Genomic DNA, 144,179 nt, shown 5'->3' with positions numbered 1-144,179 from the left:
CTAGTGCATCTTCTCTCCAACTATAAGTTACAAGCCAAACTTATAAAAGCCTTGAGATCTGAAGAAAGGGTCCAGTTCAGTCAAAGCTGCTGACTCCACCAGTAGTGAAGGGGATACAAATAGTCTATGGCAAGCTTAGCTTGTGGTCTCATGCTGGCCAATGCATTGTGCTTGGTGTCGCCAGAGACGTCTGGTAGCTTTGCAGTGGGAAAAACAGGGGACTCTCTACATCCCACTAGTTGGCTCCTGGAGCAGCAACAGGAGATGCCCCTCCAAGCTCAGGAGTTCCAGGTTTGTTTGTTTGTTTTTTCCTAGCTGTGCCACGGACTGGATGGGAAATATACCCTCTATCCCCCCAGGATCCCTGTTGGGATGCATCCTTAGAAACTGGGATAAGTTTGACCCTGAGTATCTGAAGAAAAAGAGACTGATTTTCTTGTGTAACACAGCTTGGCCTCAGTATACGTTAGGTGAGAGGGAGACATGGCCCAAAAACAGGAGTAGCAACTACAACACCCTACTTCCATGACATCTATTCTGTCCGAGGCTAGGCAAGTGGTCGGAGCTTCCCCACGTACAAGCTTTTTGTGTGTTATCTCATGCTCCATCTCTTTGTTCTGGGTCGAAGGAAACATCTACCTTGGGGTCTCCCAATGACATTCTAGATGACCCCCCTTTTAAATTCCGCCCCTGTCTCTCAGAGGAAAGCAAGGGAGGTTCTCCTATCCATCTCCCAGAGAGAGGAGGCTTCCCCACCTGTCTCTCAGAGGGAATCTAGCAGCCTTAGAGCCCTGAGACCTCAGCCCCTGAGTCGACAACTACAACTTCTCCTCCACCCGACTCACCCACACATCCGAAGTGACTGAAGGAGGAGAAACCAGACCGGTGGGGCCTGCTAGGGGTGGAGCCTCATATCTCCCTGCTCCTTCTGGCCTCCTGCCTCTGAGACAAGTAGAGGGTGCAGAAGGCCCTACTTGGGTACACGCACCTTTCTCAATAGCTGACATGCAGCAGTGCAAGGAAAGGCTAGGAAACCTTTCTGAAGATCCCTCACGCTTCATTAATAACTTCCATATCTTAACCCTTGCCTTTGATATGGCCTGGAGGGACCTTTATAGAGTTCTAACTACGTGTTGCTCTCCAGAAGAAAAGCAACCAATTTGGGAAGGGGCCTGCAAACATGCAGATCGATTACATACTGAAGACCCTGGTAATGTGAGGCCTGCAGTCGAGGCTGTCCCAGATTGTGAGCCCAACTGGGACTCTAATACACCAGGAGGGAACAGAAGTAACTCCATCGTGATGCAGTGCTTATTGGCTGGAATGAGGGCCTGTATCAAAAGGCCAGTGAATTATGACAAGGTTAAAGAAATAACACAAGGAAGGGAAGAGAACCCTGCACTCTTCCATAACAGACAGGTGGAGGCCCTTCAGAAATACACTAATATAGACCCATCGTCTCCAGAGGGGCAAGTATTAATAGGGCAACACTTTATAACCCAGTCAGCCCCTGATATCCGTAAGAAGCTTCAGAAATTACAAATGGGGCCCCAAACCCCTTTGGCACAACTGATGGATGTTGCCTTCTCGGTCTTTATCAATCGAGACTTAGAGGAGAGACAGGCCAAGCTACTTGCATTAGCTCTTAGTGGCAACATTGGCCGTGGCCAGCCACCTCAAGGTAACCTGGGACAGCCACAAAGGCGTGGAGGGCACAAGGATCAGATGTGCTTTAGGTGCAAATGCCCTGGACACTGGGCAAAGAATGCATTAACCACCCCCAGGGCCATGTCTCAAGTGCAAAGGAAAAAACCTTGATCTCTGGCACTGGAAGGTAGACTGCCCCCGTTCCCAGAATGGAAAGGGGTCATCTCCTATGGCCATGGCAGCACTGGAGGACTGAAGGTGCCAGGGGAGCAGGTTGGCCCCAGCCTACACCAGCATCTCAATCTCTAATGAAGAACCCCAGGTGACTCTTGACGTGTCAGGTAAGAAAATTAATTTTCTTGTTGATACTGGGGCCACTTACTCTGTCCTCAATCCATACACTGGTCCTCTTTCCTCTAACTCGAGAAGCATTATGGGGGTAGAAGGAAAATCTAAGACTTGTTTTTAAATGCCCCTATCACTTGTCAGTTTGAAAGCCAAATTTTTAAGCATTCTTTCCTAATTATTCCACATACCATTGCTAGGACGAGGCCTCTTGGCCAGACTATGAGCTACTCTGAAGTTTCAGGAGGTCCCAGATAAGGTCCTTGTAATTATGTTAGCCTGTGAAGACAAGAAGGAAAGTAATATCCCAGAGCAGATTTTACAAGGAACAGATCCCCTAGTTTGGGACTCTGGGGTTCCTGGCAGGGCCAGCGCAGCCCAACTGGTCCAAATCTGCCTAAAGCCTGGGGTAGTTTATCCCCACAAGAAACAGTATCCCATCAAGCGGGAGGCCTTAGAGGGTCTACAGCCCATCATAGAGAAGTTTATTACACACGGGCAGCTGGTGCCCTGTCAGTCCCCCTGCAATACTCCAATCCTCCCGTTCTTAAGCCCACAGGGGAGTACCAGATGGTCCAGGACTTAAGATTAATTAATGAGGCTGTATTCCCCTCACATCCCCTTGTGGCCAATGCTTATACTATCCTCACCCAGGCACCAGACTATACTCAGTGGTACACTGTCTTAGACTTACAAGATGCATTCTTTTGTATCCCTGTCCACCCAGATTCCCAGTACCTGTTTGCATTTGAGTGGATAGACCCCAAAACAATGGCCCATCATCAGTATACCTGGATGGTGCTTCCACAGGGGTTTAGAGACAGCCCCCATCTATTCGCAAGAGTGTTGGAGAAGGATCCCCTGCAGATCAACTTGATCCTAAATGGAAGCGACCCTACCAGGTTGTCCTGAGTACCCAATGGCTGTGAAAGTGTTGGGGCCGATAGTTGGGTTCGTGTTTCTAGGGCAAAGCTGGCTCCTGTTGATCCAGATCATGCCTCAGACCAGCAGAGGAATCCAGGCTCCACATACACTGTGAGCCTGTAGAAGACCTCAGGTTCCTGTTCTTGAGGACGACTCAGACAGCAGGATGACACCACGTGCTCCTGTGCTGTGGCGGAGGACCCCAAGCTCCTCTTCCACAGGACTACGCCTAAGTCTGGTGAGTAGCTTCCTATTTTACCCCTTGTTCCTCTAATATTACTGGATTCTCTCTGCCACAGGAGCAGCGGCAGGGGGAGCTTCATTTGGAATCTACCACCGCCTATCACAGGAAACAGCCGAGTCATGAACTAAAGCAGGGAAACTCTGGTGGCACTCCAAAAGCAACGGGACGCCTGTGGTGGAGTCGCCCTCCACGATCAAAGGAGGGCGACTCCTCACAGCCTCAGCGGGAGGAACATGTTTGTACCTCAAGGAAGAGTGTTGCTTCTATGTTAACAAGTCAGGGCAAGTCCAGCAAAACATCCAAAGTATCCTTGGGTCTGCCTCTAGAATCAACAGTTCAACCTCTTTATGGGATTCAATTTCATGGCTCATGTCTTTACTTCTTCCCTTTGCAGCACCATTACTAATTATACTAGTGATACTACTATTTGGACCCACGATAATCAACTTACTAAGTTGATTTCTTCTAGAATAGAGGCTATAAAGCTGCAAATGATTGTCAAGAACTACTATCGACCTCTGGAACTGGAGGCTCCAGGCATCTATCACGGGCCGATGGAAGGACACTTTCCTCCCTCCTCCTCTGACCCACATACAGCATCCCTGACAGTCTCAGAAATCCTTCACCTGAGAAATCCTATCTACCTCCCAGATAGAATATGGAGAGATTTCATGGTTCTCAGTAGGCAGGGTCTACTGTCCCATCCAAGCCTGAAGCAGCTACAGAAGACAGACCTTACCCCTCAGCAGCCCAAAAAAGAATTTTTGAGAACCATGTCTCTCAGGGGGGAATGAGGCAGGACACCAGCATAAGAAGAATTCTGAGACTTCGATACTGTTACTGGCCAGCGTCTAGCATCCTGGTTGCCAGGAAACACCTTTTACCAATTAGGTAGATTAATTAGTAAACAGAGGCAGGAGGAGGAAGGAGATATGTCTCACATGCTAGCTCAGCAGTCCTGAGCCTGGTCTGATAATGTTGCCAGGTGTTCCAACATCACAAGAAATACTCTGTTAGCAAGAAAGAAAGGAAGTCCTTGAAATTCTATGTAGCGTTTCCACTATCTGGGAAAGAAAGCCTTGAAACTGGGCTTTCATCCCAGGGCCTGGAATTCAGGAGAGGGTCCCTGGTGCCCAAAGAAGGAGCCCATAAAAAACCTTTGGTAAATTGTCTACCTGGTCACTATCTGTTTTACGAGGGAGTCCCTGATGCTTACAGAAAGAGCCCATAAATAACTTTGGAAAGTGCCTTGGTTTTAACTAACTGCCTCCTATCATGAATTTGTTTTACAAGATGAACAAATGGAGTCTGGAGCAAGATAAGGATTCGGGCTAACAGACCCCAACACATACCTAAGTGTGGGTAGTCACATTCCCCCAGGAAAGCTGGCACTACATTTACCCGTTAATCAATATGTAACTTTTTTTCTCCTTTCCCACCAACTATGTAAGTCCTCAGAACAAAGGACTCTCTCTCTCCCTCTGTCTCAGGGGTTTGGGGCGCTCTTGATGCTCTTGGCTCCCAGGCCACTGGGCCTCTGACCACCTGACCTCAGGCTTCCCAGGGGCTGGCCACCCTGGTCTTCAGCCGCTCTTACTTTTGTCTCCCTGCTTTGCCCTGAAACTTTGCCTTTCACCCCCACTCTACCCAGTCCTGTTCTCTGCCACGGGGGTGGGTCACTAATAAAACCGATTACACGCTGATAGATGTGCTGATCTGTACTTCTTTACCTACGTCAGCAAGAAGAACCTGGTCTCTCCCGTCAACATCTCTACCATTTGTATAGAGCTTGCCCTGAGGGAGAGTGATGGTTGCCAGAGGTAAAGGGGGGTTAAGTGAGCAAAGCGAAGGGGTAAAGAAGTACAAATTGGCAGTCACAAAACTGTCACATAGATGTCGTATGAGAGGGTGGGACGTTCAAACTCCTTGTACATTTGATGAATTTGCCAAAAAACTGCTGAGTCTGACCTCAGTTTGCTAGAGGTCAGACATTGGAGCCTGGACCCAAATAATGCTCTTGGATCCAGCTACCTCATGGAGAGGGAGCTGGCTTGCAGGTTTCGGAGTTACTGAGGAAATGGCCAGATCAGGACTGGGTGGAAGAAACCCATTCTGAAGGGGGAGCAAGGGGAGAGGTCAGAGGAAGAGAAGTAGGGAGAAGAGATGGGGGGATGCTAAAGAGTTAGGCAAAGGGGTGGAAAAGCAGCTTGAGTTTAAAAATGCCACCTCTTCCTCTGCATTGAGAGGTAGGCCCAATTGTTCCCTGGGCTGTTGGGGGCTTCGCAACACAGGAGGTTTTGGTGGTTTTGTATAAACTGCAGTTTGCTCCAATGTTGTCTGTTGTCTGCGGCTGTGGGGGCATTAGGTCTTGTTTTGTTCTTGCTCTCCAGCAACTTCCAGGCCTGGAGACTCAAGCTCGGAAGAGTATACAATGGCAGTCATGTTTAACAAGGTCACAGGCCTGCTCGGCAGCTGGAGCCATGATAGCAAATGGCACTGGCTTTGTCCTTTCAAGGGGGTGACATAAAATTCACTGGTGATAGATTAGGGAGGTGGGAGGAAGCACAGCAGGGAAACCCCTGGGATTAGATGAAAAGTAAAATGAATAGACATGTACTTCTTTTATTTTTTATTATTATTTTTAATCACCCGAGGGTATGTTTATTGATTTTAGAAGTGACAGGAAGGGAGAGAGAGAGTGAAACATCAATGCAAGGAACATCAGTCAGTTGCCCCCCCACCATGTGCCCTGCTGGGGGACAGAACCTGTGATTTAGGCAGGTGCTCTGCCAAGATCTGAACCTGCAACCTTCTGCTGTGTGGGACGGTGCTCCAACCACTGTCAGGGTGACACATACTTCTTTTACATAGGTGGGTGCAAGGTAACAGTCAACAATGAACATAACGGTAACAATGAGCGATTTGTGTGTGCTGTGGCTGTGAATTGGGGGTGGAGAAAATTACTTTGATATTCCAAAAACATGTTATCAAATCAGTTATCCTAGATGCAAACAGACATAGGCAGGCTCAGTTAAGATGACAATTGACCTTTGTTAGGGAAAAATACTGCTCTGGGGGTTGTCTGTCTCACTTTTCTATATTTTGCATGTAGTATAGCATTTTCTTATAGTTGGAGGGCACACCATACACCTTTCCAGTTTTCATAATCTGACCCCGAGGTGAGTTTATATTTACCATGGCCCACTTGCTTCCCACTGCAAGCACTCAGGTGCTGTTATTAACATGATTCCCTGTCGTTGTGCAACTGGGGGCTGTAACCTCTAGGTGCAATTGGGGCCAAGGCTGTAAGAACACAATGCTCCATAAATGCAGAGGCCAGAAAGAAAGTAAGAGTTTTATAAGTAAATATTGTTGCCTCAGCAGCAGTTATAGAGGGCCGCGTTCTTATAGTCACTTCGGCTTCCATCCAAATTAATGTAGTTAGTGGTCCTTGTTGGGGTAGGGGGCGAGCACATTCCCCTAATTAGGTTCTAGTGTTTATACATAAAGTTCCTTTCTCAATATTCCTTTTCCACTAATTTCTACAATTGCCCTTTTTTTTTGGTTTGTCTTTTTATTCATTTAGCAATGATTAAATTATTAAGACAAATTATTTTCTTTTAACTTCTCTTTTACACAATGGAATGTTATGCAGCAGAAAGAAAGAAGGAGCTCCTACCCTTCTCAACAGTAAGGATAGAACTAGAGAGCATTGTGCTAGGTGAAATAAGCCAGGGGGTGAAAGACAAATACCATATGATCTCATTTATAAGGGGAACCTAATCAATAAAACAAACAAGCAAACAAAATAGAACCAGAGACACTGAAATTAAGAACAAACTGACAGTGACCTGAGGGGAGGGGGGAGGGGAATACTGGGGGAAAGAAAGGGAAGGATGAACTCAAGGAACATGTATAAAGGTCCCATGGACAAGGACAGTGGGGTGTGGGGATTGAATGTGGGAGGTGGGGTGGGCAGGGCAGGGAATAGTAATGGGAGAAAAAAGGGGACAACTGTAATTGAACAATAAAAAAAAATAAAAAAAAGTATACACATCCCTTTCCTTCCTTTTGCAATAGCATTCTTCTAAATTTCAAAAAAGAAACCATAAAAATAGTTTTATTGATAATAGAAGAGTTTTCTTGTACACCTTAAGCGATTATTGATAATTGGGCTGTATACACAAGGTTTGAGAAAAGCCTAAAAAACAAGTATAATAATAATTATTATTATTACTATTATTAATATTAGCAGATAGGCAAATACAATCAAGCAAATAAAGTTCACCATCAGTTTGTAGGTGCACCAGCCTGTGATAGCCGTCCATCAGCTGATGTTGGTGGCTTCTCATCCTGGAGAGTCTTTGATCTCCACTGTACGTGGAGGTAGGTGTCAGAGCCAGGGGCAGATGTCCATTCTCTGTTAGGCATCTGATGCGATCCCTTCCAACAATGTTGGAGAGAGTCTTAAATTAATGTATTTTCTAATGGACAAAAATCTCCTGGTTGTAAGTTGTGGTCTCTGAAATCGTCGTCTTCCAGCAGCATAGTGTGAAATCGTTACTATTGGTATTTAGCTAATTATTGATGGGAAAGGGGAGCAAAGGGACTTAGACATTGAGCTTAATAAATTAGGAAGGATAAGCCTGTTTGCCTCACCAGGAAGCTATAGCTCTTTACACTCCCGGGGAATGTAGCATTGCTCTGCCAAGGGAATTACCACTCTTCCCTCCCCGCTTTGGTACCAGATTGTTGGGGAGGGGGGTTCAGGGGCAGATGCTGGGCCATAGAGGCCTTCCAGCCTAACTAGGAGGTGTGGACCCATCTAAAGCCCGTGAAAAGTTGGGAAGTTGATTGGTCATTTTGAGAAAGCACCTGGTTTGTTTCAAACCCAAGCTCCTGGTTGTAAGCTGAGGGGAACAAAGAACGCTCTCTCTTGCCTGATGACCTCCACTTGCGTGGTGCATGCACCTGTTCTGTCCATGGCCATGAGGCCCTAGCAGCCTGAATACTGCAGCACAACAATAGACCGCAGCTGGGAACACATGCTAAGCAAACAGGATGTCGGACTGGTCTGGACTTTAACATGGAGCAGAAACTCTGGACTCTGGCTTTTGTCTTGGCCTTGCTGAAGACAAGAGTGAGCCTTTTCCATGGTGGGACAGATGGAGATGGGACGTTGGGAAGTCAGGAGGGGAACCCGCTTAATTTTACATCATCAATAAAGCTCACCATGGAGCCACATCCTCCCATGCAGGTCTCAGGGAATTCTTTTCTCAAGATACCGCTAGAATTCGTTCTCCACCAATAACAAAATGAATGTCACTAATTTATCCATCCCTACAAGCTGGTTCATGAGCTCTTGATGTTAATGCAGAATGTCTTCTTTTAGTAAAGTTGATTCACAAGTCCCTTCATCCAGATTCATAGGGTGGCTGGTGACCATTTCATAACAAGAAAGACTACATTTACCACAGATTCCAGACTGAGGAGCGGTATAGGGAGAGCTTTTGGCCAAGGGAGATTAAAAGCTTCTGAAAACATACCTAGTTGAGTTTTAATTGCACCATTTATATGTTTCACCAATCCAAAGAACTGGGGGTGATAGGCACAATGAAAATTCTGTAGAATAAGCCAAATATTACAAATGGATTGCATTATTTGTCTAGTAAAAGGAGTCCCTCAGTCACTGTAACTCAGAGGGAATTCCCCAACCAGGAATTAATTTTTTCTCTAATAATAATTTACCTATCATTAAGGCTTTGCTTTCCTCCAAGGGAATGCCTCAACCCATAAATCCTAACTAACACATATTTGTATTTTGAGATGGTAGCATTTGGATAAAATCTAATTACAGTATCTGAAATGGAGCTAAAGGAAATGAGAAATGTTTTTGGGAGCCACAAAATGATTTTCCAGGGTGTATTTGAACACATGAACATCTGCTATACACTTTATGAGCTAAAGTAGCAGTAATATTGTTCACTCCATGAAATATTCTTTTAAAACTCTAAAGTTTTAGTTCTTGGGCATGTGAAAGTATGGATAATGAAGCTCCCATAGATAAGATTAGTTTCTGATTGGGTCCAAGCCACACCTGTTTGCCCAAAAAGGGGGACAATAGTTCCCCCTTTTTATTGCCGTATTTTCTTCTGCAGCTTTCTGGTGGAACTATAAAAGAGATTTTAAAAATTAATAGGAAGTAAGGAGCATTCTCAGGTGGATAATTAGGCTGTTTAATGCTGCCTGTCTAGCTGCAGCATCAGCTAAATAATTTCCTTTTGCTTCTATGGTGCAGTTATAGAATGTCCTGGAATTTTAATATTGCCAATTGTTTCAATTTCCATATGATATCTAATCATTCTACAACCTATTTTCTATTCTTTGTGGGCTGTCCTGAGAAAATTAAGAAGCCTTGCTGCTTTAACAATATTCTAAAGTTGTGAGCTGCATCAAAGGTGTTGCCATTATCAAGGTAAATATTGGCTGTTTGATCTTTGGCCAATTGAGAAACCTGAGTTAGTATAATTAATTAGGCTAGTTGGGCAGATCTTATTCAGGTAGATAAGAACCTTCACTTACGTCCGCATGGAAGTGATTGCATATCCAGCTAGGTAACATCCCTGTTTATTTTTTTAAAAATCCATCTGTAAACCAAATTAAATCAGTATTATCAATAGAAGTCTCCTGTAAACTATTCCTAGGAACAAGAAAGTGGTCAGTAAGCAAAATGCAGTTTTGGATGTCTTCACCCTGCAAAGAAGGTAGCAAAGTTGTGGGTTAACACTCTTACATTGACTTCAAGTAAAATTAGGTGCAGAAGGCAAGAGCCAGTCGACCGACAGAAGTGCTGAGGCATGTGCACGGCACCTCTTCTTGGTGCAGGTTTCAGAGCCGGGCGGTGGTGGCTGCACTCGGAGCCGACAATGGGAGGAATGACTGAGGACGAGTTGACCACCCTGAAGATCCTCATCGAGGGTGAGGGTGGTGTGGGCAAGTCTAGTCTTCTCTGAGGTTCACAGAGGATACTTTTGATCCGGAACTTGCAGCAACAATAGATTGACTTTAAGGTGAAAACAATTTCAGTGGATGGAAATAAGGCTAAACTTGCAATATGGGATATGCTGGTCAAGAGAGGTTCAGAACATGAACTCCTGGTTCTTGTGGAGGTGCACAGGGTATTCTATTAGCATATGATGTCACAAGAAGAGACACTTTTGTTACACTGGATAACTGGTTAAATGAATTGGAAAGTACTGCATGAGAAATCACATAGTAAACAAGCTAGTTGGAAATAAAATTGATAAGGAAAATCATGAAGTTGATAGAAATGAGGGCCTGAATTTGCATGAAAGCGTTCCATGGTATTTACAGAGGCAAGTGCGAAAACCTGCGACGGTACACACTGTGGCTTTGAGGAGATCATTGAAAAGATCATTCAGACGACTGGACTGAGGGGAAGTGAGAACCAGAACAAAGGAGTCAAACTGTCACACAGGGGAGCAGGCCATGGAGCAGGAGCCTGCAGAGGTTATTGTTCTGTGTCATAAACTCTGGGAAATGCCACCTCTTTCGTATCTGATCAGATAGTGACATCTTTCTGTATATGAACTCTAACCTGCTATTTTAGGGACCTTGCAGTTTGCACATATTCGTTTTGTATCATGCAAGTAAATATTTGCAAGAAATCCCACTCATTGGCTTTCCCAGGTAGAATGTTATGGTAAGCACACACGGTATGCAGTCTACAGTTTTTTACGTACCATAAAATCGTGTACCTTTCCAAGTATGTTTGATTTTTAAAAAACCTTTTTTAAAAAAGATTTTATAGAGAGGGGAAGGGAGGGAGAAAGAGAGAGAGAGAGAGAGAGAGAAACATCACTGTATGGTTGCCTCTCGTGCATACCCCGTCAGGGACCTGGCCCGCAACCCAGGCATGTGCCCTAGACTGGGTATTTGAACCAGTGACCCTTTGGTTCTCAGGCTGGCATTCAATTCACTGAGCCACACCAGCCAGGGCACTTGATTTTATGATTTACATTTATCATGTGATTTTTAAAATTCCACCTATCTAATATATGTTGAGAACAAGGCCTACTTTTGGTCTTCTTTTTGCTTAAGTATTCCTATCAATTACTGAATTAATTGGTAAGCAGAATTCCTAGAACCACTAGGAAATTACAGGTATCATTCCATCTGGTGAATTTCTGTAGGAATAACAAAGAGCATGATTCCACAGCTTTCCTAGGATGCCTGTTGACAGATTCTCTTTTAGTACTAAGCAAAATTCTCTTTACAGGATGCAGTCCAGGCCAATTTATAATTAAATCTCTGTTCTGATGATGCTTCTAAAACAGCATTGATATGTCTTTTTAATTTACTTCAATGAGTAGCTCAGTTGCTTAACTGGAGTTTTAATTCTGTGATATGTGTGCGTTGGATTCGTGACCCTTTGCGCAGCATTTTTAGTTATGTGATGTTCGGCAGAATGGCAATAAAGTTTTCTCTTACTCAGGTTTCAGAAGGACACGAATAGTGTGTTTACGTGACTCATGTTAGTACCTAACACTTGTTAAACCAATACCTTTGGCTGTAAGTGTGGGTGGTGTTTGTCCAGGTACCTCTCTCCGTTGAAGCTTGTGTAATGTTTTGAGTAATTGTATCTTATGATTTCCATAAATCGTGTGTTGATATTAAAAAACCTAGGCTTGTGTTTTGAGGGTTGGGTAAAAAAACCCACTAAATGACAGTTTGAGAATGACACATCGCTTCCAGATTTTCACTGTGTATGGGAAAATACTGTTGCAGTGAAAATCTTGGTAATTTATTGCAACAAGTAGCCAATATTTTATCAAAAATGACTGCACAGACTAATACATCTTTGCCACAGTATTCAAGGTTCTAACCTCCAGCTCTTGTACATTGTACATATAGTTTTACTCATATGTTATTTAATTCACATTGAACTCTGCTATTTAAGCCTCCAAATAAGTAATATGTATTTTTAGGCAGGTCACTCTAGTACCAGAAATAAAACAGAATTCCTGGGAAGTTTGTTCTCTGTATGTGGTTGCAAAGGATAAGCATTTTTTGTGGGTCCTCTTTATAATATATGTGATAATGGATTTATGTAAGTTGGGTTCTTTCTGAAATGTCCATCTTCACATAAGAAAACCTTATATTCTACTTGGTTCACACTTGTTAGACGTCATTTCATGCAATTAAAGGTTTTATGCAGTATGCATGTTTTACCAAGGACAAAAACATTTGCCCTGGCTGGTGTGGCTCAGTGGATCGAGTGCCAACCTGTGAGCCAAAGGGTTGCGGGTAGGATTCCCAGTCAGGGCACATGACTGAGTTGCAGGCCAGGTCCCCAGTAGGGGGCACGCAAGAGGCAACCACACATGGATGTTTCCCTCTCTTTCTCCCTCCCTTCCCCTCTCTCTAAAAACAAATAAAATCTTTAGCCCTGGCTGGTGTGGCTCAGTGGATTGAGTGCCGGTCTGCGAATCAAGAGGTTGCCGGTTTGATTCTCAAAGGCACATGCCTGGGTTGTGGGTCACATCTCCAGTGGGGGCCACGAGAGAAGCAACCACAGATGGATGCTTCTCTCTTCCTTTCCTTCTCTAAAAAAATTAATAAAATCTTTAAAAAACACTTTTAAAATGTATTGATTTTAGGTTGGAAAAAGTTAGGCAACACATGCACTTAAGATTTGCCAGTGTCACACTAAAACTGTAGATTTACATATTCATGTAGTGTCTGTGTTGACAAGACACGTCTGTTCATTGCTTTTTGCTTTTGGGCCTGTGTAATAACCTTTCTGAACCTTGAATATTTGCCCTGATTTGGTCAGAATTTGGATACATATTAGTCACTTAAGCTTTAAAAATGAATTTTGTTTGATTTATATTGTAACTTTTTATAGTTTTTAAATACATATAGCCTGCTTTCTTTCAATGCAAAAAAAAAGTGTAGAATGTGATGAGCATCCAAGGGAGGCCCAACACAATGAGGAACATAATGGAGGAGAGCCCACACCACCTTCCCTGTTCGAGCGCGCTTCCTGACTCCCGAGAGATGGCTGTCACACAGGGAGCAAGCCCTCTGCCCACCGGGTCTCACTGCTCACTATAATATGATCTGTATGTTTTGCAGTTAAAACTTCTAAAAGTTTTTCCTTCATTTTTCATGTATAAAAAGTTAAAAGTTTATAATTAAGGTGTCCCAGAGTGGGAGCTTTAGATAAATCTCTAAAGATTTTACAGCTTGTGCCCTGGCTGGTGTGGCTCAGTGGACCGAGTGCCGGCGTGTGGACTGCAAGGTCTCCGGTACAATGCTCTGTCAGGGCACATGCCGGGGCTGTGGGCCAGGTCCCCAGTTGGGGGTGCACCAGAGACAACTGGTCAATGTTTCTTTTACACATCAATGTTTCTCTCCCTGTCTTTCTCCTTCCCCTCTCTCTAAAAAGAAATAAATAAGATCTTAAAAAATATATTTAAAAAAACACATCAATGTGAGAGAGAAGCATTGATCAATTCCTCCTGTGTGCACTCAGGTCGCCAATTGTACACGACTAGACCGGGAATCAAATCTGCACCCCAGGCACATGCCCTGACAGAGAGTCAAACCTGTAACTTTTCAGTTACAGGAGGATGTCTCAACCAATGAGCCATGCCGGCCAGGGCAGCAGCCTGTCTTTAGACAGCAGAGAGTGGAAGTATTTTACCTGGGGCAAACAGAATCAGAGGCTGCCCTTTGATATCCCTTGTCTCTTTATAGCTGGCTATTGTAATATGTTAATTGTGTTATTTAGGGAGTCTAGTAATTTCCTAGATCATAAAACTAAACCACCCACATATTGGATTACAGTGGAATCTCTAGGAAATTTAATATCATTTAAATCAGTTTTTAGTATCTAAGACAATAGGTGGGGACTCTCCATATACCCCTGGGGCATTACCATCCAAGAAAACTGGTAATCCTCCCAGGTGAAAACAAAGACGTATTTCTGTCTTTTTTTTTTTTTTTTTTTACAGTGAAGCTAAAAAGGCACTATGTAAATCTATAATTGAAAAGTATAGGCAGTTCACAGGAATAGATACTATATTATGTGGATTTGGAACCACATTATGTTTGGGAATACCTACTTATAGCTATGAGACTCTGAACAAATCTCCCTCCTTCCCACTGAAGGTTCTTTCTTTTCTTTTCTTTCTTTCTTGCTTTTCTTTCTTTTCTTTTCTTTTCTTTTCTTTCTTTCTTTCTTTTCTTTCTTTTCTTTTCTTTTCTTTCTTTTCTTTTCTTTTCTTTCTTTCCTTTCCTTTCCTTCCTTCCTTCCTTCCTTCCTTCCTTCCTTCCTTCCTTCCTTCCTTCCTTCCTTCCTTTCTCTCTCTCTCTCTCTCTTTCTCTCTCTCTTTCTTTCTTTCTTTCTTTCTTTCTTTCTTTCTTTCTTTCTTTCTTTCTTTCTTTCTTTCTTTCTTTCCTGGAAGAGTAGAAGAATTACAGCAGCTTGTACATGGAATTATAAGCCAATTTTTAAAAAGTAATCTTGTATATTGGGCTTAACTCCAGCTATTGCATAAAAGTCATCAGTGACTGGAAAGGCCTGAAGTGGTGTTAGAACATCCTGTAACAAAACTTCAGGCTCAAGATCACTTTCCTCTTGTAAACATTCCTTTACAATGATTATTTTCCCTATCGGTTAAGTATCTGCTTTACTTACTTCCAAATACATTTCACCCTGCTGGAAAAAGTATATGTGGGTGTCATTGGTTTAAAAAAAAAATCTTGTCCTATCAGGTGAATTGGAATATATATTGCCCCTTAACATTCCCGAGTTGAAAGGGGGCAGGTTCTGATTTAAAACAGTCATTGTTTGATAAAATATTCCTCCTGTTACCAGAGTGGGATTCAGCCACCTGCCACCGAATACAGGCATAACACAAAGACTGATGGTGAAGGAAAAAGGTCTTATTAAAATGTTGACCAATGTGGGGGAGCAGGGGATCCTTTGGCCTCAGGCTCCTCTTTTTAGCAAAACATAGAAAGAATCCATCCATCCCAGAACCAGAGACAGAGTCCAGAAATCTCAGTTCATTTTTTTAAGATTAATTAATTCTTTTTTTGTTCTAATACCGTTGTCCCAATTTTGCCCCATTGCTCTCCCCTGCCCACCCCCACAGGCAGTCTCCACCCTGTCATCTTGTCCGTGGGTCATTTACCCACGTCATTCTTATCTGTCTTTTGGGGGCCTAAGGCTGGTACACGAATGGCTCTCCAGCCTCAGGCTCCTTTCTTGGAGTGTGCACTTGTGGGGCTGGCACTGCCAGCAACTCGCTGCAGCTGTTCTTCCACTCTGGGGCCTGGGGCCTCTGCTGACTGCTGCGTGCAGAGGCTCCATCTGTGGGGCCCAGCGTCTGAAGCTGCTTGCACCCCCAAACAAGTGAGTGTCCTGGCCTGCATGTTCATGCGCTGATCTCAGAGTGAGAGAAGGGGTGCAGTCTAGGACGCGCGGAGCACGGAGCTGCAGCGTCCAGCAGGCCTCCTCCAGGGCACGTGTCCCTGGCGTGTGGCCCAGTGTGCGGGACTTGGCCTGCAAGCTGCTTCCACGACCAGGCAAGGGAGGGGGTGCAGAAGGGCAAAAAGGGGCCCAGTCTTTGCCTGCCCTTTGTTTAAATCTTCGGGCCCCAAATCCTACGCGCTCCAGAAGTATCCTACTCTCGTAGCCAATCCCAGCTAGACTGGCAGGCATGCCCCTCCTCCTGTCGCCGTGTCAATTTCCACGGCACGCGTGTGTTCCGACCTTTCTAGCCCATGCGTGTTCTGTGCAAGTTTCCTCCCGCTGTGTCATGAGTCACGCTGTTTTGTTCACCTCTATCCACAGGTATGGAAACTTGTCACGCAGTGGCTGCCGTGTTAGTCCTGCCACCTCCAGCCCCTCTCCAGGTCTCCCCACCTCCCGGCAGTCTCACCAGGTCCCCTGTAACAAACACTGCTGTTTTCACAGAAGCTTTGCTCCAGGAGGAGGCCGTTCCGTTGGGCGCGGTTGAGAACAGTAAAGTAGCCCCAGTATCCACAAGGGTCTTACTAGTTCCCTGTTTTCGTGGTAATTTTAATTTCTACTAAACTGAAGAAAGGGAAACACCCTTTCACAGTCCTTGGAGCAACCACATTCTTGCTTCTGATTCTTTTCTCCTTGTAAATTCCATTTCAGTTTCCTATAATCCTTCCTAAGGTGAACAAACTCCTCCCCAGTTTTCCAGTGAACTCTATTTGCTAACTCTGCTGCTTTTGCTCCCCGAAGCCGGTAGCCAATATTAATTGGAACAGGTCAAAATAGCCAGAGTTACATGTTCTAACAGTTACATTAAATTTCTTTGTGAACCATCAGGGACTTGGAGAAAATCAGGAAAATCTTTAGGTAGATTCCTTAACTTCCTTCTAGTCTAAGGAACACATACCATTGCTTATTCCCCTCCTCCGGACCAGCTTTTCTCCAAAGGGAGCTGCTAGAATTCCTGGATTATCTTTGTCTGAATTCCTATTCTCATTTTTCCTTACGTCAACAGGGAGTAGCAGTGGACAGATGAGACAGAAGGAGAAAGAGAAGGGTGGGAAAGGGCAAGTCCAGACAAGGAGATTCTGAGAGCAAAGAAGGTAGTGGAGACACTGTAGAAGAGGAAGGAATGCGGTGTAGGCATTTATTAGCTTCAGAAGTCTTCAGTTCAGAGACAGTCTCTAAAGATTTTTATTAAGCTCTTTTAAAAAATCTACCTGTGTTCCTATGAGAAGCTTCTAATTTCTAATCAAGATATGCTTCTCATTCATTCAGTTTAATTGTAGAGCTGGCATTTTAAAATTTTGCATGCAAAAAATTAATTTAGCCCTCCCCCCAAAAAACCCCCTCCATTTTGGCCATCTTTTGTTTTTTAAGTATATTTTATTGATTATGCTATTATAATTGTTCCATTTTTTCCTCCCCTTTATCCTCCTCCACCCTGCACCCCACCTCCCTCCAGCATCCCCCTGCTTAGTTCATGTCTATGGGTCATACATGTAAGTTCTTTGGCTTCTCCATTTCCTATACTGTTCTTAACATCCCCCTGTTTATTTTGTGCCTACCAATTATGCTTCTTATTCCCCGTACTTTTTCCCTCCATGCTCCCTCCTCCTCCTCTCCTCTGACAACCCTCCACGTGATCTCCATTTTTGTGATTCTGTTCCTGTTCTAGTTGTTTGCTTAGTTTGTTTTTGTTTGTTTTTGGGGGGGTTAAGGTTCAGTTTTTGATAGTTGTGAGTTTGCTGTCATTTTACTGTTCATAGTTTTGATCTTTTTCTTAGATAGGTCCCTTTAACATTTCATATAAGGGTTTGGTGATGATGAACTCCTTTAACTTGACCTTATCTGGGAAGCACTTTATCTGCCCTGCCATTCTAAATGATAGCTTTGCTGGATAGTGTAGTCTAGGTCCTTTCCTTTCATGACTTGGAATACTTCTTTCCAGCCCCTTCTTGCCTGTAAGGTCTCTTTTGAGAAATCAGATGATAGTCTTATGGGAACTCCTTTGCAGGTAACTGTCTCCTTTTCTCTTGCTGCTCTTAAGTTTCTCTCCATATCTTTAATCTTGGGTAATGTAATTATGATGTGCCTTGGTGTGTTCCTCCTTGGGTCCAACTTCTTTGGGACTCTCTGAGCTTCCTGGACTTCCTGGAAGTCTGTTTCCTTTGCTGGATTGGGGAAGTTTTCCTTCATTATTTTTTCAAATAAGTTTTCAATTTCTTGCTCTTCTCCTGGCACCCCTATGATTCGGATGTTGGAACATTTAAAATTGTCCTGGAGGTTCCTAAGGTTCTCATTTTTTTGAATTCTTGTTTCTTCATTCTGTTCTGGTTGAATGTTTATTTCTTCCTTCTGCTCCAAATTGTTGCTTTGAGTCCCAGTTTCCTTCCCATCACTGTTGGTTCCCTGTGCATTTTCCTTTATTTCACTTTGCATAGCCTTCATTTTTTCCTCTATTTTGCACCCATACTCAACCATTTCTGTGAGCATCCTGTGAGCATTACCAGTGTTTTGAACTGTGCATCTGATAGGTTGGCTATCTCTTCATCATTTAGTTGTATTTTGGAATTTTGACCTGTTGTTTCATTTGGGCCATATATCTTTGCTTGGTGTGCCTATTACATTATACTGTGTTGTGGCACTGTATATGGGGGAGGGTCCAAGAGGGAACAACACTGCTTGCTTGGCTTGCAGCTGGCTTTCAGTCACTTCCCCCACTACCCACAAGCAAATTGGGCTCTTCTGGTGCTGATTCCTGGGTGGGTGGTTTTCTGTAGTTCTAGGACCCTGTGAGTCTTTCCAACAAACTCTCTTGTGAGTCTGGGAGTTTCTCCCACCAGCACAACACCTGCAGGTTTTACAGGCAAAGATTTTGAAGCTTTATTTCCCCATGTTGGAACCCTGGGTTGCATGGTCTGTCTCGCTCCCCAGTTGTTCTTCCAGTTTATCTGCATGCAAATGTGGGACCACCTGGGCCTCCTCGCCCAGTTCACTAGCCACAGCCTCACCCATCCCAGTCCTCCAGTTGCTGTCTTGTCCCAAGTCCACTCCACTCTGGCTGCCCATCTCCACCCCTCCTATGGGTCTGGGTGAATGTTTCTTCTTTAACTCCTTGGTTGTAGAACTTCCATACAGTTAAATTTCCTGGCAGTTCTCCTTATTTTTCTCTTTATTATTTATTTATCTTTAAAGATTTTATTTTTTTATTTTTAGACAGAGGAAGGGAGGGAGAATGTGAGGGAGAGAAACACCAATATGTGGTTGCCTCTTGCGTGGCCCAGACCAGGGACCTGGCCTGCAACCCAGGCATATGCTCTGAGTGGAAATTGAACCGGCGACCCTTTGGTTCATAGGCCGGCCCTCAATCCATTGAGCCACACCAGCCAGGGCTTATTTTTTGGTTTTAAATTTGTTGTTGTCCTTCTTTTGGTTGTGTGAGGAGGGAAAGCATATCTATCTATGCCTCCATCTTGGCCAGAACTAAGTTGATATCATTTCTAGTTAAATCTTCCCATTTCTGTAAGTACTTGCAAGTAAAGTCTTCCTATTAATTGTATACCCGCAGTAGTATTAATGGGGGATGGAGTGTGGGCATTTCTGGCCTTGGAGGCACAATTTCCCACGTTGATTTCAGTTTTATTTTGGGATTTTGGAGTCTGCACAAATTTCTAAGGATATTGTGTAGTGGGTTGAAGGGTGCTGCATGAGGGTGGAGCTCCAAGGGGCTGTTGCCACCCGAGTCATTACAAACCTTCTTACCTGTCTCAGCTTCCTTCCCCACCTGTGTAATACAGCTGTGAGGACTTGGAGTGCTAAGTAACCAGCCTTTATGTGCGTGCCCCAGATGAATCAAATTAATTATGGTTGGGTTGAAATTCCCTATGGGGCTCTTGCACCTCGAAGGGGATGCCCTGGACACCTCCACAAGGACTCTGAGACACCTAAGAATACCCAAGATTTGTGTTGGAGGGAGGAAGTGCCCCTTATTTTTGAAGCCAAATGAGTTCAGGCTCTCTTTCGTTAAAAAAAAATAAAAGGCTTTTGTTTAGACTTTCAGAAAGCCATTCCCATTGAAAAGCCAAAATCGAAAACCAGCCATCCATTTTTCCTCCTGTCCAACTTTAGTCTGGGTTCTCTCAACCCTTAACCTTTAGCTCTACCTCAAAGATTTTAAAAAATACAACTCAAATAAAATTAGGGTCTTTTACCTTATAACAGGGAGGTCCCAAATTCCAATGGAAACTTACACAAGTTCACCTGATGCAAAACAAGGAGCTGGTGGGGCACAATGGGTCCCTGCTTGTACCCAGCAGAAATCTGGGTCTGCAAGGTAGTCCTGGGTGGGCTTCTTTGTAGCCCTGCCACACTATGCTGAGTAATAGCAACATAGCAAGCCTATCTGTAAGAATTTTTATGAGTGTCTTGAGTCAAACTGATGACAATTGCCGGAAAGCAATTATCAAGGGATTGAGAAAATGTTCCAGAGAATGGCAGTTTTACCACTGACCTTACTTAATTTTAAAAACAGCAACAATTTTTAAAAATTGATGAAAGAGAGAGAGAGACATCAATTGTTGATGGAGCATGGGGGAAGTCTCCCCACCCCTAGCCAAGATGGAGGCAGGGGGAGGTTCTTACACTGAGTACATGCAAGGCTAGCAAGATAATTGGATAGGGGAAAAAGCCTTCCTAATGTGGGGAATTGTTCCAAGTGTCAGAAATGTGGCTCAGCCCCCACTTAGAAAAGCCAGTGGGGAGTGAAGTTGGTGGGCAGGACCCACACGTCCATGGATAGGTTCTCCAGTGGGAAATCAGGCCTGCAATGTACCTAGACTGCTATGAGAGTCTAGCTCTTTGCTCTTGCTAAAACTAGCTCTTTGCTCTTTGAGAGACTTTACTCTTGCTAAAACTCCCTCACCCTGAGGCAGCAAATGCTTACTGAGTATCTTTATCTTCCCAAAATCTGAGCTAGACCTTCCAGGTATGGACCATAGCCAGTTTCGACCATTTCTCCTTTTACATTGCAAATATCCTTCTTTGTTGTATTCAGTGACATCATCTCCTTTGTCTGCAAAAGATAACCACCCAAAACAAACCTATGCATAATAAATGAGGACCATCTTTGATGTATGGGCCTAGAAAAACAATAAAAGCCTGTCCAGGCGGGGGTCTCAGGGCCCTCTCTCTAACTTGGAGAGCAGCCACGCAGCCCCTTTTTCTCCACAGGATTTCTGTAGTCCGTGTGTATTTGTATATTGCAGCCACAACACCGGGTCCTGCGGGCCGGGATCTGCATCATCCTACCCCCTCCTTCTGGTACCAGACTAGGGGTGGGACAGTGGAAAGCAGGTACATGTGCCATAGAGGTCAGAATGGTGGCAGGGGGAGGTGCTGGACCAAAAAGTCCTGTTAGTTTAGCATGGGGAAAGAAGGTATTGGTTGGAAGATGGGCCCACCCAAAGCACATGAATGTTTGGAAAGTTAATTGGTCATTCTGAGAAAGCACCTGGCCCTTTACACACCCAATACAAATATAGTCCCAAGGGAATAAAGAAATGTGCTCTTACTTGTTGTTTGCTGCTCAGGATCTACACTTGAAAGGTGCTCTGGCCTGTCCTCTCCATGGGCCACATGGCCTTTGCAGTCACGTGGCCCACGGTCTACAGGAGGGAGTCTCTCTCTCTCTGTCTCTGTCTCTGTCTCTCTGACCTGGTGGAACATTTGCTGGTGCATTTTGGTGCTCTCCCATCCAGGAGCATGCAATCTTGCGTCCCTAGTTGCTGCATGGCCATGGCTGCTCAGGCTCTACATGCAGCCTCCAGGAGGGAGCCTGAAGCTAGAAAGCAGCTGGGAACAAGCTAAGCTATCTAAGTGACCACTTAGCAGCCTCCTGAAAGCTCCAAAGAATGATACTTTAAAATGGAGCAGGAACTCTGGGCACTGCCTTTTGTTCTAGTCTTGCTGAGGATGGCTAGGTTTTGTCTGGGTTTTGCAAAGGAGATGAGCTATGAGATGGGGAATCCCCTATTCTCCCAGATCATGTAGCATCCAAATAAAAACCTCTTTCCTTTTTCACCAACCTCTTCCCTTCGAGTTTGCCTTGTGGGGCAGCAGGTAGATGAACCCCTTTTTTTGTTCAGTAACACTCTGTGGTTACTTTCAGTCTTTTAATTTGTAAGGTAGGCCTCCCCTGAGCTTGTCAGGTTTAGTATGTAGTTCCTTTTTAGTCCACAGACCAGTCTCTAGGTTGTTTCATTTATTCCGTTAGAGACAGTACTGCTTTCTGGTTGAAAACTTCCTCATTTCAAATACCTGAGTCATGGGGCTTCTGGCTTCAAAGCTCCCTCCTGCCATCCGCTGGGCTGCAGCCCAGTCTCTCCCTACCTGGGCTGACCCTGTCTCTTCCAGGAGCTCCTGGCCCCAAGGTCGGCAGGCTCACCACCCCCATTTATCCTCCCTTGCAGCCAGCAAGGTCTTTCAATTGTGCCTCTCCAATCCTTTTGAGACAGGCCAGTAAGCTAGGACAAGTGGAATAGAAACTGAGACATAGTTAAATGGCCACACAGTTTACTACCATCCGGTAAATTACAAAATCCTATCTTCCATAACCAAGGAGACTTGAGAGTAAATAATTTAGCCCTTGTTGGTGTGGCTCAGTGGACTGAGTACTGGCCTGTGAACCAAAGGGTTGCTGGGTCAATTTCCAGTCAGAGCACATGCTTGGGTTGCAAGCCATGTCCTGGGTTGGGAGTGTGCGAGAGGCAAACACACGTTGATGTTTCTCTCCCTCTCTTTCTCTCTCCTTTCTCCCCTCTTAACTAATTAACTAACTAAATAATTTACACTGTGCCTCCTCAACCAGAGAGTAAATAGCTATAGCTTAAATCACCATACTCAGGATGATAGTGGAAATCCAATCAGTACTATTCGTGCCAATCATACCCAAGGAAGGATGAAGTTAAGGAAATAAATCTCATTTTGTTGCATCAGCATAAAGATTATGAATATTCTATTGAGATCCACCCCTAAACTCCCAGCTTTTAAGACTCTCAAAACATAGGACCCAGCATACTCTTCTTCCTGGGGGGCATGCTCCAGCCTTCTCTCCCCTCCCCTTTTCCCCACAGGCATGCATCTCTTAAACCCTAAGGGACCCCATGAGACTTGCAACCAGGGGAGCAATGGGCACTGGCAGCTCACCCTGAACTTGTCCCCAAGGTCCTTCTTTCTGTGACTCTTTAGTGAGCCGACAGCAGCCCCACCTTGGCTCACTTCTTTTCCACAACATTTCTAGAGAACCAAAGCAGCCCTACAGTCTCTCTCCTGTTGCTTTTTCTATCCTAGGCCCTTCCTTGTTCCACTGTCCCAAGCTTTAATACATGTACTTTCAAAACCTCCTAGACTTACATTGTAAAAGCTTTCCTGCATGAAGTCAAGAGCCCACACACTACAGGCTGGCCCAAGGCAGACCCACTCCTAGCCAGGTCCCTGTCTGGTAACACTCTGATGCTGGTTGCACCTCCAAGCCCAGATCTAGATGTCAGTCTTCCTCACCCCTGCATGCCAATGCCCCACACTACACCTTGGATGACATAGACATTAAGTGGAATGAAAATGTACCAGTTTTAGAAGCTGGCTTTGGAATTCTCACAGGACAAGAATTGTCTTGTTTAACAAAAATATGTGGCTTAGCTGGTTGGTGGAGTTGAAGAAGGGTGGAGGACAGCATCTTAGGAAATGATTGGCAGGAGCCAGGGCAGCTTGTTGAAATGCAAGAGAAAAGATTTGGGAAATGGATGAAGAGGCATGGGAGGTCCAAGTTTGAGCTTTGGAGGATGCTGCCTGGGTTGGAAACAGCAACGACCCGAATTTAACTCTGCCTTAACTCCTTGCCACTGCCATAACTCCTTGAGTGACTTTGGCCGTTAGCCAATCTCTCGGTTTTCCCCATCTGTAAATGGGGCTCCTGTCTGCCTCTCAGAATGCAGTAATGATCAAATGTGGCAATGCCAATGACACGGCTTAATGCTGCTCATTCCAGTTTTTCTCATCAGTGAGATGGGATGGTGTATTAGTACATCCCTTGGGGCGTTGACGGGCACCACATGTTTAATTGCCAGGCCTGACAGATAATCAGAGAGCACCCGCTACCGTTTGCTGAAGTGGTGTTATGGGTGCCTGTTTCATGGCAGACACGGCACCCACGCCTCAAACAGCCTGAAGTCAGTATTATCATCTCCACTATAGGCTTTCCTAGAGATTTAATTATACAAGGAGTAGGTGATTATGAGCTCATTAAAAATTTCAAAGACCACAGAGAAAGAATTCCCTTTTTCCTTTCAACTCCTTGTTCCCTGGCCCTGCCGATTGATTCCTGCCCTCACCACGAGCCCATTCTGAGCAACTAAGGTTACTAACGTTCTTTGTTCTGCTGTTGGAACCAGCCTGGACTGGTTCTGTTATGTTCTGTATTTCTACAAAGTGAGCCCCACCCTTAGACAGCCAAAAGGCCCCACCCATGTTCAGGGCATTACTTTGGAGAAGTCACACTCCCTTTTATGCTCTCTTATCTCTAAGTCTAAAGTAAATTTCTTCTTCATTTAATTCCACGTCTTATTTCAACATGCTCCAACTTCCAGAATAATGAGTGACTGCCTAGGGGATCCACAGAACGAGGGTGCCAAAGGGCCCACCTGCCCGTTCCAAGTGCTGGTGGTCCCAGAGCACCTGGGCCTCAGCTCCTTATACCCAGAGTTGATGCCAGTGAGTTCTGTGGCCAGGCCTGGCAGGGCAACGCTGAGGTCACAGTGAAGACAGAGGCGGCTCTGCCTCACAGCCCTGTGGGGTAAATGGATCAGTCACCGCTGACTGCCCAGCATGGTCTAGGCTGGGCTGGGGAGGCATGGGGAACTGTGGGAACCCACAGTAAGTGTCTGCCCCAGCCTGGAAATTGTGGGTACTGAGGAGAGGACTTTCTGAAGAAGGACATGTGTGATCCTGAAGAATGAGTAGAGGAAGAGCATGGGGAAGTGTTCCCTGCCGAAGGAACGGCCTGTTGTGAGGCTCAGAGTGTAGCATCGGGTATTTGGAGGAATTCAGGGTTGATGGTGATTTCATCACAGACTGCTGGTCATTTGAGGGACTTGGTTGCTCATTCCGAGGAGGGGCAGGACGGGAGAGAAGAGGGGAGCAAACATTCCAGATGGGGGAACAGCCAGTCCTGAGACCTGAGTGGTAGAGACCCAGCAAGGGTCTTGTAGCTGGAGTAGGAAGGGGGCGTGGACAGGGGCCAGATCTGGGCAGCAGACATAGATTTGGGGGTCCTTAGTGGGGAGATTGTGACACTTGAAGTCCTGAGACTGTCTGGACTCACCCAGGAGAGAGCAAAGACAGGACCTGGGTCCTAGTCCCCAGGAATCCCAGCATTGGAGTGTCACCGGTAGGTCACAGGTAACCAACCCGATTCTTGGTGATTGCAGACAAAGAATTGAACCGAACACACAGAGTTTATAGCAGAAAGAGAGAGAGCAGATTTATTCAGCGGTAGTACACTCCACAGAACATGGGAGCGGGTCAACCCCGTGCACAGATTGACCTCAGGGGCCAGAGGGATTCTGTTCTCATGGGGCAGATCCTTCCTGGCTAGTTTTGGCGGGCTTTTATTGTGCATGTACAAGTAGTCGTATTACTTTAAAGCTACTGCACTGTGGTCTCCCATGATTTTCCTTGATTGACCACTGGGGAAGGGGGTCCCACAATGTTAATTTATCATAACGCTGTTATAATGAAGCAGGGGTTGTGTAGCATCTTCTGTGCAGGTGCATTCATGAGTCACCATGATTCAGTGCTTTTCCAGAAAGCAGAAACAACCCATCTTAGAACATTGTCTCTATCCAGGAACCATGTCCTTTATCTTAGCCCTGGGGCACTTCCCCAGTTTCCTCCTTCCTGACTATCTCCTGCTCTGGAGGAGGAGGGGGGAGGGGGATTCAAGGAGCCAGAGGATGAGGGGCCAAGGAGAGCAGAAGCCCAGTATCCCCAGACAGATGGAGTAGAGGTTCTTAGCCAACTTTCCACCAGAATTTATATTTTATAGTACTTTGCAAAAATGATGTGTGGCTAATATGGATTTTGCATTAAAGTGGATCAGTTTAGAGTTTTGTGCCAGTCATGAAGATCCTTGGAGATGCTTCCACTTTCACCTACCCCTTTCTAGGCAGTTTTCACTAATATTGTAAATTACATGACCCAGGTGAATATTTTTAAAAAATCATAGCTTTGTAAACCCATGAATTTGGGGGCCACAATTTTGACTGAGTTCCTTTTCAGTTACTTGAAGAAGAGTAATCTTTTACTCTTTTGCTTATGCAACAAAATTTTTTTTGGAAAAATTTTGTCTCTCCATACATTGTAAGTTGATGGCAAACTTTTTTTCAGGAGTTGAAATTATTGTGATTTCTTATGATTGTAAATATTGACATTTAAAAATAAAAGGTATGCCACTCTTTAAAATATATCCAGTGGCATCTTTGAGATGTGAGATCCACTATGAACCATTTAAGAAAAGACATAGCACCTTTTTCTTTAATTTTACATTTTATTTTTTCTCTTTGAACTTGTATTTTATTCCACCTCAGCCACAGAATTTTATCCTAATGTATTTTATGCTTAAATAATTTTTAGTGATCATTCTATCATATTTCTGCCCAAGAAACACATGTAAATAAATAGAAATTAAACGAAGTTTGTTTCTTGTGACCATTAGGCTAAGAAATTAACATTTTTCTTCTTTTTAAAAAAATGTTTGTAATTTTTAAAAAAGATTTTATTTATTTTATTTTTAGAGAGGGGAAGGGAGGGAGAAAGAGAAAGAAAGAGAAATATCAATGTGTGGTTGCCTCTCTCATGTGGACCCCACTGGGGACCTGGCCGGAAACCCAGGCATGTGCCCTGACTGGGAATCAAACCAGCGACCCTTTGGTTTGCAGCCCATGCTGAATCCAGTGAGCTACGCCAGCTAGGGCAACACTTTTCTTCTTGAGTTGAGTTTTTATGGCAACTATTATTTGTATGCAAGTGATGAAAGCATAAATCACTACATCATTTGATGGGCAATAATTAAACATAAAAAGCAAAATTATATTTGACTCATTTCTTAAGGGGATGAATGGACATTTTTTCCAATTAGCTCTTGGATCTGTGGATAAACAGGCCTCATTATACCAATAGAATTTTGCTCAGTGTGAATGCTGCTACCACAAGCATTTAAAAAAAAACTAAAAAGAGTTTATTTATTCATTTTTAGAGAGAGGGCAAGGGAAGGAGAGAACATCAACGTGTGGCTGCCTCTCACACGCCCCCTGCTGGGGATCTGGCCTACAACTCAGGCATGTGCCCTGACTCGGAATTTAACCACAACCTTTTGGTTCACAGGCCCATGCTCAATCCACTGAGCTACACCAGCCAGGGCTCACCAGGATTTAAAATACATGTTTGTCTCTTGATATACGAGTATGTTTATGCATTTCTGTTGAGAATATACCCAGGAAAAAGACAGTGGTTTGTTGGATGTAAATGGACAAGGAAAACGTGGGGGAAAGGATTAAATGTGGGGGTGGAGTCAGGGCAGTGGAAGTAATGAGGGGAAAATGGGGACAACTGTAATTGAACAACAATAAATTTTTTTTAATTAAAAATTTTTTAATGTGCTAGGGAAACAAAAAAATTTTTTTCTTTCATTTTAGTACTGTGGTTACTACCCAGTTTCCAAAGTGTTCATACTAATTAGCATTTGGACCAGCAGCATAAGAGATCTGTTCCACATCTTCACAAACTTTGTTCCAGGCCTTCGAATTTTAGCAAACCTGTGAGTGTGCAGCTGTGTTGTGTTGTGGTTTTCATTTGCCTTCTCTGATGGATAACGGGTTGAGCATCTTTCGGTATGTTTACTGGACGTTTAAAGTTCTTCTTTTGTAAATGCCTGTTGTGAATTTTGTCCATTTTTCTTTTGGGTTGTCTGTCTTTTTATGACTGTTTCTAGAAATTCTTTGTATTTCCTGGATACGAGCCCTTTGCTGGTTATTGAGAATATGTTCTCCACTCTCTGGCTTGCCTTTTCACTCCTTTCCTGGTGTCTTTGGATGAACTGTCATGGAGTGCAGTCCCATTTGTCAGTGTCTCCATTATAGTTGGGGATTTTTGGTGTCCTGTTTATGAACATTTGCCCATCCTTGACATGATCCTATATTATCTTCTGAAACTTTTATTGTTTTGCCTTTCACATTAAAAATTACATTTGATGAAGTAGCATTGGCTAACAATATTATATGTTTCAGACATACAATTCTATGACACATCAGCTGTATCTTGTGTTGTGTGTTCACTATCCAAAGTCTAGTCTCCTCCCATCACCATGTATTTGACCCCCATTACCCTCTTCATCCTCGGCCTCCCCTCACCCCTCCCTCCCCTCTGGTGACCACTATACTGTTGTCTATGTCTGCAAGTTCAGTTGTTCACTTTGTTTGTTGTTTTCTGTTTCGTGTCTCACATATTAGTGAAATCATAAGGTTCTTATCTTTTTTTAATAATTATTTTACTGTTGTTCAATTACAATTTTCTGGATTTCCCCCCAACCACTCCCCTCACCCACGCAGCCAAACCCACCTCCCCTCCTTGCTTCCATCCTCCCCACCCCCTGGGTTTTGTCCATGTGTCCCTCATAGTAGTTCCTGAAAACCCTCCCCCTCACTATCCTCTCCCACCTCCCCTCTGGTTACTGTCAAATTGTTCTTAATTTCTATGTCTCTGGTTATATTTTGCTTGCTTTTTTCTTTTGTTGATTATGTTCTAGTTAAAGGTGAGATCGGGAAAGAAAATGGGTCTTTCACATTTAGATCTACAATCTGTCTAGCGTTGGTATTTGGTGTCATGTCAGGTAGGTGACAAATTTTCTTTATTCTCCATACACTCAATGGTCTCAATCCCGTTATTGGAAAACCATCCTTTCCCCACTGCTCTGTACTGCCATCTTTAGAATCAGCCCAATGTGGGTACCTATTGGGGCCTCTCCATTTTCTCCCATTGGTCTTTGCTCATGTTTGTGGCACTTCTACACCATAATAATTACTATATCTTCAAATAAATTTTGATGTCAAGTCATGTAAATTGTCTCACCTTGTTCTGATTTAGGTGTATCTTGGCTTTTCTTGATGTTTTGCATTTGTATATACATTTTTACTTCCCAGCTTTATTAAGGTACAATGGGTATATAGCATGGTGTAAGTTTAAGGTGTACTATTCGTGTACATTTTAGGATAAGCTTATTAAATCTACAAAGTAACCATTTGGAATTTTCGTTTGGTTTAGAGTGAATCTGTAGACCCATTGGGGAAGAACTGACATGTTTAAAGTATTAAAACTGCCAATTTAGGAACATGGTTTCTCTCTTCATTTATTTGCCTTTTAAAATTGATTTCAATCGGATTTCATTGTATTTCTCTGTAGTGTTTTTGCATATCTTTTGTTAGATTTATTCTCAGGTATTTGGTTTTTTTAAATGTTGTTTTAAAATGCCGTTTGCTCCTTGTTGCTTTCACCTACAAACTTAAGTACCGGAATATGATTTTGTTTCCAGCACTCTTTCTATGCTCACTTATTAATTTTTGGATCACAACCACAAATTATGTCATCTGCTGGTAATGGCAGGTTTGTTTTTTCCTCACCAACCCTTATGCCATTTATTTATTTTTTTCATTTCTCTTTTTCTTTCTTTGCCTTAGTGCAGAGGCTAAGTCCTGTATTGAAGAAAATTAAGAGTAAGCTTCTTTGTCTTGTTGCCAATCTCAAAAGGAAAACTACTATGATATGATTCACTATTAGGCACCAAGTTTGCTGCGGAAAACTTTATCAGATGAAAGCATTTTATTCTTAGTTTGCTAGGAGATTTTCTTTAAAACTATGAATAGGTATTAAATTTTGTTGAGTTGTTTTCACATCCACTGAAATCATCATGTAAATTTTCTCTTTTACATTTAATTTTTAAATTGACTTTAGAGAGAGAGAGGATGGGAGAGAAAGAAACATTGATTTCGTGTTCTTCTTGTTTATGGATCATTGGTTGACTCCTATATGTGCCCTGATTGGACATCAAACCTGCAACGTTGGCATATAGGGACGATGTTCCAACCAACTGGTCTACCTGGCCAGGGCCATACATTGAATAATTTTCTAATGTTAAGCCATTCTTCCTGGGATAAAGGCAACTGAACTCCATGAAACTTTTTATGTTTCTCAAGATTCTGTTTGCTGATATTTGACTTATGATTTTTACATCTAAGTTCATTAGTAAGATTGGCCTGTAGTTTTATTGTCTAATGCATGTTTTGGTATCAAGTTTCTGTTGGCTTCCAGGTTTTTTTTTCTATTCCCTGAAAGAGTTTATATAAGATTGGCATTATTTCTTCCTTAACTGTTTGGTAAAAGTCACTAGTGAAGCTTTCAGAAACTTTGGAGGGGAAAGTGTTTAATTGTGGATTCAATTTCCTTAATCGTTACAGGACTATTCATGTTTATTATTTCTCTCTGTGTCAATTTTGGCAAGTTCTTTATTTTTCTTTTTAAAAAATACCTTATTTTGTATTTATTTATTTTTTTAATTCTAGAGACAGGGAAAGGGAGGGAGAAAGAGAGGGAGAGAAACATTGATGTGAGAGAGTAACATCGATCAGCTGCCTTCCACATGCGCCCTGGCCGGGGACTGAACCTGCAACCCAGGCATGTACCCTGGCTACTAATCGAATGTGTGACCTTTCGATCTGTGGGGTGATGCCCAACAAACTGAGCCACACTGGCCGGGGCATGTATTATTATTTTTTAAATTAAGAATTTGTCCACTTACTTTATTTTTTAAAACAATTTTGGCATAAAATAGTCTGGTAGTCTCTTTCCTATGTGTATTTTTGTTTTAAAAATGTATTCCTTTTTCTCTGCCCCTCTCATTCTCTCCCTCTCTCTCTTTAAATAAGAGGAAAACAATTAAAAGTTTATTAACGTGTGTATCTTCTGTACACATGGGGGATATCCAGGGAAAAATGAGTAAGTCCCCTTTCTCTCTCTTTTCATGCAAGCTTGGAGAAAATGGTGAGAACCTAACAAATACCAGTATAACGATGTTCTTTAATCCTTTGAAATCCTTCTAAACTCTGTGCTAAAAATCAGTTGTGATCTATCTCCAGAAACTAGTTTAGTGATTTCTCAGCTGATAAATTGTCTAGATCCTCCTTCAACTTTGTTGAATGCAAAGTATTGGACACGAAGACTTGAAAAGCAGAGACTGGGGAAAGGATTCATTATCCAATCATTAGAGTGCCTCCCTTTGTCAGCACCGATATTAATGTTCTAGATGTCTCTTTCTTTGTTCACCAGAGGATTTTCTACCCCGAGAGCATAAAATGAGGATGGAGAGAGGTAAGGTTTTCTGTTTTTCAAACAAACGCATGAAGGGTGGCACTGGAAATGGATAATTCATTCCTCTAGAACCAGGAATATTCTCAGGCAGGTTTATTTAGATAGTTGCATACGGGGAAGATGAAGATCTGGGCATTAATTCAGGGGAAGCCCAAACCAGATGCAGCTTGGATTCTCTCCCAGGGCCCAATGGGCAGGGGTCGGACAATCTCATGTAATTAGTGGGCATGTCAGGAGAGTACAATTTCCTTTCATGAATCCCTGTATCTGCCTGTCTGGTGGAAAATCTTCCCAGACCCTTCCACGTGTCCGTGTCCTGGACTATGGCCTAGTCCCCACCTTGAGAACGGTTAATTTTTTCTGTTTTACACTCTGTGATCTACTGTGTTCTGCATTAATAAAGGAGTTGGCTACAGTTACTTTATCCCAACTCAGAGTGTCCAGAACTGTGTGTTTTGGATCATTGGCCCTAAGTTACTGGGCACAGACCTAATTTTAAGTAACTGTTACAAATTGAACAGCAAAGACATGGGGTGTCTGGTGTCAGGAGCTGTGCCTGGCTCTAAAGAGACATTTCCTTACTCAATCCCCATTTCACAAATGAGGAGACTGAGGCTCAAGAATGTTACCATAAGTCACTTTCCCAGGACCAAGGATTTTGGCATAATTTCTTTTGAAGATAAACACCTGTGGCAACAGTCTTAGTGTTTTGAGAAATTTCTCCAAGGGGGCTGAGATGACTTCAGGGGAAGTCCAAACCAGATGTTGCAGCAGCTTGGATTCTCTCCCAGGGCCCAATGGGCAGGGGTTGGACAATCTCATGTAATTAGTGGACATTTCAGGAGAGTACAAATCAGCAGACTCCTGACCCCAGGTACAGATTGACTGGTGATCCAGGCCTCAGAATGAATCTGAACCCTGGGTCTATGCTGAAACCTAAATCCAACCATGGAGGGAAACCCAGGGGGGTGGGGAGAGCCTGGAAAAAGACCAGAAGGGGAGACATATGTGGTCTGATTGGGGGGACTGGGCTGTTGAAGCCAGAGGCACTCACCAGCTCTTTGCTGCCACAAACCCACTGCAAATGTGTGCAAGGGAGGAGACTGAGGCCAGCACTCACACTGGGGCAGCTCCCTTTCCTCCCTGTCTCAGGGACTTGATACTTGGCTGTGTTAGTTTTCTGCTGCTGCTATGAAAGAACAAAATTCACCTGATTAAATGTGAACTTGGCTTAATTGAGCAATTCATGAATTGGGCGGCATCCCAACTGGCCGCTGGAAGGGCTGTAAAAAAGGAAGGTTGGTATAGGACGAAGGGTGGGGCAAGGGAGCTATGAACAACAACAGAAGGATTATTTTTAGACCAGGGTATCTTTCTGGGGGAAAGGAACGGTGAGAGTTTTTATCATGGAGTTTGCGTCTTCTTTCTTGGATCACCTCCCTGGTGACGAGCAGCACATGCCAGACGGTTGATTAAGACACCGTTTCTGGAGGAGGTTGGAACACCCAGTAGGTCAGGAATGAAATCTAGGTTTGGTATCATGGGCTTGAGTACTAGTGACACCATTTTGGCCTGGTGGTTTTGTCCTGAACAATTCCCTACTGTGATCATACTCTCAGCCTAACTGAGAGGTGCGATTTAAAAAAAAGGAAGGCATTAGCATCACTGTCAGCTACCACTAGGCTGCTCTGTGGCAGAATGTTTCTGCTTAATCTCTGTGACAGTCACAGCTCAAGGTTCCAGGTTTATCACCTGTCAGTCATTCAATCTTTTCATTCCCTTCTTGACTTTCCAGCCTCAGGAAGAGTCTGCTTGGCAGTGAGTGGCTGTAAACATGCATTTCAAGCTTTTGAGAGAATACAATGCTGGGGGATCATCATGACAATAAGCAGGATGACTCCCAGTGTTTGGAGTGACTTCGGAGCCTTCGTCTCCAAGACCCAAACCACTCAAAGAAAAGTCCTCACCGAAGGAGTCATCTTTTCAAACTGAGTTTCGACTTCCCCAGAAGCACGCATCCAGGTAGGGCAGGTGGTGTTGGCCACTGCACGACACCTCCTTGCCCAGCCAAAGACAATCAATGGCTATTCTATTTTCAAGAACACCTTTGGTCAGAGAGCCTGGAGATCTTTTTTTGGGTATTTTAGGCCTTCGTGATGTGATCTGCAATGTGTCCAGGAGTTAGGAGGGGTTTCTTGTCATATTCCCAGTTGTATCTATTCCTAACAAGGAAAATACAATTCCGTCAAAGTTAGTGAACCCTGAATCTTGGAAAGCGTCTGGGTAGGTCCTTTCTGGAACAGTTAGGGGCACAGTTAGGTCGGTCATCTAAGGGATATTGCCCAATGGTGTGCCAGCAACATAAGCATTCACCTGCCCAGGAGGATGATAACCACTACACACAGGGATAAACCCTGTCAGGTCACAATTAGTCAGGCTTTCTCCTAGCCTGAAATAAAAAGCTGTCCTAAATTCCAGAGGTTACCCACCCTCACACTGCTCTGGGAGATACAGATGACAGCATTGCTTTTCCAGGCCCGAGCCAGACCTGCACTGGAGGATGAGGCTCTGTGTTAGACTTTATTGACGACGTAAAATTGAGGGGGTTCCCCTCCTGACTTCCCAACGTCCCATCTCCATCTGTCCCACCATGGAAAAGGCTCACTCTTGTCTTCCGCAAGGCCAAGACAAAAGCCAGAGTCCAGAGTTTCTGCTCCGTGTTAAAGTCCAGTCCAGTCCAGTCCAGTCCAACATCCTGTTCGCTTAGCGAGTGTTCCCAGCTGCGGTCCATTGTTGTGCTGCGGTATTCAGGTTCCCTCCTGGAGCCAGCGTGTGGACTCACATGGCCTTGGGCCATGTGGCTGCTAAGACCACGTGGCTGTGGAATGCGGACTCACCAGTCCTGGGGCAAGTGCAGGTCCCCAGCCAGAGAGAGAGAGCTGTCTTTTTGGAGCCCACGCCATCTGCTGCGGGCCCTGGTAGCTGCTAGACTCACACGGTTGAGTGCTCCCAGCTAAAAGACAGTGCGCAAAGGGGGTGAGTGCATCACCAGGTTAGAGGGGTGGGGGTTGTTGGCGCGGGGGGCGGGGGGGGGGGGAGAGAAAGAGAAAGAGCTACTTTATTCCCCTAGGATTATATTAGCTTGGGCTTGAGACCAACCAAGTGCTTCTTCAAAATGACCAATCAACTTCACAAGATTTTGCAGGCTTTGGATGGGCCCACACCCCCAGGTTTGTCTGACAGATCGCTGTGGTCCAGAGCCCCTGCAACCCCAACAATCTGGTACTGAAGAGGGGAAGGGAAGGGTTACTGATAATTCCCTTGGCAGAGCACAGTGTGGTGTCCCTGAAGTGTGGAAAGCTGTAGCTTTTTGGTGAAGCAAACAGTCTCATGCTTCCCATTTTATTAAGCTCAGTGTTGACTTCCCCTTTCTAGACTATATATTCTATACAATCTATATGTTCTAATACCATTGGTATTCTATATATGAATACTGACAGTAACATTCATATCTACTTTTGTGTCTGCTTAAAGTCTTCCACAGTAAAAAAATTTTTCAAAGACAGAAAAGGAAAATAAAATGAAAATGGGGAGACAATTAATTATTAATTATCTGCCTTACAAGGCTGTTAGGAGGTAAGATTAAACAAATTAGTTTAAATTAAACCTAAGTAAAGCATTTAGAACAGTGCCTGGCACATGGTCAGTGCTGTGTGTTAGCTATTGGAATTTTGTTTTGTTTGTTTGTTTTTTAGTCCAGAAGTAGCTCAGACAAGTTACCACCAGGTGGCGATGTCTCCCAGCTTCATAAAGAGCCAGGCTCAGATAATTATCCTTGAGTTATCCCTGTTCTGCCTCTTCCAAGTGGGTATTTACTATCTCTGAGCCTTAGTTTATGCATTTCTAAAATGAGGACAGCAACAGTATAAACTTCTGAGTTGTTAGGATGATTCAGAGACAATGATGTAATGATGTCTGGGCCCAGTGTTCCTCTTATTTCCTGTAGGGATTCTCCCACCTGCCCAAGTAATTGTGAAAAGCCAGAGTGGCTGCAGAGAAGAAGATTTCTTGCCTAGCCCAGCCTCATCCAAACCTATCACAGGTCATCCCTCCACCCACTAGATGTTACAGTCTTCCTAGAAGACAGAGAAGGTATTAGAAATCCAGTTTTCTTGAGATGTGATTAAGATTTGAGCTATGTGAATCAGACCCAAGTTAGAATTCCTGGTCTATCACCTATAACCTACATGACCTTATTGGTCTACTTCGGTTTCCTCCTTTATAAAATGAAGTCACCCAGGGTGGCTCAGCTGGTTGGAGTGTCCTCCCGTGCACTGAAAGGTTGTGGGTTCAATTCTGGTCTGGGTTGTGGGCTTGATCCCTAGTCTGGGTGTGTATGGGAGGCAACTGATCAATGTTTTTCTCTCACATCAATGTTTTTCTCTCAGTCTCTTTCTCTCCTGTTCCCTTTCTTTAAAAATTGGTGAGTGTGTCCTCAGGTGAGGATTAAAAGCAAACCACTGTGAATTCTCATAGAAACACCATGAGATGGATGTAGTAATGATCTCCATATTATAGGAGAGGGAACTGAGCTGAGAGAGCAGTTACTTGTTGAGAGTCACAAAGCTGGAATGTGGTAACTTGGTGATTGAAATCCAGGCAGACTATTTTCGGAATCTTTACCACTAACTCTTAGGCTGGACTGGACTCCCTCACCCTCTTAAACTATAGTGTATGCCCAGACTTCAAGTTTCTTCTGGTCCTGAGGTCTTTGAACCGTCAGAGGACTTCTATCCTGACCACCTCTTGGATAGGAAGGGATGATTCAAGAAGGACAAACTGTACCTGAGCAACCCGGGGCTCGTGCACATGGCACCTTGATGCACGACCCAGCAGTTAGTGTTGAGGGAACAGGTTTTTATTTATAAGATTCCAACCTTGGCAGGTAGGGAGGGCAGGGTGCTGGAAGCCCTCCTGCTCGGAACGCTGTTCTCCCATGAAACCTGGCACTTCCCTTACTCCCTACCAGGCTATGAGCTAAAAGCATGCTCCAAATCAGAAGCTCCCCATATCTTTATCTGTTCTTAAGCCAGCTGAGTAAAGAGATCTCCATCCTTTGAGGAATGTGCATTTGTGGGTTTCAGAGTCGCTGTCCCCTTGTAGCAGCTCTCTCCTTCAGGATCTGGGGTGCGTTGTCCTTGCCTCCATGTAGCAGTCCAGGAATACATGTGCCGTGTTACACCGGATCATGGTGGAGTCTAGGGAGGCACACATCCCAAGATGGTGGCCTCTATGTCCTTCAGAGAAGCAGAAGTCAGCATTCTCTGTTCACAGTTCAGCATCCTAAGCATCTCACATGAATCTGTGCTTGGTTAGGCAGGTTCCCACAATTCCCAGCTCCATCAACTTTTCTGGATCCCTGCACAACTGCATCAGCTTTCTCCTTTCACCCTTTCCTCCGTCTGCATGGCTGCCTCCCTACTCTTTCAGCCCTCATGGCGGAGTTCTCAGAGAAGCACAAGTAGCTTCTCTCTCAGTACAGACAGCATGGTAGAATCCTGATTCCCGGCCTGCATGGCTTCTAACCTCATGGCCCCTCTCCTCATGGTGCCACCTACACTCTCAGCCCTCATGGCGAGCCAGCCGTCCTTTCTCTGCCTGCCCTTATTTTAATTAATTAATTAATTAATTAACTTACTTACTTATTTATAGAGAGAGGGAAAAGGAGGGAGACAAAGGGGGAGAGAAACATTGATTGTTTGCCTCTCACATGCCCCCTACTGGGGAACTGCCCTGCAATCCAGGCATGTGCTCTGACTGGGAATCCAACTGGTGACCTTTCAGTTTGCAGGCCAGTGCTCAACCCACTGAGCCACGCCAGCTAGGGCACCCCCTGCCCTTATTTTAAATGCTGACCCAGAGCTGCTTCTTCTTTTTTTTAAAAAAGATTTTATTTATTTATTTTTAGAGGGGAAGAGAAGGAGAAAGAGAGGGAGAGAAACATCAATGTGTGGTTGCCTCTAGTGTGCCCCCAACTGGGGACTGGCTCGCAATCCAGGCATGTGCCCTGACTGGGAATTGAACTGGCGACCCTTTGCTTCTCAGGCTGGCACTCAATCCACTGAGCCACACCAGCCAGGGCAGAAACTTCCCTTTTATTTAAGACACTGTATTGGGATCTATAGGTTACAGAAAGTCGGCCTTTACTTGTCCATTAATAAGTACAGCCATTTCCCAGGCTTTCTTCCTGGAGAAGCCCTGATGGACACTGTTGGTTCCACCAGCCGTTAGTGACTTGAACATCTGTCACTAAATCCAGCTCTCTTGACTCCCCTCAGGGGTCTAGAGCTCTGATGACTGTTGCGGACAGGCAGACTTTTGCGGTTAGGTCCAAAGAGTGAATGGCTGTGTGGTTGTGCAGGCTGTTCACTGCACACATAGTGAACAGCCACTGCAGTCTTGCTCGCACTTCACCTGATAAGTCGTGTACCTTGTGCAAGGCTACCTCTAACCCCAGGAAGACATTTCAAGTTTGCACACTGAGGAATGGATCTGCCCAGATGAGATCCTTTTTCTAATTCATCCATCCAGTAGGAGTGCCTTTTTCTAATCACAGAAAGGCGCCTGCCTGGCCTGAATTCAGATTCAAGAACCAAGGTTGTCAAGGTTTCCTGTGTAATGAACAACCTCCGTGGAATTCCTAAGAATTGAAGCATCTCTCTAATGTGGGCTTACTTTAAGGGAGTTGTCCAAATTGACCCTGATTCTGGCAAATAGCAGCCTGTGGTTGATCGAGGCAAATCCTCCTCTATACCCCCTTCAGGCTGGACAAGGATCACACAGTGGAAAAGTACCTTTCAGAGGCGAGGATTAGCAGCAACCATGGGGGTTATTAAAGGGAGTCAGTCATTCAACTGCCAAGATATTGGCAGCTAGAATACTTTTATTTACAATCTTGGCAGTTGAATGACTGACTCCCTTTAAGCAGCAGAATTGTTGGGGAAGGTGGTCTCTCTCGTGTGTGCAGTCTTCCAACCCCAGCTGGGCTGCATAAGAATGGGCCTTGTCCCTGGACACTTCCTTACCAAGAGATAAGGAGCCCTCATAGCCTGTGCTGGGCTCATGGCCTTGTGAGAGAATCTTTTCCTGTTTTGGACTCAGTGAGCACTCTCTTGTTCTACTGAAATGCATGTGTCAATGCTGTTTAGGCAAGCACCCAGGTTTCTTTCCTCTCCTCCCCTCTTCTCCTCTCCTTTCTTCCTTCCTTCCTCTCTTTCTTTTACAGTTCTATCATACATCATCTATATATTGTAGATTTTTGAATTTCAGACCCCATGGGAAAGGGATCCATGTCCTTCCAATGTAGTTCAAAGTGGGATGTGTTTAGTGACATGACCAGCTTGGCCATGGGGTGGATCCTCAGGTCACGGGGCTGACGCATTGCAAAAAGCCGGACCTTCCACACTCTCTTGCCTCTCTCACTCTAAATAAAGGCTGTAACCACTTGAGTCTGGTGTGCATGTTGTCTGTTTCCAGTGACCTTGAATCATCCACTGGTCTCTTCCCTGGGTGGCATTTATTTACTTTTTAACCTTAGCTGCACAGCTTGGTCACCAGTGAATGGTGAAACAAGAATCTTGGATCAACAGTAGATTTAACAATATATTCAATCATCTTACAGAGCAACAAGTCAGGAAGTAAGCAGTGCCAGAGCTTATTTAACAACTCAACAAGGCAACAAGAAACCCAACTTACTTCATTCTGTTGCTCCATCTTATTTGTTGACTTTTGGGCTTCAGGCTCATTGTCTTATACTCACAGGCAGCTGCCACTGCTCCAGATATCATGTCCTTGCATGACCTTCTCCAAAGACAGAAAACAGAGGGCATCCTGAACTTTAAGAGGACTTACCTCATATTCTGCTCTCTTTCTTTAAGGGGGAATAATAATATATTTTTAGAACACCATATTTGTATGTCTCATTGACTAAATAAAACTTTGACACATGGATACCCCTATCCACAAGGAATGCTGGCAAAGTGAGTATTCCCAAACTTTTTTGTGGGACACAAGCCCTTACAATTAGAAGAAAGGGAATGGGAATGTCTGTGGTGTAGGCAATCAACAAACTCCATCATAGGTGTGTAGACAGTGGTTTAAATTGTTACTCTGTAGATTTTGGACATGTGACTGACAGATCACTGTATCATACACCTTACACCTTACTCAGAGTTCCTTGATTAGACACTGGCACAGGAATTAAACTTTATTGGGGAGGAGGATGAATAAACTTTTGGTAGTTTGTGGGAGAGTTACTTTTGTGTTGAGAAGGGGCATTGTTGAGCTGTGTGTAGGAGCAGGTGGGTACGTCTTGATTCTGGTGTTCTAAAACGGGGGTTAGGGCTGAGGAAGCTACTGTTTATTGTCCCTGGAGCACACATTCACTCTCTCCCTTACCTGGTAACACCCTGCTTTAGAGAACTTCCCCAACAACTGGCCTTGATGAGGCTGTCAGTCACACTGTATTGTCCCTCTCACCATCCTCAAGGGTGAGTGAATGGCTCTGGCTGCTACAGTCATAAACTCATGGTGGTTGAACCAAGGATAGGCATGTGACCCAGGCAGAGCCAATCAGAGTCTTCCCTGAGTTGGTGTAAAACTAAGGCTGTCAATGACCATCTTTCCCACCAAAAGATGTTATTGATGCAGAATGCAGCCGTGAACACAATGATGGTGGGGGAAGGGGGGCGGGGGGGGGGAAGAAGCTGGAGGGAGAGAGAGCGGAAGAGAAAGAAAGAGAATTACTAAAGCCAGATCCACTCATGGAATACCCAATTATGGGAACTAATAAATACTGCTCCCTTTTCTTCTTGTAGCTTTCTTCGCTGGTTTGAGGTGAGTTTCTGCTGTTTGAAACTGAAATAGAAATAGTACTTTTGTGTTATTATCAGTCTTCTCCACAAACATCCAAAGTCCATGGGGGCAGGAACTTTAGTTCCTGGTTGAATTCTAAGTACTTAGAACAGTGCCTGAAACACATCAACTCCATCAATATTCACTGAGTTAATGCTCTGAGTATTGAATCTCCATGACCAGAAGCATGATGTGGCAGCCACAGCCACAGTGAAATCTTCCATGCTGTTTCCCTCCATTGGCAAGAGAGAAGAGCCACAAAATGGAAAAATAAAAAGCAAACAAAAAACATGCATCCTTAAGTCACCAGTAGGGGAAACCCACCAAACTCTCATTGTGAAAGAGAAACTTTTGTTGCCTTAAGCCACTGAGATTTTGGAGGTTCTTTCATAGTTAAGTCACACTGCCTATCACACCTAGCCTCTTCCCTTTTCCAACCCCCTCCCATATCCATTCCCATTCCTCTAATCCGGCCTCCAAACCAGAGTGAATTTTCTAAAGCATAAATCTGATTGTGACTCTGTTTAAAATCCACCATGGCCATCAAAATGCCCATACTACCCAAAGCGATTTATAGATTCAATGCAATCTTTATTAAAGCACCAATGACATATTTCACAGATATAGAACAAACATTTCAGAAATTCATGTGGAACCATAAATTACCCCAAATAACTGCAGCAATTTTGAGAAAGGAGAACAAAGCAGGAGGGATCACAATACCTGATATCAAACTGTATTACAAGGCCACTGTAATCAAAACAGCCTGGTACTGGCATAAAAACAGGCACATAGACAAATGGAACAGAACAGAGAGCCCAGAAATAAACCCAAGTCTCTATGGCCAATTAATATTTGGCAAAGGGGGAAGAAGCATAAAATGGAGCAAAAATAGCCTCTTCAACAAATGGTGTTGGGAGATCTGGATAGCTACATGCAAAAAAATGAAACTCGATCACCAACTTATGCCATACATGAAAATAAATTCAGAGTGGATAAAAGACTTAAATATAAGTCGTGACACCATAAAAGTCCTAGAGGAAAACATCGGCAGGAAAATCTCTGACATTCCACGCAGCAACATCTTCACTGATATGTCCCCTAAAGCAAGGGACATAAAGGAAAGAATAAACAAATGGGACCTCATCAAATTAAAAAGCTTCTGCATGGCTAAAGAAAATAGCATTAAAATGAAAAGCGAACCAACTGTATGGGAAAATATATTTGCCAATGATACCTTGGAGAAGGGTTTTGATCTCCAAAATATATAAAGAACTCACACGACTCCACTCCAGGAAGACAAAAAACCCAATTAAAAAATGGGCAAAAGACTTGAACAGACGCTTCTCCAAGGAGAACATACAGAGGGCCCAGAGACATATGAAAAGATGCTCAGCATCACTAGCCATCAGAGAAATGCAAATTAAAACCACAATGAGATACCACTTCACACCAGTCAGAATGGCCATCATAACCAAATCAACAAACAAGTGTTGAAGAGGATGTGGAGAAAAGGGAACCCTAGTGCACTGTTGGTGGGAATATAGACTGGTGCAGCCACTGTGGAAAACAGTATGGACTTTCCTCAGAAAACCAAAAATGGAACTGTCTTTTGACCCAGCAATTCTACTGCTGGTATTATACCCTATGAGCCCTGAAACACCAATCCAAAAGAACCTGTGTGCCCCAATGTTCATAGCAGCAGAATTTACAATAGCCAAGTGCTGGAAGCAAACTAAATGCCCATCAATAAATGAATGGATCAAAAACTATGGTACATTTACACTATGGAATTCTACGCAGCAGAGAGAAAGAAGGAGCTCCTACCCTTTGTGACAGCATGTATGGAACTGGAGAGCATTATGCTAAGTGAAATAAGCCAGGCAGTGAGGGACAAATACCATATGATCTCACCTTTAACTGGAACATAATCATCAACAAAAGAAAAAAGCAAACAAAATATAAACAGAGACATTGAAATTAAGAACAATCTAACAATAGGCAGAGGGGAGGGGGGAGGGGACAGTGGGTAGAAGGGTTTTCAGGAACAACTCTAAAGGACACATGGACAAAACCAAGGGGGAGGGTGGAAGCAAGGGAGAGAGGTTAGGCTTGAGTAGGATGGAGTGGTGGGGAGAAAATGCAGACAACTATAACTGAACAACACTAAAGTAATTTAAAAAAATCCACCACGGTTTCCCAAGGCCCTAAGAAAAAGTCAAAACTTACTAGTGAGACATTCAAAGATTTTGCTAACAGCTGAAGGGAGCTCTCTGGGTCCCTTTTCCAAAACTGCCCCTGAGGGACCCTCTGGCCTAACCACTTCTGCTTTTTATCTCTAACTAAGCACATCAAATACATGGCTTCATTGTTTCCTGCTCTCTGCTCTTGCCAGATGGTCCCAAGATGCCTCTCATGGCCAGACTGTGTTCAGGATCAGTGTGGGGTCAGCAGCTTGGCTAGGCCCTGATGTGTGACAAGGGTCAGCATTCACTGAATGACCAGGATGCAGCTCAGTGCTCAGGCTGAAGCAGGGACTGGGCTTCAGAATGTCAATTTTTCATTTTCTCAGAATATTTACTGACCTATTGTCAGATGGTGTTTTGAGTTATCTGAGCCCTGGCCCCTTCAGGTACCAGACAAGAGTCCAAAATCTGGGGCTGTGGGACTCCATATCATACCTGAGCACCTCAGGCCCCTGCCTACCTGTGGAACCCCAGAATCCCTCCTTGTTCATCTCTCCCAGTGCCTCAGGTCTCCACACAGATGTATTTTGTTTATCAGAATGGAAGTAGGAAGAGGTAAACTTTTGAGGAACTCTTATCTGTCAGGTCTAGTAAACCCAAGTCTTCAAAGAGTCTTCAAAGCAACCGTGTGAGATGAGTGTGATTATTATCCCATTTTATAGATAAAGAACTTAGGCACAGAGAAGTCAAGACACTTGTTCAAGGTCTCACAGCTAGTAACTTTGTCCAAATCTTGAATTTAACCAGATACTTCAGATCTACCCCCTTCTGCATTGCCCCATACATTCTCATTTTACAGCTGGGAAAAGTGAGGTAAAGTGAGGGGAAACTGCTTGATCAGGGCCATACAGGCAGGGCTAGGATTCCTCTTTACAAGGCAAGAGAAGTACCTGGGTTATTCAGGGGCTGACCAGGTAAGGGCACGTGGCTCAGCAGGAACAGTAAGCACACGGGGTGGGAGAGGTATCAGAACACAGTTCCAGAAACATTTCTCAGAAGATTAAGGGCCCTGCCTGCTTTGTTCCCAGTGTTTACGGCCGTTTTGAGAAGGGCGTAGAAGAAACATGCACAGGAATGTCTACAAACACAGGGCTCTCACCCAACACTTCCACCTTCTCTTTGTCACTGTGGCCCTTCCCTGTGCCACAGCTTACTGGGGACCTTGCAGGAGGTCCTTCTTTCTCTGACCTCCATTTTCAAATGTCAAAGAGGCAAGGAGTTCCCTTCTACCTGTCTGAGATGGATTTTGAAGCCAGACAACAGGCTTGGATTCAGGCCACACCTCTGCTGCCTACTCGCTGGTTACCTCTGCCTGGTTCCCTGTGCTGTCTTCCCCAGTGGTCTATATGCCCCCTCCTCTTGGCAGCCAGAGCCTTCTTGTCAAAATTCAGGCCCAATCTTGTCCCCACTCTGTGCTCTTGGGATGAAAGTCCAAGCCAGGTCACTGTTGGGTCAACCTTTGTGTCTAGTCACCGTATTTTCATGACTCACAGTGGTGCCTTCAGGCCACACTACTCATGTGTCACCCCTTGTCTGACTGTCCCAGCTGAAGCGGCGACCCCACCCCTCTTTAGCACCTAACCCAGCTTCAGTTTTTTGCAGAGCATGTAACACTACCAAACGCAATGTTTCATATTTGCTTATTGTCTGCCTCTTTCACTAGAGTGTGAGCCCCAAGAGGGCAAGAAACGGATGTCAGTGATTGTGGGATAAATAAAGAAATGGATGGTTGAACTCTGAGTGGCTATCTGTGAAGATCCTTTGTACTAATTAGTTCCCTGGGACTGCTATAACAAAGTAACACAGACTGAGCAGCCAAAAAACCAGAAATGTACCATCTCAGTTCCGAAAGCCAGAGGTTCAAGATCAAAGTGTCAGCAGGGCTGGGTCCTTCTGAGGAATGTGAGGGAAGATCTGTTCCCAGCATCTCCCTTAACTGCTGTGGTTTGCTGGCAATCATTGGAATTCCTTGGCCTGTAGAAGCATCACCTCAGTCTCTGCCTTCATCTTCACATGGTTCTCCCTGTGTATGTCTTGGTGTCCAAATTTCTCCTTTTCACAAAGACACCAGGCACGTCAGATCAGAGCCCACCCTGCTCCAACCTCATCTTGATGAATTACATTTGCAAAGGCCTTATTCCCAAATAAGGTCACATTGTGAGATACTGGGGGCTAAGACTTTGATGTCTGAATTTTGAGAAGGGAACACTCGTGGACCTTTAACCCAGTAGGTCATTTTGTCTTACTATTGTCTTGGGCTTAACTTAGTAATCATGTTGCCTCTGCATCAGAATTGGGTGTTAAGATCTCTCCACTTTCAGGGCCAAACCACAGTTCCCCTAACAAAAGGCCTGATGCAGGATGCCTGTGGGGTCTGCCAGAGGCACCCCAGCATCCTGAACAATTGGTGTGGGCCCAGTTCTGTCCATATGAAAGCTAGCCGAGTCCAGGATGGAATGGGGACAGGAGGAAGGGTACAGTCTCCCTTTCTAGAAATGTACAACATTCTCCCACATTTCCTCTCCTTCCCTTGAAACCAGAAAAAAGAGTTCTGGTTTCTCCCATATCTATTCTTCCCACCAAATGTTTCTTTCCCACTCTGAGCTAGATTTTGGAAATTCGAAACCAAAGAAATGACTCCCGTTTTCTCCCTTTTCTACTGTGTCATCCCTTCCACAAAGCAGTAATTACAAAATATGCTTACTGGCCTAATGGGCAAAGGGCTAAAGCACAGAAAGAAACAAAAATCTTGGTTACTATTTCTTAGTCAGGGTTCTGGTGGGAATAAGTGGCACCCTCCAGCTAGGTAGTTGAGAAGAGTTTAATACAGAAATTGTTACAAAGGTGAGAATAGGGTTGAGAAGAAGCAACAAGAAGTAGAAGACCTTGGGGCTGGTGGTAGCAGAGAGCTGTTAATATGCCTACCCTTGAAGTCCCAAGGGTTGCATGTGAAAGGGAGGGGCTGGCCCTGGCCAGTGTGTCTCAGTTGGTTGGAGCCTTGCCCCATACACCAGAGGGTTGGGGGTTTGTCTCCTGGTCAGGACACATACCTGGGTTGTGGGTTCCATACCTAATTGGGGCATGTATGGCACCAGCCAGTTGATGTTTCTCTCTCTTTTTTCCCCCTTCCTCTTGCTCTAATATCAATACACATATTTTTAAAAATTTAAAAAAGAGGAAAAGAGGGGTTGTATGCAGAAGGTCATGGTTGCATGTGAAAGGGAGGGGCTGTATGGAGAAGGTCAACTGGTAGGAGCTACAGCTGTCATTGAAGGATGAAGCCAGCCCTTGACAACTGTCAGGGAAAGAATTACCCAACTGTATTAGTTTGCTATTGTTTTTATAGCAAAATACCACTGATTGGAACAGTCTTGAAAAACAGAAACGTATTTTCTCACAGTTCTGAGAGCTAGAAGTCCAAGATGAAGGTGTTGGCCAGGTTTGGTTTCTCCAGAGGCCTCTCTTCTTGGCCTGCAGATGGCAGTCTTCTCACTTTGTCCCCGCGTGGACTCTCCTCTGTGGACACGTGTGCCTGTGTCTGTGTGTGCAAACATCTCTTCTTACAAGGACACTAGTTGGATCAGATTAGGGTCCACTATAATGGCCTCATTTTCACTTTATTACCTCTTAAAAGTCTCATTCTCCAAACAGTCACATCCCAAGATACTAGGCGTTAAGGCTTCCACATACGAATCCAGCTCAGAGCACCGATTCTTCCTCTCCTTCCTCCTTCTCTCCAATTTGCTGCTGTGTTTTTTTTTTGTCTTTTTTTATATTTATTGATTATGCTATTACAGTTGTCCCATTTCCCCCCCACTCCACTCCATCCTGCCCACCCTCTCCCTCCCACATTCCCCCCCCCTATAGTTCATGTCCATGGGTCATACTTATAAGTTCTTTGGCTTCTACATTTCCTACACTTCCCTGTCTATTTTCCACCTATCATCTATGCTACTTATTCTCTGTACCTTCCCCCCCCCTCCCCCTCCCACTCCCCTGCTGATAACCTTCCATGTGATCTCCATCTCTATGATTCTGTTCATGTTCTACCTGTTTGCCTAGTTTGCTCTTGTTTTTGTTTTAGGTGTGGTCGTTAATAACTGTGAGTTTGCTGTCATTTTTACTGTTCCTATTTTTGATCTTCTTTTGCTTAGGTAACTCCCTTTAACATTTCATATAATAAGGGCTTGGTGATGATGAACTTCTTTAACTTGACCTTATCTGAGAAGCACTTTATCTTCCCTTCCATTCTAAATGATAGCTTTGCTGGATACAGTAATCTTGGATGTAGGTCCTTGCGTTTAATCTTGGGTAATGTAATGATGATGTGCCTTGGTGTGTTCCTCCTTGGGTCCAGCTTCTTTGGGACTCTCTGAGCTTCCTGGACTTCCTGGAAGTCTATTTCCTTTGCCAGACTGGGGAAGTTCTCCTTCATTATTTGTTCAAATAAGTTTTCAATTTTTTGTTCTTCCTCTTCTCCTTCTGGCACCCCTATAATTTGGATGTTGGAAGGATTCGAGATGTCCTGGAGGTTCCTAAACCTCTCCTCATTTTTCCGAGTTCTTGTTTCTTCATTCTTTTCTGGTTGGATGTTTCTTTCTTCCTTCTGGTCCACACCGTTGATTTGAGTCCCAGTTTCCTTCGCATCACTATTGGTTCCCTGTACATTTTCCTTTGTTTCTCTTAGCATAGGCTTCATTTTTTCATCTACTTTTTGAACAGATTCAACCAATTCTGTGAGCATATTGATAACCAGTGCTTTGAACTGTGCATCCGATAGGTTGGTTATCTCTTCCTTGCTTAGGTGTATTTTTTCTGGAGCTTTGAAGTGTTCTGTCATTTGGGCCATTTTTTTTTTTGTCTTGGCGCTTCTGTTACTTTAAGGGGCGGAGCCTTAGGTGCTCACCGGGGTGGGGTAACGCTGGTTGCTTTGCTGTGACGCTGTACATGGGGGAGGGGCTGAGAGGGAGCAATGGCGCCCGCCTCACTCTCCTCCGGATTTCAGTCTTTCACTCCGATACCCACAATCAAACTGGGCCCCTCTGGTGCTGGTTCCCCAGTGGGTGGGCTTGTGCACACTCTAGGCCCCTGTGGGTCTCTCCAACAACCTCTCCTGTGAGGCTGGGAGTCTCTCCTGCTGCTGCCCCAACCCCCAGGGGCGCTTTCAATCAGAGGTTCGAGGCTTTATTTCCCGGAGCTGGAGCCCTGGGTTGTGCAGTCTGCTTCGCTCCCTGCTGTTCACCCGGTTTATCTGTGTGCGAATGTGGGGCCCCGGGGTGCTACCCACTGCTCTGCCTGCCCTGCTCTCCGCCACTGAGTCTGGCCCTCTTGGTCTATGTGCAAATGTAGGGTTGCAGTGTCTGCTAGTGCTCGGACTGCCTGCCCCGTTCGTCTCACACTCCGCCAGTCTCAGTCCCGCCACCGCCATGCGAGTCCTCTCCGCCCCTCCTACCGGTCTGGATGAATGTTTATTTTGTATTTCCTTGGTGTCGGACCCTCTTGCCGTTTGATTTTCTGTCAGTTCTGGTTGTGCGAGGGGGCGCAGTGTGTCTACCTACACTGCCATCTTGGTTCTCTCCGCTGCTGTGGTTTCTAATTAACCAAATCCAACTGGCATCTGAGACCATCCACACAGACCAGGCTCCCGGGGCCCAGTGCAGGTGGAGAGAGGATTCAGAAGGTAAATGGAAGACACCTCATGTGGTGTCCTCCCACCACATTTCTCATTTCCATCAACCTTTGCCACTTTACAGAGAAAAGCTACCTCTTGTCAGATTTCCTCTCCCTTTGTCAAAAAGGTGGGTATTTGGGCTCTAACCTCAAATAGTTTCTTTAAAACAGTCACATACAAAGGAGTTCCCATAAGACTATCAGCTGGTTTCTCAAAAGAAGCCTTACAGGCAAGAAGGGGCTGCACGAAAATATTCAAAATCATGAAAGGCAAGGACCTACAACCTAGATTACTCTATCCAGCAAAGCTATCATTTAGAATGGAAGGGCAGATAAAGTGCTTCCCAGATAATGTCAAGTTAAAGGAATTCATCATCACCAAGCCCTTATTATATGAAATGTTAAAGGGACTTATCTAAGAAAAAGAAGATGATCAAAACTAAGAACAGTGAAGTGACAACAAACTCACAACTATCAACAACTGAACCTAAAAAACAAAACCAAAAAAAAAGCCCAACGCCCACAAAAAACTAAGCAAACAACTAGAAGAGGAACAGAATCACAGTAATGGAGATCACATGGAGGGTTATCAGAGGGGAGGTGGAGTGGGGAGAAAGGGGGAAAAGGTACAGGGAATAAGAAGCTTAATTGGTAGGCACAAAATAGACAAGGGGAGGTTAAGAGTAGTATAGGAAATGGAGGAGCTAAAAAACTTATATGTACGACCCATGGTCATGAACTAAGGTGAGGGGTGGGGGAACGGATGCTGGAGGGAGGTAGGTGCAGGGTGGAGTGGGATAAAGGGGGAAAAAAAAAAAGGGACAACTGTAATAGCATAATCAATAAAATGTACTTAAAAAAAAACAGTGATTCTCACATTCAAAACTGCAGGTGGCTACGTAGGAACACCTTTTCCTTCCTGAAGCCCGCGATTTTCCAGGATATGTGGGTGAGCTGGGACACCAGCCACTACTCAGTAATCCAGAGACCCTTCCTTCCCAACATGGCATGCCCCATATTCTCTTTTCTTCCCAGGATCTGGGGGCCCCATACACCTTTCCCCTGAGCTACCATAAGCCTCTAATGGAGCGGCAATTGCCTGTTTTGGGGGTGGGAACTGTCTTTGTTCAGGGGATGACAATGAACTGGCCAACCACTGCCCCTATCCACACTCATTTTTCCTTCCTCAGTGTATTACCCGTTCCCTAGCCCTCAAATGTCTGATGTGAAAAAGGAGATGGGCATTCACTGAGCTCACACTCTTTTATTGGTCCCCTCCTGCCTCCCCAAACTCCTGATGGGCAATGGGGTGAAAGATCTTCTTCCTGGTGGAGTCACGTATATTGTCATGCACTAATTCTCGCCACTGTGAATTTTTGAGAGCATAGCTCGACCAGTCGCTCCCTGCTTAACACCCTCTGTGCTCCCCATCATCCTTGGGATAACATCCACCTTTCAGACCGACACTGAATATTTTCATCCTCATGCCTCAGCCCCTTGTCCCACATCTTCTCCATATGATGTCGGTGTTCTAGGTCACCCGTGTCCTCACCAGGCCCCAAATGTATCTCCCATTTTCATGGCTGCTTGTCTTTCCTCCTGCTGATTTCTTCAGGAATGCAGAGACTCTGGAGCTATGCTGCTAATTTTCCTGACTCTTGTGAGCTTTATGATTTGGGAGTTATCTGCTATTTTGGGATTGTCTGGGTTCTACTCATTTAAGCCCAGGGGAGATATTCCAATTTCTGGGCATCAGACATGGAGTTCCTCAGAAGTCACTTTGGCCATGGCCCCTGCCTCCACAGACTCCTGCCCATCCATGGAGCATTATATGCTAAATCCTATGAGACCTCAGTTAACAGTAGTTCCCTTCTCTCAGTAGATGCTCTTGTGAGCATACTAGAGGAGGAAGAAAGAAGAAAGGACACTGTGAGCATTTGAGGGGGGACCCAAAAACCCTTGAATTTATTTATAAAAAATTGTGTATTTATTCTTACATGTTTAAATTTCAGTCACCTTCAAAGTACTCTCCATTTGATGCAGTACACCTATCGACATGTTTTTTCCACTGCTCAAAACAGTTTTTTAACTCTTCAATTTTGATGCCTTTTAGTGCTTTTGCCATTTTTCTTTCACCACTTCCACATTGGTAAAACGTTTCCCTTTGAGGATTTTTTTCATCCAGGGAAACAAAAATAAACGCCACTGGGGGCGAGATTGGGTGAATAGGGAGTTTGGGGCATGGGGACATGCTGTTTTGGTCAAAAACTGCTGAACACAGTGCAATGTAAGCAGGTGCTCTCGTAAATCACCCATCATGAAATGGACAAATGGTAGAGTCTTCAAAAAAAAAAAGAACTCACTGAATCCAAATGCAGCCTCTCACAACAACACCAGCTAGTACACTGATACGGATGAGTTCTTAGAACACTTACCCAGCAAGAGAAGCCTGTACTACAAGGGTCCTAGCCTTGGAAGATAACTCTGGTTTTGGGGGAGCAGGTTATGTCCTAGAAATGTTACATATGTCATCTCACTCAATCTTCTCAACAACACATGGGTACCATCACTCCCATTTCATAGATGAGGAAACAGACACAGAGAGGTAAGGCGATTTCCCCAAGTTCCTGACACTACTGAGTTAGGATAAGCAACATTAACTGCTCTAACAAACAGGCTCCACAAGCCTTTTGATTTAACAAAAGTTTATTTTTCACTTATGTGAAGTTTAATTAGATGTGTCTAGTTGGTGAATGGGCTTTCATGTGCTCATTCAGAGACCCAGGTTCCTTCCATCTAGGCCACAGGTGGCAAACACAAGTCCCGAGGGCCAAATCTGGCCCTCCATCTTGTTTTATCCTGCCAGGCACCTAGTTTCTACCCGGCAGCAGCGCTGAGCTCTCACTAACTGTTAAGGAGTAGTTACATTTATACAGTCCTAAAATTACATTTGGCCCTTTGAAGGCAACCACAGGGCTGATGTGGCCCCTGGTGAAAATGAGTTTGACACCCCTGATCTAGGCTCCTTCCTCTAGGTTCATAGAATCCTTGCTAATTAGCCAGCAACTGGGAGGGAAGAGAGAATAAAAATTGTATGTGGGAGATTTGGGTGAGGCAGAGGGCAGCCAGGAACTGGCAGGGAACACTACCTCTGCTTACTTTGCATGGGCCAGAACTGGGTCACATGACCACACCTCATTTCAAGGGAGGCTGGGAAATGCCTAGCTGTGGACCTGGGAGGAGAAGAGAAGCTGAGTATTGGTATCTATTAGTAGCCTGTAGCTCAACCACAAAGAAGGAGAATCTTATAGGGGAGTGTGTTGATCAAGGTCAGCCAGATGAAGCAGGACAGGAGCTCAGGCCCTTCCCTTCCTTGGAAGGAATGGACCAATAGCTGAAATATTTTGGTGGACAACACAAGGGAAACCAGTAGGCCCTAGGTACAACTGAACAGGTGCAGCTTAGGGTCAGACCTCAGGGCCTACCTCCAAAAGGAATTCCTCTGGAGATTGAGGTCTTGTTGCCCATGGTGCATTTTTTGCCCTTAGAGGCAGGTTCAAATGAGGCTTGTGCTCCGGAATGTCAACTGGGAAGACGCCCCTGGCTTTGACCACTTTCTGTATTCCTTTGTTGGGTGAACTTGACGTTAATCTCTGAGCTGAAAATCCTGACTCCTTCCAGATATGTCACATTATAGTTCCAAGTAGGGGTGACATTACAAGTGTCTAACACCTGTACAATAAGAACAGACACCTGATATCTGGCAGGAGGAGGTGAGAAGGTCCCTTGCTGAGCTCTGTGTTAACCCTTTGGGTGCTGGATTCTGAGGAGGTCTGAGGGTGCTGGGTTGGGCCAGAGTCAGGTGGGAGCAGTATGGGGAAATCCTCAGGGTAGTAGTGGCTACTGACCGACCAGCGGGAGGTATTTACATATTGTGCCACTATTGCAGCCGTGTCAGTCTTGGCCCCAAGATCCTAAAATGCTGAAGTTCATCATTTAAGGACTCTATAGATCTATGCATCACTGTAGCAACAGCGGGGGAGAGCATGGACTTAAAAGTAAGAACAATCTGACACTAACCAGAGGGGAGGTGGGAGGGGATAATGGGGGAAGGGTTTTCAGGAACTACTATAAAGGACACATGGACAAAAACAAGGGGGAGAGTGGAAACAAGGGAGGGAGGGGGATTTGGCTAGGGTGGGGGGGAGTGGTGGTGGGGGAAATGCAGACAACTGTAATTGAACAACAATAATAAAATAATAAAATAAAATTACATAACACACACACACAAATCACACAGACTTGCCTTTGATTCTGCTCCCACCGGTTCTATCAGATCTTTTAGTCATTGTTTTGCAATGTGTAAAATGAAATAACGCCGGTAACATATGAGCATAGGATTAGCACAAAGTAAATAATCGGTACATGGGAATTGTTGCTGGGTTATTTGTGAGGAAAAAAGTGTTATGATTAACAGCTGGAGTTCTGAGGTTAGAGAGACCCTATTCAAGTTACAGGTTTGCTGCCTACTAGCTGTGTGACCTTGAGAAAGGCCTTTGGCCTTTGAGACTCATTTCCCTTACCTACCTCTTCCCCTCTCGGTCACTCAATTCCAGCCCCACTGACTCCCTTGCTGTTCCTGAACATACCAGGCCCACCCACCTCAGGGCTTTTGCACTGGCTGGTTTTCTGCTTTGAATGCTCTCCCCCATATATCCAAATGGCTCCCATCCTCACCTCCTCTAGGTCTTTGTTAAACACTCTCTTTCTCAGGGAGGACTCCCTTCTCTCAAGCATTTCCTTTGCCCCCACTGACTTTATTTTTGACTAGAGCACTTTGTCCCCATCTGATATACCACATATTTGCTCATTTATTTATTATCTGTTTCCAAACACAGGACAGTGTAAACACTTGGAAGGGAGGGAATTTTGAAAGTTCTATTTACAGCTTTTGTGCTAGGTACATGAGTAAGATTTTGGAGTGAGTGAGTGAGTGAATGATAAATGAATAAATCTGGCCTGGGGGATGAGTGGGTGAACAATGTGGTATGCCCATATAACTCAATGTGATTCAACATTGAAAAGGAAGGAAATTCTCACACAGGCTACACCATGAATGAACCTTGGAGACATTATGGTAAATGAAATTTGCCAGTCCTTAAGTGGATAAATTTTGTATGATTCTTCTTATATGCGGTTCTCAGAGTAGTCACATTCACAGAAATGGAAATTAGAATCCTGCTTTCCAGGGGCAGAGAGAGGAGGAATGGAAAATTCAACTCATTTATGATGTTTACTTTTAAAAAGCCTTTAGATATATTTTTCCCAGATAACTGGGCTGTAAAATCAAATGGCATTTAAACTAGAGAACATATCATTTATTGTCACCAATGGGATTGTTTTGAGAGTGAAAGAGCTGCTATTAATCATTAAACCAGGGCAAAAGGCATCAACTCAACTGTCTCCAAGAAATGTGGGCCAATGGTCATCCTTGCTATATAACTCACCACTCCAAAGAGGGGGGCAGAAAGTCAACCTTTTAACTGATGTTACAAAACAGGGTTCTTGAGTTCACTTATTGGGTAAGCTCCCTTTGCATAAGCCACTTTACTCAAGTACTGAGAGTTACATAAAAGATGGGTGAAAGTATGAAAGTACACCTCCAACCTCAGAGGCAAGAGCTTGGGTATGAATCCAGTCCTCACCCCCTGATCCTGCAGGGCTGGGTGGTGGCACAGGGTGGGAGAAAATGACCTCTATGACCCCGCTTCCATCTGAACCTGCCTCAGAAGCCACAGCTCCCTGAGGTCAGAGGTGTGCAGCTAAAGGGAGCAGGGAGATACAGAGATCAGACCTGAGGAGGGGATGGGAGGGATGGATGACAGATAAGAGGACACCTACAAAGAGACAGGGAGGGGGAACAAATCACAGATGACCTCTGAGCTACTGTCTGAGTCTCTGATGGCTCAAGTAAGACTGTGATTTCAGCTAAATCTTTCTGGATTTCCTCCTTGAACATAAACCTTCATTCTCCCACAGCCAAGATGCCACATACTATTGTCCATCTGTGAGGGTAGGTATATCTTTGTGGTCATCTTGGAGAGTGTGGACAGTTCCCTCTAAGAAGTGAAGCTGCTCCTTGGCTCAAGGAGGGGACAGACAATGGAACTTTTAGTATCTCCCCAAAGTGACCCCGTTTGAAAGGCTGTGGCTTTCAAAGACCCCAGAATGTGCTATTTCAAGTGGGCTGCAAAGTCAGATGGGATACAGTGGGTCAGCCCTGCTTTAAACCATCCTAGGGTCACAGGATGGTCTATGTTCTTCTGTCTTTCAATAGTAGGCTGTGAAATCAGGCAGTAGCTTCTGAAATGAATGTATGTGAGCCAGGAGTTTACTCCTAGAGACTGCTCCCAGCACTCCCAGATGGGGCCCAAGACCCACACAGAACAATGAGCACTGGAGCAAAGTAAAAACTGAAAACAGTCCAAACACCTGTCCATATGGGAATGAGTGAAAAAATTATGGTACATCAACAAGGAAATGCCACCTGGCCATTAAGAAGAATGAGTTTGCCCTGGCTGGTGTGGCTCAGTGGGTTGAGCACCGGCCTGTGAATCAAAGGGTCACTGGTTTGGTTCCCAGTCTAGGGCACGTACCTGGGTTGCGGACCAGGTCAGGTCCCGAGTGAGGGGCACGCAAGAATCAACCACACATTGATGTTTCTTTCCTCCTCTTTCTCCCTCCTTTCCCCTCTCTAAAAATAAATAAAGAAAATCTTTAAAATGAAGAAGAATGAGTTAGAACTCTATGTGCTTCAATGGAACAATGTCCATGACACATAATTAAATTTCTTTTTAGAAAGTCCAGATTGGAATGCTAAGATTACCTATTTTTGTAAAAATATATGTACATCCATATTTGTGCTCGAGTTTACTTAGATCAGCGATTTTCAACAGGTGTGTTGCAAGAATATTTAAAACATGCTGTACCTGACTATTTAGTCAGTGAAACTGACCTATTTTCCCTTGGATTGTCAAATAAAAAAGACAACTGCCAACAAAATAATAGCTGTCTGGTGTGAGTAAATCAAGATTATACCTTTGTTTGGTCAGATCGGCAAAAAATATGATATGTTCTTTGGTGTGCCATAGAATTTTAGTAATTAGTTTATGTGTGCTATGAGATGAAAAATGTTGAAAATGGCTGGCTTAGACCAGTTCTGGGAGGGTACACAGGAAACCATTACCCAAACTTATCTCTCTATAGGTTGTAGGACTTACATTCAAGGGAGTAGGATTGAGGAGGAAAACTTTACATCAATTTTGTATTCCTGCTCTGCTTAATCTACTTTTTACGGGCGTTTTCATTATATGTAGCTAAAGGCTAGTTTAAATAAAAACATTAGCCAGTGTTTGCATAGCTATTTAATTTTTAGATAACTATAACAAAAATGATCATTTAAGAAGTATTCAGTATTAAATCTGCTGTTTATTTTATCTAGAATTTAGAGCATTATGTTTAGTTTTACATTTTTTAGTAGTAAATGATAAATTTAAAAAAAAAACCTTTTTTTGGTGCTTTTCACAGGCCTGGCACCATCTACGGTTCCCGAGTGAGGGTTAATCTCAGGATTCATTGTGGTTGGAATGTATCTGGGCTCCTGTCAGGGGACCCTGGCCTGTGGTATCTGTCTTTCAAACCAGCAATCAGAAACCCACCTGCTGATGTTACAGGAAGAGGTTCTGAGAAGGAAGGCATCCTCCCTTCCCTGGAAAAAAGCATGGATACCGATCTGCAGAGAAGGTCAGAAAGGCGGGGCTGCTCCAAAAGATTTGTTGGCATCCAGGAACCTCTCAGCCTGGAAGGAGGAGGGTTTTTAGAACTGGTCAGGGTTGTGGAGGATAGTGTGGAGCAGTGGGAACACTATGGTGTCCTGTGGAAGGAGTTGGTCCAGGTGTCCATGTCTGCCCACTCAGAGGAGCACCCACAGATATGCTTCTGGTACACTGGCCAAAAGCTCCCTGGTCTATGTGGCCCTGGGGAACAATGGGGTAGGGAGAACGTGACCCCTGGGGTCAGCAGCCCTGGGTTTGAATCCCAACATTGTCACTTCCTGGGTGGGTGCCTGGCAAGTGACTTCTCTCTGAACTTCAGTATCACCATCTGCAAAATGGGCATAATTGTAGCATCTATTCAGAGGAGTCAAAGAAATGGTGGCAATCACTTGGCACATGAACACACAGTAAGTACTACTACAGCAGGTCACAGACATGTGTCTTGCATAAGCAGGGCTGAAGTCCAAAGAAGGCCCTTTGTCTTCATACCATGCACTCAACAGGCCACTTACCCCAGCAACATTTTTATTCTCACAAAGTTGCACCGTGAGGGCTAGTGGCTGCTGTGGCATTACTTGCATCACTTCTGACCACAAAACAGGTTTCAGCCCCTTGCGAGGATGTTCACCTATTATAGATCATCTTGAGCTTTTGACTTTTCTTCATGCCGTAGATTTCTTAACCTTTCCACCTAAGGGCACTCTCTGCCAATTCAAGAAAATAAATAACATCCAACCAACAGTGAGGCATTCAGGAATTTTCAGATCGCTGAGAACCAAGTGAGGGCACTCCCTTGGCAAGCCTCTCTCTTCCCTGGCACCACTCACCTTTGCGATTGCAAGGGGAGGAAATAGTCACCATTCCACATCACAGAAAGCCGTGTATGGGGGCACTTACTCTCACATTTGGGGAGATTTCACAGATTCTCGGAGTCCAATTTTTCTGCTGCAACTCAGGAGGAACTGCAGAGGTGTCTGGGAGAACTTCTCAGAAACAAATCTGGGCCTGGGTATACTCCCAAAAGGAATGAAAACAGGGACTTAAAGAGATAGCTGTACACCCATGTTCATAACTCATTATTCAACAGCCAAAAGGTGGAAGCAACTCAAGTGTCCATCAACAGATGAATGGATCCACGAAATGGTGTATCCATTCAATGGAACATTATTCAGCCTTGAAAGGAAGGGAATTCTGACATGGGCTACAACATGGGTGAACCCTGAAGACAATAATCCAGTCATAAAAGGACAAACACTGTATGATTCTAATACTATGAGGTAACTAGAGTAGTCAAATTCATAGAGACAGAGAGTAGAATGATGGCTACCAGGCACTGTGGGGAAGGGCAATGGGCATTGGCTGTTTCATGGGAACGGAGTTTCAGATTTGCCACAGAAGGGTTTTCCAGATGGATTCTGGTGATGGTTGCACAAAAAGTGAATGTACTTAGTGACACTGAACTGCACACCGCATTGTGTAGCTAGTACTATCATGTCCATTGAATAGAAGAAGAGACTGAGGCTCAGAGAGGTTGAGTCACTTGCCCAGAGCTGCACAGCTGGGAAGTGTGGGTGCAGGGATGCTAGGTGACTTCAGAGCCTTAGCTCTCAACTGTCACTTTGGTGCTTCATCGGGGAGCTGTTGATCTCAGCCCTGTTTGGGTTGATGGAGGTAGGGGGGTAGTCAGGCTCTGGAAGGACCTATGAAGCTAATACTGATAGGGTCCGTCCTGTAGCTCTACCTAGGAGACCTGAAAACCAGCTGAACCCAGGGGACCCACACTTAGCTTGTACCTTCGGGATGTGGTATCCCCATAACTGGGTGTCCTGGGTAACAGCACAGTGCATGGCCCGAGGTATGATGTCTGCAAACCTCAGGATCTCATGGAGGACAGTGTCCATGTATGGCACCAGGGCCCTGTCCCCTAGGAAGGGCCATTTCTCTGACCCCACCACTTGGTCAGTCTCTTGCTGTATGAATTCTGGTCCATTCACAAAAGGGTGGGAAAAATAAAGTTCTGGCCATGAGAAGGCTTATTGTCCTGGGCACCTACCCCCATCCTCAACTTCCCAGACTTTAAGTCCAGAATTTCATAAACAACATCCACTCCTCTACCCTCTCCCCCCAGCAATGTGCTTTGAGTTTTTGTCCTTGTATCCAGCTTTACCACATCAGGCCTAGAAGAGAAAGGGCTGGTCCTGACCATTAACCTGTGGCTGCTTCAGGAGGATCGGAAGTCCATATCTGAGGATGGTGCTGTTTTCTCCATCCCGGCAGAAAGGTGTTGAGAGTAGAATTGATCAAATTCTTTTGGCTAAATTCCATGTGAGGATCCCCTTGTTCCTATGAGCAGAAACACAGAATGTCCAAAGGAGAGAAGAGCTGAGAGAGACCATCTGTGCCAGGGTTGCAGGCCAGGGTTGGCAGACACATGCCACTTCTTATTCCACTCCCACCCTCTTAGTCTTAGATGGCAGGCATCACCAATCAATCCCAGCAATGTTTGGCACTAAAGCTCAGAATCCTTCTGAGGCCCCCATTATCAAATGGAGAAAACTGAGACATGAGATGAAGTCTATTTATAGTTCCAGATCTAGACCAAAGACCCCCCCTAATTAGCACAACAATGTTTTTCATAGAAGACCTGAGACCTAGATGTATGGAAAAAATTGCACATGGTCACACAGTAAGCTCAAAGGGAGAGTAAGGGTTTTGGGACCCAAGCCTCTAGAATCCCATCCAAGGATGCTCTAAGATCCTCAGCCCCCAACGATACCATATCAAATCTTGCTCCAAGTCTCACTTGCTGCATGCGAATGAGAAAGACATTGATGAAATTCCAGTGTGAGCCATGTCCAGAGACACCTCAGCTCCCTTGCCATTTGGAACACAACAAACTCTTGCTTCTCAAGGACCTCAAAGACTCAGTTCTGTGGACCAGGAAGGCGTCTCTGCAGAGCAGAGAAAAGACCATATATCTTGGGGGAGAAAGAAGACCTGGGGAACAAGTGTGTTGGCATCTGTGGTTCCCTTGGCCTTAAATACTGTTCACCATCTTCACTCCCCCTTTTGCTGGTTTGTTCCTGTTCATCACTTAGGTCTCAAGTTAGATGTAATGTCCTCCAGAAAGCCTTTACTGATCTTCCCAACCTCCCTGCCTCTGTATTGCTGGAGCTTTCCAAGGGGTTTCCCAAGGTCACATTCTGAGAAGTGTTGGTCTTGGACTAGGTTGTGCTTGGTCCATGCATGCTTGCACACACACCACATACTCCTGACCCCGGCTCTCACCACACATCTTCTCTAACTCCTCCTCCAGGCAACCCACCTCCTCCTGGTTCTGCTGTTCTAGGGTCTACCAGCCCAAGACTAGGTCCCAGAGAGTGGCCAGGGCAAACCTCATAGTTCTTCAGTGCTTGCCCTGGCTGAAGGCAATGCCTGTAGGGAGAGGCCTGGGGTCAGAGAGATGGTAGAATGGTCCATCTTGGCTGACCACTGACTAGGAACTACAGTAGGGGGCAGAGTGAAGTGAGAGCACAACAAGAAAGGCTGTCTGTAGGTACCTGAGGCAAGAGGGCCCTGAGGCTCACTGGGTCTGGAGCACACACTGTGAGGTCAGCAGGTCAGCAGCAGACAGCAGGGTGCAGATCTTGAGGATCGGGTGAGCCAAGACTGTGTCCCTGAGGGCAATGGGAAAACCCAGAGGAGATTTAGGTAAAAGAAGGATGCTACTGATTGTTAGATGTGTTTTTCTAATGTATCTCCTTTTGAGAATTTCAAGAATATTTTATTTTATTTTTAAGTATATTATATTGATTATGCTGTTACAGTTGTCCCAATTATTTTTTCCCTTTGCTCCTGTCCACCTGGTACACCCTTTACCTCCAGCAATTCCACCCACCTCCCTTAGATCATGTCCATGGGTCATAGGTTTAAGTTTTTTGGCTTCTCCCTTTCCTATAGTATTCTTAACCTCCCTCTGCCTGTTTTGTTCCTACAAATTACGCTTCTTGATCCCTGCACCATTTCCCCCTCTCTCCCTTCTCCCTCCCAACTGAAAACCCTTCAAATGATTACCATATAATCTGTTCCTTTTCTGCTTGTTTGCTTAGTTTGTTTTTCTTTTTTAGATTCAGTTGTTGATTGTTGTGAGTTTGTTGTCATTTTACTGTTCATAGCTTTGATCTTCTTTTTCTTGGACAAGTCCCTTTAACATTTGATGTAATAATGGCTTGGTGATGATGAATTTCTTTAACTTTACCTCATTTGTGAAGCACTTTATCTGCCCTTCCATTCTAAATGATAGCTTGCTGGATAGTGTAGTGTAGGTTGTAGGTCCTTTCCTTTCATGACTTTGAGTACTTCTTGCCAGCTCCTTCTTGCCTGCAAAGTTTCTTTTGAGATATCAGCTGACAGTCTTATGGGAACTCCTTTGTAGGTAACTCTCTGTTTTTCTCTTGCTGCTTGTAAGATTCTCTGTTTATCTTTAGCCTTTAGTATTTTAATTATGATGTGTCTTGGTGTGGTCCTCTTTTGGTCCAACTTGTTTGGGACTCTGAGCTTCCTGGTCATACATGTCTATTTTCTTCACTATATTAGGGAAGTTTTCTTTCATTATTTATTCAAATAGTTTTCCAATCTCTTGCTCTTTCTCTTCTCTTTCTGGTACCCCTATGAGGTGAATATTGGACATCTTAAAGTTGTCCCAGAGGCTGCTTATACTACCCTCATTTTTTTGGATTCTTTTTTCTTCTTGTTGTTCTGATTGGTTTCTTTTTGCTTCCTTATGTCCCACATCATTGATTTGATTTCAGCTTCATCCACTGTACTGTTGTTTCCCTGTAAATTGTTCTTTATTTCAATGAGGGAATCCTTGATTACTGCCTGGGTCTTTTTTATGCTGCTGAGGTCCTCACTAAGTTCCTTGAGCATCCTTATAACGACTGTTTTGAACTCTGCATTTGATAAATTGCTTATCTCCATTTAGTTCAGCTCTTTTTCTGGAGTTTTGATCTGTTCTTTCATTTGGACAGCCTTCCTGTGTTTATTTCTAATTAGGTAGAGCTGCTTTGACTCCATGTCTTGGTAGTGGGACCTAATGTAGTAAGTGTCCTGTAGGGTCCAGTGGCATAGCCTCCCTTAACACTCAAGCTGGGCATTTGAGGTGTGCCCTTTGTGTGGGCTGGGTACACCCTTCTCTTGTATTTGAGCTTTGGTTACTATTGGCAAACCAATGGGAGGGATTTACCCAGGCCAGTCAGCTGCAAGGACTGGCTGTGACCACTGACCACCAACCTCTGCCCTCTGTGGTGGATCAGCTGTGCAGGGTCAGGGTGATGGTGCTCTGAAATGGTCTGTAGCTGTCCACTGGGAGCTCTGGCTCTGGGGTTTCCTGGGTGGTGCAGGCCAAGGTCAGCCCCCACCTGTGTTTTTCCCAGGGCTTTCTTTACTGAGCTACAAAGCAATCTGAGGTGGCTGCTACTTGTACTGGGCTTGGAGATTCCTACGTGAAGCCAAGCTGTGAAACTAATCTGGCTGCTGCTGGTGCCTGGCCTGGAGCTCACTGAGGCCCCCTGTTGCTTGTTTGATAAGATTTAGGAAGCTGTGGAGCATGAGCCAAGACCAATTATTCATATAGAAAAGCAGCTTGGGTGTGCCTGTAAGTTGGGTAGTGTGGAGTGTCCGGGAATCTCCAAGGTGAGTAGGTGTTAGCCAGATTAATGGAGTCTCAAATGTGGTTCCACAGCTGCCGCAACCGGTGAGGCTGGATCTATCAGGTCCCGAGGGAAGGCGATAGGGGATAAAGAAATAAAGAGGAAGAGTCAAGGTGGGGTCAGGTGGAGTCCCTTCTCTGGGATGCAGAGGAGGGAACTGTTTATTGGTAAAGTCAGGCTGTATTTATTGAGCAAGCTTTGAAGCAGAGCGTGAGAAAGACAAACCGCCTTTTATTTTTGTGTATGGTGTAAGTTGGAGATCAAGTTTCATTTTTTTGCATGTAACTGTCCAGATCTCCTAACACCATTTGTTGAAGAGGCTATTTTTGCTCCATTTTATGCTCCTGCCTCCTTTGTCAAATATTAATTGACCGTAAAGGCTTGAGTTTATTTCTGGGCTCTCTGTTCTGTTCCATTGGTCTATGTTCCTGTTTTTATGCCACTACCAGGCTGTTTTAATGACAGTGGCCTTGTAATACAGTTTGATATCAGGTATTGTGATCCCTCCTGCTTTGTTCTTCTTTCTCAAAATTGCTGCAGCTATTCGGGGTCGTTTATGGTTCCATATGAATTTCTGAAATGTTTGTTCTATATCTGTGAAATATGTCATGGGTACTCTAATAGGGATTGCATTGAATCTATAAATCGCTTTGGGCAGTATGGCCATTTTGATAATGTTAATTCTTCCAATCCATGAGCATGGTACATGCTTCCATTTGTTTGTGTCTTCCTTAATTTCTTTCTTCAGTGTTGTGTAGTTTTCTGAGTATAGGTCTTTTACGTCCTTGGTTAGGCTTATTCCTAGGTACTTTATTTTTATTGTTGCTATATAACAAATGGGATTTTTTTTTCCTGATTTCTGTTTCTGCAGTTTTGTTGTTGGTATAAAGGAATGCCTTTGATTTCTGAGTATTGACTTTGTATCCAGCTGTTTTGCCAAATTCATTTATTAGGTCGAGTAGTTTTTTGATGGAATCTATAGGATTTTCCATGTACGCTATCATGTCATCTGCAAACAATGACAGCAAAAAACTATGGTACATTTACACAATAGAATTCTATGCAGCAGAGAGAAAGAAGGAGCTTATACCCTTTGCAACAGCATGGATGGAACTGGAGAGCATTATACTAAGTGAAATAAGCCAGATGGTGAGGGACAAATACCATATGATCTCACCTTTAACTGGAACATAATCAACAGAAGAAAAAAGCAAACCAAATATAACCAGAGACATTGAAGTTAAGAACAATCTAACAATGGACAGGGGGGAGTGGGGAGGGGACAGTGAGGAGAGGGGATTACAGGAACTACTGTAATGGACACATGGACAAAATCAAGGGAGAGGGTGGAGGTGGGGGAGGGAGGGGAGTTCGGCTGGGGTGGCATGGAGGGATGGGAAGAAAAGGCATACAACTGTAATTGAATAACAATAAAAATTAAAAAAAAAAAAGACAAACCGCAAGGCTAGGTACATTGTATTTTTCTAAGAACATTTCTTGCTCCTCCTTGGTGATCAAGCAAGTGATCTAGCAAGCATCCAAGTCATTCTTTTCTTGCAACAATCAATCTTCTGCAGCCTAGGGCAGCTGTGCTGAATTTGAGGCCTGCGTTCCAACTCCCATGGCATGCATTGTCTTTCTTGGCTCTCCACACATGGTTCTGTAGGAGGAAGGCTGAGAAAAGGGACAATGGCCTCTGTTGTCCCAGATGCCAGACACTTCAGCCTCTCCCAGTATGCCACTGGTGTCCTTGAATTCAAGCTGCCACCCCAGCTTTGGAGTTCAGAGGGAGTGAGTCTGAATAGGTGAGTCCATGTGTGGGTTTCTTAAGAGGGACTGTTTGGGACTCCAAAAGTTTCTTTTACTGACTCAATCCCTGATGGCTTTTGCAGATGAAAGTTGTGGGAATTTATATTCCTGGCACTGGAACCTGAGCTAGGGGGCCTGGTGTGGGGCTGAGACTCCTCACTCCCGAGATAGCCCACCTGAATTTTTATCCACTATAGGTGGGTGAGAGACCAGTCCATTCCGCATGTTTACTCCTCCTACCAGTCTTGATGGGTGTGGATTATTTAATTCTGTAGTTGTCAGACTTCCATTCAACTAGATTTCTAATAGTTCTGAGTGATGGTTGTTCTATTTGGGCTTTTGATGTGGTTCTTTGAAGAGGCGAGTCATGTCTGCCTATGACACCATCGTGAACAGAACCCTCAATGATTTTTAGCCAATTCATTTTATATTGAAGGAATTGGTCCCACTTAGAGTTCTAGACAATTGTGGAGTGAACATTGTGATGCATGGCCCAGATCCCTCCTCAGAAGGAAGGACTTATAGTACCTGCTGCCAGACTGCCTAACTGCCAGCCCCTTCCCAAGCAGTCCCCATCCATGCCTGCTCCACAAAGGGGGTTGATAGGCACCGATGTGTTAGCCCAACTTGGGACAGCTCTGAAGGGTCATTCCATCTCAAAATGTCGCAGTAGGGTATCCTGGAGATGTCCCTGGAGATTGCATCATGAGTTGATGTCACCTTCTACCCAGTCCTGCTTCCCTTCCTTCTCTTGCCCTGATACCAATCCATAGGTTTTCTCTGATAGAAGTCTTGTGTATTAACATCCATCTCAGATGGATGTTAACTTCCCATGAGCCCAGCCTGCAACAAGTGCAAAGTCACATATGGTAGCCTTTATGATACCCTTCCCCCCACCCAGAATATCCATGTCCTGATCTTGGTGACCTGGGAATATGTTCCCTTTAATGGTATGGGGGACTCTGCAGATATGATGAAGTTAAGAAACTTGAGATGGGGAGATTATCCTGGATTATCTGGATGGGCCCAATGTAAGTGGAAGGGTTTTTATAAGAAGAAGGCTGAAGGATCAGAATTAGAGAGAGAAGATTTAAGAACAGAGACAGAGGTCAAAGGGCAGAGAAGATACCATGTTCATGACTTTGAAGGCAGAGAAGGGACATGCACTAAGGAATGCAGCCTCTAGAAGCTGTAAAGCAAGGAAACAGATGTAGACACATTTCATACTCCAGAACTCTGAGATAGTAAATTCACATTGTTTTAAGCCACTGAGTTTATGACCATTTGTTACAGCAGCAACAGAAAATTAATATGTCATGTGACTTTTCATCTGGGGTCATCCCAGTTTGTATTAGTTTGCTTTGTCTGCCATAAAAAAGTACCCAAAGCTGGGTGGCATAAACAAGAAAAATATATTCTCACAGTTCTGGAGACTGGAAGTTTGAGATCAAGGGGTCAGCAAAGTTGGTTCCTTCTGAGGGCTCTGAGGGAGAATCTGTTCCAGGCCTCTGTCTCAGGTTCCGGTGGTTTGTTGGCAGCCTTTGGCATTCCTTGGGTTGTAGAAGTATCAATCACCCTGATCTTTGCCTTTATCTTCACATGCCATTTTCCCTGTGTGCATATTTGTGCCCAAATTTTCCTCTTTTATAAGAACATCATTCATATTGGATTGGGGCCCACCCCAATGACCTCAGCTTAACATGAAATCTCTATAAAGATTCTATGTCCCAATAATGTCACTTTCTGAGTCATCAGGGGTTAGGACTTTAACACATGAATTTTTTTCTGACCCAATTAAAACCCCTAATGCAGTTGTTCATGATACAATATTGTTCTCAGTCCTTCCAATGAGCCAAACACTGAACTGGGTGCTGAAAATACCAAACAGATTATGTCCCTGCCTTATTAAACACTGGAATTTACATATCTTAAAACGTTCTCCCTCTTACCCCTCACTCTTCAGCTCCACTTTGAAGATGGTTATTCATTGCTGCTTATTTGGTGGTGCATTTCATCTGTATTCTTGTTTAAAGCTTAAAAATTTGGGGAAAATTTTATACTTCTCCATTTTACAGATGAAGAAACTGAGCCAATGAAACACAGTGACTTGCCATAACACACATGCAGCAGAGCCAACTTTTAAATCCAGATGTAGAGGACTCCAGGGCATAGGTTTGAAGCCTCTAGACCAGCAATTCCTTAACTGGGATCTAGGTATCCCTAGTATTCAGGGGTCCTGTGAACTTCGGTGAAAACAAAATTCCATCTTTTTTATTAATCTCTATCTGAAAGTTAGCCTGTTTTCAGTTATGAAGGCAGGTCACAGTGACAGTGGTAACAGCAGTGGTAATCAGCTTTACCACCAATGGAAACCACAGATGATTTTATGGCATGTTGCAGCTGTAAATCTGAAAATATCATCTAGACTCATCACCACTCTATATAATTCTAGAAATTTTTCATCCTCCCAAAAGGACACCCTTTCTGCATTAAAGCAGTTACTCCCCTTTCTTGTGTCCCCAAGCACCTGGCAACCACCCTATCTACATTCTGGATATTTCATATCAGTGGAATCATACAATATGTGACCTTTATGTCTGGTTTCTTTCATGAACTTAATTTTACACAGTTGTCCAGGGCTGCACAATACCTTGTAACATGTAAATGGGCAAAAGAGGATTTGTAGCAAAACTTTTGGTGCACAAATTGATTTTTTGGAAAAAAAAAGCAATGTTTATTGTGCATGTATTATGTTTCAAGGTCTATCTAAGTGCTTTATTTATATTAAATGACTGAAGTCTCACAGCACCCTGGGGCAGGTCAGCATAATTATTCCCATTTTACAGATGAGGAAAGAGAGGAACAAAGAGACTAAATAAACCTCCAGTCAGTTGTCATGCAGACAGTGCTGGGGCTGGAACCCAAGTCCTCTGGCTGCAGTCCCTGGGCACTTAATCTCTGAGTGGTCATGCATCTGGCAGGAACTTGGATGTGAGGTGATCCAGAGTCCTGCCCTCCAATTCATACCCCATGTGACCTCACTGTCTTCCTTGTTGGTCCTCTCAGAAATGGCCATCTCCAGGTGCCTCTGAAGGTGGCTACCTGCTCTACCAGAGCCTCCTGTGGCTGCATAACATAACCATCAGGTCGGGCTTAGGCAAACCATGAACACTGGTTGTATTGGGCCTTAAGCTGAAGTGATAGGGCAGGTGGCCTTGAGTCCCAAGGGGCCCGCCATGTGCCTGTCCAACCGTGTGTCTCTCAGCAGGTGGTCATCTCTGTGGCTGGCCCCTCTGGGTGCCCATTACACTGTGTTTCCCTCTGTTCCTGGTCTTTCTGAGCTATTCTGCCTCTCTGGTATACAGAACTGTTCCACGCATGGGAAATGTAGCCCAGTTCCCCTTGGAAAAGCCAGTGGGGAGCGAGGTAAGCGGGCAGGACCCACACCCACAGACAGGTTCTCCTGTGGGGAATCAGGCCTGAATTGTACCTAGGCTGCTATGAGACTTGTTTTTGCTAAAACTCCCTCACCCTGGATTGAGGCAGCAAATGTTTACTGAGTATATTTAACTTCCTAAAGTCTATGCTAAACCACCCAAGTATGGAGTGTAACCAGTTCAACCACTTTCCCCCTTGAGCTGTAACATCCTTCTCTTTGAAGTAATTAGCAGCATTCTGTCCTTGGTTGTCTGTAAAAGGTAATCACGTACAGTGAACCTGTGCATAGTAAATGAGGACCATCCTCGATGTAATGTGCCCAGAAAAGCAATAAAAGCCTGTCCAGGCAGAGATCGGCTCTCTCTTGGGCTCTCTCTAGCCCTCTCGCTCTTTCGCACTTAGAGAGTGGCCCTGCTGTCCCTTTTTCTCCACAGGGTTTCTGTAGTCTGTGTGTATTTGTCTATTGCTGCCACAACACAGGATCCTGCTGGCCGGGATCTGCATCACTCTGGGACTACTGTTCTGTGTCTTTGATACTGAGTGTTTCTGTGTCATCATTTCTCCATATCTCCCAGTCTGTTCCTCTTTCCCTCCTATGGCTTCTTTCAGAGCCCATCTCTTTGGGTGTCTGCCTTGTGTTTCTGTACTTTTTGATCTCTTGGGTCACAGCTTCTTATTATCTCTTTCAGCCCCTCACCATCATCCTCAACCATTCAATATCCCTCTCAGCCCCTCACTATCACCCTCACTTCTCAGTATCTCCCTCAGTGGCTTACCAGCTCCATCAACCCCTACTATCCCTTTGGACCCTCCCTATCTTCTCAGGCCCTTACTAACCACCTCACCCCTCACTAATTCCTCAGCTTCTAACTATCCCTGTAACACCTCAAAGTTCTCCTCAGCCCCTCACTATCCCCCTCAGATCTTAACTATCCCCCTTAGTCCCTAATTGTCCCCCTCAGCTCCTCACTATACCCACCCCAGCCCTGCACTATCTCCCTCACCCTTCACTCTTTCCTTCATCACTCATTATCCCATTGAGTCTCTCACTATCCCCACAACACCCCACTATCACCCTCACACCTCACTATCCCCCTTCATATTTCGCTATCCTCTCAGAATCTCAGTAAGCCCTCAGCCCCTCACTATTTCCACAGCCCCTTACTTTCCCCTTAGCTGCTTACTATCCCCTTCAGCTCCTCCCTATCACCTCACCCACCAACTATCTCCCTATTCCCCTCCTCCTCCCTTCTGCCCCTATTCAGCTCCATCATGCCATCACTTGCCCACTGAGGCCCTCCTTATCCTCTCAGGCCCTCACTATACCCTCAAGCCTTCACTATACCCTCAGTCCCTCACTGTCCCCCTAGTTCCTGATTATCTCCCCAGCTCTGCACTGTCTCATTCACCCTTCACAATTCCTCCTCAGCACCCCCGATCCCCTCAGTCCCTCAAGATCTCTCTCTCTTGCTATCAGCTCCCTCAGCCTCTCACAGTCCCTTTCACAACAAACTATCCCTTTCAGCCTCTCTATATCTCCTCAACCCCTGTTTTGCCCCACCCCTCACAATTTCCCTCACCCCTCATGTCCCCCTTAGCCCCTCCCTATCTCCTCAGCCCTCACTATCCCCTTAGCCCTTCACTGTTTGCCTCAGCTCCTAACTATCCCTCTCAGCCACCACTATCCCCTCAGGCTCTCATTATCCCCCTCACCCCTCAAGATTCCCTTATACCCTCACTACACCCCTCAGGCCCTTACTATCTCCCTCAGCCACTCCTTATCCCCTTAGCCATTCATTAGTTCCCTGAGTGCCACCTTTTCTCCTCAGCCCCTTACCCTCAGCCTTTCATCATCTCCCTATATCCTTCACTATCCCTTTACCCCTTAATAACTCCCTAAACCCCTCACTTTTTACCTAATCGCCTCACTATCCCACTCAACCAATCACTATTACTCTCACTCACAATCCCCCTCAGCCCCTCCCTATCCCCTCAGCCCTTAACTATGCCCATCAACTCTTCACTATCCCACTCAGCCTGTCCCTGTCTCCTCAGCCCTCACTATTCCCCTCATCCCCACAGTATCCCTTCACACCTTGCTATACTCCTCAGCTCCTAAATAACCCCCTCACTTCCTCAATATTCTCCTTAGCCCCTCACTCTCCCCCTTACACCATGACTATTCCTTCAGCCCCTCACTATCCCCCTCACCCCTCACTAATCCCCTCAGTCCTTCCCTATCCCTATATTCCTCACTATTTTTCAGCCCCTCATTAGCTCCTTCAACCCTCCTTATTTCCTCACCTCCTTAGAACCCACCTCAGCTTTTCAGTATCCCCCTCACACCTCACTGTTTCTCTAAGCACCTCAACATCCTCCTTAGCCTTTTATTAGATCACTCAGCCTCTTCCTATCCTCACTATCCCCTCACCCCTCACCGTGCCTCTCAGACCTTCCCCATCTTCTCAGTCTCTCATGAGCTTTCTCAGTCCATCATCAGCTCCCTTGTCTCCCACTATTCTCTTCACCCTTCACTATCACCCTTAGCCCTTACTTATCCCTTAAGCCCCTCACTATTCACCTCAGCCCCTCACCAGCTCCCTCAGCCCTTCACTAATATCCTCACCCATCACTAACACTTCTGTCCTTTTGCTGTGTATCAATGTGTCTCCATTTTTCTCTGTGTCTATATTTATATTTCTGTTCTTTGGTATCATGCCTTCATTGCTTCTCTGGTTATCTCCGATCCTCTCTTTGCCCTGCCTTTACTCTCACAGCCTCAGGTATCATAGTTTCCATCCCTGTGCCTCCTACTCTGGTAATAAACCTTGTTGTACTCCAGTGGGATGATCAAATTACTTCACATTCAGAACATAGTATCCCGACCAATCAAAATGGATGTTTGAGGAAAACAACCAGGGAGGACAAACCAGGGTGTGATGTCTTAATACTATCTTGTCATGATTTAAATTACTGTATTCATCTTTGTTCCATTAACATCTATCCCTAGCACTAGAAGAGTCGCTCTGTGGCAGCCTAGGTATTTACATGTCTTATTCCCTGCTGTATCCCCAGTGCCTAGAATAGAGCAGGGTACACCGTAGGTGCCCAACAAATGTTTGTTGAATTAATGAATGAGTGAATGAATGAATGAATGTTTGCTTGCCATGTTCCTTGCTGTTTTACCATTACCTTATGTTGAGTTTCTTGCTGTTTCTGACTTGGTCACATCACAAGTCTCTCTTTCTGGACATATCTGTGTCAGCCTCGGTCTCTCAGGCTCTATGTCCCTCTCTGTGACTGCTGTGCATTCATTCACTGAGCACTTACTATATGCCAAGCCCCTCGTATACTGGGTCTCATTTCCATATTCAAAATGACCCTATAAGGTAGGTATCTTCATTTTCCTGATGAAAAAACTTGAGAGTGTAAGAGGGGCAAAAACTTGCCCAAGTGTCTTTGGCATGAGAAATAAATGATGAAAGTAAGGTTTGAGACCAAGTCTGTCTGATTCTAAAAATTAGTGCTCCATTTTGGCATATTAAGCACTCTCAGAGTGTGCTCCCTCAGAGCTACAGACCTGGGATGGTGATGGGTCCTCCAAAATTGAAAGAAAAACAGGAAAAAAAAAAAAAAGGAAACAGCCCTGGCTGGTGTAGCTCAGCGGATTGAGTGCTGGTCTGAGAACTAAAGAGTTGCCAGTTTGATTCCCAGTCAGGGCACATGCCTGGGTTACTGGCCAGGTCCCCACTTGGTGGCATGAGAGAGGCAACCACATGTTGATGATTCTCTCCCTCTCTTTCTCCTTCCCTTCCCCTCTATCTAAAAATAAATAAATAAAATCTAAAAAAAAAAAAGGAAAACAAATACAGTAAGTCAACTAGGCTAGGATCTGCTTTCAACTCCCTTCCCATCTTGGTGAGTTATTTACAAAACACATCAGCATTCTAAATGCTCTGAGAAGTCCTGCAGAAAATAATCCAGTTTGTCCTCGTTTAACTCATTCTGGCTTATTTATCCATTGAACCATTTCCCTCAGAACTTACTGTCTTTTTCTGCCTTGCACCCTCTCTATCTCTTTTTCTTTCTACCTCCAATTCTCTGCTATCTCTCTTTGTGTCTCTACCTCTCTCCCTGAAAAGCAGCATAGTAAAGTGGTTGAAATGGCAGGCTCTGGAACTAGACTCTGGGTTTGACAGCTGATTTTTACCTCTAGACATCTGAGTGACCTTGGGCAAGGTCTCAACCTCTTGGTGCAACCTATGGGTGCTTCACCCATATACACAATGGGGATGACAGCAATACCTGCCTCAAAGGGCTAGGATTAAGTGAGTTGCTCAGTGTAATGAACTTTACACTTCCCTACCCATGATTCCCAGGGCTGGAATAAGGACCAAAACTCGGTGCCATATCACATAACATACTAAGAGCCAGGACCTAGAGTCAGAAAAGTCTATGGAAAAGTCTCCAAGGTCAGAAAAGTACAGGTTCCACCCCTGAATTCAAGATGTCAGGATCGTCATTCTCTGCCTCCTGGATGGAAGGAGTATGGCTTGAGGCTGGATCTGGCAGCTTTGACTTTCAGATTCAGATAAAGCATTGCACTTGCCTCACTCCCATGCATGTGGGGTGACACACCTATCTCCACTCCCTAGATCGAGATCTTTGGTGGTGGCAATTGGTTTGTTTAGCTTTGCAAGCAAGATGCTGTTTTTCCATTTTGATGGAGAGAGAATGAAAAAGGCTGACAGCTAGGCAGAGATAGGTAGATATAGACACATTTATCACATATTGGGCAGTTATGGACTGATCCCTGCCTAATAGATGGGAGCCTAGTGTCCATCAATCAAATTGGACCCAGACTCTATACTTTTGGAATTCAGAGAAAGAGACAGATACCAAGAAAGAAGGAGAATACAAGAGAAATAGAGATGGTCAGAAAGATAGCCACTCATTAGGAGACAGATAAAAAAGACAAGGAGAAAAGTGTTCTGGCTCAGTCAGAAAGACACAAAGAGTCCAAGAGAAAATTAAGTGTAGAACTACTATATGACCCAGCAATTCCACTTCTGGGCATTTATCCAAAGAAAATGAAGACATTAACTTGAAAAAAATATATGCACACTTATGTCCATTGCAGCATTACTTACAATAGCCAGTTGGGATTATACCCTAAGGATCCTGAAACACCAATTCAGAAGAACCTATGCACCCCAATGTTCATGGCAGCACAATTTACAATAGCTAAATGATGGAAGAAACCTAAGTGCCCATCAGTAGACGAGTGGATGAAAAAACTGTGGTACATTTACACAACAGAATATCATGCAGCAGAAGGAAAGAAGGAGCTCCTACCCTTCGTGACAGCATGGATGGAACTGGAAAGCATTATGCTAAGTGAAATAAGCCAGGCCATGAAAGAGAAATACCATATGATCTCACCTATAAGCAGAACACAATAAACAAAACAAACAAGCAAGCAAAATACAACTAGAGACATTGAAATAAAGAACAAACTGGCAGTTATCAGACAGTAGTGGGGGATAATAAGGGGAAGGCCATCAAAGAGCATGTATAAAAGACACATGAACAAAGCCAAAGAGGGTAGGTTTAAGGGTGGGAGGTGAGGATGGGTGGGGTGGGGGGCATGGTGGGGTAAATATGGAGACAACCATACTTGAACAACAATAAAATAAAATACAGAAGTAACCTAGGTGTCCATTGATAGAAAAATGGAAAAAAAGAGATTTGATATATAAATTTTAATCAGGCATAAAAAATAAAATTTTGCTATTTGAGGCAACGTGCATGGAACTATGATGTATCATGTTAAATGAAAAGCCAGAGAGAAAAGACAAATACTCTACTATTTCACTTATATATGAAATGTAGAACAAAACAAAACAAAACAAACAGAAACAGACTCATAGATACAGAGAACAAACTACTGACTGCCGGAGGAGAGAAAGGTGGGGAATAGGTGAAAGAGAAGAAGGGAAAAAGAGGTACAAACTTTCAGTTATAAAATAATTGGCATGGGGGTGGAATGTAAAGCACAGGAAATATCATCAATAACATTGTAATGATTTTATACTGTGATATCTCATTGTGGTTTTGATATGTGTTTCTTTGATGAGTGGTGATGTTGAACACATTTTCATATACTGTGGTACCTCAGTGCGTGTCATTAATTCGTTCTGGAACTCGTGACGAGTGTCAAAACTAATGAGTACTGAGAAAGCTATGAGTGGTGAAGCATGTTCTCTTGTGGGGCAATATCATGACTCATGCAAATTCTAGCAAATGCAATGAGTCCTGAGCAAGTGCTGAGAACTGAAACTTTTTTTTTCCTTGTCAAAATGCTATTAGTACAGAGTTTGACAAGTTCTGAAGCCAAGCAGTACTGAGATATGACTGTACTTGTCTTCTTATAAGGATTCTTTGATGATATCATTGGTCTACTTGGATAACTCAGGATAATCTCCCCCAAATGATGATCCTTAATTTAATTCTATCTACAAAATCCATTTTACCATGTAAGGTAGCATTCAAAGGTTGTGGAGATTAGGACAAGGGCATTTTGAGGAGGCCATTATTCAATCTACCACAGACTTCAAAATAATTATGCTGAGTGGAAGGAAGCAGACAAGCAAAGAGTACATACTGTATGATTCCATTAATATAAATTTAGAAAGTGTAATCTAATCTCTAGTGACAAACAGCAGATCAGTGGTTGCCTAAGGAGGGAATTAAAAATAGAGAAGGGAGGAATTACAAAAGGCATGAGGAAACTTTTGGGGTGATGGGTATGTTTATTATTTTATTTGTGATGATGGTTTCACCAGTGCACAGTATGTCACAATTGATCAAATTGTATACTTTCCATATATGCAGTTTATTGTATGTCAATTATACTTCAGGAAAGCTGTAACAAATAATACAAACACACTTGCATATATAAAAACAAGCTCCCAAACAGATACCAGCCCTGCCTGTGCCCCTGCAGCACCCCTCTCCTCCTGTGTCCTTGCAGCACTGCTGCTTTCTCTTGCTCCCTTGTTCTCTCTCTGTTTCTCCTTCCCCTTTTCTGCCTTCATCTCTATATTAGATCCCTTGTCTATTTCTTCATTTCTCATTGTCTCTGGGTTTCTTCCTGTGTCTGCTGTAGCTTCTCATTATATCTTTTTTTCATTATAAGTCTTTGTAATCTGTTGTATATTTTGCACCTATATTGCATCTTAATCAGAACCCTATTTTTCTCCAGAAACATTTGATCTGTATTTAGATTTCATGAGGTTTACAACTGAAAAAGTATGTTCACCTACCCAAGTTTTTCCAAATGTACTTAGAAGTTTTCCAATTAATAAACTGGGTAACAATTGTGTATTAGTTGAGTATCACTATGACCAGCATCAATACTAACCATACTTTACGTAGTCACATGTGGCAAGTGGCTACCATGTTGGACAATGCAGCTCTAACCCACTGTGTGACTTTGGATAAAACCCTCAACTGCTCTGCGCTTCACTCCCCCCATCTATAAAGTGGAGATGACAGTGATACCTACCTCAAAGGGTAGGATACCTACCTCAATGCTGTGTAAAGTATTTCATAACTTTTCATCATTTCATTCCTGGAGATGGAATGAGGACTTAAGCTTGATGCCAGATCATACAACACAGTAGGAGCAAGGACCTGGGTCAGAGTCCATGATAGCAACTCTCTAAGGTTATAAAGTGCAGGTTTCACACCTGAATTCAAGAGGTCAGTATTGTCTGTCCCTTCCTCCTGTGTCAGAGGTATATGATTCAACTTCCAGGGTCAGAGTCCTGGGTCCAGCAAGAGGTTTACCTAAAATGACAGGAATGGTGCTGCCTCACCTCCCCCCCATTGCCTTTAAAAGAAAGTCAGAGAGAGGTGGAAAGCCAGGCCCAGACCACCACTGGTGCACATGGACGCGCTCATTCACATATCTGGCAAATGGGGACTGAGCCTTCCAGGGTCTCAGAGCAATGATAGAGACAGTCACCAGCCTGGTGGACATCAATCAAACTGGACCCAGTCTCTGCCCTTCTGGGGCTTAGAGTAAAGGGGGAAACAGAGACACTGAGACAGAGAGAGATTACAAGAGATAGAGACATACACACAGATTATCAGAGAGGATCAGAGAAACATCCTGCATAGTGAAGACAGAGCCGAAAGCAGGAAGAGAACGGCTGGCACTGGTCAGTTCAGTCAGAGATGCAGTGGACCTAAATGTGCCCTCTGCCAGGTCTCAGTCTCTTTCTCCATCGACCCCCTCCATCTCTGAGACTCACCAGTTCTGAGTCTCTCCCCATCCCTTCTGTTTCTCTCATCACTCCCACCTGTGACTGTCACAGAAAGGAGGGTGAAGGAAGGGGGTCTGAAGATAGACACTGAACACATGAAGACCCTAAAAACACAGGGACAGGGAGATGCACAAACATACAAGCATACACAGGCTCACACACAGGGACACATACCACCACCTCTGTGCAAAAGCAAGCACCCCTGTACATGAATCCATATAAACACATAACAGCCTGCACATATGCAAAAATATGTGCATCAGCACAGTCAGACTCACACACAGAAACACATCAGCATGTTCACATAAATACAAACACCTCTTCACATATAAAAATCATACAAGCATACTCACAGATACAAGTACGCTTGAATAAACATGCAACCATAAACACACAAAGCCACAAATATAGAGTGCCTGTTCATCCATGCTCACAAAAATAAACATAAGCACTCATGTTGACCTTGGTAATTACCACAGTAACTCTGTCAACATCTGTGGAGTGGTGTTGGCGTAGGGAGGGAACTGGTTACTGAGTAGGAAGTACGGGCCACTTAGAATCTGACTTTCAAGTTCATGCTCCTGGACGATGATAAGGAGGAGGCAGGGAATGTATGAAGTTATATAACTGATGGGGAGGCGGGCTCAGGATAAAAAGGCCCAGGCTGAGATTTCAGTAATCTGGAAGGCAGTCAGACTGGGACCATGGAACTCAGCGTCTTCCTTCTCCTTGCTCTCCTCTCGGGACTCTTGATTCTCCTGGCCAGGGGCCACCAAAAGGCACATGGCCATCTTCCACCAGGCCCCCGTCCTCTCCCCTTCTTGGGGAACCTTCTGCAGATGGACAGAAGAGGCCTACTCAAATCCTTCCTGAGGGTGAGATGGAGGTGGATGGGTTCTGAGGGTAGCTCCCTGTCTCGTACTTGCGGATTGCTCACCAGAAAGAATATGGCATCCTTCCTGGCTTGGGGCAGGGGTGTGTGTGAAGGGTGGTGGGTAGCTGAGAGACATGTAGCTGAGGCATGGTGGATATTCAAGGTGTCTTGCTCAGTGGGAAGTGGTTGGGCAACTCTCTGGATTGGGCAAGTAGGTATGAACATGTCTGTGTATGAGGCATGGGTGTAAAATTTTACATCTTCTGCTACCTTCTGTTCAGTTCCTGGGTGACTGTCCACCTCTGGAAGAGAGAGAATAGGGGACAGTGGCATTAAATAGATTTCTTCTCTGTTAGCAAAAGAAATGAAGTGCTATTCATGCCAGTGCCAGAACAACGGGGAGAGGGGAGGGACAGCAGGAGGCCAGGTACAGACTGCTTACCAATAATGAACAGTAATGCACCATACATAATAGCTGACACTACGGAATACTTACTAGGCTGTGCATCACTGCTTTCCAGGCATGATTTCATGTTTGATTGTGTATTTATTTATTAATAATACAATCCGTACCATGAACCCACTTCCCAATGGGACAGCTGGAAAACTGATAGTAATTTTCAACCGCCTCTTGCTTCATAGTTCCATCTCTACTCCTTACCCCCAAGTATGGTGACCACACTCTTGAATCTTGGGCTTGTTGTTACCTTTGCTTTTAACAGAAAAAGTTTATAACATATGTGGAGGCCCAAGTATGTAGGATTTAGTTCTCATTGACTTCAGTGTACCACAGGGTAACATGCTTTCCTGTAAATTCTTGGGCTTAGTTTCTTCATTCAAAATTATGTGGCTAGGATTTACTGATATTGTTGTGGAAATCATCGGGTCTCACTTACAACAACCCTGTGGGCTAGGCGAGATGCTATTCCCATCTCAGGGGTAAGGACAGTGAGGTTTAGCTTGGGGAAGGCTCTGTCCACAGCTACACAGCTGGGACTTCAGTGGGGAAGCTGGGCTCCACATGGAGTTCTCTCCATCTTCTGTGTCCTCATAGACTGAGGCTGCCTAATAGTTTGGGGGTCAGTAAATTTTTTGACAATCCGATTAAAGTTTTAGGCTCCATCCTAACATTCATACACATTTGTGCATAAATTTTGAGAGTTTCAGACCCCTAAAGTTTTTACATGTACCTCCCAAATATCTTTTAGGTGTCTCCATTATCATTGCATCTTTGAAGACAGAGAGAGACAGAGAGGGAGAGACAGAGAGATACTGAGAAAGAGAGTCATGGACACACACACACACACACACACACAGACAGAGAGAGAGAGAGAGACAGAGAGATGGAGAAGGAAGGAGAGGGCATGAGCTAGTGGGTGTCATGATGGGAAGGGTTGGGGAAGGTGACACTATTCCTCTTTCATTCCCGTATATGTGCCCATATCTTTCTGGAGTCTGGCATGGACTCATGTTCCAGACTCTAGTGCTGCTTATTGAGTCTCTGCTTCCCCTTCCGTAAAATGAGATGGTGACAGTAAGAATGTGTCCCTCATAAAACTGTTGTGAGGTTGAGATGGGACATTGCACAGAGCCTGGGGTATAGTAAATGCTCATTGAATGGCAGCTACATTGATCCACTCATTCATTTATTCAGCCATTGAATAGCAAGTTACTGGGAATCTTCTGAGTTTGAGGAATATCTAGGTGTGGCATTGGATAGGGCAAAAGAAATAAAGAAATAGCTCTGGCTGGTGTGGCTCAGTGGGTTGGGTGCCGGCTTGTGAACCAAACGGCCTCTGGTTTGATTTCCAGTCAGGGCACATGCCTGGGTTGCGGGCTCGGACCCCAGTAGGGGACACTTGAGAGGCAACCACACACTGAAGTTTCTCTCCCTCTTTTTCTCTCCCTTACCCTCTCTAAAACAATAAATAAATAAAATCCTTTAAAAAAAGAAATAAACAAATAAAGAATATTGGGTAGACAAGAGCTATGAATAAAATAAAGCAGGGTGGTATTTTAGATTGTGGTGGGAGCTACTTTAGATTGAATGGTGAGAGAAAAGCTCAATGCTGCTTTGTTTCTGGGCAGAGACCCTGAAAGATGCAGGAAGAAGGCATCAGAGAGGCAGGTGTTGGTGCAAGAACCCTGAAACAGGAGCAGGTTCACCATACTTGGGGGACAACATGGACACAGGATTTGAGTGACCCAAGGGGCAGTTGGAGGAGAAGCAGAGGGGCCATGAGTCCACAACATTCATGACCACGTGGACGATGGTGAAGACTTCAGTTCTATTCTCAATGACGTAGGGGCACCAGAGGGTTTGGAGCATGCCAGTGATATTAATTTACATGTTAATAGGATTACTCTGGCTTCACGGTCTGGTGGGTTAGGTGGTGAAGTGTTTGCAGAGGAGCCAGGAATGGGGATAGAGAGACCAATGAGGAGGCTTTGCACAAATCAGTGTGAAAGAGTTTTCATAAAAATCACGACAATTTAATCTTTTATGATTGTAACTCAAGTGCACACATCTAAAGTGCCCAGCTCAGTGAATTTTCTCAAACAGACACATTTGACATACAGATCAGTAACAACACTGCCCATTTCCAGATACCCTACTCACATACCCTTCCTGTCACTACCCTCCCACTGTCCTGACACCGTGGGTTCATGCTCTCTGTTCTTCAACTTCCTATAGGTGGAGTTATCAGGTTGGACTTTTCTCTGTCTAGTTTCTCTCAGTCAGCATTACACCTGCCAGTTTCACCCATGGGTATGAACTGGTTGGGTATAAAACTGGTTTCTTCCTTTTCATTGTTGTGTAGCATTCCATGGCATACACACATCACTATATAGTCTTTAAAGTTTCAGTGAACCTCCTTGTCCTTTTTTTTGAACACAAGTACACATTTTTTTGCACGTGAATCTGGAAGTGAAACTGGTGAGTCAATGAGTATACAGGTGAACTGTCAGCTTCAGTAAATAGTACTGAGCTGTTTCCAATGTGGCTGTACTGACATAAATTTTTCAGACCTCATGATCACCCCCAGAGGGCCATCACTTTCATTCATGTCTATTGTTCAGGGTAGTTCTCTGGGGAAATTATCAGGTGTCAGATAGCAGGTTGAAACTGGGTTGCAAAAGGATGATTCTTTAGTTCTGATGCCAGGGAGATCTGGCCAGACTTCAGGATTTGGTCAGAGGTGATATTAGAAATATTTAACCACTTGTTCTGCTTGGGGCACCAATCAATCATGCAGACCCTGGCAGGGTTATCGGTCAATCATTTAGTTGCTGGGTCCTGGGAAAGGAAAAGACAGACTTGAATGGAGGGGTTTGGTATGGCAGCTTATTACCAATCTACATGTATTTTAATGGTTTAACAACTTGGATGGACACAGAGATGCTTATTCAGTAACAGCAACTATAATGTGGGTATGCTTGGCAGCTCCGAGACAAATACGGGGATGTTTTCACGGTGTACCTGGGGTCAAGGCCTGTGGTCATGCTATGTGGGACAGAAGCCATTCGAGAGGCCCTGGTGGACCAAGCTGAGGCCTTTTCTGGCCGGGGGAAAATTGCCGTTGTTGATCAAGTCTTTCAAGGATATGGTAAGGGCCTGAAAGCCAGCAGGAGAAGATGGGAGATGGAGGATAGGGGTTGGGGAAGGTGATTCTGGGAAGGGTGAATAAGGGGTGGAGAGGGACCCAGAGTCTCCTTGCAACTTCCTCTGAAAACCATGTCTGCCTATACCCAAGGTGTGGCTTTTGCAAATGGGGAACGTTGGAAGGTCCTTCGGAGATTCTCTCTGGCCACCATGAAGGACTTCGGGATGGGCAAGCGGAGTGTGGAGGATCGCATTCAGGAGGAGGCCCAGTGTCTGGTGGAGGAGCTGCGGAAATCTCAGGGTGAGCCTGGGGGATGGGAGGAAAGAAAGATAGTGAAATAGAGAGGAGCAGGGTTCATAGCAACAGAAAGACAGGGCAGAGAGAGAGGTAGAGACAGAGAAAGACAGAGCCAGAGAGACCACTGGACAAACAGGGGCACAGAGGGGACATGGAGATGGACAGCAGTGTACCAGCAGACAGTTGGACAGGGACACAGAGAGAGGGACATGGAGATGGATAGTGATGGGTTAGAAAGGGTTCCAGGGACCAGAAGATATGAGGGGTGCATAGTGTCAAGAACCACTAAAGACAAAAACTTAGGTATTAGCATGCTATTTACTTGTGTTCAAGGAAACTGATTCATGGGTTAATTATGTCTCTGAAAGGCAAAAACAAGACTTATATATAAAGGAAAGCAAAGAGAGAAAAGGAAAAACTGCAGACATCAGGAAAACAACAAACTGTGTTTTCCTTTCCTTGGGTGAACTGCTGACAAACTGCCAGTGAGGACAGTGGGGTTTCTGCTCTCAGACTGGATGGGCTGTCAGAGAAGCACTTCTGGTTGTTTTAGATCCTCCATAAAACTGGTGTGTGTCAGACATACAGGAAACAGGGTCATTTCTCAAGAGATTGTGAGATATAAATGTAGGGGTTGGGAGGGAGAGGCAGAGGCAAAGACACAAGGAGGAAAGGAGACAGAGGGACTAGAAAAAAATGGGAAGAAACAGACTGATGCAGATAAAGAGACAGAGAAGGAGAAGGAGTCAGAGATGGAGGGACCGAGGCAAAGAGAGAAACACAAAGAGACAGAGAGTGGAAGAGAATGGGTGAGGCAGAAAGAAACAAAGGCAGAGAAAATTAGAGAGACAGACAGGCAGGCTCGGGAAAGGTCTGCAGAGGAACAAGAGAAGATGGACAGGTGAGACTCACAGAGAGAGATTGCACCCACCCAATGACCCAATGCTCCTGAGCCCACAGCCCACCCTCTCTCCAATCGGGCTAGCCTGGTGTATGCAGAGATCAGTTAGCAAGTGCAGAACACTTTCCTAAAGACCACAGATCCGATCCCTAGAGGTGAACAAAAGAAGGGAACAGACAGAAAAGGGGCAGGGGAGCAGAGCTTTTAAATGTGTACATGCAATTTTTAAAACACCTGCACTGCACTCCCCCTGCCTCTGGGACTTAATTGTACCTGCTTCCCCACTCAGAGCTGGGGCCTGAGAGGGGACCAGCCTCCAGCCTCTGTAGCTGAACTACCTGGGTCTGTATCTTGGGCTTAGTGATGAGTCACTGGGCAATCCTGGTCAGATTACTTAACCTCTGTTTGCTCTTCTATGAAATGGGGATAATGTACCTTCCTCACAGGGTTGAGGGGAGAATTAAATGAAATAATATGGGAAGTGCTTCAACTAAGGCCTGGCCCATCATCTGGGCTAGAGAGTGGTAGCTGTTATTATTCCTGTTTTCTTTATCATTTCTAAGTGATGGAGGAGTCATACAGAGATGGGGCATTTTGGTCTGTGTCCCTTGACCTGCCACCTTCCCCTCCAGGAGCTCTCCAGGACCCCACCATCATCTTCCACTCCACCACTGCCAATGTCATCTGCTCCATTATCTTAGGAAAACGCTTCGATTATAGAGACCCTGAGTTTGTGAAGCTTCTGGACATGTTCTACCAGTCCTTTGCACTCATCAGCTCTTTCTCCAGCCAGGTCAGGTAAAGGGTGGGGGATGGAATGGAGGTGGCGACCATCCAGGGAATGGGAAATAAGAAATCTGATTTGGGGTCCAAAAAATGCAGGTTGGGGTCTGAAGAAGGCTAGGGACAACAGGGGGAGACAAGGGCACAGACATCTGGAGGGAGAGAGAGGAGAGGAAAAGAGAGAAGAGAGAAAATAAGACTAAAAGAGAGAGAGATAAAGAAATCATGAGAGACAGAGTTGAAAAGAATGTGTAGAATGTGTGTGTAAGAGGGAGAGGGAAAGGGAGGGAGAGAGAGACAGAGAGAAAGAAACAGGGAGACAGACATTCCCCTTTATCAGAAGTGTTAGGGCCCAGGAGGGCTGTCCCTTCCTGTGACCCAGTAGCTCAGCCACAGGAGGACCTCACAGTCCCTTGTCTCCCACAGGTGTTTGAGTTCTTCTCTGACATCTTGAAGTACTTTCCTGGCACACACAGGCAAGTCTACAGAAACCTGCAGGAAGTCAAAGACTTCATTGGCCTTAGTGTGGAGAAGCACAGAGAGACCCTGGACCCCAGCACCCCCCGTGACTTCATTGATGCCTACCTGATCCGCATGGACAAAGTAGGGTTTGGAGAGGGAATGGGAGGGAAAGAGAGGAAGAAAAAGGTGGTGGGGCAGTGAGAAAAAAAGAAGGGGGATTAGGTGGATGGAAGAACAGAGGTTTCAGAGGGGAGATTAGGAAAAGGGAGAGGAGATGTGAAAAGAATGTAGGGGAGATAAAAGAAGGAGAAAGTAGGGAGGGAGGGAGGGGAAAAGAGAGAGAGATGAGGAGGAGGAGAAGGCGGCGAAGGAGGAGGGAGTGGGGAGAAGGCAGAAGGGGAGGGGTGGGGGTGGGGTGGGAGAAATAATATAGGACAAGAAACAAAAATGTGGCCACAGGGGAAAAGACCCAGAGAGGAAGAAAGAGGCTGGGAGAGAAAGTGAGATAAACACACCAAAGAGATGTAAAGAGGTATTGAAACACAGCCAGAGTGAAGAGAGACTGAGAGAGATAGAGTTAGAGATGTGTGGGTGGACATGCAGAAGATGGAGAAAAAGTAAAATTGGCCAGATGGTGTGAGAGACTGAGAAACTAGTGGAGGGCAACCCCAAGATGTGCATGTGGCAAGGTTCCAGGATCCCCTGACGCAAACTCTGCACCTCCGGACCCAGGAGAAATCCAACCCAGAGAGTGAGTTCCACCAGCAGAACCTCCTCAACACTATGCTCGCTCTCTTTTTCGGGGGCACAGAGACCACCAGCACCACCCTCCGCTACGGATTCCTGCTCTTGCTTAAATACCCACACATCACAGGTGGGCATGCTGGGGACAGTCAATGGAGGAGGGGTCCTCTGATCTCTTTTTGGCTGCAGAAATGGGGTAGGGGTCTTTTCTAAATGAGAAACACTCATTAAATCAGGAATACTGCAGGTTTGAATGACCTGAAAACTAAGTCAGCCCTGTTGGTGGATGGATGAATGAAGAATCTGTCAATCTGTTCTCCTGTTTTTGCCAAACACTTAAAGATTCACTCATCCATCCACCCACCCACCTACACATTCATCTGTCTGTACTTTTATCCATTAATGGATCAATATAGTCAGATTCATTTTCTATGATTCAGCCAAGAACATACACTCCCATTCTTTATTTGGATTGATTCACCTGTTAATTTATAATTCACTCACTGATCCAATTTTTATTTATTCATCTAATATCAAATCATCATCCATTCATTACTTTATCTACCTATTTCTCTAATTTATTCATTCATGTATTCCTCCATAAATCTACCCATCCATTTATTTTATTCATGTGTTGATCCTCTGAAACACTGGTTGATTCAATGAACTATTTGTCATTGATTCATTGGCTTATCCATTCATTCAGTCATGCATCTACCTGTCCTTCTATGAACTACATTTCACTCCTTAATCCGTCCATCAGTCAACCTTTCAATTCTTCCTTAAGCTTTCTGCCCCTTTATTTGTTAATTTATAATTCACTCACTGATCCAATTTTTATTTATTCATCTAATATCAAATCATCATCCATTCATTACTTTATCTACCTATTTCTCTAATTTATTCATTCATGTATTCCTCCATAAATCTACCCATCCATTTATTTTATTCATGTGACTTATTGGTTAATTACATTCATTTATTTATTTGTGTATGGCTCATTTATTAATTAATGATTTATAAATTCATCTATTGATTGAGAAGTAAGTAATACATTCATTCATTAATGTTCTTCCATTCATCAGTCTTTTCACTTATGAATTGATTGATTGATATACTCACTTATTTATTTAGCTGTTCATGGGTTAACCTATTGATCTATTTCACTGTTACATTCCTGAGGACCTAGCATAGGCCTTCATTTACAATATACACAATAAATATTAGTTAATTTTCTAATCATCTTTGAGAAAAAGTTTGGACAGTTTTATAGCCTTGAGTTCTCAATGTGAAATTGTATGCAAAAATGTGTTATGTGTGTGTGCAACTGTGTTTCCCTGTGCATGTGAGGAAAAAAACTATAACATTCATTATATTTCAACAAGTGAGAACTCTCTATTTTTTAATTTTCTTATATTTTATTGATTATGCTATTACAGTTGTCCTGATTTTACCCCTTGGCCCCCCTCCCCCCAGCATCCCCCTCTCTCTCAGGCAATTACCTCACTATTGTACATGTCCATGGGTCATGTGTATAAGTTCTTTGGCTACTCCATTTCCTATACTGTACTTTACATCCACATGGCTATTCTGTCACTACTTATGTATACTTCTTAATACCCTCACCTCTTCACCCATTCCCCCACACTTCCCTCTCATCTGGCAACTGTCAAAACACTCTCTGTATCCATGATTCTGTCTCTGTTCTTCTTGTTTGCTTAGTTTGTTTTTTAGATTCAATTGTTGACACATATGTATTTATTGCTCATAAATCTGATCTTTTTCTTAAATAAGTCCTTTTAATTTTCATATAATAATGGTTTGATGACTATAAACTCCTTTAGTTTTTTCTTATCTGGGAAGCTCTTTATCTGCCCTTCGATTCGAAATGATATCTTTGTTGGGTAGAGCAATGTTGGCTGTAGGTTCCTGCTTTTCATGACTTTGAATATTTCTTGCCAGTCCCTTCTAGACTGCAAAGTTTCTTTTGTGAAATCAGTTGATGGTCTTATGGGAACTCTCCTGTAGGTAACTAGCTGCTTTTCTCTTGCTGTTTAAAATTCTCTCTTTATCTTTAACTTTTGGCATTTTAATTATGATATGTCTTGGGGTGGGCCTCTTTGTGTCCATTTTGTTTGGGACTCTTTGTGCTTCGTGGACCTGCATGTCTATTTCCTTCACCAAGTTAGGGAAGTTTTCATTCATTATTTTTTTCAAATGAGTTTCCAATTTCTTGCTCTTTCTCTTCTCCTTTTGGCACCCTTATGATGTGAATATTGGAATGCTTGAAGTTGTCCCAGAGGCTGCTTATACTATCCTCATTTTTTTGTTTGTATTCTTTTTTCTCTATTGTTGTTTCCCTGTAAATTGTTCTTTATTTCAATAAGTGTGTCCTTCATTTTCTACTGGATCTTTTTTTTTATGCTGTTGAGGTCCTCACTAAGTTCCTTGAGCATCCTTATAACCAGTGTTTTGAACTCTGCATCTGATAGATCAATTATCTCCATTTGTAGTTTTTTTCTGGAGTTTTGATCTGTTTTTTTATTTGGGCCATGTTTCTTTGTCTTCTCATTTTGGCAGCCTCCCTGTGTTTGCTTCTATGTATTAGATAGAGCTGCTATGACTCCCGGTCTTGGTATTGTGGCCTAATGAAGTCAGTGTCCTGTAGGTCCAGTGGCACTGCCTCCCCTATCATCCAAGCTGGGTCCTCAAGGTGCACCCTTTGTATGGGGTGAGTACACCCTTCTCTTGTAGTTGAGCCTTGGTTGCTGTTGGCAGATCAATGGGAGGGACTTACTCAGGCCAGTCAGCTGCAAGGACTTGCAGTGACCACTGACCATCAATTTCCACCCTCCATGGAGGATAAGCTGTGCAGAGGCCAGGTGATGGTGCTCTGAAGTGGTCTGTAGCTGTGCACTGGGTGTGCTGGCCCTGGAGTCTCCTCGGTGGTACAGGCCAAGGTCATCCCCCATCTGTGTTTGGCCTGGGGCCACCCTGCCTGAGCTACAGAGCAATCTGAGATGGCTGGGATGACTTGTGCTGGGTTTGGAGATTCCCAGGAGAAGCAACACTGTGAATCTAGGCTGGCTACTCCTAATGCAGGGCCTGTGGCCGCTTAGCAAGAGGTTTGGTGGCTGGGTACTCACTGAGGCCAGCTGTTGATTGTTTGAAAGGATTTAGGAAGTTGTGAAGTTTGAGCCCAGATGGGCCATTCATGTGGAAAAGTTGTATGTTGGGTGTGAGGGAGCCTCTGGGGATTTCTAGGGTGGGCAGTGTTAGCCAGGTTGATGGAGTCTCAGATATGGCCTGCCAGCTCTGTTGCTCTGCCTGCTTTTCTGTCTGGGAGAAAGCTATCCCCTAGCTCTTGCAATGACACCAGCCAATTCAGTTTTCCCTGTATGCCACTGGTGCCTTTCAATCTGCTACCCCAGTGCTGGAGTGCAGGAGTGAGTCTGAATAAGTTTGTGTGTGGGCTCTTTAAGACGAACTGCTCAGGACTCCAGCATTTCCTTCTACTAACTGAATCCTTGCTGGTGTTTGCTTTGGAAGTTATGGGGCCCTGCCTTCCTGGCACTGGTACACTGGGCTGTGTGGCTTTATGTGTGCCTGTGACGCTTCACTCCCAAGATACCATTCCCAAATTTTTATCCACCACACCTGTATGTGGGACCAGCCCATCTGTGTCTCCGCCACTCCTACCAATCTAGATGGAAGTGGTTTCTTTAATTCCGTAGTTGTCGGACTTCCATTCAATTCAATTTCTGCTGGATATGAGTGATGGTTGTTCTATAATTTAGTTGTAATTTTGATGTGGCTGTATGAAGAAGTGAGCCATGTTTACCTATGCCACTATCTTGACCAGAAAGTGTGAGAATTTCTGTTGCTTCTCTTCTGCTCTGTCCACCCTAAGCTGGTCATTCTAAGTGTCAATAATCTAATACTTTACTATATTTTTTCCTGGCTCATTGGCATATAGAAAGCAGTACTCTGCTGAATTGCCCCTTTACATGAGGTTCATTGGTCCCATTCTTCTGTGCAGAGAAAGTCCACAAGGAGATTGATCAGGTGATTGGCTTACATCGCCCTCCAGCCCTCAATGACAGAGCCAAAATGCCATACACTGATGCAGTCATTCATGAGATTCAGAGGTTTGGAGATCTCCTCCCCATTGGCTTGCCCCACGTGGTCAACAAAGACACTCAATTCCGAGGTTACATTATTCCAAAGGTGAGGCCAACCAGGCAAACACATCTCTCCTCTGTGGAATCCTGGGTTCTCTTAATCTCCACACTTGAACTCTTATTGTTTTTATCACTAAGGCCTCTTGTTTCAAACTGTTTTCAGGGTGGGGTAGGGAAGGGAATGGCAATGTTTTTGATCTTGTGATCATCCCTCAGGGCACTGAAATATTTCCCATCCTGAACTCAGCTCTGTTTGACCCACGTTACTTTGACACACCAGACACCTTCAACCCTGACCACTTTCTGGATGCCACTGGGGCACTGAAGAAGAACGAATCTTTTATCCCCTTCTCTACGGGTGAGCTGGATCTGCACTCACTTCCCCAGATACCAGAGTGCAGGTGTCTTCCCCTCCTTGAGGGGAGATTTTTGTTTATTGAGTGAATGTGAGACAATAGAAGAAGGAGGAGAGAAGCAGATAAGAGGGTGAAGACAGAGAATAGCAGAGAGAATATAGAGGGAGAAAACAGTGTCATGAGTAGAGAGGAAGAAACAGTGAAAAAGAGGAAAGGGATCATAGAGGGAGACGAAAAATGAGGAGTGAGTTGCAGACACAATGAGCTCCAAAATGAGTCAAGGAGTCAAACAAAATTGAAAAGAAGATAAATTTTAGAAGATAGACTGCCTGTCAGGGGGTGAATAAAAGAAAATGACTGAGGCCAACTACCATGGGAAGAAAGAAAGACAAACCTAATCAAAAAGGTGTTAGAGCCAAAGATCTACAGAAAGATATGCAAAGGACACCCCAGGGATGGGGAGGATGGAGTGGGAGGTAGATAACCAGCTCTTCAAGAAAGATACAGGTCATGGAACCAGGTACAGAGTAAGGACCATGCCATAGCCCTGCCCCAAGGATTGCTAGCTCATGTTCCCTAACTTCTGGTGTGCCAATAATGTGAACCCTTCTCCAGATACCTCCACACAGGCACACTGTCTAACAACTTGAAAGGTTTAGGAAATGCCTAGAAACCCATCTTTGAAAAGTCCTTTGCCAGGTTGTCAGTTTACAGATTAAGAACCAATGAAGTAATGATGGAGACTCTTGGTGTCTCTGCTTGAGCCTTCTGGCTCCCTTTGCCCTCATTTCTTTCCAAGCCAGTGGTTGTTACCCACTGGGGAGAGGGGCTTACACCTCTGAGAATCTGATGGAAGCCATAGACCCAACTCACGTGCATCTGTCCCATTTAAAAATTTATGTAAAATATGGGGTTTTTTTCCCCTTAAAGCTGAGATAAGAAACAGACTCATAGATACAGAGAACAAACTGATGATTGACAGAGGGGAGGAGGCTTGGAGGACTGGGTGAAAAAGGTGAGGTGAGTAAGAAGTAGAAAGTGGTGATTACAAAATAGTTCTGGGGACGTAAAGTACAGCATAGGGAATAGTCAATGATGTAATAATTATGTATGGTGTCAGATGGGTAGTAGACTTATGGGGGTCATCTTGTAAAATATATATATGTCTAACCACTATGCTGTACACTCAAAACTAATATAAAATAATGTTGAATAGCAACTGTAGTGGAAAACAAATAGAAGAAGACAACACAGAGATAGACAATCACACGCGTGTCAGACACTCATCCTACACTCCCCACTGCACACACCCAGAAAAAGAACACAAAATACCAACTACACTTATAGGATCCTTAATATGGACTAGGTGCTCTTCTAAGAATTTTTATGAATATTAGCTTCTTTAAGCTCAAAATTCTCTAATGGTTGTCAGAAATATGAACACATCTACACATGTGGAGTAGTGCACAACACACACATCCAACCGGATGATAGTCCTGAGACTCTGTGAGTTCAAATGAACCTTTGGGAGCTACAAACTCTCTCCTGGAAACATATCCATCAAAGATTTGCACCTGGTTTCAGAGGTTTGGGAACCCCCTCAAAGTCCAACCTGAATTGCAGGTGAAGGGCTACCCATGCAAACCAGTTGCAATGGACACAGGTGATTGGGCTTTGGGCAAAGAATGTGCATCCACTCTGGGTCCACCCTGGTGATCCTCTGTACCCACAGGGAAGCGCATTTGTCTCGGTGAAGGCATTGCCCGTGCGGAATTATTCCTCTTCTTCACCACCATCCTCCAGAATTTCTCCTTGGCCAGTCCCGTGGCCCCTGAAGACATTGACCTCACACCCCGGGAGTGTGGAGTGGGCAAAGTACCCCCTGTGTACCAGATCCGCTTCCTGTCCCGCTGAATTGAAGGAAGCAGATCAAAGGATTCCATGGTCATGAAATATCCCCAACCCTGCAAGGAATGTCTCCAAGTCTGTTTGTGTTCTGCATCTGAGAGATCTGCTGCAAGCCAGTATCCTTCCCCATCCTTGTTTTGCACCTCCATGAGAAAGTCCTTTCTGCGTCTCATCTCCTCCCATCATGCTGCAGATCTTCTAAAGACTCAAGGAGGCATTTTTGTATGTGTGTGACAAAGGCGTTTTTTTCCTTTGCTCTGTCAATAGAATTCCTGAAGTGGTGTATGTATAGAAACTAGAGGCTGAAAGGCAAAACTCAGCTCAGGATCTCTCTGCAGATCTGCCTCCCAGGTTACTGCTCACCCTGAGTGACTTCTCCCTTCCTTAGAACAGGCACGGCCTCCATTTAGCAGCTCCATATGCTCCATGATCTGTACATACATGATCTCGCTTGACTCCCAATAGCCCCATATGATGGGTACAATGATCATGTCTATTGTACATATGAGTAACAAAGGCCAGGCTATAGTAACAGTTGTCCAAGGTCACATGGCTAGTGAGTGGGGGAATAAGTTTCACACTCAGTCTTCACGGCTCTAGAACTCAAACTCTTCAACAAAGTTCCTCCCACCCATATATTTTGAAATTAAAGTGATTCAGAGAACAAAAAAGTCAACCATTTTCACAAAGTAATATAATTTAGTGCTTTCTGCATCTGTAATTTGCCTTTTTTGCATATTTCATAAGATGGAGTTACACAATATGTGGGCTTTTGTGACTGGCTTCTTTCACTCAGCATGATATTTTTGAGGTCCACCTTGTAGACCATAGTTGTGCCCAGTCATTGTCCTCCTGCCCCTTCCTCTTTTCTTTTCAATTTGAAAGAACCTCCCCAGCACACAGCCACCTGGTCTGTGTGATTATAAGCTGGTGCCTTGGATTCCCTGATATTCCCCTTCAAGTCCACTGAGACTCAAAGAAACATCCAAAGCCTGACATCTCTGGCTTAGGTGGTGGTGATCCATGTCACTTCACGTGTGACCCGTTTATTGTCCAGTCACTAGGAATCCTCCCAGAGAGTGAATGTTCTACTTCACCCGAATGCCAGCTCCATGAAAGCAAACGTGTTATCTTGTTCATCACTGTTCTCTCAGCACACAGCATTGTACAGCATTCAACAGGTATTCAAAATATTTTCTGAGAAATGAATGAATGAATGGCTAATCAGGCAATCCTCCAAATTACCAACATGGAGCTAGGTTTCCCCCATCAGTTCACATGTCCTCCAATATCATTCCGTTCTGATGCCTCCATTGAATCCCTGTCCCTGTTGGGCACAAGATGCCCCAGTTCTGCCTGCCAATGGTTCTCGATCCCTCATATGCAATGCCTCTGACAAAACAGGCTGAGAGCCACACTTGCAGTGCAACAACCACGAAACCAGCCTTCACCTGTCCCACCAGTGGGCACACAACCCTTCTTGAGGGAGGTGCTCTTCATTTAAGGTCATTTCCCATGTGATACCACCACAGGATAGCCAGGGGCCAATGGAAAGTTTGCTTTGGGAACCAAAAGAGATGCTAGACTTCCTGGCCTCTGTAGCACCTGACACCTTTGGGCTTTCTATTGCCTCTGGTGAGGTACAGGGAGTTCTGCCAAGGTAAATTTGCACAATACCATCTCCCAACAACCACAGAAAAACCAACAAACAACAGGGGAACCTATTTTTTAGGAGAAACACCAGCCACAGCAAGGACAATGGTGTTCTGGGCCAGCCCACTGGCCCTCATTGTCCTCACAGGCCTGTTGCTAATCAGGGGCCACCTCCCAGGGCCACCTGCCTCCTGGGCCCTGGCCTTTGCCCTTCCTGGGGAACATTTTGCAACTAGACCACAAGGGCCTTCTCAAGTCCTTCCAGGCTATGCGATGGGGAGCAGGAAGGGGGTGGAGAGCAGGAGGTGGTGGACAGGAAAAGTTCACAGGTAGCAAGGCAGCTGGGGGTCAATTTTAGGGTGGAACTTCATTGGTTGGCTGGGGGTTGTCTTCTTTCAGTCACAATCTGAACAATATGCCCACTAGGGAAGCTGCTGGAATTCCAGTGAGTAGGGATATAGGAAATGGAGACTGGAGAGAGAAGTCCTAACAGAATGGGGATTTGAGCTGTGGTCTTTCTGGTTGGGGAGGGACTAGAGCTCAGATGTGGGGAGTTTCTGCAATTCTTAAAATAAAAAAATGGGAGGGTTCTTGGAAAAGCCAAGCAAGGAGGACACTTGCAGTGAGAGCTGCAGGCAGGGTTGGGGCCATGGAGTGCAAGTGTGCCTTCTTCCCGATAGGGCTGAAGCCAGTGAGGTGTAGGCTATACTGGAAGTGTGGTGCAGGTGTGAGCCTGGAGACATTTCTCTTGGGTTGGGGAGTGAGGTGTTGACCCTGCCCCCACAGCTGGGGGGAGAAATATGATGATGTCTTCACAGTTTACCTGGGGCCCCAGCATGTCATCATCCTGTGTGGGCATGGGGCACTGAGGGAGGCCCTGAAGGATCAGGCTGAAGCTATCTCTGGCCAAGAGCACATTGCTATTGCTGATCCCATCTTCCAGGGAACTGGTGACTGGGACATGGGATGGGATGGTGGGGGGATGACTAGGGAACATCCCATGCCTCCTCCAACATTCCCTCCATGTCCCAGGAATCAGGTGTGATTTTCACCAGTGGAAAATCTTGAAAGACGCTTGGGCTAGTTTTTCTGACCACCATGACGGACTTCGGGATGGGGAAGCAGAGCATCAAGAAGCAAATACAGGCTCAGGGTCTGGAGGAGGGGCTGCAGAGATCCCTGTGTGAGCCCTGGCCCAGGGAAGGGGGTGAAGGGGCAGACAGGGGTGGGTGAGATGGGGACATAGAGGGAGGAGAGGACATGGCTGATGGAGAGACACCTAGACACAGAAACAGGGATGTGCAGGGACCGGTTTACTGGTAGGTAAAAGAGAAAGAGAATAAGAAAGACAGAGATAGAGACTGGGAAAGAAAGGAGAGTCAGATAAAGCAAAGGAGCAACAGAAAGAAAGCAAGGCAGAGAAAATTGAGTATGCTTAAAAAATTGATCCATAATTAGAGCTTGCAAGGAAAAGTCCTAGAAAGAAAAATATAAAGGTAGAAATGGAGTCAGGGGAGAGACAGAGTGTCAGTGAGGCTAAGGACAGAGAACACTGAGGGTACTGAAAAGAGAGAGTATGGAGAAAGGAGCTGAGTCTCAAAGAAGGAGTGAGAGACAAGACCAGAGACCTAGGTGCACCAAGAAAGTCAGAGGAAGAGACCAAGAGAAATAAAAGTCACAGAGAAGAAGACTCCCAGAAAAAGAGATGAGATGTAGAGGCTAGTGAAAGACAAGACGTCCAAGAGTAATAGAAAATAACCAACCAAGCTAAGAGAGGACCAACCAGAACAGAGCCACCCAGAAGGACAATGCAGGGAACCTCTCATGACAGATCTCTCATCCCCAGGAGCCTATCCGGATCCCACCTTCCTCTTTAACTTGATCACGGCCAACATCATATGCCCTGTCATTCAATATTATATAAATTTCAGGTGTACAGCATATGTTTCATGGTTAGACATTTATATAACTTACAAAGTGATTTCCTCCCCCACAGAGTTTAGTACCCAGTTGAAACCATACATAGTTATTGCAATGGTATTGGCTATCTCCCCTATGCTGTACATTGGGGCTGTAGTAGGGAACACATGCACACACCCTCGCAGAGTTGGTAAATTCTAGCAGGCAAGGAAGACTAAAAGGAACCAGCACACTGAGTAAGTAAGATGACCTCAGCTAGTGATAAAGGCCACAGAGACAATTAAACAAGGAAACGTGATAGCTACTGACTGCCGGGGGCTACTTTAGATTGGGTGGCCAGAGAGGGCTTCTTTGAGGAGGTGACTTCTGAGAGCCAGCCATGGGTAGGTGTGGGGACAAGCATTGCCACAGAAGGGACACCAAGGACAAAGGTCTTCAGGAGAGAGCAGACCTGACACTCTAGGAGCCATCAGACAGTGTCTTCTCTTGCCTAAGTGACAGCTCTGTGAGGGCAGAGATTCTTGCTGATTTGTTCATTGTTGTTGTGCTTGTCTGCTTTGGATCCTCCATCCTCTGAAACAGTGCCCTTCAGGCACATTGTAGGGTTCATAATAACCCTAATTGTTCCATATATGAAACAATTAAGTGCTGTCTCTTCTAAGGATCCAAAATACTTGAACACAGTTTCTTTGGGTGGGCACAACATAACCCCACATCGCACAATTATTTTAGAGTGTTCATTGTCTCCTTCTATCAATCTTTGGACTGCAGGTTAAGAACCCTCACTTCTCCAAGTGTGAGGGCTTAAAGTTCCAGCTCTATTGGGAATGGAAGAGTTAAAACGATGGGTTGGAGCCTGGGTGTTGAATCCTGGTTCCCCTCTGTAGATACAGAAGTAGTTGCACTTACATGTAGGGACATTGTGGGATTGGGTGAGATATGTGCAAATTACACAGTATGTGCCTGGGGCAGAGTCTGGGCTCTAAGTGTTAGCTGTAATCTTCAGCACTGAGACTTGCTGTTGGGGTTTAAAGAGATCGTGCAGGTGTGTCAGAAAAATAATGGTTCTGCCGGCTGCTCCCAAGGCTCGGCCAGGTCACCTACCCCTTTGACTGGGTCATAACTCTCCTCCCTGACGTCACCTCTTGTTCTGCCTCAGGCACATCTCTGTCTCTCTCACTGGACTGTTCCCACTTCTCTTTGTCCTTCTATCCCAGTCTGTATTTCTCTGAGTTTCTCCATGTCTCTCAGTCTGTCTCAGTCTGCACATCTCTGAGTGTCTGTCTTTAGCTGTCTCCCTTTCCCTGCAAATGTCTCTGTTCATCTCTGGCTTTGTCTCCCCCTCTATCTGTGTCCTGGGTCTTTCTTTGATTCCTTTTCCCTGTTTCCCTGGGCCCCAGTTTCCCTCCCTCCCCTCTCTTCCTCTTATCATGTCTCTTTTTTCATCTCTCTGACATTTTGTCTGTGCCTTTCTCTTCTGTGTCCCTGGCTCTTTCACTCTCTCCCTGCCCAGTGCTGCTCTGTCTCTTGCTTTCTGTCATGGGAAACCTGTTCTCTTGCTCCCTTCTTACACATGAGCTTTGCCCCCAGGGCCTCTCCTGGCTCACTGCCCTTGGGAGGGGCTAAGATGGAGCTGATTATATAACAGTTCATTGTGAACACAGTGATGTGAGGGAGGAGGAGGAGGCCAGGAAAGAACACTTTCTTCCTTCTCACCCTTCTTAGCTCTGTTTTTCCCTCAGTTCATAAACCTGGCCTCAAAGATGCTTCCAACAGCTCTATTCTTCCTTTGGAGAGATCAGATGACTGCATCCCTCACCTGTAGACTGTCAGAGAATAAAAGGCTCAGGACCAGAAAGAATGGGGGTCTTAGACAGACAAACAGAAGCTGCAGTCAGGGAGAGCTTCCCAGAGGAGATAGGCAGGCACCAGGACTCTCCCCCAGCAGCTAGAAAGAGTGCAAAGCAATGGAATCTGTTGGGAACCTCCCTGTCTTGTTTCAGAGGCTGTAACCACTCCTCACCCCCATGGCTAAGGCTGAGTAAAAACACCTCCAGACCATAAGCCACTAGGGGAGACAAAGCTTATTCTCCCGGCAGAGGCACCACATCTGCCCCCTTTACTTCACCCTGCTTGGCCCTTGGCAGATGATTGGTTAGCCAATGACGGGTAAGATTCCTCAAGGGAAGGATGACCTAAGATAGGAACGGTCATGAAGGGGCCCTCAGGGAAGGACTTGGGGGGCTATAGAAAAAGGGGGTGATGGACCCTCGCCCCTTGGCTTTGACATAGCCTGAGTCTTCACTCTGTCTGCAAGAAGTCTCCTAATCTCTTGGCTGGCCGCAACCCCCACCTGACTTAAGCCTAAAACAATGACGGAGGCAGGTGCAGCCCTGTGCTGGAAAAGTGGTTTCCCATGAGAGCAGGCCTGAGAAAGAATGCACAAAATCCTGTGAAACCTGCTTTGCTAAGAATACCCTTGATATAATGATAAGAGTACAAGCATAAAATGAATTTGTTTCCCAAAATTTTATGGCCTTTTGGCTATCTGACCCTGCCTCAGAATAAGCCCTCATAGTTCTCTGAATGTTACTTATTGTTTGATCATTACTGCCTGACCATGACTGATGATCTATATGCCCTGTATTCCTATGCAAACTAAACCCAATAAAACCCCATTGAGGAACAGTCTCAAGGCCCTTCTCGTTTGAGAGATTGGCTACCTTTCCTCCCTAAGCAGATCATGTCTTGGTAGACTTATTCTCATCTGCTGTGGCTGGGGGATCTCTGTGGGTGAAGCCCCCCCACAGGAATCAAAGTGTTAACGAAACTTTGGGGAACCACCAATTTAGCTGGCTGAGGCCTAGGACATCCAATTTCTGAAAGCTAAAACTGAGACCTCTGAGGAGCACTTGTTTTGGAAAAGGTGTTTTACTATCCACCCTGTTTTTGGGCATTCTTGGTCACCATAGTGCTCCTGAAAATTTTGTAGGTCACGGCCCCACTCACTGGAGAAAAATACTAAGCAATTTAATCTCCCAAACCTGATAGGGGACTTAAGAGTTGGAAAATTTTAGTTTAAGGTAAATAGTTATAAGCCTAATGTATATGTTAAAGCTTTTGTTTCAGAAACCACAGATAAGGCCCACCCCTGCTCCTGGGAAAACAGCCAACCTCCTGGGGCACTGCTAAAGATTACCGCCTGGGGACAACTGGTGGCATCTGGGCCTTTGTGTTCCAGGGAGAGACAGATGACCACTGGCCCCTGGGAACAGCTAACTGCCCAGCACAGGAATGTTGCAACCTCTTTCACCCAATCCTCCCTGAATCTCAAAGCCCTCACTGCACCTTGTTTATTCCCTCTTATAAAAAGTCTGGCCTGGAAAGAGAAGGGAAGATGGTCTGTTAGGGTATGAACTGGCCATCTGAATAAAGTGCCCATGAAGATTCAATCGCTGTCATTGCTTATTGGGTTTGGTAGTGACAGGCAGCCCAAACTCTGGTGTCTTTTCCGGTTTCAAACCTACACTTCAGCACCAGGAATCTCCTTAGCTCACTCATAGGACTCCCTACATCTTGCCTCTGAAACCGGAAAAGACACTGGAGTTCAGGCTGCCTGTCACTACCAAACCCCATAAGCAGAGACAGGGATTAAATTTTTATGGGCGCTTTATTCAGATGGCCAGCGATCTGAGAAGATGGTAGGTTTATACCCCAACAGGCCATCTTAAATTCCATTTTAAAATGGTCCTTTTTATAAGGAGAACAAAGTGTAGGTAAGGGGTTTGGAACTCATGGAAAAGTTAATTGGATTAAAAAAACAACTTCAGAATTCTCGCCCTGGGTGGTGGGTATCTCACCCTGGAGCACAAGGGCTCAGATACCATCTTGAATTGCTTGCAGTCCTCCTGAGGCACAAAGGTGGAACTGCTTATGGTCTCCTGGAGTCGGGTGGGTCATACCTTCAGTTCCTGGAACAAAAGCTTTTACTCGCATTGACTACTAAGCTTATTAGCTATTACTTAAACTAAATTTTCCAACTCTTAAGTCCCTTATCACCACCACCCCCAACATACCAGTGGGTCCCATTCCCAAGACTTTCCCCAACAATGCAGCCCCAAGGAGAGGAGACCCAGGCAAGTTACTGGAGGGCAATAGTTCCCAGAGGGGCAAACTGACATGCTAATCCCAACTCTGACCCTTGAGAGCCCAGTGGACTGAGCTCAGGAGAGTCTCAGTCTACTCATGTGTAAGATGGAAATGACTCACAAAGACATGAATATTGCATGAAAGCATGAAAGTAAAAAAACTTAGCATAGTACTAGTATGTAGAAGGGACTCAGGAACTGGTAGCCCTGGCTCCTCCTCCCTGCCTCCCCTGCTGGTCCAGCACCCAGTCCATGCTGTAGTCTGCCCATTATCTGTCATTAGCCTCATTCAGTGCTCAGCCATGCTCAGCCTTGCTGCTCTAGCCATTGGCCCCACGTACAGAAATGCCCTCCTTAAGAACAGATTTCAAAGAGCCAAGGATCCTGACTTAGAGGATAGGTTGTTGAAATGGCACCTTGCTAATGGCTTTTGATACACTTAATCCATACAACAACCAAGCAAGGGAGACACTGTTATTGATATTCTCATTTTACAGAATGGAAGATGAGGCTCAAAGGAATTAGGTGTCTTGTTCAAGATTACTGCACACCAATAAAGTAGCAGAGGCAGGACTTGAACCTAGTTTCCTCTGACCCTAGAGCATTCCATGACCTTGGATGTGTTCTCAAAGGACAAAATTGGAGTGTGTGGACATGAGTGAAGAGGGGACTGAAGGGGTGAGGACAAGAGAATGGCCACGTGAACTTGCATCCAATGGTTGCTCAGAAGGGAGATGAAGTTTTATAAACTCCACAGCCATGGCAAGCTCCCTGTGAGATCCAACCCCCAGGAAAGTTAATCCAAAGGTATTCACATTACAGAAGAAACTGAGTCCCAGGCTCTTTAGAGCCAGAGCCCATAGCCAAGGACAGTTTCTTCTTTCTGGCGCCATGGAGATACGAGAGGTCTACACCTTCTTCCTGTTTGCCACGTGTCTGTCCTGGTGATCTTCACCATCTGGAAGCACGTGAACAAAAGCAGCAAGAAGGTATGTATCTCTGTTGTGAACGTATCTGGGACCTCCTCCCCACCCCAAACTTTGATAAAGATGAGTATATCTGCTGGATATCAACCCTGCTCTTTGCGTCCCTGTCAACCTTGAGCCAATCCCTGTGGCAGTCACTGTTAATGACTCCCCTACATTCATTTACCCCTGCTTTCTTTGGTAATAGAGCTCTTAAATCTGAGCTGAGCTCAAAGACTATACAAAATAAAGACTATTTCCCAGCCTCCCTTGCAGTTAGGTGTGACATCAAGAATGACTGGATGAGACTTGATGGGAAGTGATGTGTGCCATTTCCAGGCTGTGCCTTCCACTCCTGTGCCCCATTGTCTGACCCTCATCAGCATGTGTTTTACATAAGTAAGAAATAAATTTTCCTGTGTTAACTTAATTAGATTTTGGAGTTTTCTGTTATGGCAGCTAGCTGATACAAGAACCAAGCATATAGTCCTTAGGATCATATTAAAATCCCTTTTTCTCCCTTTATCAATTTATTTGCTCTCTGAAATTGTCTGAAGACAGTGCCTCACCCCCAAGCCATTCCCTCACCCATCTCTTCCTTCATCACTTTGTCTTTCATTGACCACCTGCCTCACTTGGCCTTCATGCACATGTTGCACACCTGGCTGGTGCTTCAGGCAGAGTGGCCCCTTTGGAATTTTAAATTGTCTTGAGCTGCCACACTGTTTTTCTCATGACTCTAAGCACTCACAAATTCACCTCTATTTCTATTGTCTCTGATGGTCTGCCCTCTTTCCTCAGTTTTTCACGTGGACTTGGCTGTGGTCACTCATTTTGTCAATCGCTTATTTCACATTTATCACCTGTGTACACTTGTGTGTGGTGGGGGGTTCATCTGAAAGTAATCAGAAAAAAATAATCAGGGGCTTAAGTGAAATCATTTAATTTCCTTACATATTCCAGACATTCAGAGGATGTCAATCCTGGGTTAATACAGCTCCCCAAAAGGTGTGGCTCTTTTACCTTATTCTATTTATGGGTGCGTTTCACGCCCAAGATCATATTATGGTGAAAATGGCTGCTGGGGCTTCAGCCATTAATTCTGCATTCCAGCTATCAAAAAGGAAGAAGAAAAATAAAAAGAAGGTCAAGATTTAAGCCATCTTTGTTAGTGGAGATACCAAGAAGATGTCACATAACCACTGTGCTTTGTCCCATTAACCAGAAGCTAGTTATGCTGCCACACTTGGCTGTAAATGAGGCTGGGAAATGTAGATTTAACTCTAGACAGCCAGGTGCCCAGCTACAAATTGGGGTTTCCGTTTACGTGAAAGAAGCAGAGAGCAAGTTTTAGGGGACAATGGTAGTCTCCATTAAGGGGTATAAGTGTTTATTTTTCTAGGGATAAAGTCCATGACTTTGATCAGATTCTCAAAAGTAAAGAGCCAAAAACAGGGGTTTGGCATCACAGACATACAGAAGTGTTTCCACAATGGGAAGTCAGTCATGGGCTTGTAAGGGTGGTCTTGGAACTTCTTGAAATTTTATGCAAAATTGTAGGCATACATGCATTTTTTTCCATTGAGGAAGATCTGAAGATTTTTATTAGATTTTTACAGATTCCTAATCCTTCAAAAATGAGTAAAAACACTGAGCCAGTCCTAACATCCCATTTTACAGATGGGAAAACTAAGGCTCTGAGAAAAAGATACTTGCTTATTGTCACTGAGTGAATCACTCAGTGCTACAGATGGAACCAGAACTGAAGCCTCACTTATGTCTGTGTTTCACACACTCAAACATAATAATAGTTGATCTTGCTTATGGATTGCATAGGTGCTTTACATGTTTAACTCATTCAGTCTTGCAACCACCCTGATTGTAATCTGTTTTATATGTAATTGAGGCGGAGCCAAGGGAGGTGAGTCACAGTAAGTTGCTATGCTCTTAACCACTGCTTTACTCACAATCCCTGGCATAGTGCTCCATTACTTGGGAACTGCATTCAGTATTCCTGACTTCCACTCAACTCAGTCTGGGATGGCAATGGAAGAGGCAGAAGGAACTTGGGGAGACAGGATTCTCTGCACCCATGATCATTAATTTACATAAGAATCCTGTCTCCCCAAGTTCCCACACATGAATATTAAGCTACACTTAAGTTCAAACAGTATCACTGGGTTCACCAGCCTTTTTTGGGGGGGCGGGGAGTGGGGTTGTATGTAACTTGTATGAGAAATTTGGCTTCCACTGTGCATGATCCATTCACTTATTTGTTCAACCACCATATACATGGAAAGCAGTTTTAGAATTTTTAACCTATACCCCCATAAGAAACAAATTTAGTGTTTATGTACAGTGTACAATTTATTTTGAGCATCATAGTTTTCAGTCCAAACTGTTTTCCAAAGTTACTTAGGTTAGTTACTTTTCCCCTACTCTCTTCAGTGTGGCTACATCATACATTTGTAACACAGTTGGATTCATTTGTCACAGCCTGCATTCTCTCCTGGGATCCCCCGACATCCTGGGTGATGTGTTTTTATGTTTGGTTAGCATACACTAAGGTTCCTTCTTGTGATTTCCAGTTCTATGGTTTTTGACAAATACATGAGGTCATGCATCCACTACCCCTCCATCACACAGAACAGTTCCTTCATCCTAAAAATTTCCACATGCGTCGTTTCTTTTTTTAATTTAAAAAGCATACTTTTAAAATTAAATTAAATTGTTTTATTTTTGCCACGTAGGCCTTTTGTTGGTGTTGTTGTTGTTCAAGTACAGTTAGCTCCATTTCCTGCCACCACTTTCCCCCCGCCTTATTTGTAGTCAGCCTTTCCCTCCTCCCCGAACCTTTGGCGACCACTAATCATTTTTCCATTCCTACAGTTTTGTGTTTTTCCAGCATGATAGGTAAATGCAATCATACGCTAAGTAGCCGTTAAGGTCTGGCTTCTTTCACTTAGTAAAATGCATTTAAGATTCAAGTTTTTGCATGAATCACAAACTTGTTTCTTTAAATAGCAGAATAGTGTCCATTATATGGATGTAGACACATTGTTAATCCTTTCTCTTGCTGAAGGGCATCTTGGATGCTTCAACTTTTTAACCATTATGAATAAAGTTGCGGCACACATTCATGTATACGTTTGTGTGTGGCCACACATTTGAAATTACTGAGTGAACACTCAAGAATGCACTATGGTGAGTATGTTTACATTTTTAACCAACCGTGAAGCAATGAGTGAGAGTCACTGGGGATCCTCCACATCCTTCCTGGCACATGTTATTAGTTGCTTGAATTTTGGCCTCCCTGATAGTTGGGAAATGCTATCTCATTGCAGTTTTAACTTGCATTTCTCTAATGACATATGGTCTCTTTTTTTTTCAAGTAAAAGTTTTATTTTATTTTTTCTCATTCTCCCTTCAGAATTTATTTATTTATTAAAAATAACTTTTTATTGTGTTTCTATTACAGTTGTCCCAATTTTTCCCCTTTGCCCTCCTCTGCCCATCCCACCCCCCACTCCCACAATTACTTCCCACACTGTTGTCCATGTCAGTGGGTCATTCATACATGTTCTTCATCTAGTTCCTTCCCCTTCTTTCCACCATTATCCTCCTTCCTCCTCCCCTCTGGTCACTTTCAGCCAGTTCCATGTTTCCATGCCTGTGGTTCTATTTTGTTTGAATTTATATTGTTCACTATTATGCTAAGTGAAATAAGGCAGCCAGTGAAAGACAAATACCACATGATCTCACCTATAAAAGGAATCTAATGAACAAAATCTAATGACATATGGTCTTGATCATCTTTTCATATACTTATTTGACATCCATATATTTTTTCATGAAGTATGGTTTTGATTTTTTGCCCATTTTAAATGTTGAAAAATTTTAAAAATTGTTGAATAGTAATATTTTATCAGATCTGTGATTTGAAAATATTTTCTCCAAGGTTGTGCTTATATTTTCATTTTAACAGTGTCCTTTTCACAGCAAGCATTTTAAATTTTGAGTAAGAATAATTTACAAATTTTCTTTCATGGAGTGTGTGTTTTTAAAAATATATTTTATTGATTATGCTATTACAGTTGTCCTATTTTTCCCCCTTTATTCCCTTCTACCCTGCACACCCCCTCCCACCCACATTCCACTCCCCATGCCTTAGTTCATGTCCATGGATCATACATATAAATTCTTTGGCTTCTCCATTTCCTACATTATTCTTAACCTCCCCCTGTCTATTTTCTACCTACAATTTATGCTTATTATTCCCTGTACCTTTTTCCCCATTACCCCCCCTTCCCCTCCCCACTGATAACCCTCCATATGATCTCCATTTCTGTGAACCCATTCCTGTACTAGTTGTTTGCTTAGTTGGTTTTTGTTTTCTTTTTAGGTTTGGTTGTTGATAGTTGTGACTTTGTTGTCACTTTACTCTTTATATTTTTATTCTCCTTTTTCTTAGATGAGTCCCTTTAACATTTCATATAATAAGGGCTTGGTGATGATGAACTCCTTTAACTTGACCTTATCTGGGAAGCACTTTATCTGCCCTTCTATTCTAAATGATATCTTTGCTGAATAGAGTCATCTTGGATGGAGGTCCTTGCCTTTCACGACTTCAAATGCTTCTTTCTAGCCCCTTCTTGCCTGTAAGGTCTCTTTTGAGAAATGAGCTGATAGTCTAATGGGAACTCCTTTGTAGGTAACTGTCTCCTTTCCTCTTGCTGCTTTTAAGATTCTCTCCTTATCTTTAATCTTGGCTAATGTAGTTATGATGTGCTTTGGTGTGTTCCTCCTTGGGTCCAACTTCTTTGGGACTCTCTGAGCTTCCTGGACTGCCTGAAAGTCTATTTCTTTTGCTAGATTGGGGAAGTTCTCCTTCATTATTTTTTCAAATAAGTTTTCAATTTGTTGAGAGCACAAATTGAAGCCTCTTCTCCTTCTGGCACCCCTATGATTCAGATGTTGGAATGTTTAAAGATGTCCTGGAGGTTCCTAAAATAAGGAGGTTCCTCTCCTCATTTTTTTTGAATTCTTGTTTCTTCATTCTGTTCTGGTTCAATGTTTCTTTCTTCCTTCTGTTCCAAACCATTGATTTGAGTTCCATCACTGTTGGTTACCTGTAGATTTTTCTTTATTTTACATAATGCAAACTTCATTGCTGCCTGTGTCTTTTTTATGCTGTTGAAGTAAACCAGTGAGTTCCTGGAGCATCCTGATGACCAATGTTTTGAACTGTGCATCTGATAGGTTGGCTATCTCTTTGTTGCTTTGTTGTATTTTTCCTGGAGCTTTGATCTGCGCTTTCATTTGGGCCATTGTTTTTCGTTTTTTGTTTTTTTGTCTTGGCGCACCTGTTATGTAGTAAGGGGTGGAACCTTAGGTGTTCACTAGAGTGGAGCAACCCATGTTGCTGCGTTGTGACGCTATATGTGGGGGAGGGGTCTGAGAGGGAACAGTGCCACTGGCTCTGCTCTCTGCTGGTTTTCAGTCACTTCCCCCACTACCCACAATCAAATTAGGCCCTTCTGGTGCTGATTCCTGGTGGGTGGGTTTGCATACATTCTAGGACCCTGTGGGTCTCTCCTACTAACTCTCCTGTGAGGCTGGGAATTTTTTGAGCTGACACCTCAACCCCTACAGGTGTTCTCAGTCAGAGACTTTGAGGCTTTATTTCCCAACACTGGAATCCTGGGTTGCACAGTCTGTCTCACTCCCCAGTTGTTCCTCCCAGTTTATCTGCATGCGTATGTGGGATGGCCCAGTCCACAAGCCACTGCCTTGCCTGGTCCACCAGCCACTGCTTTGCCATGTGTCCTCTCTGCCTGGCTGACCGTCTCCACCCCTCCTACCAGTCTGGATGAATGTTTCTTCTTTAACTCCTTGGTTGTCGGACTTCCATACAGTTTGATTTTCTGTCAGTTCTGGTTGTTTTTTTTTTTGTTTTTTAAATTCGTTGTTGTCCTTCTTTTGGTTGTGCGAGGAGGCACAGTGTGTCTACCTACACCTCCATCTCAGCTGGAAGTCAGTTTTACTTATTTTTTTCCAATTGGTATGGCTTTTATTTCTTCTTCGTGTCTGATTGCTGTGGCTAGGACTTCCAGTATTATGTTGAATAAGAGTGGTGAAAATGAACCTCCCTGTCTTGTTCCTGGTGTTAATGGAAATGCTTTTAGTTTTCCCCATTGAGTATGATATTAGCTCTGAATTTGTCATATATGACCTTTATTATGTTGAGATATGTTCCCTCCATTCCTACTTTGCTGAGAGCTTTTTAAAATCATAAGTGGGTGCTGGGTTTGTCAAAAGCTTGTTTGCATCTATTGATATGATCATATGATTTTTATCCTTCATTTTGCTTATATGGTGTATCATGTTAACTGACTACCAGATATTGTATCAACCTTGTATTCCAGGAGTAAATCCCACTTGATCATGGTATGTGATTTTTTAATGTGTTCTGGATTTGGTTTGCTAATATTTTATTGAGGATTTTTGCATCTATGTTCATCAGGGATATTGGCCTTTAAATTTTCTCTTTACTTTGGTTTCTTGAAGTTTGAATATAATATGCTTACCTGTGGGCTTTTTGGTATTTACTCTGTTGGTGTTCTTTGAACTTGGGTCTGTGTTTTGGTGCCTGTCACCAGCAGAAGGAAAGAAATTCAGAAGCCCCAATTCCTAACCCTTCCACTCTCCAATAGAAGACTGACCCCTATGCCAAATTCACTTTCTAGAATTTGTTTCTTAAGACTCCGTAAATTTCCCTGGCTGGTGTGGCTCAGTAGATTGAGTGCTAGCCTGTGAACCAAAGGGTCCCTGGTTCGATTCTCAGTCAGGGAAAATGCCTGGGTTGCAGGCCAGGTCCCCAAGTAGGAGCGCTTCAGAGGTAACCACACATTGATGTTTCTCTCCCTCTCTTTCTCCTTCCCTTCCCCTCTCTCTAAAATCAAATAAAATCTTTTAAAAAAGACTGTTAGTTGAGTTTAATTGGGACTGAGAGCCACGATCATGCCCTGGTGGTAACTTTCAGCTCCTGATGAAAATATTTATGAGGAGGTAAAAGGTCATCCAGTTCCTCTCTATACCATTCCTCACTTTTCTAAATCTGATCTCCCACTCCCAATGGGAGAATCCACAGAACACCCAAAACTTAAAATTGTAGAATTTTGGAATCCTCAACTGTTAGAACAGCAGATTCTGAGAACCGCCATATCATAGAAAAATGCTAGCTTAGGGAGGCTGTTTAGCTTGGTCTTGGAACCATCCCATAAAACAATCTCTTAATAGGTGTTCTTAGATCTTGATATAAGAACGTCCAAACCTGTAAAGAATTTTATAAGATTTTATTTGAGCCAAACTGATGACAGTTGCCAGGAAGCAAGACAAAATCTCAAATGCCCCAGATAATGAAAGTTTTGCACTTTTGTTTATACATTTGAAATTAAAGCAGGAGCTTTGAGCTAGAAATATTTCTAAGGCCTCTTCAAACTCTGACATGATGTGGTTCTAAGCTGGAACACTGAGCTGGAGCCTCAGAAGAGATGTGGAAAGGAAGCTGGAGGTAAATGTAAGTACCAGGGAGACTTCCTACACAGGTACAGAGATTATGGCATTAAATTACATCTACCACAGAAACTGTGAGAAACATCAGATTATTGTGCCTATACTCCTGGCTCTGTGCTCGGAGTGGGATGGTGACAGGGGCTATTCTAAGAATACTTTCTCTCTCTTTTCTGCACCATCGTGGGTAATTAAAAGACTAGTTCTTAATGGATTATAGTGGGGGGGCGGGGTTCAGGATGGAAGAGAGAGGCAACAGCTGGGAAAGTGAAAGGAGGCAGCTTAGAGCCAACTCTTACTTCATGAAAGGCATCCTAGCAGGAGATCCAAGATCCAGAAGGTGGCGCTTTGTGAATCATCCCAGAATTCCCACCATTTCTGGACACAGGTTGCCTCAGCCCAGCCCGCCAAGCCTTATTTTGTAACCTGTAGGTTCCCTAAGAGATTCAATTTCTGAGTCTAAGAATCCAGACACATGAGAAGGACATTGGGTTTTGTTTAATAATATGTATAGGTAGGATATAATACTCAGAATTTGGTTTCAGGACAGTAAAGGTTTACAAATATTTGCTTTTTTATTTTTTTAATATTTTATTTATTCATTTTTAGAAAGAGCAGAAGGGAGGGAGAAAGAGAGGGAGAGAAATATCAATGTGTGGTTGCCTCTCAAGCACCCCCGCCAGGGACCTGCCCCACAAACCAAGCATGTGTCCTGACTGGGAATTGAACCGGCGACCCTTTTGTTCGCAGGCTGGCACTCAAACCACTGAGCCACACCAGCCAGGGCTACAAATATTTGATACAAAAAGTGTTGAAAGCCATTTATGTAAATTATTACAGAAAACAATCACTAGGCCATACTTCTATAGTAGTCTTCTCCTGTAGAGATTGAGGCTCAGGGGTGGTCTTCACATCCCACACTTTGAAAATAAATGTGTGTGTGGGCATACACACACCAGCAAAGTTCTGATAAACCAACTCAAGTAATCTTTGGTTATTACTATTTCATATCACCTTAAATGTAAACAAGAGAACTTGTCAAATAAAACCCTTTCAATTGAGTTATTTCTCTTGCTATTCCAAATATTCATTTCACTGCCTTTATTATTTTTTAAAAACTTACTAATTAGGATCTAGCAAAGAGAAGAGAGTCACCTCCGTTCTCTGCCAAGACTTTCTAAAATGGTTTGGTGACCCTATTTTTCAGATGGGGAAACTAAGGCCAAGAGGGTTAGGTCCCTTGCCCAGCAGAGAAAAGATGGAGCTAAAATTTGAACCCAAATGTTGGATTCCTAAATGCAGTAGCTTGAAAATGATTTTCAGTGCTTCCCACACCCTACCAAGGCATGTTATGTTGAACACAGAGTTGAACTGAGGGAGAACTGAGGGACTGGAAATATAAAGAGGATTGTTCCCAGTGGTTTTACCTGGGTGAATTCAATCCACCTTTGTTCACATTGGAGATTATCAGTTATATAACCGCCTCCCAGCTAAAGTGATCTCTTCTCTGATGGTATCCATACCCGGAAAACTTGAACCCCAGGGTGTTCAGATTTCTGCATTACTGATCTCCGAGAACGTATTTAGGCAGGGTCTGATGCCTCAGATACAACCCCTCGCTGTAGCACCATGGAGCTGGGAGGGGCCTTCACCATGCTTTTGACACTCTGCTTGTCTTGTCTGCTCATCTTCATTGCCTGGAAGAGAATCAGCAAGGGGGGGAAACTTCCCCCAGGTCCCACACCGATACCTTTCCTGGGGAACCTGTTACAAATCCGTACAGATGCCACCTTTCAGTCTTTCATGAAGGTGAGTCTGTCTTCCTCTCTTAGGGCTGGAAACAACTAATTCTATAGACAAATACATGTATGACCTTCTAACTTCTGAAACACAGACTCTTAGAAACACATACATTATGTACCTCAGAATTCTGAAAGGTCAGATTCTTAGACTCTTGGAAAGACACACTCCTAGCACATTGGAACTTAAGACTCTCACAATCTTAGGACTTTGGATTCACAGTACCTTATATCCTTAAACACAATAACTCTTGTAGGCTAGTTATCTTAGAACTTTGTGACTGAATATCATGAAATCTTAGGACTCTAGAAATTTAACATTTTGGAGAGAGAAGCATTGATCTTGGTGTTTATCTCATCCAGGTCCATCATTTCATCCAGGTCCATCATTTCACAAGCCTTCCACGAAGGCTTGTGGAGTCATTGAGGAGTCTGGCCCAGGATCACAAGAGTCCAAGATTTATCTTTATCTATTATTCCCACCTTTGCATTCCCTTGAAATCTCCACCTCCTAAAATCCTTCATTGATCTATACTTAGTGCTCCAATCAGCCTCATCCTCTTATGTCTTCTTTCACTCCAAGCTCAGGGAGAAATATGGTCCAGTCTTTACCGTGTACATGGGTCCCCGGCCAGTAGTTGTTTTATGTGGACATGAAGCAGTGAAGGAGGCCCTGGTAGACCGAGCAGAGGAGTTCAGTGGCCGTGGAGAATTGGCTTCAATAGAGCGAAACTTCCAAGGTCATGGTAAGTAACAACAACCAACAATGAAACAAAATGATTATAATGTACTTCCTAAGTCTCAGGTTCTTTGATAAATACTCTACATGAATTATTGCACTGATTCCTTTGAGAGAGCTATTAACATCTTACTAATATTGCAAATAAGGAAGCTGAGGGTAAGAAAGGTTAGGTAATATCACACAGTAAGTGGTAGAACCATTCTACTTTGGACCTAACCATCTGACTCTAGGATATCTGCTGGATTAATTTTGTTCTCATTTTTAATGGATTAGTGACACTGTGTATCCACTGAAGTCCTCATAGCCAATCAGACCCAACCCATAGGTCTCTGTCCCCTTGATTTAGGTAGATACCTTTCCAGTGTTACATATACATCCATCTCTAACTGCCTACACCTTTCAATTCCAAGCAGCTTCACACTATTCTTTTTATATACCCCTATGCTTTTCCTTCAATTCATCCATTTTCCATGATCTGTTCATCCACCAAAATTTCATTCATTAATTAGATTTTCTAAACAAATATCTTCCTATCCAATATCTGTGAATCTATCAATTAACTTTCCATTTATCCCTCTATCCATCATTTCATTCTTCCATTCATTAACCATACCATCAGTAATCTATCTATTAATCTTTCTGTCCATAATTCATCCTTCCAACCATTTATCCACCTATCTCAAACCATCCATTAACCGTTTACTCATTCATTAAGTCTTCCATCCATCCATGTATCAGTCATTCCTGTCATACAGTCTTTCTCCCTTTTGATAATCCACCAAAATCATCTCATTACATTTCCAAACATTAATTCACCAATCCATGCATATCTGATAATTTATAAACATTTCTTATTACAGGATAACTGCTTTTGTGTAGGTATATTGTTGTACAGGTGTGATATTCTATGTGCATGTATGTATACGTCTAAAGAATCCAAATGGGCCCTGGCTTGTGTGGCTCTGTTGGCTGGAGCATTGTCCTGTAACCAAAGGGTTATGGGTTCAGTTCCCAGTCAGGGCACATGCCTATATTGTGGGTTCAGTCTCTTGTCTGGACATGTACAACCCCCAGTCCAGGTGCATGTGGGAGACAACCAGTTGATCTTTCTCTCTCGCATCAATGTTTCTCCCTCTCCCTTCTTCTCTCTCTAAAAAGCAATGAGAAATTGTTCTTGGGTAAAGATTAAAAAACCAGAATCTAAATGGTATATAGGAAACAGAAGTAGTCTTCTCATTCCAGAGAACTATATATAGCATTCTGTCTATACTTCCCTCTACATTTCTATGTATCCATCCCATTCATCCAGTTCCAGGTCTTTATCCTGTAGGAAACCCCTTTATCTCCTTAATCACTCCTGGCCTGATTCCCTTTCTCCACCTCAGTCCTAGGCTGTTTTTGAGGGTCCTGCATGTAGGAAACACTAGTCTCCCCATCAAGCCTGGGGGGCTGGGAGGGGCTTCCCTAAGAGCAGAGCCTAGAGCTTTCATAATCTGTCCCCATCCTTGTCTAGTAAAGAGTTGGACACAGGAAGGGGAGAGGAGGCAGAAGCCTGACACTGAGATTCTGGCAGGTGTAGCTCTGGCTAATGGAGAACGATGGAGAATTCTTCGACGCTTCTCCCTGACCATTCTTCGGGACTTCGGGATGGGAAAGCGCAGCATTGAGGAGCGGATCCAGGAGGAGGCTGGCTTCCTACTAGAGGAATTACGGAAGACCAAGGGTATGGGGGCCTCAAGGGGGAGTATTTACAAGGTGACTGGGTGGTGGTAGAGAGCTCAGTCATGAGAAGAAAGGCCTTGGTGGCAGAAAGCTCTGAATGGGACAGGACAAAAAAGACAGGATTTACTGAGATTTCTAGCCAGGTTCCATATTAAAACTTAACATGAAGGACCCTTAGAGACCACTTGTCCAGGAACTATAATAAACAGATCTCAGGGAGTTTGTAAGTTCCTGACATCATAGGTGGACTTTGGCAATATGTCAGTGTGTGCCTTTTTCTGGTAACAGGACCAAATTTAATTACATGTATACCTAAATACACACACACACACACACACAATTGTAGTAAAAAATTACATAACATAAAATTTTACCATCCTCACCATTCCTAAAGGTACTTTTCAGTAGTTTTAAGTATATTCATATTGTTGTAAAATAGAGCTTCAGAAAGTTTTCAACTCGAGGATCTGAAACTCTATACTCATTTCATTATATTTTTAAAGGAATTCAATCCCCACCCAAAAATAAGATCTGGGACCACTGAATCTAGAGAAAAAAGACACAGAGGTTGAGAAAAATGAAGATGAATAGTTAAGAGACAGAAATAGTGATGATTTCTCTAAATCAGAGATTCCTTACCTGGGCTCCATGGATGCTGAATAGTCTACATAAAGGCTTTGAATGTCCATGTACCCCCAGAAATTATTTGCAAAATTGTATATTTGTGAATATGGGCATTGTTCTTAGAAAATCATCACCAAATTCACCATCCTGACAAGCATCCTGGTTTACAGATGGCACAGCTGAGGCCAATGGGAAGATTTTCTTAATAGGTCAAATGGAATTATTGACAGAGATAGACAGGCTCCAGCTATCCATTTTTGTAAAATGTACCCTTTACCACAGCTCCTTTCCCAAATCTGTGACTCTCCAGCACAAACACAATTAAGTACCAATACCAAAAAGTAATGATTAAACTCCACCAGCTGTTTACTACATGGCAAAGATTGTGTTAAGCATTTTAGATGGATAATTATATTGAATCCTCATGAAGCAGTGAAGTGGTTACTAAGCTAATTTGCATATTGGGTACCAACTCAAAACACAAAAATGAAATAACTAAAGCATGCTATTAGACAGTGGATTCAGGACTCATATCCATGACTGGATCATTCCACACCACATGTTCCTGATTATTGCCTCCAACATAGACAATTTCCACCATCCAGGTGCCCCCACCGAACCCACTTTCTTCCTGAGCCGCACTGTCTCCAACGTTATCAGTTCTGTTGTCTTTGGGAGCCGCTTTGACTATGAGGACAAACAGTTCCTGAAGCTGCTGCAGATGATCAATGAGAGCTTCATTGAGATGAGCACACCCTGGGCACAGGTGCCTCCCAGCCACCTCTCTGTCTACCCCCAATCTCAAATAACTAACTACCTGCCTATCTTGCATAATAGTCCCCACAATCTCGGGAGGCAAGTATCAATATGCCCTGAATCTCCAAGAAGCAAATGGACTCACCTAGTCCTAGTGCTAGATGTTGAGTCCAGCTATCTAACTCCAGACTCAGCCCAGGCTGGCCTTGGGTGCTCATTGCTGACAAACGCCCTTTGCTTATTCCCAATAGCTATATGACATGTATTCCGGAATCATGCAACATCTGCCAGGAAGACACAATCGCATCTACTACTTGGTAGAGGAGCTCAAGGACTTCATTGCCTCTAGGGTCAAGATCAATGAGGAATCCTTTGACCCACAGAACCCTCGAGACTTCATTGACTGCTTCCTCATCAAGATGCATCAGGTACCTCATCCTCTTTCCCCAACCCTTTCTTATCATCTCCTCAATCTTTAGTACCTGGAACTTTTTAACTCATTTGTAGACATGGTAGAGATAAAAAAGAGGTGACAAGCATTGTTTCTCATGGTGTACTTTTATTTATAGATGAGATCTAAAGACTGTAAAGGCACAAACTATTAAAGTTTTAAAATAAACTTTGAACATAAAAAAATTTAAGAACATGGAAACATAAAACCTTACACCTTTCTAATCACGTATAATTATAACTGCCAGAGGCAGATGTAGAAAAGTAGGATGAGTCTTTAGTCTTAGAATTTGAGAAGCTTAGACATATAAAGTTTTTAAACTTAATAAACTTAAAAGTCATAGAGATGTAGAAATTAGAGGATTAATACTTCTATATCATAGATTCTTAGAACTACATATTTTAATGTAAAACAGCAGCACTTGAAAGTTTAAAACAGGCACGTCAAACTCATTTTCACCAAGGGCCACATCAGCCTCATAGTTGCCTTCAAAGGGCTGAATGTAATTTTAGGACTGTATAAATGTAACCACTCCTTAACAGTTAAGCGAGAGCTCAGGCACTGCTGCAGGGGAGAAGCAAAGTGCTGGGCGGGATAAAACAAGATGGAGGGCTGGATTCAGCCCATGGGCCTTGTGTTTGCCACCTGTGGTTTAAAATTACATACCCTAATGTCATTCAACATTCAAATCTAACAAGGCAATCTCTACTTTCTTCTCTTCCTACTTTTCTCATTGTTCACTCCACTCCAACCAAACTGGCCTCCTCCTGGCTGTTCCTCTAACATACTAGCCGCACCCTTGCCTCGGGACCTTTTCTTTGGCTGTTTCTTCTCCCAGATATCCACTTGGTTTTCCCATTTATTGTGTTTTCACAAAGGCCTACCATATACAAAGGCAAAAATAAGAAGATGAAGACAAAAAAGGTGATTCTATTTCTTTTTTGCTGTCATTTTCAGGATAAAAATAATCCCCACACAGAATTCAACCTCAAGAACTTGGTCCTCACCACGCTCAACCTCTTCTTTGCTGGCACAGAGACTGTGAGCTCTACACTACGCTATGGATTTCTACTGCTGATGAAGCATCCTGAGGTGGAAGGTGAATGTCCACTTGAGCTGCTTTACCTGACTCCCACTCCCAACAGGAAAGCAGACATAACCTTGAAACCTTAGAACCCTATGGCCTTAGACTCTTCAACACTTCAGAATCTCAGGACACAGAATCTTGGAATCTAAGGCTTAGAAGGCCATTTAATTTGATCTTCTACTTGGTGCCTGTGTTGGTTTCCTATGGCTGCTGTCATCAACTGCCAGAAACTTAGCAGCTTAGAACAACATAAATCTGTTATCACATAGTTCTAGAGCTCAGAAGTTCGTATAGGCTTTCACTCAGTTAAACCAAGGTAGAACCTGATTCCTTGACTCTTCCAGGTTCTAGAGCTGTGTTCCTTGCATTCCTGAGCTCATGATCTTTCCTCCACCTTCAAAATCAACAGCAAAGATCTTCAAATCTCTCTTGATTGCGTTGTCACATCTCCTTCTCTGACTCTGACCTTACTGCTTCCTTTTTATACAGACACTTCTGATTATATTAAGAGCCAACCTTGTTAATTCTGAATAATCTCCCTATCTCAACATCTTTAATTTGATTATATCTGCATAGTCCCTTTTGTCATAGAAGGTCACATTGACAGGTTCCAGTGATTAGGAGGTGGATAACTTTGATGACCATTATTTAGCTGACTATAGTGCCAGAATCAAATGGACTCCATCCCCAATAAATAGGAATCTGGTCTGGTTAAGTAACTCTAGCAATGAGGAGCTCATTACTTGCTTAAGGAAAATCTCCAATTACAGCCTCTCTTCCTTCTTATGCACTTCAAAGTAAGCCAGCAAATTTTCCTATTACAGATGAAGGGAAAGACTAACTTGTTTCCACTCAAACTCTACTAGTCTCTCTTCCGTTGTCCATGACATCTTTTGCTAATCTAAGAGTTCAGATATGTAATGGATACTTTCTATGGACCAGGAACTGTTCTAGTTACTTACATACTGGATTTTATGTAAACTTTGCAATTCTAAGAGCTTGTTAGACCATTACATCTACTTTGAAAATGAAGAAAGAGAGTCTCAGAGGGTAAAGTCATTTGCCCCAAGGTTACTCATCCAGGAAGTGCAGAGGGGTGACTGCGCCTACAATGTTCTTAACACTGTCACATAATTGTGGGCATTTGCTTCAAACCTAGCCTAGTTATCTATTGTGCCTCTTTCCCATCCTGTTGAAACTCTGTGTATGAATGTCCAGCTGTGACCAGGACACTGCCTTGCTTATCAGCCTCCACGGCTCCTTGGTTTTTTCAAGGTGAAGACCAAATAGCCCAAATGTCATTTAAGGCCCTAAGCTCTGTGCCTCCCAATGACCTGATTAGTATTTACTAACCCCACCAATGTGTCACATGTTAAAAATAAAGAGGCAATCCAAACACACATGGCCTGCTCCCTCAGGATCTGCAGATACTTAAGAAACAAACCATGACCCATCCCTGACCCCAAGAAACACATCCTGCATCCTTGTCTGTTATGTTTTTTGGCCCCTTCCAGCAAAGATCCATGAAGAGATTGACCATGTGATTGGACCACATCGGATACCAAGTGTGGATGACCGAGTCAAGATGCCCTACACAGATGCTGTGATCCATGAGATACAGAGACTGACAGATATTGTGCCCATGGGTGTCCCACATAATGTCATTCGGGACACTCATTTCCGAGGCTACCTTCTGCCTAAGGTGGAGTACACTCTCATTGGCAGCCCTTACCCTCCACTGCACCCCTCTATCCTGCTGGTTCCTTATCCCATGCTCCAACACTGATTTCTCCTAACTACCTCCATTTTCACCCCAGGGCACTGATGTGTTTCCCCTGCTTGGCTCAGTTCTCAAAGACCCCAAATACTTCCGCTACCCAGATGCCTTTTATCCCCAACACTTCTTGGATGAGCGGGGCCACTTCAAGAAGAATGAAGCCTTTGTGCCTTTTTCTTCTGGTAGGTGTCTATGGTCTGTGTTCCCTCCAGGGACATGCTTGATATGTCCCCCAATCATTGGTCTGTATTGGGTTCAGGTCTGAAATGAAAGTTGAGTGGTATTTTAAAGAGTCCTAGAATCCCAGAATCATAGAATATTAGAATATTTGACTCCTATAATCAGAAAATTAATAGCACTATACAGGGGTCAGCAAACTTTTTCTGCTAAGGACCGGACAGAAACTACTTTAGATTTTGGCATTCGTATGCTCTCTGTCTGAAATTTGCCATTCATATACTTTCTGTCTGAAATATGTCATCCGAATTAGTCACATGCACCATTGTGCTATGAAAGTGACCAGTGGCCAGGAAACAGGACGCAACAAACAGTGGGGCCAATGGGGGATTTACTTCAGCTCTCCATCTGTAAAGTGGGGGTTAACTTCTCCAAAACATTGGAAGGGTGACTGAAACCACTTAAGTGTGTGCTTTTGGTCTTCCCCCACCCCGTCCTCACCAGTATCTGGGACGAATTAGGCTTTTGATAAACATTTAAGAAATTGAAATAAGCAGAATCTTCCTATTTGACTTTCCTTTACAACCATTCCATCTTGGAATCTGATGGCATCCAAGCCATCAGAAAAGTAGCTGCCACATGTTGAGTGACAGATCCTAGCTGAGCAGTGACTGTAAAAGCCCACTGAGTCTTTATAATAACCCCATAAAGTGGGTGTTATCATGACCCCAGAGATGCTGAGGAAGTAGATGAGACTCAGGTAGGTGGTTGGGTCAGAAGTCTCCCCATGACTCTGCTCTCCCAGTGCAAGTGTGACTGACCCTCCTCTCTTCCAATGTGCTTACAGGAAAGCGCGTATGCCTGGGCGAGGCCATGGCTCGCATGGAACTCTTCCTCTACTTTACCTCCATCCTTCAGAATTTCTCCCTGCGCCCACTGGTGCCACCTGCTGACATTGATATCACCCCCAAGATCTCAGGCTTTGGCAACATCCCCCCCACCTATGAGGTCTGCCTGTTGGCCCGCTGAGTGCCCCCTACTGTGCCCAGAAGGAACCATCAAGGAACAGACTCTGCCCAAGAGTGCAGGGGCACCCCCCTCATCTTCCCAAATTATCTCAACAACCCTAAAAGAAGGTACTATTGCTACTCTCATGGGGCCACAGGCCAGAGAGGCTCACCTAAAAATATAGACTTGCATATCTTCTACATCTAATAGAGAAGCCTGTCCAATACTTCAGCAAGAGCCTGCAGAGTTTCCTTCACTTGATCACCTCCGGCTAGGTTTGTGTCTGTACGAGATTCTTGTTGTAGATTCTGTGTCCTATGGTGTTCCTTTGATTTTGCCCTGATCATGACCTCAGTGTGGATCACACCCCCTTTCTTGATCCTTATATCCACCACTTCCCAAAAAAGGAATCAAGAGTTCAGTACTAAAAAAAAACAAAGAGAGTTCAGTACTGTTGAGTGTGTCATGTTTATTGTGTATTGTGTGTGTGGCATCCATAGGACACTGCAAACAACTTAAAATGGCCTTTTTTACTATCTTGTTATTAAGTATCTTTTCTTCCAGCTCACCACCAGAGATTTCCTACTGGTTGAGCCACCCTTGTAATACCCCAGCTTCAACCATCTTGTTGGCTCATTACCTCTCCCTCCCCATCATCTCTTCTTTCTTTTTCTTTAAATTTTTAAAAAATATTGTACTTGTTTCTTTTTACAGAGGGAAAGGGAGGGAGAAAGAAAGGGAGAGAAACATCAGTGTGTGGTTGCTTCTCACGTGCCCCCTACTGGGGACCTGGCCCACAACCCAGGCATGTGCCCTGACTGAGAATCAAACCAACAACCCTTTGGTTTGCAGGCCAGTGCACATTCCACTGAGCCACACCAGCCAGCGCACCATCTCTCCTTTCTAAACCTGCTTCCCGGTTTGTTCTTATTATAACTTCCAATTCCAAATATTCTCCAATCCACTTTGAGAAATAGTTAAATTGCCCATAGCTCCCATTTCTAAACTCCACCAACTTGATCAGTGATGAAAGTTTTCTTTTATAATTAATTTTATTCAACCAATATTTATTAAATATCCAACTAGGGCCAGCACATTGTTCAGATACTTAGGACCCATGAGTGAACAAAATGGACAAGATTTTTGCCCTCATGGAGCTTACATTCTAGTTGAGAAGGTAGAATATTAAGAATAAGCATAATAAATAAACAAATGATATGTTAGAAAAGCAAACTAGGGAAACGGGATAGGGAATTCCTGAACTGGACTTTTAAATCAGTGGTCATGGGTGGTTTCATAAGGCAATGTTGAGCAAGCTGGACAGATATCGGAAAGTGAGTATTCCTGGCAGAACAATTTAAAAAAAGCAAGCCGAAGAAGGCTGTGTGTGTGGGCATGAATCCAGAAGGATACACGTGTGGCTGGAGTGCAGGAGTAAGAGAGTCTGTATGAGTAAAGGAGAGGAGGGTAGAGAGTTAAAGGGCCAGACTGAATGAGGACTTGAGTGAGATAGAGGGTTTTTGGGGATGCACGTAGGTGTCATGAGTGACATTATTGGCTAACTTTAGCTGTTGTATAATGACTACACTGAAGGAAGGGGTGAGGACAAAAGCAAGAACCAATTAGGAGGCTACTATAGTGTTCTTAACATAAAATAGCTTTGACTATTTTAAGCAGTAAAGGCTGCTAGCTATTGGAAAGACAAAGGCTACCTCACAAAATCAATGCGAAGTCAAGCTAAAAATATGAGTAGGAAAGAAAAAAGAGGCAGTGCCAGGAGGATGTCAGCCAACATAATGGCCAGAACCATTAGCTAAGGGCTGCTGCTGCCATTGCTACTCCCTCCACATACACCCAGGGCCCTGAACACCACTGCCAGGGGACACTTGACCCATTGCCACTGCTCTGGACGACTCCTGATTGTATCTGGTTTTGGGGTTTTTTTTGTCACTTCCTCAAACAATATTCATAGTTCCAAGCAGGATGATCCAATTAGCCAAACCACTGTCAGATGTTAAAGCTTTAGGTTTCAGGGTATGCTGGCAAAGATTTAATGGTCCCTAAGATTTAATGGCCCCTTCAACTTCTGTGGTGGGAAGCAAAGACTTTCCACTTATGAAGAGTCACACAATAGAGGATTTTCCAAAATTGGAAGAGAGTTTTGAGACTGAGAATGTAATAAACGTCAAATCCCATGATGTTCATTATGTGAATTGGGTCCCATGGGAAGTAGAGGCTTAGGTAGAGTTAGGAATGCATAATTTTATTGGGGGGTAATGTGTGTTAAAAACAAAAGGGGAAGGAAGCAGAATGGGTCAAGAAAAGTCTTCAGACTGAGATGCAGATTTGACACCCATGAAAGGAAAGAAGAGAAGCAGAAATGGGCAGGGAGAGACTCAGACCACCATGCAGAGTTAAAATTTATCTAATGATACCTCTGAAGTCAAGACTGCTGTTAGGGGTGTCTCATGTTGGGAAAGAGGTGGTCATATGTCAACCCCAGCTGTTCTCAGTTGCTGACTGGGGTTCCTTGGAAGAACATGGACTCTGCTCCAACTTAAAGTGGATCCTGAAGGTGCTGTAGCTGGAGGCTGTCAGTCCACTGCACTCCTTGCAGCTGAATGGCAAGTTCTTTCTTGAAGGAAGATCTGAGTGTCACATCTCTGTGCCCACCACTGACAAATGCAGAAATACACATCATTAAAGCCTTGGTGCTTCTTCCGTAAGTATTGCATTTCAGAGCTACAAATACCCTTATAAGGGTACAGACTGTCAACTAATATATGGTGGCACCAATTCAATGACTATAGAAATACCCAATTTGGGGTGCAGTGAAGAAGAAAACTTTATTTAGTGCAAACAGCTCAATTGTGATACAGTGTGGCTCTGGAACAGCACATCTGTGAGGCAGCTCTCAAGTGAGGAAAGCCTCAGGCGAAGGAACCCTTGGGGGAGAGGCCCCACTCTGGCTAGAGAGCTCTGCTCCACTTGTCTGCTCCTGCTCTGCTCCACCTGCTCTCTTCTGTACCACTCTGTTCTGGTGGAAAGTCCTTGTTGTTTCATCTCCAGGAAGGAAGGAAGGAAGGAAGGAAGGAAGGAAAGAAGGGAGAAAGAAAAGAAAGGCAGAATTGTGGTGCTTGAAAGAAATTTTCAAAGTAGACAAGGTATATTTGAACATGTACCAATTTATATGTACAGAATAGAGGTTTTTGCTTTCTTTGTCCTTTTCATGGTGGTAGTAGGGGTGAATTTTAAAAAGGTGACAAATGTCTGTAGGAACATGTATGTGAGATTTTTGTCCCTCTTAGAGAATTTCCATAGAGTTCAGTAGCATTATTTAAAGTACTTTTTTGTATCAACCAGAAAGGTCTCCTGACTGGAATCTGGGGACGAGGGAGACTTGTATTCTTGTGTAAAACTCTGGAGTGGAGTCTCTATCTTACTAAGTCAGGAGATGTTAGGAAGAAATCAGTCAAGACTCAAAATCTACCCACTCTAGACTTTTGCACAGAATTTTTATTAATTATCTTGAATGTATGTTATTTATTTCATTTGTTGGTTGCTCCTAGGATCATTTCCATTGGTTTAAATGGTTATTTAAAATTCCCTTCACACAAAAAAACTATGGTACATTTATACCAGGGGTGTCAAACTCATTTTTACAGGGGCCACATCAGCCTCGCAGTTGCCTTCAAAGGGCTGAATAATTTTAGGACTGTATAAAAGTAACTGCTCCTTAACTGTTAAGGAGTTGAAATTACATTTGGCCCTTTGAAGGCAACCAGGAGGCTGATGTGGCCCCTGGTGAAAATGACTTTGACACCCCTGATTTACACAGTGGAATGCTATGCAGCAGAAAGAAAGAAGGAGCTCCTATCTTTCTTAACAGCATGGATGGAACTGGAGAGCATTATGCTAAGTGAAATGAGCCAGGTAGTGAAAGACAAATACCATATGATCTCACCTATAAGTGGAACCTAATCAACAAAATAAACAAACACGCAAAATATAACCAGAGACATTGAAATAAAGAACAAACTGACAGAAAGCAGAGGGGAGTGGGGAGGGGGATAATTGGGGAAAAAGGGGAAGGTCATCAAGGAACATGTATAAAGGACACATGGACAAAGCCAAAGGGGGGTAGGATCGAAGGTGGGGCGGGAGGGAGTGGTGGGGAGAAAATGGAGACAACTGTACTTGAACAACAATAAAAAAAAGTATTTAGCCCTGGCTGGTGTGGCTCAGTGGATTGAGTGCTGGACTGCAAGGCAAAGGGTCTCTGGTTTGATTCCCAGTCAGGGCACATGTGTGGGTTGCAGACCCAGCCCCAAGTAGGGGGCACACAAGAGGCAGCCACACATTGATGTTTCTCTCTCCCTCTTTCTTCTTCCCTTTCCCCCTCTCTAAAAACAAACACATAAAAAATTTTAAAGTATTTTAAAAAATAAATAAAATTCCCTTCATAAATGATAGCAATTTCCTTGATAAACAAGCAAACCAAATAATCCCTTATCCTTTATACACATATTCATATTTCTCTGCAAATATTATATACAGTATAGTCTCAACCATTTCTACTAACCTTTAACCACCAATTTTGGTTTAATGGAAGAAGCAGAAAGCCTTAAATGTCAAGTGTTCCTGCCCATAGGTATACTTTACATATTACTTTTAAAATTATAAGATAGAAAAAAAGGATATGTGTAGTGACATCATCCAGTGGCAGTTGTATGTGCTATATCTCATTAATCTATCACCATTCTAAAATATGTAAGTTTAATCAGCAAGCATAAATTAAAATTATGTTTACTGACTTAGTAACCAGTCTCTTATATCTTCATTCTTAATTTTAAATTGTCTAGATATCCAAAAATTATTTATAAATTAGCTCCCCTCAATTTAATATTATTCTAAGCTCTTAAAGTTAGCTAAAATCTGAGAATTGCATTGAAAAGTTGAGTTCTTATGACTGTAGCATTTTAAGAGTATAATTCTTTAATAAAGACATTATTTACAAACCCTGGCCAGGTTGCTCAGTGGGTTGGAGTGTTGTCTTCTAAACCAAAAAGGTTTCAGGTTCAATTTCCCATTGGGGCACGTGCCTAGATTTTGGGTTCGATTCCAGGTCCAGGCACGGATGGAGGCAACTGATCAATGTTTCTCACTTCTCTCTCTCTCTCTCTCCTCTCTTTCTAAAATTAATAAATGTATCCTCAGGTGAGGATTAAAAATAGACATTAGTTACAATAATTTGATTCAGTTAAACACATGATTTTGTAATCTTAATACAATATGATAGTTAGTGTGACCTTAAAAAAAAAAAAAGAAAAAATAAGGATATTCAAAATAACTAGGCTATTTATAAGATAATATAACAAGAATATAAACAGATTAGATTATTATACAAACATTATTTTTACATAGTGGTAAAAGCAAATAAAAGACCCAGAGATGTTTTACAAAAACACTATTAAATCAGTCAAAATAATATCAACTAGGAATATTACCAGAACTTTTTCTTGATCAGTTATATACTAAATATTTAAAATTTATACTTGTTTAATAGTAATTTTTGGTGCATTATAATCTTAAAACATAGAAATCAAAGTCATTAATTAAACTGATAGTTAACATTTTTGCTATTTTCCCAATATACAGCTTTTTCAAAAAATATGGACCTAACATTTAAAAAGTATATAAAGTTAAAATATATAAATCTATTATTTTCTGTATTTTTAACTTTACACATGTACTTAATATATTGATATTGTTTTTAAAAATCTATTGGAATATTATCTCCACTCCATTAAATTTTAAGAGACTTTATAATTAGATCAATTCCCTCCTTGAGACAGATAGCATACGCCAGTTTGTTTCAAAATACTTTATATTTATAAAAGGGAAATTGTACCAACTCTTGCGTAAACTACAGCAGTCACATGTGGTAAAGCTGAAAAATTCATGGTAGAAACTGTGGTAGATTGATGGCAAGATGATTGCAAACTGTTTATCCTCACCCCCCACATTCATACTCTGGGAAATGAGGCTGTGTAGTTCTCAGAAAACTGTAGACTCTTTCTCAACCCCTTCAGTCTGGGATGTCCTTGCCACTTGATTTGAATCCATTTTTTTAACCAAGGAAATTACTTCTTATAAAATCAAATGCTTTCCTATTTTTCTTTGGCAATTTGTTTTATTATCTCTACTGTCTGAAATACCTCATCCTCAATGCAAATCTTTTAATCCAGCAATTACAGTTTGAGGAAGTGTCCAAAAAGGAGTCATAAAGACAGTCATTCCAGCATTGCTTTTAAAGACAGAAAAAAGGGGGAAATAATCTAAATGTACATCAATAGGAGACTAGTACACCCCACACCATGAGATCATTTAAAAGGTCAAAAATCCAAAATTAGCCATATATAACATATAATAACTGCAAGTGAAATATTTACATTCCAAAACTATCTTTAGAAATATTTGGAGTTGGAGGCAGAGGACCCCACACCCACCCACTCATCCACCTACCCACTCCCTGTGCCGCCTCCTCCCACCCTAAGCAGAGCCACCGAGGATGATAAACAGCCAGGACAGCAGTATTTTGCCTTTGAATAACTGTCCCCAGCTCCAGGGCCTCTGTGGTCCTCCTGATGCCCCCCACCCACTGTCAAAGATCCTGAGTGGGCAAGGGGGTGGTAGGGATCCAACTTTCTCAGCTATAATATATATAAGAATGAGAAGCTCCCTGTGACCTAGGACCTCCCTGTGAACAGTGGGAAACCTCCCATCATGCACTTCCAGTATGAGGTCACCGAGGTGACGGTCTCTTCCTGGGATGCAGGAAGGTTGGTCCTGTCCAACCAAAATCTGTTGAAATCCCAGATGGATTATTAGCTGATGGGAGCAAAGAAGGATTGCTAGTGCTGCTTGAGTTTGCTGAAGGGAAGATTGTACCTTGAGGCCATCCCTATGTTCCTTCTCAGCCAGATGTGATGTTCATGGCTTACCACCTGCACGAGAACTTGTCCAATGAGGACTAATGGTCAAAGGATGCTTTGCCCAAGAGCCACAAAAGGGAAAGAGGGGAAGTTAGGCAGTGCTGGGACAGAGTTGGGGGCTTCTTGCTGTCTAGGGAAGGAGGCTGAGGGGCTCAGGGTAGGGGCTGCCTATTGTGTTCTTGGAGTTGACTGGCTGAACTTGTTTTCCATAAAGAATAGTATAAACCTATTATTCACATGTAATCACCAATAGTAAATGAAGATATTTATGAACTGGCATTAGAAGCTGTGTGATGTGTAGGGGAGGACATTGCCTGCAGGAGGAGGGAGTATCTGGGTCCAGGGCAAGGCCTGGAAGGCCTGGGGCACACTGTCAGGCCCAGGCTCCCCAGCCATTGGTCTCTCTTTTGGTTTTTAAGACTTGTGTTTTTTCTTTCCTTGCTGCCTATCACCCCAGGCGTTCCTGTGAATCAGCTTTTTAGCCCCTGCGCAGCAGTGTCCTTGAGTTGTTTTCTGACACTCCACCTGGGCTTCTCTGTGGGCATTTGTGTCCGGCCTGGAGAAAGGCGGTCTTGTTACGGAAAAATGACTCAGAAGAAGTTGTGGGGTAGCGAAGTGGAGTTTATTTACGCATACGGACCCAGTGGAGGCAGTCTCCAAATTCTGGGCGCCGGGGCAAGACAAAAGCCTGCTTATATAGGCAGGGGCTGACCGTTACTATTGGCGCAAAAATGTGGGGCGGAGCACCGTGCAAGGCGGGAAGCAGGCGCTTACAGAAGCAGAATGCGGAAGTTAGCTGGTGGCTTATGGCTCAGCAGGACTTTCTTAAAATGGAGTCTAGCTTTCCTGTCACAGTCTGACCCCACCTTCTTTACAGTTTAGTGTTATTCTGGCATTTGGTTAAATTAGCTTAATCTGTTGAATCTTGTCAGTGCATTTTTAACAGGGGCGTTGAAGTTCATTCCCAACACCAGGGCTTTTTTGAGGGTGCCTGGAACTTAAAAGACACAATCCACAGGGGAGTGGGGAGGGGATAGTGGGAAGAGGGGTCTATAGGAGCTACTATAAAGGACACAAGGACAAAATCAAGGGGGAGGGTAGAGGTGGGGGAGGGAGGTGGGACGGGCTGGGGTGGGGTGGAGGGAAGGGGAGAAAATGCAGACAATTGTAACCGAATTTAAAAAAAAAAAAAAAAAAGACACAATCCAAATTCCAATTATCAGCTCAGGGCCAGGAGTTTTTGCTCCTGGCTACAGCCCCAGCATGTCTCCTTCCTGGGGTCAGAGGTCAGAGAGGAAGAGGAATAGCGACTCAGGGCTTGGGGGTTGAGGGGGGCAATCTTCTGACTAACTAGATGCCTCTGCCTAGCTAAGTACAGTGCTAAAGGCACACCCTTCAACCCACCCCTCTAACAGGTTCTGAATAGTGCCTGAGACTCTGCTTCACAGGGCCTAGAGGTGGTGATAGGGGACTCAAGAGTTGGAAAATTTTAGCTTAAGGTAAAAAGTTGTAAGTCTAGCAAGTAATGTATATTGTATAATGTTAAAGCTTTTGTTTCAGAAACCACAGATAAGGCCCACCCCTGCTCCTGGGAAAACAGCCAACCTCCTGGGGCACTGCTAAAGATTACCGCCTGGGGACAACTGGAGGCATCTGGGCCTTTGTGTTCCAGGGAGAGACAGACGACCACTGGCCCCTGGGAACAGCTAACTGCCCAGCACAGGAATGTTGCAACCTCTTTCACCCAATCCTCCCTGAATCTCAAAGCCCTCACTGCACCTTGTTTATTCCCTCTTATAAAAAGTCTGGCCTGGAAAGAGAAGGGAAGATGGTCTGTTAGGGTATGAACTGGCCATCTGAATAAAGTGCCCATGAAGATTCAATCGCTGTCATTGCTTATTGGGTTTGGTAGTGACAGGCAGCCCAAACTCCGGTGTCTTTTCCGGTTTCAGTGGGACAGGGGCTGTAGAAGTGGCCTGCCCTTTTCTGTTTTCAAGAACAGCTTGTTGTAAGGGGGGAGGAAGGGAGGGAGATCTAGTCTGGGTGAGGTGGGTGGGAGTGTCAGGGAGGCAAGTGTGTTGTGTTACTGGGTCACTAAACTAATTTAAAGTTAAAAAAAGTATTTGGACAATGATGATTGAAGATTCTATCTTTCTAACTAGGCCCTAAATAAAATAACTGGCTTTTTTCTTTTAATAAGAGAGAGATTCTGAACTCCTTAAGGAAGATTTTAGTAAAATCTTCTAACAAAGTCCTTTAATTTTCTATTAATATGATATTAAGTAAAAATCGGAATTACTTGCACAGGTTTCTTGGGTCTATGCTACTGAGATTTCTTTCTTCTGTTTCAAGGATCTGGACCATAGAGACCACTCTCTATGTAGGAAGGGATTGTAAGACAGCTTCTTGTCACAAGGAGAGGAGGGAATAACAACTTGAATACTCCCAAGGGTAAGGTATCAAAACTCCCTCACTAGCCACTGAAATAAATGGCTTTAATCACACCCAGTTATAAATTTTCCTTTCCCATTTGTGGGTGGATAGAGGCGATGCTCTCTCTTTCTTCTATGCCTGCACAATCTAGCCCAGCAAACACTAGTTATGTGAGGTATATAAAATGTAGCTAGTGAGTCCGGATTGGTGTGGCTCAGTGGGTTGAGTATTATCCTGCAAAGCAAAAGGTCACTAGTTTGATTCCCATTCAGGGCACTTGGGCACATGCCTGTGTTTACGGCTGGGTCCCTGGTTGTGGGTTTCAGTGTTTCTCTCACACAGTGATGTTTCTCTCCCTCCATTCCCCTTTCTCTAAAAATGAATAAATAAAATCTTTAAAAAATTGTAGCTACTGAAACTGAATTTTTAATATTATTTAAGTTGCGTGCATTTAAATTTCAGTACTTGATTTAAATTTAAGCTAAAAATTTTAAGTATGCTCAGAACAACTCTGACTTGTAAATCAACTTTTTCAGGTCTAAATTTTATGAAATCTAAATACAGATCAAGAATTTCTTTTTTTTATAAACTTTTTTTATTGTTGTTCAAGTACAGATCAAGAATTTCTGATGAAAATTCATAGTCCAAATAGATATGTACTATAAGTATTGTTAACCTAAAAATAGATGCCAAATGTCAGATGCACACGGACATGGGAGCTTTCCACATGGCAGGGACCAAAGAGTGTATTCTCATAGGACAAAAAGCCAAACTCTCAAGACTAAAGAAAAAACATCCAATTTAACCCAAAGTGAATTTTCTTCTTATGACAAAGGACACAACAAAGACAAAGAAATAAAACAAAACAGCATGCAACACAAGAGAGTAAGTAGTAAGCCACAAGTTGGAGAAAATCTCTGCGAACTGCTCACCAGCCACAGACTTCTTGCACAAGTGAGAGCCAGGAAAGAAGACTCTCCTGAGGAAAATGATTCCACATGCCATGGCCAACTCCTGGGGCTGCAGCTGCACACTGGTACCAAACAAGTATTTCTGGAGCCCTCCTTCCCTGCCCTCACCCCAATTCCAGGAAAGATCCCTCCCCATCTCAAATGAATTTACTGACCTCAACAATAAAAATAGGGAAGTTCAGAGTCTGAGAGGAACTCACAGCCTAGGAGGTGGATGTTGGTAGAGCAGCGAGCACAAAAGAGGGTCTCGAGGCAACATACCAAGGAACATTTATTTGAGGTGAGAAAGAATAGCTATTTGGGAAGAACTGATTCAGGCAGAAACCCAAATATTATTCTAATTACGAGGAGAAGTCAAGGGAGTTTAATGAGAAAAGGAAGGGAAGTAATTACATGAATAGAAACTAGGAACTTCTATTGGTGTTGATAAGCTAAGGAAGGAATTTTTATATGTGCAAATAATCTGTTATTCTTTAGTGATAGGTGGATGGTGTTAATTATAAAGAAGGTCTTTAATTTTCAGTCCTGTAGTCAGAATGTCTTGATTTCCTCTTAGCTTTGCAAACATTGGTTAGAAATATAGTATTGGTTTGGCCTGTTCCAAAGGCTCTTTTGCACAGTTCAAACATTGCAAATGTTCAAAGAACAAGAAATGCAAGGCCTTTCCTCTGGGATGGAGGCTCTGACTCCATTTTGAAGTGACCCTGTTTACATTATTTTTCACAGTATAAAATACCAACGAGCTAGAAGACTTAATACCAAAAATGTGGAATAACAACTTTTACATAATTTGTTTATAAAATTATATTTTATTTTTAATTATATTTTATTGATTCTGCTACTACAGTTGTCCTGATTTCTCCCACTTTGCTCCCCTCCATCAGCATCCCTCCCACTCCCTCAGGCAATGCCCCCACCATTGTTCATGTCCCTGGTCACGAGTATAAGTTCTTTGGCTGCTCTCTTTCCTATATGTACTTTACATTCCCATGGCTATTCTGTAACTACCTATTTGTACTTCTTAATCCCCTTACCTCTTCACCAATTCTGCACCTCAACCCTCCCATCTGTCAACCTTCCAGTAACTAACTTCTTTTCTCTTGCTTTTAAGAATCTCTCTTTATCTTCAAACTTTGCCTTTTAATAATGATGTGTCTTGGAGTGGGCCTCTTTGCATCCATCATAATTGGGACTCGCTGCACTTCCTGGACTTGCATGTCTATTTCCTTCACCAAATTAGGGAAATTTTCCTTCACCATTTTTTCAGATAGATTTCCAATTTCTTACTCTTTCTCTTCTCCTTCTGGCACCATTATGAGGTGAATGTTAGACTTCATAAAGTTGTCCCAGTGGCTGTTCATACTATTCTCATTTTTGGGGGATTCTTTTTTCTTGTTCTGTGGTTGTTTTTTTGCTTCCTTATGTTCCAAATCATTGAGTTGATTCTTGGCTTCATCCATTCTACTGTTGTTTCCTTGAAAATTATTCTTTATTTCAATTAGTGTACCCTTCATTTCTGAATGGATCTTTTTTATGCTTCTGAGGTCCTCACTAAGTTCCTTGAGCATCCCTATAACCAGTGTTTTGAACTCTGCATCTGATAGATTGCTTATCTCCATTTTTTTTAGATCTGTTTTGATCTGTTCTTTCATTTGGACCATGTTTCCTTGTCTCCTCATTTTGGCAGCTTCCCTGTGTTTGTTTCTATGTATTAGGTATAGCTGCTTTGACTCCATGTCTTGGTAGGGTGGCTAATGTAGTAGGTGTCCTGTAGGGTCCAGTGGCACAGCCTCTCCTATCACTCAAGCTGGGTACTTGAGGTGTACCCTTCATGTGGGATGAGTACACCCTCCTCTTGTAGTTGAGCCTTGGTTGCTGTTGGCAGATCAATGGGAGGGATTTACCCAGGCCAGTCAGCTGCAAGGACTGGCTGTGACCACTGACAACCAACCTCCACCCTCTGTGAAGGATCAGCTGTGCAGGGGCAGGATGGTGGTCCTCTGATGTGATCTGTAGCTATGCATTGGGTACACTGGCTCTGGGATGTCCCAGATGGTGCAGGCCAAGGTCAGCCCTGACCTATATGTTGCCTTGAAAATTATTCTTTATTTCAATTAGTGTACCCTTCATTTCTGAATGGATCTTTTTTATGCTTCTGAGGTCCTCACTAAGTTCCTTGAGCATCCCTATAACCAGCACTCTGCTTGAGCTGTAAAGCAGTCTGAGATGGCTGTTACTTGTGCTGGGCTTGGAAATTCCCAGGTAAAGCTAAGCTGTGACTCATCTGGCTGCCACTAGAGCTCGCTGAAGTCAGCTGTTGCTTTTTTGGTAGGATTTAGAAGCCATGACCACCCATTCTTATGGAAAAGTGGCTTGGGTGGGCCCGTCAGTTGGGTGAGATAGAGCCTCTGTGGATCTCCAAGGTGGGTCTAATAGTGTTATCCAGGTTTATGGAGTCTCAGATATAGTACCCACCTACTGGCTGTGTGGGGTGAGATCTCAGTAAAAGGACAATGGCCTCTGCTCGCCCTGATGTCAGACACTTCAGTTTCTCCCTGTATACCACTGGTGCTCTTCAAGCTGCCACCTCAGTGCTGGATCTCAGAGGGAGCAAGTCTGAGTAGGTGAGTCCATGTGTGGGTTCCCCAAGAGGAACTGCTTAGGGTTCCAGCAGCCTCCTGCGCTGACTCAATCCCCACTGGTTTTCACAGCCAGAAATTGTGGGGACTTATTTTTCTGGCACTGGAATCCTGGGCTGGGGGACCTGGGGGGAGGTCCCCCCCGTATTTTTATTTTGATATCCCTCTTGTATTTTATTCATATGGGTGTGGGACCAGTCCATTCTGCATCTATGCCCCTCCTACCAGTCTGGATGGATGTGGTTTCTTCAATTCTGTAGTTGTCAGACTTCTATTCAACTCGATTTCTGATGTTCCTGAGTGATAGTTATTCTATATTTTAGTTGTAATTTTGATGTGGATGTACAAAGAGGCAAGCCATGTCTTCCTATGTCTCCATCTTGACCAGTAGCCCAGATTATATTTTAGATATATTGTACTAAATAAAATATATTCTTAATTTTATTTGTTTCTCTTCACCTTTCAGTGTGGCTAGTAGAATATTTTAAATTATATATGAGTGATTAAAGACTGAATGTTTTCTCTTTAAGTTTGAGAACAAGGCAAGGATGTCTGCTTTCACTATGCTTATTCAACCTCACACTGGATGTTCTAGCCAATAAAATAAATAAGTAAAAGAACTAAAAGACATACACTTTGCAAAGGAAAAAACACAATTATCTCTATTCTCAGATGACATTATTGTTCATGTAGCAAATCCCAAGCAATCTAAAAAAAATCTTCTAGAACTAATAAGTGAGTTTACAAATGTCCAGGACACAAGATCAATATGCAAAAATCAATAATATTTTTATATACAAGCAAAATATAATGGAATTCAAAATTAAATAAACAGTACAATTTACAGTCGCACCAAGCAAATAAAATGCTTGGGTACGAATCCAACAAAATATATGCAGAATGTGTTGAAAACTACAAACTGCAGATGAAAGAGGATAAGGAAGGCCTACACAAATGGAAAGACTCATCATATTGAGGGATTGGAAGACTCATTACCAATTATTTCTTTCATAGATCATACATTTGGTGTTATATCTTAAAAGTCATCACCAAACCCAGGGTCATCTAGATTTTCTCCTATGTTATCTGCTAAAAGTTTTGTAGTTTTGTGTCTTATACTCTGGTCTATGGTCCATTTTGAGTTAATTTTTAGGAACACTACAAGATCTCTATCTGCCTTCACATTATTGCATGCAGATGTCCAGTTGCTTTAGCATCCTTTGTTGAAAAGACTACCTCTTCCCCATGACATTGCCTTTGCTCCTTTGTCAAACATCATTTGACTACATCCATGTGGATCTATTTCTGGACTGTCTACTCTGTTCTATTAATTGCTTTGTCTATTCTTTGCCAATACTACACATTTTTGATAATGATAGCCTTACAGTCCTGATAACTATAGTCTTATAGTCAGGTAGTATCAGTCTTCCAACTCTGTACTTCTCTTTTCAATATTTGTTGGCTATTCTGGGTCTTTTGTTTATCTATATAAACTTTAGAATCAGTTTGCTACTGTCAACAAAATTATGTGATGGAATTTAGTTTGGGATTTCAATGAATCTATAAATCAAGTTGGGAGGAAGTGACAACTTGAAACTATTGTCTTCCTGTCCACAAACATGGAATATCTTTTCATGTATTTAGTTCTTCATTGATATTTTTCATTAGAGTTATATTTTTTGCATATATTTTTGTACATATTTTGTGAGATTTATACCTAAGTTTTTCATTTTGGGGGGTACTATTGTAAACAGTATTGTATTTTGATTTTAAATTCTACCTGTTATTGCTAGTATATTAGGAGGCAATTGACCTTTGTATTACCTTGTATCCTGCAACCTTGCTATAATTACTTAATAGTTCCAAGAGTTTCATCTTTGTTGATTCTTTCATATTTTTCACATAGATGATCATGTCATCTACAAACAAAGACAGTTTTTTTAGTTCCTTCCCAATCTGTTTCCCTATTTTTCCTCTTCTTGTCTTATCGCATTAGGTAAGATTTCCAGTACAATGTTAAAAAGCAGTGGTAAAAGAGGACTTCCTTCCATTTGATCTTACAAGCAAAGCTTTCAGTTTCTCACCATTAAGTATTCTGTTAGCTGTGGGTTTTGGTTAGATATTCTTAATCAAATTGAGGAAGTTCCCCTCTATTCCTAGTATACTGAGAGTTTATATCATGAATGGTATTGCATTTTGCCAATGCCTATTCTACATCTATTATTTGACCACATACTTTTCCTTCTTTAATCTGTTGATGTGATGAATTACATTAATTGATTGATTTTCAAATATTGAAGTGGCCTTACATGCCTGGGATAAATCCCACTTGGGTGTGGTATATAATTCTTTACATATGTTGTTGGATTTGACTTGCTAATATTTTATAGCAGATTTTTCCATCTATGTTCATAAAATATTAGCCTGTAGTTTTCTTTTCTTGTAATTGTATTGTCTGCTTTTGGCATTAGGATAATCCTGGCCTCGTGGAATGAGTTTGGAGGTATTCCCTAGGCTTTTGTTTTCTGAAAAAAGCTGTAGAGAATTTGTATAATTTCTTCCCTCAGTGTTTGCTAGAACTCCCCAGTGAACCTACCTGAGCCTCGTGGCTTCTGGTTTTGAAGGTTATTAATTATTGATTTAGTCTTTTTTATTGAGTTTATTGGGGGTGACATTGGTTAATAAAATGATATAGGTTTCATCAAATATAAAAACCTGCACAGCTAAAGAAAACAGCATTAAAATGAAAAGAGAGCCAACTGTATGGAAAACATATTTGCCAATGATACCTCAAATAAGGGTTTGAGCTCCAAAATATATAAAGAACTCACATTACTCCACTCCAAGAACACAAACAACCCAATTAAAAAATGGGCAAAAGACTTGAGCAGACACTTCCCCAAGAAGGACATACAGAGGGCCCAGAGACATATGAAAAGATGCTCAGCATCACTAGCCATCAGAGAGATGCAAATTAAAACCACAATGAGATACCACTTCACACCAGTCAGAATGGCCATCATAAACAAAGCAACAAACAACAAGTGTTGGAGAGGGTGTAGAGAAAAGGAAACCCTAGTGCACTGTTGGTGGGAATGCAGACTGGTGCAGACACTGTGGAAAACAGTATGGAATTTCCTCAGAAAACTAAAAATGGAACTGCCTTTTGACCTGGCAATTCCACTGCTGGGATTTTATCCTAAGAACCCTGAAATACCAATCTATAAGAACCTATGCACCCCAATGTTCATAGCAGCACAATTTACAATATCCAAGTGCTGGAAGCAACCTTAAGTGCCCATCAGTAAATGAATGGATCAAAAATCATGGTACAGTTACACAATGGAATACTACACAGCAGAGAGAAAGAAGGAGTTCCTACCCTTTGTGACAGTGTGGATGGAACTGGAGAGCATTATGCTCAGTGAAATAAGCCAGGAGATGAGGGACAAATACCATACGATCTCACCTTTAAGTGGAACCTAATCAACAAAACAAATAATCAGGCAAAATATAACCAGAGACACTGAAATTAAGAACACTCTGACAGACTTCTGGCCAAGATGGAAGCTAGGGAGACACACTGTGTCTCTTCCCACAACCAAAAGAAGGACAACAACAATTTAAAAACAAAACACAACCATGACTGACAGAAAATTGAACTGTATGGAAGTCCGACAACCAAGGAGATAAGGAAGACACATTCATCCAGACCAGTAGGAGGGGCGGAGAAGGGCATTCAGGCAGAGAGGACTCACGGCAAGGCGGTGGATGGTAGACCCAGCGAGGTGGCGGATTGTGAACCAAGGTGGCGGATTGTGGAGCAGGGTGGGCAAGGCAGCAGCTGGCCAGCGAGTCAGCAGCTGGTGGACCAGGCAACAGACTGCACAATCCGGAGTTCCAGCTCGGGGAAATAAAGCCTCAAACCACCAACTGAAAACACCTGTGAGGGTTGAGGCATCAGAAGGAGAAACTCCCAGCTTCACAGGAGTGTTCGTTGGAGAGACCCACAGGGTCCTAGAATGTACACAAGCCCACCCATTCAGGAATCAGCACCAGAAGGGCCCAATTTGATGGTGGGTAGCAGAGGGAGTGACTGAAAACTGGCAGAGAGGAGCAAGCACCATTGCTCCCTCTTGGACTCCTCCCCCACATACAGTGTCACAGTGCAGCAATGAGCATTACACCAACCTGGTGAATACCTAAGGCTCCGCCCCTTTATATAACACACATGCCAAGACCAAAAAAAAAAAAAAAAAAGGCCCAAATGAAAGAACAGATCAAAGGTCCAGAAAAAAATACAATTAAGCAACGAAGAGATAGCCAACCTATCAGATGCACAGTTCAAAACACTGGTAATCAGGATGCTCACAGAATTGGTTGAATTTGGTCGCAAATTAGATGAAGAAATGAAGGCTATGCTAAGTGAAATAAAGGAAAATGTAGAGGGAACCAATAGTGATGGAAAGGAAAATGGGACTCAAATCAACAGTGTGGACCAGAAGGAATGAAGAAAGAAACATCCAACCAGAACCGAATGAAGAAATAAGAATTCAAAAAAATGAGGAGAGGCTTAAGTAGGCCTTAGAGACCTCCAGGACATCTTTAAACATTCCAACATCTGAATCATAGGGGTGCCAGAAGGAGAAGAGGAAGAGCAACAAATTGAAAACTTATTTGAACAAATAATGAAGGAGAACTTCCCCAATCTGGAAAAGGAAATAGACTTCCAGGAAGTCCAGGAAGCTCAGAGAGTCCCAAAGAAGATGGACCCAAGGAGGAACACACCAAGGCACATCATAATTACATTAGCCAAGATTAAAGATAAGGAGAGAATCTTACAAGCAGCAAGAGAAAAGGACAGTTACCTACAAAGGAGTTCCCATAAGACTGTCAGCTGATTTCTCAAAAGAGACCTTACAGGCAAGAAGGGGCTAGAAAGAAGTATTCCAAGTCATGAAAGTCAAGGACTTACATCCAAGATTGCTCTACCAGCAAAGCTTTCATTTAGAATGGAAGGGCAGATAAAGTGCTTCTCAGATAAGGTCAAGTTCAAGGAGTTCATCATCACCAAGCCCTTATTATATGAAATGTTAAAGGGACTTATCTAAGAGATAGAAGATAAAAAACTATGAACAGTAAAATAACAACAAACTCATAGCTATCAACAACTGAACCTAAAAAAAACAAAAACAAAAATTAAGCAAACAACTAGAATAGGAACAGAATCAGAGGAATGGACATCACATGGAGGATTTTCAGTGGTGGTAGGGGGAAGAATGCGGGGGGAAGGTACAGGGAATAAGAAGCATAATTGGTAGGCATAAAATAGGGAGAGGTTAAGAATGGTATAGGAAACAGAGAATTCAAAGAACTTATATGTACAACCCATGGACATGAACTAAGGGGGGAATGCCGGAGGGTTGGGGAGTGCAGGGTGGAGGGGCATTACAGGGGAAAAATTGGGAAAACTGTAATAGTATAATCAATAAAATATACTTCTAAAACAAGAAAGTGTCCAAGAAACATTCTTATGTGGCTAAGCAGGGTTTGAAAGTGTACACACGAGACAGCCTTTCCCAACATTCGTCTACTGGGGACTTGTATGTCACACAGTGAGATGCTGTGCAACCAATAAAAATAAAAACTGAAATTTAAACACATAAAATTACACAATGATTTCTAGTGAAATATTTGTGTTATAAAACCACCTTGTGGAAATATTTGGACAAACATGATAGAAGACTATGTTTCTCACCAGACCCTAAATAAATTGGTACTTTTCCTTCAATAAGAGAAAAATTCAGAACTTGAGAAAGACATTACTAAAAATGTTTTAATGAAGTCTCTTTCATTTTAACTTAATATATAATCATGTAAAATTGGATGTTTACTGCACAATTTTATTTTTTTATTCTTTAAAAAAAGACTTTATTTATTTGTTTTTAGGCGGAGGGAAAGGGTGGGAGAGAGGAAGAAAAACATCAATGTGTGGTTGCCTCTTTCGCACCCCACTCTAGGTCCCTAGCCTGCAACTCAGGCATGTGCCCTGACCAGGAATTGAACCAGTGACTCTTTGGTTCACATGCTGGTGCTCAATCCATTGAGCCATACCAGCCAGGTCTTAACTGCACAATTTTGTTAGTTCTCTGCTTCTGGATTTTCCTCCCTTGGCTTCAAGTACCTGAGCATTGTTCTCTGCTTCTGGATTTTCCTCCCTTGGCTTCAAGTACCTGAGCATTGGAGGGGGCCCTCCCAATGTAAGAAGAGTGTGCAAAACAGACTGTTTGAGGGGGGAGGATGAGCACTCCACTGCTCACAAGGGGTGAGCTATCGAGACTCTGTTTTTAAGCACTGAAATAAGTGACTTTAATGACACCTAATTACAAAGTTTCTTATTTTGGCTGAAGGAGGAGGAGTATAGTAGTATAGACACTCTGGAAAAGAGTTTGTTAGATTCTTATAAAATCAAACATACACTTATGAAATGACCCAGCAATGCCCCTCTGAAGTATTTACACAAGATAAATGAAAACCTATGTTCACACAAAAACCTGTATGATGCCCTGGATGGTGTGGCTTAGTTGGTTGGAGTGTGGTCCTGTAATCAAAAGGTTGCAGGTTCAGTTCTAGTCAGGACACATACCGAGGTTGCAGGTTGAATCCCAGGTCCTGCTGCATGTGATCCCCAGTCAGCTTGTGTACAGGAGGCAACCAATCTATGCTCATCTCTTGCATCGATGGTTCTCTCTCCATGCCTCTCCCTCCAAAAGCAATGAAAAAAACCAAAACAAAACATGTCCTCTGGTATGGATTTTCAAAAATTAAATAAAAAGCCTGTATGCTAAGGTTTATAGTAACTTTATTTTTAGTTGCCAAAAACCAAATCCAACCCAAATGTCTTTCAATTGATGAATGGACTTTATACTTTCCTTTTTTTGAATTGTTATTCAACTACAGTTATCCCCATTCTTCCCCCATTACTCTCCCCTGCCCTACCCACACCCCACCTCCCACATTCAATCTGTCCCCTGCCCCATTGTCTTTCCCATGGGTCCTTTATACAAGTTCCTCCCCTTCCCCGTCTTTCACCCATTACCCCACTCACCCTTCCCCTCTGGTTACTCTCAGTTTGTTCTTCATTTCCAAGTCTCTCTGTTTATTTTGCTCACTTGTTTGTTTTGTTGATTAGTTTCCACTTGTAGATGAGATCATATGGTATTTGTCTTTCTCCACCTGGTTTATTTCACTGAGCATAAAACTCTCTCCCGTTCCATCCATGCTGTAGCAAAGGGTAGCAGTCCTTTTTTTCTACTGCATAGGATTCTACTGTGTAAATGTGCCACAGTTTTTTGATCCACTCATTTACTGATGGGCACTTAAGCTGTTTCCAGCACTTAGCTATTGTAAATAGCACAGCTATGAACATTGGGGTGCATAGCAGTGTTTGAATTGGTGTTTCAGGATTCTTAGGTTATAATCCCAGCAGTGGAATTGTCAAATCAAAAGGTATTTCCAGTTTTAGTTTTCTGAGGAAATTCCATACTGTTTTCCATAATAGCTGCACCAGTCTGCTTTCCCACCAACAGTGCACTAGGGTTCCCTTTTTTCCACAACCTTGTCAGCACTTGTTGTTTGTTGATTTGGTTATGATGGCCATTCTAACCAGTGTGAAGTGGTAGCTTATTGTGGGTTTAATTTGCATCTCTGTTATGGCAAATGATGCTGAGCACCCTTTCATATGTCTCTGGGCTCTTTGTATGCCTTCTTGGAGAAGTGTGGTTCAGGACCTTTGCCCATTTTTTAATTGTGTTGTTTGTCTTCCTATTGTGGAGTCCTGTGAGTTCTATATATATTTTGTAGATCAAACCCTTGTCTGAGTTGGGTGAACAAACTCACAGTGATTAACAACTGAACCTAAAAACAAAAACTAAAACAAATGGAGAAAACAACTAGAACAGGGTCAAAATCACAGAAATGGAGATCACATGGGGGGTTATCAGTGCGGGAGTGGGGGGCAGAAGGTACAGGGAATCAGAAGCATAATTGGTAGGCACAAAATAGACAGGGAGAGGTTAAGAACAATATAGGAAGTGTAGAAGCCAAAGAACATATGGACAGCTATGAGTTGGGTGTGCCTCTCCCCTTATGAAGGCTGTATTGTAGACAGGAGGCAGACAGAATACGGAAAGACAGAATGGATTCCCCTAGGCAAAGGTGTCAGACAAAGTGTGTTTTTTCTCCCTGTTTATTTAATCTGAACCCAGAACTGATATACTATATGAAAAACTGAGCTAGACTCAGAGGAAGGAGAAGTGAAAATTAGAAGAAATACCAGTTACTTAAGATATGAAGATGATGTACTTAACTGGCAGTGCTCTGAAATGACTTCTAATGAAAGTGAAGCAGAAAGTGTCAAAACAGGACTACAGCTGAACACCAAGAAAACAAAACCATGACCACAGAAGAAGTACACAACTTCAACACAGACAACGAAGACATTTAAATTGCTCACGATTTTGCTTACCTTGGCTCAGTCACCCATTCAAATCGAGACAGCAGCCAAGAAATGTCAGCCTTTCCAGAGAAGGCTGAAACTCAAAAGGGCAGCAATGGGAGAATTAGGGAGAGATCACTAAGAGCAAAGATGTGTCACTAAAAACCAAAGTTAAGGTCACACACACCCTCACATTCCCAATTGCGATGTATGGATGTGGAAGTCAGACAGTGAAGAAAGTTGATGAGAACAAAATTGCTTCCTTTGAAATAATGTGTCAGAGGAGAGCTCTACCGCTACCCTGGATCACAGGAAAAACAAGCAAACGGGTCCTGGAGCAAGTTAAGCCTGAAATGTTGCTACAGGCCAAAATGACAAAACTGAAGCTGTCCTACCTCAGGCACAACGTGAGAAGGCGGGCTCTTTGGAAAAGACAATAAAGCTGGGGCGGGGGGTGGGGGTGGGGGTGGGGGAGAGTTGTATCGGGAAAAGAGGATGAGCAAATATGGGGATGGATTGATTCCACAAAAGAAGCCACGAGTCTCCAGCAGCTGAGTAGGGCTGCTGAGCACAGGATGCAGTGAACATCACTCATTCACAGGGTCACAGGAGTCTGAGCTGACTCAACAGCACATAACACACACACATTATTGTTCTGTTTTTAAATGGTTAATCTTTCTAGAAACAAAGATTGCCATAACAAATTACCACAAACTGGGTCAAAAATATATTCTCTCACAGCTCTGCAGGTAAGCCACTATACTTATAATACACACAAAGGAGTGTATAAAATATGTATGAATTGTTTCAAGAAAAGAAAATGAACACTCACCGCTTGGCCTAAGAAATAAAACATTATGAATACTGGAGAAGCCCACTTTGTCCATCCCTTTCTAAGCTTCTCCCCTGTTTATTCTCTCCCAGAAACAATTCCCCTTCTCCATTTTTTATTTATCAATCTCTCGCTTTTTTTCATAGTTTTACCAAATATAAATCATCCTTAAACAATACATTGTTATATTACATTAGTTTTTCCTGTTTATAAGCTTTATATAAATAGAATCACACCATATGTATTCTTCTGTGATTTGGGTTTTTTCCACTCAGTATTATGTTTCTGCAATTATCCATGTTGATGCACGTGGCTATAATTCACTTTAATTCATGGATGAATATGTCATGGGAATGAATCCAGTTTATGGAAACACTACAGTCTATTTACCCATTCTATTGTTGATGGACATTTGGGGTTGTTTCATGATATTTTTATGTCTCCTGGTGTAAGCTTGCAAGAACATCTTTAAGGTATACACATTTAGAAGGGATATTGTTGAGTCAAATTAGCTCAGTAAAGACAAGCTTTTCCAACCATATCACACAATTTATAGTTTCTACTGTTGGTGTAAAGAGGTATGCATCCTCTCTACCAGTTGCTATTATCAGATACTTTTAGATGTTGCTGATTTGGTGGGTATCAGAATGGTGTCTCAATTTGATTATAATTTGCATTTCCCTGATTGCTAATGAAGTTAAATATTTTCACATGTTATTGGTCATTTATATTTTCTTTTCTGTGAAATGATAATTTGTGGGTTTTGCCCATTTTAACCCTGGTTTGTCTTTTTTGTTATTATTGATATTTTTCCCCAAGGTCATGTTATTTTTTTACTGTTGTTCAAGTACAGTTGTTTCCATTTCCCCCCACACACTCCTTCACACACATGCATTCCCATGTCCCACCCTCAGTTGATTCCCCTTTGTTTTTGTCCATATGTCCTTTAAACATGTTATTATTGATTCTGAAGAGTCTTATAATTAGATTTTTTAATACTTAACTTTACGCCATCCAGGGGCTGTTTCTCTCTCACACCCTGACTTCTTTCTACCCATCTCCTTGAGATCAACAGAAAAGACATAAAGACAGAGAGAGATAAAATGACATTGCTAATCCTCAAATTACAGGGAGTACATTTATATTTTTATAAGATTCCAAGGTCCAAACTCTCTGACTTTCCTTAAAACCAAGGCTGACTCAGAGTTGAAATATGGCACAGAAACTGCATTTATTTTAGTGTATGGTGTAAGTTGGTGATCGAGTTTCATTTTTTTTTTCATGTAGCTGTCCAAATCTTCCAACACCATTTGTCGAAGAGGCAATTTTTACTCCGTTTTATGCTTCTGCCCCCTTTGTCAAATATTAACTGACCATAGAGACTTGGGTTTATTTCTGGGCTCTCTGTTCTGTTCCATCAATTCATGTGTCTGTTCTTATGCCAGTACCAGGCTGTTTTGATTACACTAGCCTTGTAATACAGTTTGATATCAGGTATTGTGATCCCTCCTAGTTTGTTCTTCTTTCTCAAAATTGCTGCAGCTATTCAGGGTCTTTTATGGTTCCACATAAGTTTTTGAAATGTTTGTTCTATGTCTGTGAAATATGTCATTGGTACTTTAATAGGGGTTGCATTGAATCTATAAATTGCGTTGGGTATATATAAGTTGTGACAACATAAAAGTCCTAGAGGAAAACATAGGCAGGAAAATCTCAGATATTCTACACAGCAGTATTTTCACTGGTATGTCCCCTAGAGCAAGGGGCATAAAGGAAAAATAAATAAATAAATGGGACCTCATCAAAATAAAATGCTTCTACATGGCCAAAGAAAACAGCATTAAAATGAAAAGAGAACCAACTGTATGGAAAACGTATTTGCCAATGATACCTCAAACAAGGGTTTGATCTCCAAAATATATAAAGAACTCACACAAATCCACCACAGGAAGACAAACAACTGATTTAAAACATGGGCAAAGGACTTGAACAGACACTTCTCCAAGGAGGACATAAAGACGGTCTTCAGACATGAAAAAATGCTCAGCATCACTAGTCATCAGAGAAATGCAAATTAAAACCACAATGAGATACAACTTCACACCAGTCAGAATGGTCATCATAAACGAAGCAACAAAGAAGTGTTGGAGAGGATGTGGAGAAAAGGGAACCCTAGTGCATTCTTGGTGGAATTGCAGACTGGTGTAGCAACTGTGGAAAACAGTATGGAATTTCCTCAGAAAACTAAAAATGGAACTGCCTTTTGACCTGGCAATTCCACTGCTGGGATTTTATCCTAAGAACCCTGAAATACCAATACCTATAAGAACCTATGCACCCCAGTGTTCATAGCAGCACAATTTACAATATCCAAGTGCTGGAAGCAACCTAAGTGCCCATCAGTAAATGAATGGATCAAAAATCATGGTACAGTTACACAATGGAATACTACACAGCAGAGAGAAAGAAGCAGCTCCTACCCTTTTTGACGGCATGGTTGGAACTGGAGAGCATTATGCTAAGTGAAATAAGCCAGGAGGTATAGGACAAATACCATATGATCTCACCTTTAACAGGAACCTAATCAACAAAACAAGCATTCAAGCAAAATATAACCAAAGACACTGAAATTGAGAACAGGCTGACAGTGACCATAGGGGAGAGGGGTGAGGATTATAGGGGGAAAAGGTGATGGGTTTGCAGGAACAATTATAAAGGACACATGGACAATAACAAGGAGGGGGTAGAAACAGAGGAGGGAGGTGTGGAGTGCTGGGGTGGTAGAGAGGGATGGGGGGGAAAAGGCAGAAAACTGTAGTTGAACCACAATAAAAAATGTTAATTTTTTTTTAAACTAACACCTTGTCAGCTAAATTCCAACCTGAGGGTCATGCCAGGGTCAGTCTCCATGACTTATGTCTTTCTCTTGATTATGGTCATATTTTCTCTATCTTCATGTGCCTAGAAATTTTGGATTTTATCCTGAATAGTTAGAGTGATACCCTGTAGAGACACTGGATTCGGTTATATTCTTTTGAAGAATATTGATTTTTGTTTTGTTTTGTTTCAGGGAGTTCACTTGACTAAGATCAAATGCTCAACTCTGAAATCTTATTTCAGTTCTTTTGGTCTTATTTGGCACCGTGGAGGTTTCTAGCATATTGGTAGTTCAGTTATCAGTAGAAAGGACACATGGACAAAGCCAAAGGGGGTAGGATTGAGGGTGGGATGTGGGGATGGATGGGGTAAGAGGAATGGTGGGGGGAAATGGAGGAAACTGTCCTTGAACAACAATCAATCAATCAATCAATCAATCAATGAAAAGAAAAAGAAATTTGGACAGAGTTTATACATAGAATTTAGGGGTCCCAACACCCACCCCCAGCTCTCTCAATTTTGAGATTCTACCACCACTATCACCAGGCGCTATAATTGTCCTGGTCTCTGTCCTCTGATTCTTCAAGTCAGAAAACCACAAAGTTTTTACTTGGGTTTTAGCCATACCCAAGGCACTGTCCAGGGCCTCCCTTTAGGCCCAAAGCTATAATAAGCAGGAAATTCCCTTCTTCCAACCCCTTTTAGTATCTGACCGATTTTGTTCATCCAACAGTAATTCCAGGGTATTGGTTTTTTAAAGATATTTTAGTCTCAGTTTATGGCTGTTATTTTCAGGATACTTGATCAATCGGAGTTACTCAGTCTCTACCAGAATCAGAAGCTCCTCAGACAACTGCCAGAATATGACTCCTCTACCCTCATACAAAAATCCTTTCTCCTTTGAGTCTGTATCCTTCATCCCTGTTATCTACCAAACTTGTCCCCTCCACCCCCAAGTCCTGCCATTTTCATGGGTAAGAAGCACTTCAGTGGTCATGGACATGAGTTGTCCAGACAAGTCGAAAGTACCTTGACTTTCTTGTTTTCTTTGGCCCTCTCCTTCACGCCATTTTAGCCAAGACTCCAACAGTCTCACTGTAATCCTGATCACCCTGCAATCTGAAAGACAAACATTTTACTCTGACCACAATTCTTCAATCCCTTGTTCTCCCAGCTCCCTCACCACCTCATTGCCACTGGCCTGGACAGCAGCACTGGTTAAGCAGGTCATCAGTTAATGTTCCAAGAAATGAAGAAATGATAGAAGGTCAAGTTTGCCTCCAGTTAACTCCAGTTAAGAGAATGTTAATGAAAGCATTTTGGAATCTTTTGTATCAGGCTTATAGGGAAGGTTTTCAAGAACAACAAAATGTCAGGGACAGTTTCCTTATATTTCATAAAGAGAAAAGGCAGGGCTTGGCAGTCCACAGTGTGGGTGAAATTGACAGTCACACAAGGACGTGTCAGGCTCTACCCTTGGCTGTACAACCCAAAGCAACTTATTTCCCACTCTTTGGGAGTTACTTAACTCAACTGCTAAATGGGAATGATAAAACCAACCTCACAGACTTGTAGTGAAGAGTTTAACAGGACTGTGCTCGGAAAAACTTCACACAGTTAGGTAACATGCCCAATGAATGACATCACTAGCAGTATTATTTACATTTAAAACAGGAAAGTTTACTAAAGATCCTGATTTGGAGATGTTTTGGAAAGAGTTAAAGAGGGTAGTTTCATAACACTGTGAATGTTCTAAAGGTAACTGAACTGTTTTGCTTTAAAATGCTTAATTTTATGTTATGTGAATTTGCCATAAAAAAAGATTCTCATTTGGAACAGGGTCATAAATTTCAGGCACACTTCTGAGCATGAGCCAAGTTTTTCCTGAGACTTTTGAGTCAGGCTGGAGAGTAGAGGATGGAACATTGATTGATGAGGTTGGTGGAGGGGGCAGGATGTAGCTGTCAAATATGTTTGTTCTGTTTCCTCCATCTCACATGTCCAAGACTTGGCTTGTGGGCCTCTGCCTGAACTTTCCTCCTCTGTTCCCCTACTTGGTGAACTCATCCCACAAGATCCAGTTCAAATAACACCTCTTGTAAAAAGTCTTCCCAGTCCTCAACCTAAAGTAGTATATTGTCACTAATAATTACTAATTAATACTAATAATGAATTTAATTCGGACTTTAATTTATTCGGGTCTGCTCTTCCACTAAGAAATCCCTAAGAACAAGAACTGTGCCTAGTTCACCATGTCCAAAGCTGAACTCATTATCTGCCTCAAACCCGCTCCTGATCTGTGTCTCCAAAACAGTAAATGACACTTCCATCTATCCTGCCCACTGGACTCCTCCCTCTCCCCCTTACCTCCATACAACCAAGTAAGAATTCCTTCTTCCTTCTACATCATTCTCCAATTCACTTTGGCCTCCCCTTGCTCATGGCCTCATCTCCTCTCTTACCTATAGCCGCCACTTCCAAATCTCTCAGCTTATGGCCTCATCTTCCCCAGAAATATTTCTTCCTGTGCTTAAAACCCTTCTGTGGCTTCCTACTGCTTCCAGACAGAATACCAACTCCCCACCAAGCTGCATAAGGCTCCATATGGTCTGACTTCTGCTGATGGCTCCAGTTTCAAGGGTCAACAGGGCCCCAGACCTCTACTCTAAGAGCGCTCACCATCCTCTTTGGGGCTCTTACCTATTTATACAAGTTTATTCCTCTGCCTGCAACTCTCCCTCACAATGCTCTCTATCCTTCCATTGAAAATCCTTGTTGGCCCTTTAGAGGCTTACCCTGAACCTGCAAGGTTGACCAGGTGCCATTTCTGGGTTTCACAGTTCCCTGTGTCCCCCTTCCTGGCCCTTACCCATTTGTTTGTGTCCCCCTCTTCTGCCATGACCCCTCTGCCAAGGTGCCCCACCCAAGCCCTGAGCCCTCTACCTGTGCCCTCCCTTCCCACCCTGAGCCTGCTGCCTATGCCCGCTATCATGCCCTGATCCTTTTGTCTGTGCACCCTTATCCCACGCTGCCCTCTCTGCCTGGGCCTTCTCATCCCAGCACTATACATTCTAAGCTGTCATTGTCTTGTGACTGGTCTGTCTCCCCTCTGGAGTGAAAGCTGCATAAGGTCAGGGCCCAGGACTGTCTTGGTCACCCCTGTGGTCCTCAGCATCACCCAGCACAGGCTAGCAAAGGTAGAGGGTTCAGTGAAAACTGGTTGAATGACTGTTAAATTTGTTGAATGGCTCAGGAGTCGGGGGCGGGGGGGGGGGGTGATA

The 144,179-nt window shown here is 43.4% G+C and overlaps 2 protein-coding genes, 1 long non-coding RNA gene and 2 pseudogenes across 9 annotated transcripts; 4 read left to right on the top strand and 1 right to left on the bottom strand.

Moving 5' to 3' along the window:
- Positions 1–10,095: 10,095 nt before the first annotated feature.
- On the top strand, positions 10,096–10,750 carry LOC112319971 (ras-related protein Rab-18-like; annotated as a pseudogene).
- A 25,342-nt stretch (positions 10,751–36,092) lies between these two features.
- LOC112320223 (uncharacterized) lies at positions 36,093–39,121 on the bottom strand. Its single transcript, XR_002976399.4, has 2 exons — positions 38,946–39,121; positions 36,093–36,487 (listed from the first exon to the last, which is right to left on the bottom strand). It is a non-coding gene; the product is annotated as an uncharacterized lncRNA (long non-coding RNA).
- Positions 39,122–61,395: 22,274 nt separating this feature from the next.
- LOC112319965 (cytochrome P450 2B4) lies at positions 61,396–98,340 on the top strand. Of its 6 annotated transcripts, none has more exons than XM_053916028.2 (9): positions 61,396–61,548; positions 79,462–79,624; positions 79,772–79,921; positions 81,452–81,612; positions 82,029–82,205; positions 82,797–82,938; positions 86,848–87,035; positions 87,206–87,347; positions 95,944–96,278. In XM_053916028.2, the coding sequence occupies exons 2-9, from the start codon at positions 79,519–79,521 to the stop codon at positions 96,240–96,242; spliced, it is 1,365 nt and encodes a 454-aa protein (XP_053772003.1). In that variant the 5' UTR covers positions 61,396–61,548; positions 79,462–79,518; the 3' UTR covers positions 96,243–96,278. The 6 variants fall into 6 exon arrangements, with proteins under 6 accessions (XP_053772003.1, XP_053772002.1, XP_024433125.1 ...); XM_053916027.1 differs by lacking the exon at positions 61,396–61,548 and adding an exon at positions 75,784–76,017; XM_024577357.4 differs by lacking the exons at positions 61,396–61,548; positions 95,944–96,278 and adding exons at positions 75,787–76,017; positions 97,575–98,340.
- An 8,766-nt stretch (positions 98,341–107,106) lies between these two features.
- LOC112319966 (cytochrome P450 2G1) lies at positions 107,107–116,110 on the top strand. 2 transcript variants are annotated; one of them, XM_045185622.3, is made up of 9 exons: positions 107,107–107,320; positions 107,894–108,056; positions 109,566–109,775; positions 111,004–111,164; positions 111,406–111,582; positions 112,563–112,704; positions 114,207–114,394; positions 114,510–114,651; positions 115,494–116,110. In XM_045185622.3, the coding sequence occupies exons 1-9, from the start codon at positions 107,141–107,143 to the stop codon at positions 115,673–115,675; spliced, it is 1,545 nt and encodes a 514-aa protein (XP_045041557.1). In that variant the 5' UTR covers positions 107,107–107,140; the 3' UTR covers positions 115,676–116,110. The 2 variants fall into 2 exon arrangements, with proteins under 2 accessions (XP_045041557.1, XP_045041558.1); XM_045185623.3 differs by having other exon boundaries at positions 107,108–107,320; positions 109,626–109,775.
- Positions 116,111–122,225: 6,115 nt separating this feature from the next.
- Positions 122,226–122,691, top strand: LOC112320266 (ornithine decarboxylase antizyme 2 pseudogene; annotated as a pseudogene).
- The last annotated feature ends 21,488 nt before the right edge of the window (positions 122,692–144,179 follow it).

The sequence above is a fragment of the Desmodus rotundus genome, chromosome 12 (assembly GCF_022682495.2).
Source record: "Desmodus rotundus isolate HL8 chromosome 12, HLdesRot8A.1, whole genome shotgun sequence".
In the NCBI taxonomy this organism is placed as follows: domain Eukaryota; kingdom Metazoa; phylum Chordata; class Mammalia; order Chiroptera; family Phyllostomidae; genus Desmodus; species Desmodus rotundus.
This window is presented reverse-complemented; position numbering and strand designations above follow the sequence as displayed.

Bases quoted from the DNA above. Each gene is read 5' to 3' on its own strand.
- LOC112319966 (XM_045185622.3), top strand. From the start codon at position 107,141: ATGGAGCTGGGAGGGGCCTTCACCATGCTTTTGACACTCTGCTTGTCT. The intron at 111,165-111,405 runs GTGCCTCCCAGC...TATTCCCAATAG, and splicing joins TGAGCACACCCTGGGCACAG to CTATATGACATGTATTCCGG. The intron at 112,705-114,206 runs GTGAATGTCCAC...GGCCCCTTCCAG, and splicing joins GAAGCATCCTGAGGTGGAAG to CAAAGATCCATGAAGAGATT.
- LOC112319965 (XM_053916027.1), top strand. From the start codon at position 75,847: ATGGAACTCAGCGTCTTCCTTCTCCTTGCTCTCCTCTCGGGACTCTTG. The intron at 79,922-81,451 runs GTGAGCCTGGGG...CTTCCCCTCCAG, and splicing joins GGAGCTGCGGAAATCTCAGG to GAGCTCTCCAGGACCCCACC. The intron at 87,348-95,943 runs GTGAGCTGGATC...TATATGTTAAAG, and splicing joins TTTTATCCCCTTCTCTACGG to CTTTTGTTTCAGAAACCACA.